General features: G+C 34.5%; 16 protein-coding genes and 1 pseudogene across 27 annotated transcripts; 7 read left to right on the forward strand and 10 right to left on the reverse strand.

Annotated features, from left to right (window-relative positions):
• Positions 1–2,196: 2,196 nt before the first annotated feature.
• Positions 2,197–2,967, reverse strand: LOC140818677 (uncharacterized). The gene has a single exon (XM_073178722.1). It carries the CDS (start codon positions 2,965–2,967, stop codon positions 2,197–2,199), a length of 771 nt encoding a protein of 256 aa, XP_073034823.1.
• A 2,380-nt stretch (positions 2,968–5,347) lies between these two features.
• Positions 5,348–11,628, reverse strand: LOC140817727 (BRASSINOSTEROID INSENSITIVE 1-associated receptor kinase 1-like). 3 transcript variants are annotated; one of them, XM_073177475.1, is made up of 11 exons: positions 11,095–11,628; positions 10,485–10,617; positions 10,318–10,389; positions 9,472–9,603; positions 8,472–8,543; positions 8,305–8,376; positions 8,137–8,216; positions 7,695–7,826; positions 7,270–7,611; positions 6,491–6,885; positions 5,348–5,769 (listed from the first exon to the last, which is right to left on the reverse strand). In XM_073177475.1, exons 1-11 carry the CDS (start codon positions 11,186–11,188, stop codon positions 5,452–5,454), a joined length of 1,842 nt encoding a protein of 613 aa, XP_073033576.1. In that variant the 5' UTR covers positions 11,189–11,628; the 3' UTR covers positions 5,348–5,451. The 3 variants fall into 3 exon arrangements, with proteins under 3 accessions (XP_073033576.1, XP_073033575.1, XP_073033577.1); XM_073177474.1 differs by having other exon boundaries at positions 9,472–9,615; positions 11,095–11,627; XM_073177476.1 differs by lacking the exon at positions 8,472–8,543 and having other exon boundaries at positions 9,472–9,615; positions 11,095–11,627.
• A 4,794-nt stretch (positions 11,629–16,422) lies between these two features.
• LOC140818392 (peroxidase 43-like) lies at positions 16,423–19,535 on the reverse strand. The gene is made up of 4 exons (XM_073178327.1): positions 19,327–19,535; positions 19,049–19,234; positions 18,740–18,902; positions 16,423–16,980 (listed from the first exon to the last, which is right to left on the reverse strand). Exons 1-4 carry the CDS (start codon positions 19,522–19,524, stop codon positions 16,562–16,564), a joined length of 966 nt encoding a protein of 321 aa, XP_073034428.1. The 5' UTR covers positions 19,525–19,535; the 3' UTR covers positions 16,423–16,561.
• Positions 19,536–21,056: 1,521 nt separating this feature from the next.
• LOC140818391 (uncharacterized) lies at positions 21,057–28,472 on the reverse strand. Its single transcript, XM_073178326.1, has 13 exons — positions 28,117–28,472; positions 27,088–27,161; positions 26,703–26,786; positions 26,454–26,534; positions 25,588–25,668; positions 24,660–24,752; positions 24,128–24,307; positions 23,918–23,985; positions 23,502–23,553; positions 23,087–23,140; positions 22,910–23,002; positions 22,555–22,621; positions 21,057–21,368 (listed from the first exon to the last, which is right to left on the reverse strand). Exons 1-13 carry the CDS (start codon positions 28,256–28,258, stop codon positions 21,277–21,279), a joined length of 1,161 nt encoding a protein of 386 aa, XP_073034427.1. The 5' UTR covers positions 28,259–28,472; the 3' UTR covers positions 21,057–21,276.
• Positions 28,473–29,502: 1,030 nt separating this feature from the next.
• Positions 29,503–35,886, reverse strand: LOC140818390 (protein LNK1-like). Its single transcript, XM_073178325.1, has 9 exons — positions 35,746–35,886; positions 35,073–35,169; positions 34,224–34,765; positions 33,843–34,146; positions 33,360–33,453; positions 32,746–33,218; positions 30,466–30,614; positions 29,993–30,128; positions 29,503–29,898 (listed from the first exon to the last, which is right to left on the reverse strand). Exons 3-9 carry the CDS (start codon positions 34,589–34,591, stop codon positions 29,803–29,805), a joined length of 1,620 nt encoding a protein of 539 aa, XP_073034426.1. The 5' UTR covers positions 34,592–34,765; positions 35,073–35,169; positions 35,746–35,886; the 3' UTR covers positions 29,503–29,802.
• Positions 35,887–36,729: 843 nt separating this feature from the next.
• On the reverse strand, positions 36,730–41,472 carry LOC140818036 (uncharacterized). Its single transcript, XM_073177841.1, has 5 exons — positions 40,389–41,472; positions 39,556–40,286; positions 39,391–39,480; positions 37,289–38,050; positions 36,730–37,204 (listed from the first exon to the last, which is right to left on the reverse strand). Exons 1-5 carry the CDS (start codon positions 40,471–40,473, stop codon positions 37,091–37,093), a joined length of 1,782 nt encoding a protein of 593 aa, XP_073033942.1. The 5' UTR covers positions 40,474–41,472; the 3' UTR covers positions 36,730–37,090.
• Positions 41,473–42,534: 1,062 nt separating this feature from the next.
• On the forward strand, positions 42,535–44,604 carry LOC140818678 (histone-binding protein MSI1-like; annotated as a pseudogene).
• A 2,566-nt stretch (positions 44,605–47,170) lies between these two features.
• Positions 47,171–49,814, forward strand: LOC140818370 (uncharacterized). 4 transcript variants are annotated; one of them, XM_073178303.1, is made up of 3 exons: positions 47,171–47,268; positions 47,353–47,578; positions 48,458–49,814. In XM_073178303.1, exon 3 carries the CDS (start codon positions 48,472–48,474, stop codon positions 49,552–49,554), a length of 1,083 nt encoding a protein of 360 aa, XP_073034404.1. In that variant the 5' UTR covers positions 47,171–47,268; positions 47,353–47,578; positions 48,458–48,471; the 3' UTR covers positions 49,555–49,814. The 4 variants fall into 4 exon arrangements, with proteins under 4 accessions (XP_073034404.1, XP_073034403.1, XP_073034402.1 ...); XM_073178302.1 differs by having other exon boundaries at positions 47,353–47,478; XM_073178301.1 differs by having other exon boundaries at positions 47,195–47,478.
• Positions 49,815–51,100: 1,286 nt separating this feature from the next.
• Positions 51,101–55,263, reverse strand: LOC140818378 (uncharacterized). The gene is given in 6 exon segments (XM_073178315.1): positions 51,101–51,611; positions 51,936–52,072; positions 52,552–52,647; positions 52,771–53,701; positions 54,935–54,978; positions 54,980–55,263. Coding segments are annotated over 6 exon segments (1,551 nt in total). The 5' UTR covers positions 55,163–55,263; the 3' UTR covers positions 51,101–51,451.
• A 10,928-nt stretch (positions 55,264–66,191) lies between these two features.
• On the forward strand, positions 66,192–68,873 carry LOC140818245 (wax ester synthase/diacylglycerol acyltransferase 11-like). Its single transcript, XM_073178149.1, has 6 exons — positions 66,192–66,987; positions 67,722–67,794; positions 67,873–67,940; positions 68,031–68,243; positions 68,369–68,506; positions 68,600–68,873. Exons 1-6 carry the CDS (start codon positions 66,259–66,261, stop codon positions 68,744–68,746), a joined length of 1,368 nt encoding a protein of 455 aa, XP_073034250.1. The 5' UTR covers positions 66,192–66,258; the 3' UTR covers positions 68,747–68,873.
• Positions 68,874–71,403: 2,530 nt separating this feature from the next.
• On the reverse strand, positions 71,404–74,822 carry LOC140818232 (RNA pseudouridine synthase 4, mitochondrial). The gene is made up of 10 exons (XM_073178133.1): positions 74,392–74,822; positions 74,262–74,312; positions 73,892–74,038; positions 73,737–73,784; positions 73,576–73,656; positions 72,915–73,032; positions 72,730–72,824; positions 72,412–72,523; positions 72,067–72,113; positions 71,404–71,989 (listed from the first exon to the last, which is right to left on the reverse strand). The coding sequence occupies exons 1-10, from the start codon at positions 74,734–74,736 to the stop codon at positions 71,627–71,629; spliced, it is 1,407 nt and encodes a 468-aa protein (XP_073034234.1). The 5' UTR covers positions 74,737–74,822; the 3' UTR covers positions 71,404–71,626.
• A 4,024-nt stretch (positions 74,823–78,846) lies between these two features.
• On the forward strand, positions 78,847–79,742 carry LOC140818474 (zinc finger protein 7-like). The gene has a single exon (XM_073178434.1). The coding sequence runs from the start codon at positions 79,051–79,053 to the stop codon at positions 79,627–79,629; it is 579 nt and encodes a 192-aa protein (XP_073034535.1). The 5' UTR covers positions 78,847–79,050; the 3' UTR covers positions 79,630–79,742.
• Positions 79,743–81,956: 2,214 nt separating this feature from the next.
• LOC140818158 (pathogenesis-related homeodomain protein) lies at positions 81,957–89,189 on the reverse strand. 7 transcript variants are annotated; one of them, XM_073178035.1, is made up of 10 exons: positions 88,960–89,189; positions 88,540–88,616; positions 87,488–88,430; positions 86,977–87,142; positions 85,854–85,977; positions 85,614–85,726; positions 84,978–85,529; positions 83,681–83,977; positions 82,855–82,965; positions 81,957–82,744 (listed from the first exon to the last, which is right to left on the reverse strand). In XM_073178035.1, the coding sequence occupies exons 3-10, from the start codon at positions 88,165–88,167 to the stop codon at positions 82,532–82,534; spliced, it is 2,256 nt and encodes a 751-aa protein (XP_073034136.1). In that variant the 5' UTR covers positions 88,168–88,430; positions 88,540–88,616; positions 88,960–89,189; the 3' UTR covers positions 81,957–82,531. The 7 variants fall into 7 exon arrangements, with proteins under 7 accessions (XP_073034136.1, XP_073034135.1, XP_073034133.1 ...); XM_073178034.1 differs by having other exon boundaries at positions 88,540–88,632; XM_073178032.1 differs by having other exon boundaries at positions 88,832–89,189.
• A 2,299-nt stretch (positions 89,190–91,488) lies between these two features.
• On the forward strand, positions 91,489–95,665 carry LOC140818356 (uncharacterized). The gene is made up of 6 exons (XM_073178289.1): positions 91,489–91,768; positions 92,273–92,478; positions 93,075–93,354; positions 94,330–94,437; positions 94,704–94,951; positions 95,423–95,665. The coding sequence occupies exons 1-6, from the start codon at positions 91,553–91,555 to the stop codon at positions 95,541–95,543; spliced, it is 1,179 nt and encodes a 392-aa protein (XP_073034390.1). The 5' UTR covers positions 91,489–91,552; the 3' UTR covers positions 95,544–95,665.
• A 4,059-nt stretch (positions 95,666–99,724) lies between these two features.
• LOC140818531 (protein TRI1-like) lies at positions 99,725–100,700 on the forward strand. The gene is made up of 2 exons (XM_073178524.1): positions 99,725–100,071; positions 100,450–100,700. Exons 1-2 carry the CDS (start codon positions 99,781–99,783, stop codon positions 100,567–100,569), a joined length of 411 nt encoding a protein of 136 aa, XP_073034625.1. The 5' UTR covers positions 99,725–99,780; the 3' UTR covers positions 100,570–100,700.
• A 492-nt stretch (positions 100,701–101,192) lies between these two features.
• Positions 101,193–103,199, reverse strand: LOC140818529 (probable E3 ubiquitin-protein ligase RHY1A). Its single transcript, XM_073178523.1, has 3 exons — positions 102,881–103,199; positions 102,095–102,285; positions 101,193–101,899 (listed from the first exon to the last, which is right to left on the reverse strand). Exons 1-3 carry the CDS (start codon positions 103,103–103,105, stop codon positions 101,401–101,403), a joined length of 915 nt encoding a protein of 304 aa, XP_073034624.1. The 5' UTR covers positions 103,106–103,199; the 3' UTR covers positions 101,193–101,400.
• A 17,427-nt stretch (positions 103,200–120,626) lies between these two features.
• On the forward strand, positions 120,627–121,685 carry LOC140818439 (zinc finger protein ZAT6-like). Its single transcript, XM_073178392.1, has one exon. The coding sequence runs from the start codon at positions 120,770–120,772 to the stop codon at positions 121,565–121,567; it is 798 nt and encodes a 265-aa protein (XP_073034493.1). The 5' UTR covers positions 120,627–120,769; the 3' UTR covers positions 121,568–121,685.
• The last annotated feature ends 211 nt before the right edge of the window (positions 121,686–121,896 follow it).

Genomic DNA, 121,896 nt, shown 5'->3' on the forward strand with positions numbered 1-121,896 from the left:
TATAAAAAGGGAAAAAAATCTAAATATAAAAACAAGATAAAAACTTGTGTGTGACGGTCTCACGGGTCGTATTTGTGAGACGGATATCTTATTTGGATCATCCATGAAAAAATATTACTTTTTATGCTAAAAGTATTACTTTTTATTGTAAATATGGGTATGGTTGACCGTCTCACAGATTAAGATCCGTGATACGGTCTCACATAAGACCCAATCTAAAAACAAATACCATTGACTAGGATATCTTTCAAAGCTCGACGAAACTATGTTCCCAAGCCTGAGTACTTCATTGATGACCTGAAGTGTGAAGCTCATCGTTTTGTATTCATTCCATGTTAGACTCGACTCTGGATCCTCTCTTTTCTTGAGTTTATTCTCATACTCGCTCCGCCTGTAATTATGTCACAAACATATTTAAATGCATGCCCATAATGTTAAATATTCTCGAAAATGTCATCTACTCACGATCAGTTCCTCCATCACCAATGGGTTTTCCTCAAACTTGAAAGCTAATGCCAGTGTAGTGGAGATAGAATCGGAGGTGACGAATAGGAATCCGAACATTAACTGAACGATGAAGTCTTCGTTCAAGAACGATTCTGTGTTTTTGTCGTCGTCGATGATGTGTTTTTTTTTATCTAATTATGTGTTTCTAAAACACATTAGGCCCTCAACCGACTCTCTGAACATATCACTTATCTTGTCTGCCTGTCTGGTGCATCGCCGCTAAATATTTGTTTCGCAGCAAGCCATCTATCATGAACAGAGATCAAATTCTTGATCAATTCGTGTCGTAAAATGGTGTAATGATCGATCAAAAGTTGTGTTGAATGAAGCTTTACCGTGACGGATTCGCTTTTAACTTCAACAGATCCCCGACTTGACTATGTGGAGAGGGTCTTTCTGTACCATAGCATGCACCTGAGGGAGGAGATTCCCTCTCAAGGCATCGATGCCAAAGTTGTTCAGAGTCAAGTTTCTGGTGTATTTCCTCGAAGATTGACTTGCCTGGTCGAAAACTTCAGCGAAAGTGTCATGGAACATGTGTCAACTAATTTCCCATCTTGTCCGAGTAGAAAATGGTTGAATTCGGGGTCTGCAGTAATGATCACAGGTCGTCCAGCTACGTTGGTTCGAAAGATAGGACCATATCTAAGACAGAGCACGAGTTCAACATACGTTCACAAAACGTTAGTGCGACTCAAATATTTTAACGTTCAAGGAAAGATTATAGATATCATAAAGTTTGTCTAAAAAACAAATGTGACACACCTTTTCATTCTATTTTTAATGAATGGAGGGAGATCTAAAGAGGCACTTGGGATGACCAATTGGATGGTTTCTCCAATGAGAGGGAGTCCCATAGAACCGGGAGGGAGAACTCCATTGCATTTAGGATTCCTCCATCTGTAAATCCAATGAGTAACATAAAGGGCAACCAATGTTCCGACAAAGCAAGCAACATGTGACAAACCAAATGCAACTTCTCTTATGTACGAGGAAATAAATGTTTCCATTGTGATGAGGACTCTATTGTTAGGAAAAAAGTATTTTTGAGAGTGTGAGATGTCTTGGGGATTTTGTGTGATGAAATTGTTGTCTTAAAATGTAGGGAGAATAGCGCTATTTTTGGACATTCTAGTGTTTAAAATACCTGTTTTGGTTCATAAAAAGCATCTGGGGTCTGAAATTTAGGAAAAGAACATCCCAGAGGACATCACACATGCTAAAGTTCAACAAATTTCATAAGCCGGACAGTTTCTCCGTAAGTCGAACATGATAGATCCGTTTAAATCTTTGGATCATGTAATATTTACGAGTCTCGCACAATTTTATATCAGAAACTCCAATTATTATAAATCTTAAACCAAATACAAGAAGATGCGATGATTTTGAATTTTATCCTTTACCATCAACACAAAATCTTTGTAAGACCGTCACACGAGTCAATTTTGTGAAACGGATCTAAAACCCGACACATCTCATTTAATTCATTATGTCATCTTTTATAAAAGCTTTCTACTTTTTCTGGAATGCTCAGTTAGAGAGAGTTGTTGCAGAGAATTAACATGCACGGAGAACACATGATACAGACACGCTCCAGTATGTGCCAACAAAGCGAAAGACAAATCTGTGGACGATGTAAATGGAAATCATGCAGGCCTTGGACTTGGTTCGAAGCCCCAAAGATTGTAATCAGTTCTTGTTAGTCCTGATTTCCCAACTGTTGATCTCGAGCATCAATCGTTCGTTTTCGAACTTTAAGATCTCGTTTTCTAGCTTCAGCTCGTGCAACTCCCTGTCTTCTAGCTGGTTGGATTTTAGCCACCCGAACTTCTTCTTCTCCAGCTCTATCTTCTCATCTTGTATCTGCCTTTTCATTTCTTGTAGCTGCAGCAAACGGGCTATAATAGCTGGGTTGTGATCCTTTTCGCAAACCTGAGTCGAATTTGTATCAGGAGGAGTAGAAACAACTCGATCTTCTCCTTGTTTCTGTCTCTTTACAGCTGGTATCTCCTGAATCCCGTTTGGAGAAACATGTTTGATTTTGCCCCTAAGAGCAGATAGCAGTGAAAGTCTTAGCGACTCGTCTTGAGGAATATAGTTCCAGTTCCGGTTGTGATACGCGAACATCTCTAGGTAAAACAACTGTTTGCTCATCAAAATCTTCCGAACCTCCTCTTTGGTTTCCACTCGAATGTCCATGGTCTCGATCAGACCCGGGTTTTCGACCACGAAGCGTGAATCTGCGCTCCCAACTACATCATTCAGTCGCTTGTACTTTTTGTTGAGGTCATTGAATTTATCCTCGCATTGTTGAGGTGAAACAAAGTAACCCCGCTCGATCATACATTTCGAGATAGCCCTCCATTTACCCTTTATTCGGCTTCTCGGTTCGCTCTCAGGAGATTCAGAAAATGAATCCTGGCCGATATAACAAACGGCAGTAATCAACAGCTTAACCATTTCATTCGTCCACTTTATTCTTTGCCACAAGGATTCGGTGCTTGGTATTCCACCATCAAGCAGGCCATAATAACCACCAAAATACAGCGCCGGATCCGGAACCTGATGCGGATGCGCCGATAGACTGGGATAGGGACAATGATCTCGTTGCTGAGTTTCTTGCATTGATGGCTGTGATTCTTGAAAACCAAGTGGTTCCTGCGGCATAATGTTGCCGAATTCTTGCAAGAGACTTTCCATGTCTTCGACGTGAAGCTATTGCAAACCGGTAAAACTCGCCCTCAGAGAGCACAAACTGACTACTTCACATTACACAAAAGGAGTAAAAAGAAAGGCATATGAGCAAACTAATTAAAAAGATTATGACAAAAGATTGACCATGCAATAAGATGAATGTAAACAGATCATACATACCATGTTAGCTTGGGTTTATCATGCTTACCAAATCAAATCAAGATCTGTAAATCAAGCCGAACAACAATAACCAGACGTTCCACGACTTCTTGACTCGACTTCTAAAGAGAAACTTTAAACTTCATCACGTAAAACTTTATTCTCTCTAACAGAACGCGACGACAATGGGATGTATTCGAGGGACCTTCCGATGACCACATTGTTAAAGTCGTCTCAGAAACCGGTAATGCATAAGTTCACTAGTATTCGAGCAAACAAGTGTCGTCTCTTCACACAACTTGCCATTGGAAAAGCAGCCAAATGGTTTCCAGATGCTTTGCTTTTCTACGGAGACGTCATTAATTTCTACCAACTACGTTTTAAACCCGAGTTGGAAGTTACTGATGCTTTCACATCTAAAGGCAAGACGAGATTTGGAGGATAATAAGTAATAACTACGCCTAAGATTGCCAACATAAAGCTCAAGTCTCATTCATATCATCATATGTTTTGCCAAGTAATTTGACAGGTCAAAGGAAGCAGGACAATTACATTAAATCATTCAATTCAAGATCTTACTCCACTAATGATATTTCTTATCCTATAACATCAAATTATTTAACATTCGGTATGTACTTGATCCATGTGTCTAAGAGACCAATTGAAGCTATAAGAATCAAGATTTTTTTAGCTCAAAAAAATTAGGAGGATACGTATATAATATATAACTTGGATTGTTCTCTCACAACCTTGGCCTATTCCATACATACAAAATGAGTGTCATTACATCGATTCCTGCTATGGATATGAGAGCATCTGAAACACAACAAACAAATCACAAAGAGTATAATCATCTTGCATCATTAAAAAATGGAACATTTCTTCCTTCTGCCATTCTTTACACCTCTCTGCCAAGCCATCACCCTCAAGCTAGCATTCTCACGAATTTCGACATCTTTGGACGCTCCAATGGGGAGGTCTGTGTGCAGAGCAGAGCTACTCGGATCAGCTGTTCCATCTCCTCTTCTACGTAATTACCTTGAAGAGCAGCATCGACAAGCGTCTCCGACTTCTTTTCCTTCAAAAGTCTCCGGACCTGAGATTTTTCCAGTACGTATATATCTTCATGTATAAATTTAAAATGGACACTGTACATTAGTCGAAATTCCAAGAAGCTGTTTAAAAATGCATAGTCCGCGCTATACTCGACCACCGGCAGATGATCAATCACGTAGTATTTCAACAATACTATGTTGAGCTGTGCATTGGTTTGGCGATAAATGATCTGATTGTGTTGGAAAGCCCAATTAATATTGGAATGTTTGGAAGACAGATATCTCTAAGTGCATGTTGCATAAAAACACTACAAAATTCAAATTAGCCTATTTTCGTTCAGCACTCGAGAGAGTTCAAAAAATATATTGAAGTTCAGCCGGTTTTCTGACTTGGAATCACAAAACGAAAATCGTATCTTAGGAGACAACTGCCGCGTTCCATATAAATTCTTCTTAGTTGAACTCTAACTTCGACTTAAAAACCCAACATTTAACCATTGATTGACCTGATAAAAGGAAAGCTAATTGAAAATAATACCAGAAGATGAAAATGAGGAGCTAGAGCTGGCGCACGGTGCTAGCAGCCTAAGCTCCTCTCTTTTCAAAACGGCTCCAACCACCATAATTCTAAGCAAACTTAATTCTGGTTTTGCCATCATTAAAAATAACCACTCAGCCAGTGACATTCTAAGGATATTTTTGAAGGGATTTTCGTTCCATAACCACGAAATCTGAGGGAGAGTTTTTTAACCTCTTGCGACACAAGACACGTGAAAACAGATACACAAGTTTAAAATGAAAAACTTAAAGTACCAAAACATGCAAACGTTGAGAGATAAAATGATTTCATATGGATATGAGAGCATCTGAAATACAACTGACAAACTATAAAGAGTATAAACACCCCGCGACATCAAAATTCTGAAACATAATGAGCACTTGAACTTGTGCGTAAAATCGAAAATAAAAATCATTTACAACAATAAAAACTATAAATCAAATACAACGTTGCTGAGTCCAATCCACTGATGGAGAATCATCTTGGCCCGGATAATTCGTCGGCACGAATATTCGAAGTGGAGTCGTTAATTATCCAATCAGTGTTCGGGTGACGCATGTGATTGAATTCTTGACGGAACATTTCTTCCTTCTGCCATTCTTCCCACCTCTCAGCCAAGCCATCACCCTCCAGCATCCTCACAACTTCCGACATCTTTGGACGCTCCAATGGGGAGCTCTGCGTGCAGAGCAGAGCTACTTGGATCAGCTGTTCCACCTCATTGTCCACATAATTACCTTGAAGATCCGCATCCACGAGCGTCTCCAACTTCTTTTCCTTTAAAAGTCCCCTGACCTGACATTTTTCAAGTACATGGATTTTCACGTATGAACTGAGAGTGAACACTGAAACGTATACAAACCAAATTCAACACTAAAAATAATTGTTAGTCTCCGTTAGATCAGACCATAGGTTCCTGGGTCGGAAGCAGGAGATTGATCCCGACCCTCAGCAGTAATGGAAGCGATTCGGATGCAAACCAAATTCGATACAAAACCATCATATCCGGCTTGACCTCTAATTTTTTTCAAAAACATCTTAAATTTGTCAATAAGAATTTTTAACTAAATTTAAATCTCCAAGTTTTAAAACAATGAAAAAAATACAAACTATATATTATAAAAAAAATTAAAATTAAATTAAAAACAATTTATTTGTCAACTAAAATTTAATTGTACAAATTTAAATGAAGAAGAAATGGAGCTTAAACTAAAATTTAAAATACCTAAGTATCGCTTATCTCTAAAGAATAATTAAAAACAAACATCTGAACCCAATGGTCAACTTGCCGATACTGACCCAGCGGTTCGAGGATTGGGAAAACCCAAACCTTTGAGTGATTTAAATCATGGAACTGCTAACTACGTTGGAACCAGGTTTGGTTCACGAGTGAAACATGGTCATCTCTAGTTTCCGCGAGTGTAAAAACAGATTGAGCATCCAAAATTCCAAGAAGCTGTGTTAAATGTTAAAGATTCGTCAGTACAAACAGTATAAGTTAAATAATATGGCTCACCCAATCGAGTAACATCACATCATCATCATTGGCAAGTCGAGCAAGATCGAAAGCTCTCTGACCAGTGATCAGCTCAAGAAGCATGACCCCATAACCGAAAACATCCGTTTTCTCAGAAGATTTACCAGTGGAGAGGTATTCCGGAGCAATATGACCAATTGTTCCACGAACAGCCGTCGTAACATGAGTATCCTTGTAGTCCATAAGTTTGGCCAGCCCAAAGTCACCTACCACTGCTTCAAAGTCCTCATCCAATAGTATATTCGCAGCTTTGACATCTCGATGAATGATTTTAGGGTCACAGTGATCATGCAAATAAGCAAGACCCCTCGCTGACCCCAAAGCTATCCGTTTTCGTTTTGGCCAATCGAGTGGAGATTGAGTTTCAGGTCTCTCTACAGTAATGCACTGACAAGTTCATTAAAAGTAATACATAATACGTAGTGTTTGCTACTTTGGACAATTGGAAAATAATCCTCTAGAATCATAAAATATTTTGGTAATATTGTACTGAGCTGCATTGGTTTTGACGATAAATAAGCTGGTTAAAGATAGTTACAAAGTAGTTTGTGGCATGGAATGATTGTTGTTTCAAACGGATATACGAATGCTGAAATAAAATTGCACGAGCTTTTAATCGATTCGCTGAATTGTGAGGAAACCATACAAATCTCTCTCAAGATATCATTTTTAAAGCTACAACAGTCATGGATCTTCAGTTACTAGTGAATAATGAAGTAAACACCCAGTAAAAAATATTATTAGCAAATCAAGCATACCTCTCAAGCACGATGCAACACTTCCATTAGCCATATAAGGATACACAAGCAACCGTTCTGTAGGAGTCATGCAAAAGCCACGCAAGCGAAGTAAATTTCGATGCACAGCCATGCTGATCATTTCCACTTCTGTTTGGAATTGAAGCTCTCCACCTTGAGTGCGCTCTTCTTTGAGTCTTTTTACTGCTACTAGAGAACCATCAGCTAATCGACCTTTGTAAACCTTACCAAATCCACCTTTGCCGAGGATATTTTTATTACTGAAATCATCTGATGCAACTTGCAATTCGCGTAGTGAAAATCTTTTGAGCTGTCCCAGATGGACTTCTGGATCCTCCTCAGCTACAAGAATACACAAAATAAGCGAAAAAACTAAAAGCTATACATTTTATGATGATATTTCAGCCTTTTCAAAATCCACAAACCAGGAACATCAAAGAAATGATCCTCTGGCTTCCTTCTACGAAACCAAGCAAGAGCAATTGCCGGGCCAGCAAATAGCAGGGCTGCTCCAGCAGCAACTCCTCCTGCAATGGCTCCAGTAGCACTGTTGGCAACTGCAATGGTTCTTCATTGATGAGCATACTTCATTCATTCAGATGATAAACAAAATTTAACTAGATCACCACTGTTAGCGACCAAATACTCCTTGAGTCTCATGTTACCACAGTTGAAATGACTCTGTAATAGACTAATCTAAAATTTAATGCCGAACAAAAGTGTTATGGTGACTACATCAAATGAAAAACGGTGCCCTTAATACAAATCTGCTCATTGCACATTTATCAAGTCAAATGACTGAGCTCATATTTTTCATTATGGGTAAGGTAAAGGACATAAATCATGAGGCACAAAGGATAGGCAAACCTCTGAACGAAGATTGAGATGAAGGCGGAAGTGGAGGAGGTGGAGATACAGGAAGTTCTTCCAAGTTATTATTGGCAAAACTGAGAGGTAGAAAGCCCAGAGTCAGAATGATGCATTGACGGATCATTTTGCTTGACATAAGAACAAGCAGATAGAACAGCAGTAAACCTGATAGGAGTAAAAAGCTGAAAGGATCCATTGACTGGAATTCGGCCTGTCAGATGGTTAGTTGAAAGATCGCTGCATTTGTTGGAAGATATGATTGTTATTTCCCAACAGACCAAAATAAAAGGAAAATAATAAAATAACAAAGAAATCATCAACTGCCACCATACAGGACTTGAAGTGTCATGATATTAGTAAGTGACCAGGGGATTTCTCCAGTCAAACTGTTATTGTTGAGCCTCCTGTGCAGTTTAAAGGTTAAGGACAAACTATCATGTTTCCAAGAATGAAGAAATCACTGATAGAAAAAACAAAGCAGCTAAAGTGTTTGCTACATGTAGCATAATAATTCATATCCCGCGTGACAGAAACACGGAAGAACACATCAGCTAATGATTTTGGCGTGACAACTTCTTCTCTTTCTCAATTTAAACATGTCAAAAATCAATTTTTCCCAGGAATTTCTAGTCAAACACTAATAGAGTTTCTGTACATGCTAATTAAAAGTTTGTGTGCACGTTTCTCTATCAGTTGATTTCTCTGCATAAATCACAATTCACTGTGATAAAAGATCACCTTTTCGCTAAAGCCCATGGTAGCATCGATCCTATGACAGTTGCAAAATAAGAATAATAAGTAGTATTGGGAACAACTTCAGCAATTTAATAACAGAAATGAAATCCTCTATTCACATTTAAGGTTACTGAGCTTCTGCTTTGAATTAGTTAGTATTTACTGCAAAACATCTATATTAAACAATTGCAACCATAGCTAGCACATATGGCTCTAACTGTCACTTGATAGCAGCATAGACCATAAATCAATGACTAACAAAACAAAGAAGTTTAAACTTAGAGCCTAGACTAAATGATTTGGAACAAAAGGCAATGTCAGATACTTTCCATCGTTTAACTTCATTTGTTGTAAAGATGTGCTGATTTAGGTGACTTTTCTGAAGAAGTGAAAGGAAATTAATTTTAAAAAGAACAGGAGAATAGACTTCAGTGATTCCGCTCCATATGGCATATCTGAATGCTGCACAAACCAATCACTCACTTCTGATTTGCAACTTTCCTACTCAAGGTGTGATGAAGAGGAAAAGAAATTCTCAAGAACTAAATAAAAGATCCAGCCACAGCAAAAGAAAGTTTAAAAAAGAGAGAACCATACAAGAAACGTAGCTTTTGAAGGTTGCCCAATGTGTCAGGGATTGGACCAATCAGTCTATTCAAATAAAGATCCAAGCTCACCAAACTTGTCAAGCTTCCTAGTTCGCTTGGAATTCTTCCAGCGATATTGTTGCTGTAAAGTTCCCTACCAAGAAAGAGAAAATGAGAGATAGTTTTATGTGAACCGGAGAAGCCAAACAATGATTTGTAATAAAGAAAATTAAATAAGACAAGAAGATAGGAGGAAAAAACAGGGAGCTCACACACATCATTGGAACATATCTCCGGACAAAAAAAGGAAAGATAAGAAAAGATGCATGAAGTTGTTGACAAAGAGATGTAGACAAGGGGGAATCTTTAAGGATGATACATGCTAGAGTGATGGCTCAGAAAGTAGCAGCAAAAGTTAAATGGATATCGAGCATAATAGCTAGATCTTTGAGCCACATCTTGCAATCAAATAAGGTCACGTATCTTGCTAAATTTCATATGTCATCTGACAAAATTCTCCTTTTCTCTAACTTTGATTTGAGTCGCAGATGCATCAGACATCAATTTATACAAAACCAAGGAATTCATGCAAAAAGGTTGAAGTCGTTCCAAAATCAGACTGTCTTTTACACAGAATTATTGCCCAAGAATATAAAATAGTAGGGACGTTCACTAATACCAAACTGGTAACAGTAGTTACGATGATAATAAGAACCATATTCTGTAAATTCTGGCAAAAAAGGTAAAATAAATACTTAAAGAGAGGTTATTATCATCGAAGTCTCTGGTAAAGTATAGAACATCTGAAAACGAATATACACACAACTGATAATGACACCCAAAAATAATGACTTACAGATACTGTAAATTCGGAAGTAGACCAAGCTGAGGGGAAAGTGTGCCAGACAAATTTGCATTGCCAAGATCGCTGAGCATAAACAGAAAAAAAATACTTTTATACTCTCAAAATTACAAAGAAGTAAATTAAGCACCTTAACTCAATGGAGACACAAGCGGTCTTACACTCGAGTAACACTATTTTCGTTATTGCATGTAACATGAAACCAAGTGCATGGGTTAACGAGGGTCGGATCCCAACTCTGGAGAACATTATTAGGATCAGCCAAATTGCTCTTCAATGCATTCAAGGCATCACCTACCAAAGTACAATGTTATTCTAAACACCATCAATTTTCATTTGTTAGTTTGGTCACAATTAAACAGCACACGTTATCAGATTATCCTATCAACAACCAACCAACAGCAACAAGTGGAAAAATTCTAAGGTCATCACCAAAATAATAAGACGACCTCCAATTTTACTAAATAATAAAACCGAGTACTTAGAACTTTCGGCCAAAACAAAAGCAATGAACTTGTGTCTCAACTGCCATCTCTATTATTCACAAAGTAAGAGATTTTTTTCTAAACAATATCCTCACAAAAAAAGAAACTTTGTAGTGGCATTCCGTAAGTTTTGACCTGTAAATCCACAAATTCCAGGGTGAACACACAACTAGATTGCAATTCAGTTCAACTGAATCCCAAGAAAAACAAGAGTCGACACATCAAGTTAAATCAAAATCAGAGGGGGAAAACTCTGAAAGCAACGGAATCAGGGAGCAGAACAGACCTTCGGCGTTGGCAGACACCCGCGAAAATTGAACAAGCACCAGAATTGAGGACAAGAAAAAAGAGCAAGAGACCCAGGTAGTTGACTGATCCATTCAACTTTGATCCCAAAATCAACCCCAACAAACCTAGATTAATCGTCAAGATACCACAACTACTCTCTCAATACGACCCCGCTTACTCCATCACCACGCACCTCCCCTCCTCTACATCGACAGAAAAATCAAAGAAAAACTCTGAATCATCGAAACCCACCAGAATTCAGCTGAAGGCAATCAACAACCCGAGTCAAAACAACCCACGCAGCAGCAAAAGGGAAAGGTAGGGAACAAAAAGGCTTCGCCAATAACACTCCGACTCCTAATTCTTTTGAAAATATTTGGTAGAAGAATCAAATTGATATGCTGGTAAACTGAATGGTGGAGTAATCAACGGTCAGTGAAAGGGAAACTGGGGACAAGAGGTGAAGTCGTTGCAGAGAAAATGAATGCTCAGTCAAACCCCTCTATCTCTCTCTCTCTCTCTCTCTCTCTCTCTCTCTCTCTCCCTCTCCCTCTCCCTCTCCCTCCTACTCTTCTTCCCTTTCTGTTTAACGCTAAACCAGTTGTATTATTCTAATGCCAAAAAAAAAAATGCAAACTACAGTTTTATATTAAATTAAGAGTAGGTCTCTTGTTATACATTTTACGAATCTTTTATCTATGAGACAAATCAACTTTATTGATATTCACAATAAAAATTAATAATATTAGCATAAAAAGTAATAATTTTTCATGGATGACTCAAATAAGATATTTGTCTCACAAAATATGACCTGCGAGACGTCTCACATAAGTTTTTGTCTTAAATTAAACAAAAAAAATTGTAATTATTAAATGTTTACCGAAAATCTCACAAAATTAAATTGAAAAAACAAGACTTAAAAAAAAGGTTTTGAGATGATAATTAGGATGCCTTGACTTGGATATAGTTATAGGCAAAAAACCTGTGTGAGATGGTCTCACATGTCATATTTTGTAAGATGAATATTTTATTTGGTTCATCCATGAAAAAATATTACTTTGTATTGTGAATATCGGTAGAGTTGACTCATCTCAAAAATAAAAATTCGTGAGATCGTCTCACAAAAGACCTGCTCATAGTTATAACGGGAATTTGCATGTCACCAACTCAATGATGCACACGCACTACTTGTTGGAAGATACATACATATGAAAAGTATCACAGTACAATTTAGTGGTGAATGAGCACTTCACCAAAATGGGAGGCGGAGACTTTGCACAATCCGGGTTACGCATCAAGGATTGTCCAAGCTATAACACTTTAGTACCAAATAGATATTGTTCGATTCGAATGATGTTCTTATTTCACTCGATGTTTGATTTAAATTCTATAACAATCGAATTAAAAAATTATCCATATATTTCATTTTGCTATTCTCATATTGTAAATGTCTATATATTTTTGTGAATATATAGACATTTATCACCCTCGATGGATAACCACTATTTTTTTTTACATATATTGTAAAAAAAAAAACACTTATCACCCTCGATGGATAACATCGAAGAATCCCATGTCTTGATTTGATCGTATCAACAAACTTGAATATACAGAGAGAAGGAATTAGAGCTCAATATATTGACAATCTATCTATCAGAGTAAATGACCCGCCATTTTTTTGTTATTCAAAATGTATACAAATATATACGTACAAACAGAAAGGTACACGTAAAAGAGAACTAGTATTGCAATAAACAGAACAGCAGGACAGTGCAAAAATAAAGCAAACCGAGGCCTGTATGAAATACAGTGTCCTTAAAACAGATTCGTCCCCTCCGGTGTGTGCTGCGAGGATGAACGTGGACGTCTGTTTCCCATGATACAACGGAAAACCAGTAGTACCGTAGCACAAGCCACCACCACGGCGAACTGAAAAAGTACCTGAACTTTATCACGATGCGGAGAAACGACGGGGAGACAGCAGCCAGTGGGAACAGCAGCAGCCGAGACAGCAGAATAAGAAAAGCTTCGAAAATATCAGAATGCAGGAGAGTGTGTTGGATGATGCTGAAAGACTTGAGGCTGCCTCTATTAATAGGCGATCATATAGACAGTTACGGCTGTAACCGTTGGTCATCCGAAAGGCTAGCAGCCGGAGCACCAAAGGCCATTTCATTTACAACACCAAGGGTCAGCTGAAATACCAAAGGTCTTGGTCCATAATTCCAATTTTCGAAAATATAAATAGCAAAAGCCAGGTGTACCTCCGTGGGAAATTTTGCCTTGATCGGTCCGACATTCGACGCGCCCAAGTCGCGCACGTACGCCTGCACACAAGTCAAGCCTTTTTCCACTGTAAATCGGGCCCATGATTTGCACCCCTGCGCCTGTGCGGGCGAGAGAGAGCCTCTTAACCAATCATTGTTACACCTATACAAAGTGCAACTCAATATAAGCTCACCAGTACTATGTCTATTTTCCTATGTGGGACATTTCTCACTTGCCATAAACTAAGCCTTGCTTGCTTATCCAATTTCCCATTCAAAGATAAGCCCAATAAACCTCAAAGTCCAACATTTTTTTCCCTTATTATATTCACAAGAACATGATTTCGTCCCCCTCAATTTTTGGGGCTTTAAAACTTTACTTTCGCCCCATTTACGAAATGCATGAGTCCACTGCTGTTCATTCATCTCTCTGCAGGCTTGCAAACACGATCATATTACCTACGGTGCCTTGGAATTTGAAATCGTTTTCCAGATGTGTTTTCAGTAGTTTCTTGCGTACCGATGAGGTTCCTGTCGTCGAATATCTCCCAACCCTGCATGTCCGCACATCCCATCCCTCGCATGTCTCTGCCACATTACTTGCTCTTCAGCTACGAAACTCTGTTCCAACTCCATCTCCATCTCCATCTCTCGCATTTGCATGTACGCCGGAGGGGCCACCGCAAGCGAGTCGGAAAAAGGGCACTGTTATTAGCGTAATAAAACCATCGCTCCACCATTAGAAGCTCCGGTTTTATTCGTTATGACATGTTGATACATACATCCCATCAAACATCAACCCATCAAAGCCTCCAATGGAGGAGGCGAGGAGCCCTTTTGGTTTGAGAGACCGGCTGTTTCCCAATCTCCCGACGAGTCCTTGAAAGCTTCCCATGATGTCGAACTTGGTGCTGCAGCAGCGCCTGATGGTGCTGAATGCTCATCAAACAAAGCTAGGGCCAATCTGTTTCCTTCTTTTTCGACTTTGGTTTATGTTCACTTAAGGTCACCAATTCTCCCATTTGTATCTTTTTCTCCTCTTTCGGCTCGACCAACGTCACCTTCGTCTCCTTTTTTTTAACCTATTTTTCATCAACAAATCCTTCGGGTGGTGGCAACGCCTTCATTGTGAGCATATCTTCTTCTATTATCGCCTCTGCTTGCTCTGTTTCTTTAAGATGACCGGGTTTAGGCTCCGCTCTCAAGGCGCATATATTCGCTGATTTATGGTCGATATACTCGTTCAACACGTCGAGTCTCTTCTTGGGGATCTTCTCAATATCCGGGAACTCTGAAGATCGCGCAATTCCAACGGTCTTGCTCCAATCGTACAACGCGTCGAGCGCCTCGTACTGCTTGGAAAGACGACAGAAAAGCTCGTAAACATTGATCGAACCCGGCACTTCAAGCTGTGGGAATCGATCTAGAAAGTAAATTATATATTCCTGCATGCAGGTTTGAAGCCAAAACCCTCTGAAGGAGTTGCATGAGACGATGAACCCTTGAGAATAGCTTCTCATTCTTCATTTCACGTACCTGCTGAATCCCACTCCCCGCCATCGCATCAGAACCACGGTCAACTCCACCGACTCCTTCCTCTTCTTTGTAGTTCGAAAATCCACTCCCCTTCCCCCTCTGCCATGCATTCTGGACTCAAGCTTCTCATCCAATACAAGTTTGATAATAAGATTCGTGATATCGTATACCTACTCTTAATTAATAAATAATCCGAAAGAATTGCTTCTTAAGAATTTAAAACCTTATTTACCCCTCAAAATTTAACGTTATTTAAATATATTCCCACCATGTAATATGAATCTACTTTAATGATTATTGATCCGTTTTGAAGAGCTTGTAAGAAGAATTTTTTAGATTCTAGTCGGGTAAAAGTATTTGTGAATATCTACTTCGGCTTCAACTTTTGATTTTACTTAGAAGCTAGAATTAAGATTGATATTTTTTCTATTTTTTTATTAATTTAAAATTATGATTTGATATTTTTATCCTTAAAAAACTTGTGATATGAATTTTTATGAATATTTTTGAAGATTTTTTAAAATCTAAAATTTTATTTTTACATTAGTATCTACTCGGACACTGTAGTAGAAATAAGAAATGTGTTTTGTTCTCGGCTTGATTCCATCTCATGTCAAATGATTGAACAACCGTGAAATCATTTGTTCCGGTATAAATCGTCATTATCTCCCGGGAGTCTCTTTTTAGGATAATTCGGTGTTTTTTTTCAAAATCAAACTTTGTTGTTGGCATTTTTTTTTAAGAATTTTGAATGAAACTTATAGATTAAAATCATATTTTATGACATTTCCATTATTTTTTTTACATATATTTTGCATTTGTACAATTTTTTTCATTTGTATTTGTATTTGTATTTTTATTAATTTATATAAATTTTCAAGTTTCATATTACTACATGATAATTAATTTTGATACAAAATATTCAAAATGTGATAATAGTTAGATAGATGAGTGTGTCTCATGTGAGACCGTCTCACGGATCTTAATCTGTGAAACGAGTCAATCCTACGGATATTCACAATAAAAAGTAATATTTTTTTATGGATTACCCAAATAAGAGACTCGTCTCACAAATACGAGACCGTCTCACACAAGTTTTTGCCTAGATAAATATATTGTTGATATTGTTCACGTCGATCTTCTCACAAAGATAAATACGTGAAATCGTCTCATGTGATACTCACTCTTTATCTATTTGAATAATAATAGAAATGTGTGCGGAAAAAATAATGGATATAATATAAGTTTATATTTTTATTTAACAATCTATACTAAATAAATTGGGAAAATATTACTATAATATAATAAATATATATTATTTAAAATAAATAAAATAAAATTATAAGTGATGGATCATTTTGAATAGTTTTACAAATGGCTGTTACTTTTACTCTTTTAAAATAAGAGAGAATTTTGAAATAACGATAGTGTTCTAAGTAAATCGAACAAAAACTTCACTGTTACCGAACAATAGTAATCGATGAAAATAATACTTCAATAATTCAATTTTCGTGGATACGAAGGCATATCCTAAATATATTTATTTTATTAAATAAATTAAGGTGTATATTATTTCATCCTTTTGTCAAAGAAAACAAAATTATATTCTATATTTGAAAAATATGATTTTACGGACGTATATATAGTATAGTTGTATATATACTAAAAAGATTTGCAAACAGCCCTGATTCTTCCTTCAGATCCCGTCAACACACCAATTCTGCCCAATTTCACGATGGAATCGACGAAATCTGCCTCGAATGACGGCCCCGATGAAGGGCTAGATGACTCAAAATAGGAGTCCACAACACTCTGTGTGACTTCATCTTGGTAGAGACTAGCATCGGATTGCAACACAGCGAAACCACCTCTGATGTTATTCAATATTTGGTTGTCGAATTTCTGGCCGCTGTCCCGGTCCATCGGCAACCGAACATTGACGTTTCCGTTTTGCGGACACCTAGATTTTAACTCCGGAAAAAACTCCGGATTTATAGACGGGTCGGAGCCGACACCGCCGGAAAAGGTGTAGAGCCTTGAGGTCATGAAGAAGCATGCTGTGGTACCAATTGTATGTGCAGCTACATGCGTACAAATAAACATTAAATTTACAATCCATCTCAATAGCTCTTATGTATCTATGTAATTTATAAATTACAAAAATTCCCGTGAAATCGTCTCACAAATCAATTTTACATCACATATATTTTATTTGAAAAAATATTGCTTTTTATATCAAAACTATTAGTTTTTTATTATAAATATGGATGAGTTTCACCCTTATCACAAAGTTTTTTTTGACTTCAATTATTATTCTAATTATCAAAAAACATTACAAAAAACAATATAAAAGACATATTATCAAAAAACCCTAAACCTGTAATTATAATTATCTCAAACTAATAAATATAAAAAATAATATATAAATATGATAAATTTAAGTCTTATGCATTAATTCTCATATTTATAAAAGCATAAAAATCTCAAAATTACAATCTTTATTTGTTTTTGCAACTAGACCACATTAAAAAATGTTAAATATTTATCAAATCATTATCATACATGCTTAACATAATTAAAATTTAAAAATAAACATCTAAATTATAAACCTAATTTATTATTTTAAAATTAAAAGACATAAAAACAAAAAAAAAATTAAAATAAATAAATATGATTAATTGTACTTAATCACACTTAATTAAATGTTTTAATTACGTTTAATTCGGTCAAACTATCGTTTCACCGTTTTTTTCCGCTTTTCTCCGGAGCGAGGCGTTTTTGTCGAGCTTCAAGTTTAAGTACGGTTAAACCGCTTAAACGGACTTTTTAGAACACTGATATACATATACATATATATATATATATATATATATATATATATATATATATATATATATATATATGAATTGGAAAATTTGCGATGATAGTATTAATTAAGGTGCATGTTCTATTGATATTAGCTGTCATCGAAAGGACTCCAACTAGAGTACATCACATCATAAACAGCAAACATCAATTTTTTTTTATTTTTTTAAATTTAAATGTGGTCTCTTTTTATTCAATGTGGTCTACTTACGTATTTAAAGCGACATACAAATAAAATAATAATATATACGAAAGTTAACAGAATAATTGAGAATACCACAAAAATAAACTAAATAATTGACGTTTCATTAAATAACTAGTTGCATCTATTCACATGCATAATGCGTATTCAATCTATATTTTAAAAAAAACTATACTTTTTAGGTGTCATCCAATTAAATGATCACATGCAAAATCTAATTAACTTCCATAATTTCCCAAATTTCCCCACCATTTCCCACAAGAAACATTGACTGTTAACAACTTTAATGATCTAATCTAAGTCGAGTGAGTCTAAGTTTCGTCAACTAGAGGCTATTATATATATATATATATAAAAAAAAAACATATAGTGTATTTTACGTCGCTGGACATCTTAACCCATATAATTTTTACTAGAGAATCAACCATATAATCAGTGAATAAGTCGATTGTTATGTTACACCCTATCCAAAAATAAATTGACGAGTAAGTCTCTTATGAGACGGTCTCATTAACACACGAAAATTGTTTCACTTTGGCGGGACGAATGGATGGCCATTTATGATAAGGATGACCAGTAAATGGAACAGTCCTCTTCAAAAAATTTAATTTTATATGCAATTATTGACACATTTAAATTTAGTATTTTAAAAAGTCGTTGGAGTAGTTTAATTTCTAGTGGTTTTTTCCTCCTTACCAGTAACAGAATTGAGTTTAAGACAAATTGTAAGCGTAAAAAAAGGTGAAAATGAAGGTGAAACTTTGTTTGATTACCACTGAGAATAACAAGATCCTTCTCCGTTAATCCCTTCTCCAAAAACTTCTGTTTAAGCTTCTGAATTGAATCACTGACATCTGGCATGTTGTCCGCCATTTTTGTATCAGAAACCATACCATCCCTTCTCCCTGTTTCCACCTCGTACGACGGCCCTTTTGCCTACAAATTAACAAAATCCCAGAAAATTAATCAGCGTCAATCGAAACTGTACATCTCTGCTTCAAGAAATCTGCCATTACATATCCTGTATGTGTTCTGTGTGAGAATTAATTACTATGTATGTATGTATGTATGTATGTATGTACCAAGACTATAGCATCTCTGGCAGCCAAAGCAACAATATCTGCACAAGAAACGACTCCGGGGCAAGCTGATTCCAGCTGGGATTTCGCATTAGCGATTACATCAAACCCTCTAACTCCTTGATGCTCAAATGCATGCTTTTCATCTGCTTCCCTTCCGTTATCTATCAGAATCGATCCTTCGCATCCCTGGATACAATCAATGCACATTACTCAGTACTTAAGAGACTGCGTGTCAAGAAATGTTACGAGCGCTGGCCATATAAGGGACCTGACCTGACCTGAACAAAGCAGTCGTGGAAATGAAGCCTAAGCAAGGCGGGGGCGGTGGTTTGGTCGGAGGCGACGGCTTCACGCACGACGCCGGTGACTATAGCCTCCGCGTCGGGGCATGTGTTGGCATAAAAGCCTACTTGGAGCTGACCTTGCGCAATCCCCACAAAAGTGAGAATTAAAAGCATTATACCACCATGTGCCATTATTTGAACTACTGCAGTGTCTTCTAATTGGATCATGCATTCATTATATATGACTGAATAAATACTACTTACTCTTCTGCGTGTAAATCAAGAAGACTGGATATTAACGATTCCCTTCAAAATACAAAGAGTAGGGCTTTTGTTAGACGATTTTACGAATTTTTATCTGTGAGACGGTCAACTCTACCTATTCGCAATAAAAAATAATACTTTTTAATGGATAACCCAAATAAGATATCCGTTTCACGAATACGACTCGTGAGACAGCCTCACATAAGTTTTTGTCAAATATAAATTGATTCAAATTAATGGAAATTAATACTTTTTAATGGATGATTCAAATAAGATATCTGTTTCACGAATACGACCCGTGAGACCGTCTCACATAAGTTTTTGTCAGATATGAATTGATTCAAATTAATGGAAATTAATCTCTAAAACCATAATCGAAATTGTTTAATAATCGATCCCTTCTTATTATTTCAAAATCAGAACATTGAGAGAGGATTTTGTTTCGATTCCTAAAAATAAGAATTAAAAGATATATTTATTAACATGAATTGTTATAAAAAAATTGAATTGTAAGTCACATTTTAATTGATGATAATAATTTAACTTTTCTGTTCGTCTTTTAGTTGATATAAAATATGCTTGTGTAATTTTATATGAATTGCGCCTCCCTAAACAAAGTTCATGGGTCCACCCTTATTTACATATATTGATCTATCATCTATGTATTATTCATGGATCATTTTTTTATCACATATCACGACCCAAACGATTCTAACAACGAAAAGTACGTTATTTTCATGATGTACAAAATATTAACATGTAATATTTAATTAACTTCCTCGGATGTAATTTGTCTGAAATTCTCCTTACAAGTAACCATTTTAATTTGAATCAATGGCAGATGCAACGTCAAAACATTGATATTTAGGAAAATGTACTTGGTCAACCATTTTTTAAAGAAATAATTTCATTGAGTGTAATGTCATTTTTTAAAAATAATTGTTGACTAGGATTATATAACAAAATACCCCACTTATAATTTATATAATGAAATTCTTCCCAACTGTCGTCTCAATGCTAGAAGATAATGCAACATTTATATCATATGGTGTAGCATAGTAATAACATGTCCAATTCAATAATGAAGTAAGGTTTTTTTTTTTTTTTTATCGAAGGTTATTTATTATTCAAGTTAAACATTAATTGCTCATTTATAAACAACCGTCTCAATTTCTTCTTCCAAAATAAAATGAATGAATCATAACTTATACTTACTAACAGGACCAGGACTCCAACAATCCAAATTTAGCTAGCTCTTGAAGCTCGCCACTTTATATATTTTCATATCAAACAATCGGTTTCAGTAAGATATAAGCAGCAAGAGGGGTTTAGCTAATGATTTGTAAAATGGTTTTTAAGTAGGAACCTTCTTGGTTTATTACAACAACATCCTAAGTGATTCTTTGACAAGAATATATTTGTGGATTAATCAAAATGGGAATCAACAAGATAAAATATGGTGAACAAGAACAGAGCTTTCAATATCAAAATGGTGACAAATTAATTTCAGCGTCATCAAACTCATTGTTAACTGTGATATTTCAGAAGAGCTGCCTCCATTTTTGTTCGGCAGGGAGATAACTGTTTTCAGTAATCCATTACTTCACAATAATGCATGCCATATCCGTCCTTTTTAGAGCTGCTAAAAGTCTTTGCTCCTTGAAATGTAATTTTTAGCCCTCATCCAAGCTTACCAATTTCCCGTTTCTTTTGTAATGCCTTCTGACCATGATAAACAAAGGAGTCGACTATTCCAGCAACCGTGAATATGCCTGCAGAATAGTTGCCATAAATCTCATAAATTGAATTGAAGAATCTAGAGGCACGTAAGATAGCAGGGACAAAAGGCTGGTAAAATGCGGACTCACGGTACTCTAACTACAAGTTCATGAGATATCAAGAACTTTTAGCTGTAAATGGAAAATATTTCAAGAAGTCATGGATCAAGGTTCTATCCTGTTTTTGATATGTCAAATGTCCGTCGAGGCCAAAATTGAAAAGGGGTTCCATCTCCATTTGTGGATGACAATAGAGAAGAAAGTACTGTAATTTGTGTTATTCACCAGACAGGATCACATTTCATCTAAGGTAACGTTTGGTTGGGGTGATTGGGTAGGATAGATAATTTTATCCTACTCTATCCGGCGTTTGGTTGGGGTGATTATTTAACCAAGTCAATCCCTCCTATTAATGATTAGGTTATATTAGGTAGGTTAAAATAATACCTCCTCACCCCCTAGGATTATTTATCCCACTCTTAATACCTCCTATTTTTCCAAGTTTACCCTTCTCCTAAATTCAAACTCACCACCACTTCCCGCCTAAAATCAAACTTACCACCACTTCCCGCCACCGACTGCCGCCTCCACAACCGCCGCCGGCCGACCACCGGTCGACCGCCGAAGGACCGCCAACCGCGGCCGAGCACCGGCCGACAGGCGATGGACCGCCGGCCGACAGCTGTTTAGCGACGGTTTGTAAAAAACCGTCGCAAATAGCGACGGTTTTTTTTTCAAACGGTCGCTAAATGTCAAATTTGTTAGTAACTAAAATAAATAAAAACTAGATCGGCGACGGTTTTTCAAAAACCGTCGCTTATAGCGACGGTTTTTAAAATCCGTCGCTAATTTTCCGGAAACTGCCACCATTTCCGACCGGCCGCCGCCGTAGCGAAGGGGAATGGCAATTTCGTCTTTTCATCCAAAAATTCAAAATTATCCTACACTTAAAAATCTTACCAAACATAATATTATTTTACACCATATATTACAATCCTACCAAAATCATTTTCTTTATCATTTACGTACTAATCATTAGTTTATCCTATCCTTCCAACCAAACGCAGCCTAATATGAGGTAGCTCTTAGGACAAAAGCCATCGAACCAATATTTATACAGTATTTTGAAATTTAACATGATATCAAAAGTGGGAGAAGAAAACCAAGTAATAATACATACCTCCCACTATGGCACATATATGCGTCAGGAAATGCAAGAATGGTGTATGCTCCTCTGTGAAAGTAACCTGCAATTAATATGTATATATAGTGAGTCGTACATAACCTATCGGGCCTTGATTTTCTGAAAATTATCTACAAATTAGGATATTTATATCCTATCTCTATTTATGCATCTTGTTAATTTACTGAGCAATGAAACAAAACAAAGAAAGACCCTAAGAATATATAACAATGCATGACCTGTAGTTCCAGAGGAAAAATGGCATAATAGATGTCATAACGGCTTAACAAGAGAGTCCTTCAATAAATCATGCCTAAATATCTAATTAACTTCCTGAAGCCACCAAGCTCACCTTTATGGGAGAAAGATCATAATAGAAGAAAACTCCAGGAAGAGATCTGAGGTTGTCTACTTCAGAACTTTTGGAATGCTCAGTTACTGAGAACTGTACAAATACAAGCACCGTGTTACAATCTGGAAATACAGATATAAAATTTGAATGAGTTCCATATTTTAAGGGTTTCAGTACCTGATTGGACTGAATTTTATGGCCTCTAACACTGGTGTATATGGTTGGAACCACCTGCAAATTTCACCGAATACATATACATGATTTTCGACGTCTTCTACAGTGGTGGACAACATGTGTAATTAGCCTTACATTCTAAACAACTCCTACCAATTCAGAAAATATGAGCTCTAATACAATCCCCCAGTCTGTTCTTATCCCCCAAATGTATCTCAGGACACAATAACCCAAGCATTCTTTCTTGAGCTTAAAAATAACATTGAAGGTACCATCCAGTCATTATAGAGTATTTGAGCCCCATCCATGGTCCATAGGCATTGCAATATGCCACTCTTTTAAATTTTTCGTAAACCTAATTAATAACGTGAGTTGGGTAGCCAGGGGATGAGAGGGGGAGGGCCTTTTAGGAACTGACCTTGACAAAATACTGATACATTCCATTAGGGGTTTCTTGCACCCACCGAACCCTGTAAATTTAAAGATTAATTTAATAAAAAGTGACAAGCAAACAAAAAAAATAAAATTTCCATTCATCTGTATCTCTGGAGGTTTTTGTAGTTTACGTTTTTTTTTTGGGTGGTGTGGTTGGCTCGCTTGCTTTTACATTAAATAACACATCCAAAAGGGGCGGAGGATACATAAGAACGTGAATAGAGCACAAATCAGTAAGCATATAAAATATAATATGATCAATGCAAGGAAGTATTAGCGATTTCCAAAATATCGTTCACAACAAACTATCGACTTTGTTATGGTTATCTATCATCCCCTCATTAAGTTAATTCGATGGTAGATTAAAAAGTGTGCACGTGAGTTTGTAGAAAGATCTACCCATCCAGTGGATTGACAATTCCAGGTATAGAATCTCCAAACATCAACTTGTTAATCTTGTGGCTCATCTGCATGGAATACTACGAAGTCAGTAAATTGATTAGAAAACTTTAAATTTGAAACATACATATAAAAGCAATTCGATACATATGACATGGCCACCAACCACTGAGCTCAATGGTTGAACTCTGGTTTATAGGTGTTCCTTACATTGTAATTTTCTGTTGGTAAATTGAGGAAATCGAACAGATGAAAGCCTGGTATATGAAAGCTTTTCCCAGGAGAAAACTGAAATTTTCCAGCCACTTTGTTAACCTCCAGAGACCCATGTATACTGCATCCTTCACCCTGTTCTTCTTGTACTTTCTGAACAAAACCCTCCCTTTTGCACTATATGCAAAAATTATGACATGTCACGGAAAAGAACATCAAATGAGCACAAACAAAGGAATGGACTAGAGTGCATGTGAAATCGTGTGTTTTCTATATTTTCAAGATGGTTTCAAAAATGAGAGCATTCTTTAAATTTATCCTGAAAAATAATTCAGACACTAATAAAGGCACTTACATGCAGATGGGGTATTTGTGATATACACAAGTAGATGCCAATGAAAAAAATCATCAGGATAACCAACATCATTTGTAATCCACACAGGAGGTTTTAGAAGGCGAAAGAAATCACTTTCTAAAAATCAATTTTTGTAATGCAAATAAGGTAAATAGCACAATTTCTTCCCCCAACCTGGTCAATCATATCTGTGTTTGTTATACCCCATCCTTTCTTTCGATATGCTTCACGAACTTCTTCACATGAATTACAACACTCATCATCTGACTGCAAATAAATATTTAGATGAATTACCAATCAATCATTTTGTGTTTACGGTTGACTGGAGACAAAGATTTTTTATCAATAACCTTACCCACGACAGCATACACCAGTTAGTTATACTCATCATCAGTTTTTTTTAAAAGAAAAAATCTATATCTGATCGCTGTTGCGAATAAATCACAAACAAAATACACACACAGAGACAAACATAAACACGAACACACACACACAGAAAAACCCAAAATCAACAAGAAGTGAGTATGGAAAGTTCACTTTCAATAATGGTGAATTGAGTGTAGAACCTATCAACTTTCACTAAAATTTAGATTATTATCATCAAGTATTCATCAATGATGATAATTTATAATCTAATGCAATCAATTATTATGGTCGAGGAAATCATGCCGTTTTGAGAATTTTTCTGTGTGATGATGGCAGAGAATGAGTACAAGCTAGAGGTGGTGATGCAGAGAAAGAGCCAGCAAGATATAACTTTATTTTAAAATAAGCTGGATTCGATGAAGAAACTCGAAGAAGTGTGAGCGAGAGCCTACTTCCTCTGTTTTCCAAACTTTGCAAAACACCTTTCTTAGAGTATGCTTTATCTTGACTTTAACTTTTGTACAGAAATACAACAAAAGGTAGATGTTTTCCAGTTGCTTTCTCGATTAAAAGCATGTGAATTATAAGGTTGAATTATGGCAAAAAAAGGGTAATTGACTAGAAGGATCTGACAGCGACTTATATGGTTGGTCAACCCAGACAGAATAGGGCACATTTCCAGCCCCTGCATCAGTAAATAATGCAAACATACGATAAAACTAATATACATAAATACCATTTCTGCACCATAGCACGATCCACAATATGTCTCATTATGCTCAAGCCTGCCGCCATGTCTCTGCAAAGGCTTCTCAATCTGAATAAATAGAACATAAGAGTAATTAGAGAATGGTGATAATTGAGGGGAATAATAGGACAAAAAAAAATTGCAAGGACACAGATGACTGCGTACAGAAATATGATGAAGTCCTACTAAGCCCAACTAAATGTATTTTCCAATTTGCTGGATGTGAAATTATTCATCTCCTACCCTTTGGAATGAACATGGCATGACGCCACAGCCCCTTAAACACCCACTCCAGAAAATTCTACTTCAAAATGTTACTAAAACAGTATATCCAATGAAAAATTCAAAATCATATTAGCAATCCAGATAAAAAGTTTGAAAGGCTGTCTATATCTTCCTCCACAGTGCCTACCTTCAACCTACGATATTTTTTGAACATATTTTATCGCTTATCACCCAGTACAACCTATTTATTGACAATAAACAAATATTCACTACTTTCTAAGAAAAAAAGTATCCTAATTCCTTGCATTTCATCTTGGATTCACCACCATATATTTAATTTAAGGCATGCTAAAATAATCTCTTGAGCCTTTAAAACGCACCAAGATTGGTGTTGCATGACCCGAAGAAACACTTACATTGAAAAGTTCCATTTTGAGTCTTGGCTTGCATTTAGGTGCAATGAGTCATTGACTAAATCCACTGCCCCCTGAGCCTAGTGGGGATTTTAAAATTATATGTGTGTGTGTGTGAGCGCGTGTGAGTTGCATATATTACAAAAACACGGGCAAAAACACAGGGCTATAATACGTGATAGCTTTGACGAAGGTAGGAGGGCAGGCTCTTGTTACCTGAGGTGCACCGATTCCATCTTTTCTCACTTCTATCACATTGCCATGAGAATCAAGTCTTTTCTTAAAGATATCGTGTCTCTGCAATAAACCACATTGTGCCACCAATTAATCAAAGAGATTATGAGGAATTATACAAGGTCAGCAGGACTGATTGAGGTAATGCTTCATCAAATGCCTTAAAATTGACACTCTGAAATACATTAAAAAACAATGAAAATGAATTGAGAACTCCATACGAATACATACTATGTCCAGATGTCGCTCCCCACTGATATCCATAGCATCAAGACTCAACAATGAACATGGAAAGGCGGGAAAAGTGATATCAAACTGCACCCAAATTAAGAGGCAAACATGACAACATAATAAAGGGTAATGATCAGCACAGACTTAACCAGAAATTAATGATAGTTGTTACTGGCAGATGAGATGATAAAAACCATCTTAAACACTTTTAGTTCAGTAATAGAGCAACTAAAGAATGTTAGAGCCTAATAAATCTGTAGGTGACTTTAACTACCTTGCAGCACTAAAATGAAATCGAAGTGTGCTATGAATATAATATAGTTAATACCATAAATTGTGAGAATCAAAATTCTTCATTACATGTGCCAGGAGACAGTTTTCTTACATCAATACGCAATTTCCCTCCTCTAGATGTGTCTACCACAAGCTTTGTATTTGTGACTGTGTGAAGGTATAACCCTGCGACAAATGGACGATAAACATGATGTCCGAGTCGACATGAAAATCACAATGCAACTTTTAGGAGAACAGATTCAAAGTAATACTCGGGAGGTAAACAAATTATCCAGGACATAAGCATGATGTCATGATCTTGGTATAATACAAATATAAAATCATAGCCATATACTCATCTGCCACAATAATTGAAAATAAAAATCCAAAAATAACTTGGAAAACATTGTGAAAACTAACAATTTTTTACTCCAAATAATCTACTTTCCTACATGGCATCTGTAATGAAATACCAAACATATTACTATTGTGAAACTGCAGTCAGATAGGCAAACTGATCTTCACGAGAAGCTTCATTAAATTAATAGATCTAAGATAGGAAAAGTAACCATAGTTAGGATCAATAACAGGCAAAATAAACAAGCACTACGATTGACCACATCTTTCGTAAAAAAGTTCATGATAATAATAAGTTGTATTAAATGAATTGCACAAAAAATCCATATATCCTTCATGTGTGTTGATATATGGTTAAATCTTGTCAATGCAGCGAACCGGATGGATCTTCCTTCACAGTCATACTCAACAGATTGCAATTGGTTTAAACCAATCCAGACTAAAAAATGGGTAAATTCGACAACGGATTATAATTAACTGAACCATATTAATCAAATCATCCAATCCAACTTCATATATCGATCCAGTTCAATACTCATACTTGCAACCCTTCCAATTAAAGTTCATCACTTCAATTCCTCAATAGTTCAGATTCCTCTATTTCACCAACGCTCCAACAGGTATTAAAGTAAATTACGAGCTTCTCAATCAACATTACCATATTCTATATCAAAAAGTTATATTCCCACAACGCTAAATAAAATTATGCTATTTACAGACATTCTCCATTACTTAAAACAATAGAAGAAACAAAAATGGAAATTGGGAGTTTCAGAAAACGTACTGAATTCAGATATGAAGAGTATCAAGATGAAGATAGAAGAAGCGAGGGTGATAACACCACCGGAGAGGGTACGTCTAAAGAAATCCTCATTGATTTTCGGGTACGCATCCAAATTTCGCAACTTGATGTACAATCTATCCATATATACGAATGAACAGTATATATATCAATATATATGCGCCAATCCCTCCAAAAAACATCAATCTCTCATTTGCAAAATTAGAAATTATCAGAAGGGATTTCTTCTTTTTTTCCTGGTGGGAATGTCAGAACCGTCGGGGGGAACGGCGAATGGGGAAAGGGAAGAAGGTAACGTTTGTTTGACTATTGATCGAGCTTTAGTCAACTCCGTAATCCGTATTACTGCGGACTTAATTTACCATTTTTGTTTATATATATATATATATATATATATATATATATTAACAAATAGTTGCTTTTATTATTTTAATTAAAATTTAAAATTTAAAACCAATGAGAGGAATATAAAAATTAGATTTTGTTCCATTTTTTATTTTGGATTTTTTAAATACAACCTATGGATAAAGTTATAAGGACACCCACAGTAGAGGATATTGTGGATACCACATGTCATCCAAATATTTTTCACTATCAAATATTCACAATTGTGTTCTCTTTATTTGTGTGTCAACTTAATAACCGGTTACAAATTGTGAAGTTTGAGATATTTGAATAGTGAAATATTTGATTGAAAATGTGAATCATGGAACCTACAAATATTTGGAGAAAATTTTTTTACTACTGTGGATGGCCTAATGTCGGCTTGATCACATTTTGAACTAAATCTAACAAATAAAATTTTAAAAGAAGAAATTCTTCCATAAATTATTAATGTAAGTAGAGTTAGAAAAAATATCGAAATTTCGGTAAATCGAGAATATTGTATTTAAAAATTTTAATTTATCAAAATTTTCTGTATATTGAAGATTTTGGCATAGTATGGTAATGGTATCGAAATTTTCGATATAATACAACATAAAATTTCAGAATATTTCAAGACACCGAGACAATATATATATATATATATATATATATATATATATATATATATATAGATATATAATAATATTTTTAAATAATAAATTAACAAAGATATAAAGTTTTTTTTATATGAAACAATATATAACGATGTATATAATTATAATATAATCGATATACTAATTATACATACAGAAAGTTTCGGTACACCGAGACTCAATATATCGAAAGTTTCGGAGAAGTTTCGGAGATTTTTTAGGACAAGTTGTCCCTAACAGATCAGTGATCGAAGAGTGATCGAAGGTGAATTGGCCAGCAAAAGCCAACAAATTTTTATTAAAAGACGAATAATCAATCAATCTCAAGAACAAAAGGTGAATCGGCAAGTAAAAAACAAGATGATCTTATTGTGAAAGCATAGAACCAAGTTCTTGTTACAAATCAATGCAATATAAGTTTAACAAAACTGGAAACTTGTTCCTACTACTTTCATTTTTAGAACAAAGACTCACACAACACCTTAGGTACTTGGACTTTGAAGTTCTCCATGAAAACACGAAAAATACTTCATAAAAAATTGTTCTATTACGAAGGTAAAAAGGCTTGTCAAAGCTCGTTGGAGCACCTAGGTGTACCCCATACACTACAAGTGGCACATTTAACTCTGAATCTCTCAAACATTTCTTGTCATCGATTAGAGCCTCCTTTATCTATCTCCGTATAATTTTCATCACCGCAAACCAGGTTATCAACCGTTATTGTTGTAGTGATGGCACCGTGAACCTGATTGTGATACAGTTAGCCGACATAATGACATCAATAACACTGGGATGGCTTGGATGAAAAAAATATGAGCTATTAAGCATGAAAAACTTACCATTCTTGGTGATCTGAATGGAGAAGAATCATTTGCAGGCACTGCATATGTGTCTGAGGGCCTGTGAAAGAGCAAGTGTGCAATTGAGCGGTCAATGGGATTCGTATCAGTCTCCATGTCCATGCTTCCAGTATGCCTAAAAATGAAAGGTGAAAGAGAATAAATAAATGTATCACTGAAAGATGGGTAGAGGCAGACTCTGAAATTTATTCCAGGGGTGGAATCAATTTAATACATTTCGAAGTGAAGTTGAAGTTTTTAGAAAAAAAGTATAAGAATTTGGAGATGGACTAAAGGAGCCGACTAGTACAACATAGTTCAGCATAATGAAAACATCTTCTTCTTTCCGACTCCATTGAAGTGTAAGGAGCAGTATTAGTTCACAATGGTAAAGACAAATTGATACAGCATCACCTCTTACTCAAGTTTTGCAACAAAATAAAGATTTATACACAAGGACAGATGTGACACACTTATTGATTCTATCAGCCATGAATGCTCCACTAGTTTCTCTCTTGTCTCCATAAGCATCATCTCGGTTTGCATGGCTATGCCTCCGCTCAGCACTCCGAGCCAAACGATACAAGCTATCCCTTATGCATAGCTTAGTTCTCAAATCCAACTGAAAATTATCAAGCACGATTGATGTCAAGAATCCAAGATAATTCAATATTTGTAAGGACAAAGCACTATGGTAGTAGTGTTTATATGTACAAGAAACCTTGAACTCCATCAACTGTCATTATAACAGATGTAACAACCAATTTTCTTAAAACAAATGCAAATTTGTAGTTCCATCATTCCATGCAACTGGTGTATGTTAAATATATTTCGATACAATCAATATACGGATAATTAGACATTTATGAGGATGTTTTCACTTCTCCAAGATGCGATGCTCAAAATAATAATTGATTTCATTCATTTGCAGACAGCTCGTAATGCTCTATCATTTATTTTATCACTCCAACGGGCTTTAATAAATTTAGTTAATGATACATCGATGTCAATGCAGGCCTTCAAGCTTTAGTACCATCATTAAGTTCTAGTACCTAAGCACATATCACCACTCCAATTTAGCTCAGCAAAGTTCTTAGAGAACTTCAAACCTCATCTTCATGCAAATAAAAGATGAAATGAAACTAGGGACGCAAATCTCAGGTCAGGCTTATCAGATTTCATGAGCTTCAGAACACCTAAAAAAAATATTTATCCAGTTTGATGAGTAAAGTTGTACATAACTTCTCCGTTGTTGCCTATTCAACTAGTTGCAGATCATAATATAATATTATTAAAATGTGGTTATTAATTGTAGTTAGATTGTAATACTTAACTCCTATCTTGTACATTCGTAACCTCGGTAAGAAATAATTATAAGAGAGTTATATCAATGTTTAATTTGATTTTTAGAAAACATTTTCCCATGATTAAAATGAAAAAGACAACTCTCATGTGCATTTTCTAACTAAAAACTCTCAGTCACCAAGAAAATTATTACTTTAATTTCAAATTTTCATCCCTATAAAAAAAAGTCAAAAAATAACCAATTATAGTAGTGTTTCATAAGATAATACAATATATTTTAAGTTTTTTAATTACTCACATAGCATAAAAAATTAAACAAAAATTTACTAATTTGACCACTATGGTAACTTTTATTTCTCTCCAAAAGTGCAACAAAACTTGATCCAAAATCTACCAAAAGCATATTTTGTTGGGTATAATCTAAACAAAAAAGAGTAAAAACTTACTACTCCCGGTTTACAAAAGGATTTATTCCATGCATGCTCACTTCTTTGAAAATCAGCCATTTTTCCAAAGTTGACATTTTGGGGGATATAATCCAATCTCAAGATGCGCATTAGGAGATATTGGAGCGAGATATACCCAAACTTTGTATCACCCTCCAAAAATCCAAGCTTGGAATGCATGATACATATCACCCAATTTTCATCCTATTAAGTATTACCTATACATATCTTTGTAATTTTTTGTACTTCTTTTAATAAAAATGAGAATTTCCACGGAAATTTTGAAGATGTTTTGAATAAATTATTTTATATCAAGTGGCTCATTGATTTAGGACACTTGCTTATGCTTTGTTGAGTTCTTAAATTTGAGTTAACAAGCTGCTTGTATAGTAGTAAATGGATTTGATAATTTGAGAATGCTAGTTGATTTTAAGTTAAGTTAAACGGACAACATTATCAATTCAACAATGGATAAATGATTGATAAACTTTACTCATCAAAATAGAAGAACTCTTTTCTAGATAACGAATGACCTTTTGAGTTTTTACACATGAGAAATACTCCTGAGCTTATAGATTATTAATGAACTAAGCTCAATACTCGTGTGCCGTGAACTCATCAACATATTTGTGAGCTTCAGTAGCATGTTCATGAGCAAGCCCATTTTTTTTTATTCATGTTTAAGTTTCTTATAAAATTGGATCAACTGGACATTAACCTAAAAGCACGTACTGTCTATTTTAGTTTATGAGATCAATGTCATACTTCACAAAAATAAAAATTTAGCATAAAACCAGTAGTCCAACAAACTAAAGATGTTTGATGTAGTGAATTGTGAATAGTTGATTGGTTCTATCAGAGAGTCAACTCTGTCGCAGCTAAAATAAATAATATATCTTAGCGAACAACTCTACAGATTAATATATGTTATTTGATAAAAAGAGTAGTAAAACAATATCAAAGAACAAAAGAATTGTCTTGCAAGGGGAGTGTTACTGTTACCTGTTTCATTACAAGCTGAAGCTGGAGAAAACTAGCTGCTTCAAGTGAAATTGCATCCAAACATGAATTTTTCGTTGAGCTTTCAAGCACATTTGAGAAGCCTAACTCTGCTGAAATTACTGAGTTGATGCCGTCACTACCACGGTGACTCTCAAATTCACTTCCAGAAAAGTGTAATTTTCCTACAGAGACAGAAGTACATGTGGCGGGCTGCAATGTCACACCTGTATTTCCAAGATTTCTGTTCAGGGATTGTTGACTTCCTAGATGATATTGTAGATTTTCTATGTTTTCATTCCCTTCAATATCAGAGACCAGGTAAGAATGGTGAAAACCCTCCAGGGATTGCAATTGACTGGAAGCATGGGATGATTCTCCAGGTGGAGAATTTAACAAACCCTTACTCTGGAATTTCGTCGAAGATGGCATTGGATTCATGATAGTTTGATCTGGAAAGCAGTTGTTATCTGAATCTACAAAGGAAATAGCATTCTGTAAACAATTACTGAAATCTGGATCCAGAGCTTGAAATTATTGTTGATTGTGCACAGATGGAAAAACTGACAAAGAAATAAACCCAGGAGGAAGCTACATGTATATATTTGTCATCTTACCAAGACAATTGGAATTGACATTTCCATAGCAATGCCTTTTTCTGTTTCCATCACACTGGTTCTGGTTCTTTGATTGCTTTCTGTGCCCATCCGTCTGCGAAGCATTTAAAATGTAAATTATATGTAGCCACACTGCCTGAAAAACTCTGATAGCAACATATAATAAGTCAACTCTGGAAAGTGTAAACAGAATATGAAGACTATATCGAGCCAGGCTACATTTGAACTCTTGTCTGTCATCAATTTCAATCTGGTTCAGAAACAAACATAACCATAAATAGGGAAATAATCACAACAAAAGTGATAATTATCAACTGTTGTGTATACCATATGGACAAACTATCTGATATTTTTCCCTACAAATTCTACCCATGAGTGCGATTTCCTGCTTAACATTTAAGCAGACATGAATAGAGATGCAAAACTTTAAAAGTAAAACATAACTGAGAAGAAAAGAAACACGGATCATGTACATCTACCGACCTCTTCTTCGGGGATGAGCTCATATTTGCTTTCATTCATAGCAGGTCTTTTTGCCAAAGAAAAATCATACTTGTCCACGGGCCAAGAACTGTCTTTCACCAAAATAGGTCCACAAGTCATGGAAGGATCATCAACATAGTAAGTCTCCATGGGGTCATCATTTTGCAAAAGATTTTTCCCTGCATATGACTCAGGCAATGGAAACCCAAAGTCTGACTTTGGAATGTCTTCAGTTCCTTCTGCAGACAACCAATTCAACTCGTCTTCCTTATTGGCCCCCAGTCCAAACATTGAATCAGAACTCCTGCAAAACCAGGAAGTCATGGTTAAATATGATACATATAATGTATATTCTAAAATAACAGATAACTCCGAGCATACCTAAACATCCTGTCAACATCGGCAAAGCTTCCTATTTCAGGCCAACCATCATATAAAAAATCACCGGAATCTTTTTCTTTGGAGTTATCAAAGAAATCTATATCGTTGCTTGTTTGAGTTATGTCACCAAGATCATCACTAAAAGAGTAGGTATCAGCTGCATTGCTCTCATCACTGAATATGATGTCTTTCTTCTCACAGTTCTCTCCACCGTTGGGGTCTTTATTATGAGCTTCGAACCCAGATTCCCTGGCGTTTTCAGAAGGGAAACTCGATACTTCTTTTACTGAGCTACTGTCAGATGAAGATGGGAATGCACCATTTGGTGGGGAGGACCATGAACCTTGTTCCAATTTCATGTTTCTCATTTTACTCAGAGTTGTAAATACCTTCGTTGCTTTCCCTGACCAGCATATCTAGCAGCAGAGCAATCTCAAGTATTACTGTGAATAATTGTCACAGCCAGTTCTTTTTCAGCCCTCACCTGGAATGGAAGGATCATCACCCTACTAAAACCAGAATAGGGAGCTACAAGATCAAAGCTGCAGTAAATTTCATCCCAGGTTATATATTCAACTAAAACTTGTTGAAACAGCATGATATATTTCACATCAACTATAACTTGTAGAAACAGGTTATATCTTCAACTAAAATATGTTTAAGCTCAATTTTTAGTGGTGACACCTTGTTGAAAAGCATACCATATTTCACATAAACTAAAACTTCAGTCCGATCAATAATCATGTATTCACCTCCCAACTTGTGCCTCTCATAACATACACAATACATAACCGACAATCCAAAAACTGGAGTATACGAGATAGCCTGACCAGGGGAAAAGAAAAATACCTCATACATGCACAAGTCCGACATTCATTCAATCCATTAATGCACCCTAAAACTGTGTGCTGTTCTCTTCATCTTTATAACTCATATGCCTCCATGACTGATGTTTTCCAATTACATCAAATAAACAGTTAAATCAGAAGAAAGTAGAGGCTAATCACTAAATCCATCTTTTTGGCTGCCTTCGTATAATCCAATTGAAATAAAACAAACAGAAACAAATATCTATTTTCTGATAAACACAAATTCATAAAGAAGAAAACAGCTGAACTCGGATACACTAATTGCAACCCTCGATTGTCGCACTCAGTTGCAAAACTCTCTGTAATAAGGATCTTTTCCACAAAGGAAATGAGAAAAACTAAGGGGTAGCTGAATCAACACGATGTTTAACAATATTTAGCGTTAGGCAGTAACAAGAGATATTACATATTAATAAATCATAAAAAAAGTTAAAAAGGAAAACTGAATCAAAAAATCCATCTCGACACAGGAGAGGAAAAAAAATCCCTCAGTTTTCTTACTTTAACTTTTATTTCAATCTCTCAGCAATCAAACAAAAAATTACTCGCAAATTGAATCCCACGATCCAAAGCTCAAAACAATAAAGAAACATGAAAAAGCTCGCAGCTACAGCTGACAGATTCTCTGCAACAAAAGATCTCCAGAAACTCACCACGATCAGTGTAGAATTCGCTTCACCCAGCCAGTACACTGAATCCGATTCTTCGGGCAGAGAGACATGGGAGGTTCTAGGGGCAAAGAGACCGTCTTTTTCTTTCCATGGTAAAATTTTTATTTGTTGTTTAGTGGTGCTATATATATATATAAATATATATATATATATATTGAATCGTGTAGATTTTGACACGTGTCTAGAAGATCACGAGGTATAGAACTGGTGGATGGGAGAGTCGGGCTGAGATACGATCCGTTTGCTCAACACCATTGGACCACGTGTCCTCCAGCTTTTTGTCTCTGATCACGCGCTGTGGAAATGCTGAAATTAGGATGTGAAACACGCGCAATTGGTGAACGTTTGATCAAATTCTCCTATCAACATCTACATTTTTGAGACGACTCTCTCACACATTATTATAATTTACATAAATAAAATGATTTATGGTTTTAATGAGATTTAAAAAAAATACTTAATAACTAACTTTAATTTCATTATATATAATATTTTACATACATTAAATATGCTTATTACAATAATTATCCTATCTAATAATAACCATAATAAATACGCACTAAAATAATTAAAATACTCAAAAGAAACGCTAAAACAATTAAAATGTCATTTTTTTTTTTGTAATACTCAGTCTAATGCAATAATTATTCTAATTAATGCTATAGATTAAAAAAATAAAATGGTGGGGAAAAGTTTGAAATCTACATAATTCTAAAACAATTAATTTGAAGTATCTCAATCTAAGTGCATTCTTAAATTATTGTGTAACATAAGTGAAGTTCATTAGTACTGCACCTCGTTGCGAAAATTAAAATTCCATTTAGAATGCGTGGATGGAACATGGAGACCTTAAGCTTAGGATTCATAGAAGATTGATGATCACACGGAGAAATTGAAAAAGAAAATTAAAAAAACCCACTAAAACCACGATAAATAGAGCAATTTCTTCTTCTTTTTACCCCTATCTTTGATTAATTGTTCAAAGAACAGAGCCATAAACTGTTCGTTTGAAAGATCCCTAGTAAAAAAAAAAAACTCATGAAATGTTGAGAAACCAGATGAACATTGCACAGAAGCAAAGTTTTCAACCCACTTCACAAAAAACCTATTAGTCTATCTCTGCTTCACCTCAAAGAAAGCAAAAGTCATCAAAAACCATCGACTTGAAACTGGACCATTGGTTATTCCTACTCCATGAGACGCCAAAAAAGACTTCTGATGTTTAATCAACTAACAGCAGTAAGTTATGACCAGAGCAACGGCAAGTCGAAAACAAGTTTTCTCCATGGTCGAGAAAGTCGGGTGATTTCCAGAATGAATCAAAGATTCAAGCTTCGCGTTCCGAAGAAATTCCACTAAAGCCACCAACTTGTGAGGAAAATGGGGATAGGAATTTTGGCTGTACCCGTAAATGATTCAGGGCTGGATTTGAATTGATGTACTGCATAACAAGACATGGAACGATTATTTTCAGTGGAAATTCAAAAAATAGTACAAACCATCACTCGTATTCGAGGACGAGTACCTTAGTTACATCCTTGTAGAAAGAATTGATTTCCTCTTCGGTAAGACCACCCTCATCAGAATTTTCCTCCCACCCCAAAGAGCGTAGAAAAGCGGCCTCTTCCTCCGGCACTAAAGGATCATGGTTGTCACAAGCATCACCGTTGCAAGTTAATTCATCCATCTCCCGAGACAAATGGCTGTCGTTGTCAAGGTTTAAGTTTAATGGGGTATCACCAGCCAGAGGAGTACTGGGAGGAGCAGTTATAACCTCTGTCGGAGCGAGCTTATCTGAAGACGAAGGTGAGACAGCAGTGCAAATATCCAGGACAGATGAGGAGTTTGTTGTCGGAGAATCAGCAACAAAAGTGGAGGAAGTCATAGATTTCATTTTCATAAGATTGAAAAAATCTTTTCGGCTTCGAGCTTGCGAGGTGGGTAGCTTCTCCAGCACAATCAGCACAGGCTTACGATCAGTACTAGGAGCGACTGGATTGTTTGGTGGGATCCTAGTCACCGCAGATGCAGAACCTGACAAAGCAGCAAATACTGTAGAACTTGCAGCTTTGATGCTGCTGGTCGGGCTTGTGTTTTCCTTCACAATAGGAGTGACACCATTCCTTTCTCTCACTGGTTTCAGAACATGGAGTTTTCCCACATTAGGCGCCTTTGAAATATCATCCTTCATAGGCCCAGTTCGTGGAGAGTTACTAGAAGGAAGTGAAGATGAAACAGGATACTGCTGTTGGCCGGCCTTATTTTTATGTCTCTCTGACGCTGAAACCTAGATCAAAGCTCGGAATAATTCACAAATATTCGTGATGCAATCTCCAAATGAGTGATGACAAACTTCTAGAAAGTCATTTAAATGCAATAACAAGCTCCAAAAATCAACACCCACTAGAAAACATAACTTGCATTATTTGGGAATTCTCTACTAACAATTGATGGACTCAAGTTGTTGTCTGCTGAATGCAATAAGCTCTCAAGTACAAAATTTGAAAACTTGGTGTCCCCACTTCCAAACTGATCTCTAGTACAATATAAGGTTTTAAAGAGCGAACACATTTATCTAAATCATCTACATAAAGCCCTTCTTGCTCTGGCATCGTCATCTGAAGAAGAAGAGAGAAATTGATACCATATCCTATAAATATGGTAACTAAAACATCTTAAATGCTAGACCCAATAACGGTTAAGTCCTTGTATTTACTGAGTCAGGATTACATGTGGGGGCTGATGAATTTGTCAACTGGATAAAAAACAGACAAATTTCATTTGCTTGAGGAATTGAACTGTGTTTCTATTGTCCGGCGAGTTTTCTCTTTGACAATTTCTCTCTGCGCTCTTCATTGTTATTCAATCCTTAACCATTGTCCTCAACTTTTGGTAAAAAAAAATTCTAACCTATGCTTTATTTCCCTTTTCATACAATGTCATCATCATTCCAAAGAACAAGTAATCCCCAACCTTGATAAGAGTTCCCTCTTCGGCTTCAATTACATGCAAAAGTTTTTGTGGCTGGGAAAGAGTTACCAAGGGTAGAATAAATAAATAGGTGGAAGGCTGGGCGTGCATATTTTTAAATCAATCTCGCGTATCAACCAATTTTTAAAAAATTATGTTTCTGATAATGGAACAGAGGTTGGCCGTTTATCAACTGTGCCATAAATGCTACACTAGCTACGCAGATACAGCGTGGGAAGAAATAATTGAGGAAGACAAAACTAAAATTCTGTCCAGAAAAAAGCAAAGATATACAGCAAACTATGTTCCGAACATCTGATTATTGAAATGAAATTGAGATGTTTCAGAATGTGAAAATAAAAAATTTGGTGCACATAAATTAACAGCAAATGAATACAGGAAGAATGCCTCACACATCATACAATAGCCAGGATACCTATCCTCTCTCTGATTCCAACACTATATCCACTTCTGTAGCTTGTTTAGTCTACTTATAGAGGATGTTGTTTCTAAAATATCCATCTGAGAAATGATATATGCTCTTATAGAGGATGGTGTCTACTGGCAAAGAAACATGAAAATTAAAAGTATATTTTGGAAAATGACAAGCTAAAAGGTAGGTTTTAATAAATTTTAGAAGGACGATTTAACTCTTACCGCAATTTTGGGCATTGAAGGTGTCACGGGAATTAGTTGCCTAGATTGTTTAATTGCCAGTTCTTCAAGTCTCTGAGTTCCAACAGATATCTACCACAGAAGGAACATTGAGCATGGACACAAGTTATACGTTGTCACTCATAATACAGGTAAAAAAAAACCAACCTGGGAAGTACTCTGAGAACGGTGGGGACCCTGAGCCACAGCTTCCGCCATGTTGAGGCTGGTACATGAGCCCGAAGATACAGATACCGGACTTGCAGAAGCTTGTTGCATTGATGGCAGGATGGTTCCATTACTTCCAACTAACATAGGAACCTCTGCTAAAGCAGATGTCCATTTATCACCACGTATGGTTGCAGAAGAAATGGGTAAGCTCTGAATAGCCGTACTTACTCCAGGAGATGGGACTCTTCCGACCTCAGGTGGCACTGATCTTTCCTCCGATATTAGAGAAGGAAAATCTCTCTCAAAAGTAGCTTTTTTCTCAGTGCCAAAAGGACCACTCTTAGTAAGCACACCATTATTACTATTCCCACGAGCGTTGCTCACATCATTTGGTACTTTTTTGTGCCACATGTCTCCATGTTTCCCAGAACTCATCGACTGGGAGTGCCTAAACCCATCCCTTTCAAATTTAATTGACAAGGCTGAAAAATCCTGGTATTGGCGGTCACCCAGAGAGGATTTTTCTTTGCCACGAGAGTCAAATGTATCCTTCTCCCAGTCCTTGTCACGTTGGTTTCTACCAAAACTATTATAAGACCTCGGATGACCAGAGCTGTTGCTGTTCGAACTCCGGTGGAAATATGAAGAATTAGATGATCGGCCCAAATCATGACCACTACCATTAACAAATGATTTATTTCTCGCAAACTTTATAGCAGTGAGATCGCCTTAAGACAACAAAATATCATTAGTTAGATCAGAAGTTTAATAAAAAAATCTATAGCAGAATAAAATCTAGAACAGAAGCTTAATTTTAATAACAAAATTACCTGAATGTGCTGTAGTGTTTCCACTGGTCAGATTTCCAGTATTTTTCAACCATTCTGGTACTAACGCAGGCTCACTTCTTTCCATAACTAGTGCCGATCATTATCATACATAAAGAAAAAATTATAACAATATCGATTTGTCTTCTTAGAATTAATGACCGTTTATACTGCCACGTGCCAATGATAAATAATCTCCAGGCCTCGCCCAAAATATCTGTTCCAAAATTAGCCAACCTTATATGCTAATCCAAAATCCTCAATGCATAAATCCCACTTGTCTACACGAGAACTCCCTAGACACTATGTGAACAAACCAGTGTTCTGATCAAAGAATCTAAGTCATCATATACAGGTTTACAGGGGTTCTTATACTTCTATACCCTGTAAAGTGCAAAAGCACCATGCTTACCCGATATATCAGAAAATTAAAATTTTCCTCAATTATCAACACAAACCCCTCATTGTACACGGGCAAGAAAACAACTAAACAAAAACCTTAGGTGCGATCAAATTCGATGAAAATCCACAGAAATTTGACCAACTTCACGCATAAACAGCCCCAAAGTGGCAATTCTTCAAAAACGATACATATCCATAAATTTTTCACCGATGATCAAACCCTGTACCCTAAAAACCCACCCAATTAACAGAAAAAAATAAAATTGAGGAACCCATAAAAATGATAGTGTATGAACAGTCTGGCAGCACAGAAAATTCACCAAGAAGTCGGAACACAATCCGTATATATATTAACGATTAAAAATAAACTCAACCCCATTTGCCGGATTATATCAAGAGAACAAATTTGTACCCTCGAAACGAGGAAAAGTAGCCCTAGTTCCTCGTACTCGCCGCCTTGAGTTGTGTTGTATGAGTCTCAAGACTATACTTGGCCAAATTTCTCCGAGAGAAGAGGCGGAAGCAGTAAATTTACTGATTTAACAGCGGCACTACTAATGGGAAATGGGATTGAGAAGGGATTGCGTGTGTTTCAGAGAAAAAAAGGATTAGGAATTGAGATTTGGGCGAATATGATGCGTTTGTATTGAAGAGAGGACTGATGTGTGGTATTGTCCTGCCAAGAAAATCAATCCTTTTTTATACTTAACCTTGGTCTTGGTCTCCCTTATTTATTTGGAACCCTATTTTCCCATTTCATGATTAATTATTATTATCTAATTTCCCCTATCTAAGACCATATTTTCGTATTAGTTTCGATTAATAGAAAAAAATTTGGTTGAACAAATTTATCCATTCGAATTACACACAGTATGGCAAAAACTTGTGTGAGACAGGTCTCATGGGTCGAATTTATGAGACGAATCTCTTATTTAGGTTATCCATGAAAAAAGTATATTTTTTTATGCTAAGAGTATTATTTTTTATTGTGAATATAGGTAGGGTTGACCCGTCTCACAGATTAGTATCCGTGAGACGTTCTCACATGAGATTCACTCACACAATATTGAGTTCTAGACATAAACATAATCATGTTGTTCATCAGACGTAAATGTTACGATACTTTTTTAAAATGGAATAAATATATATGTTGCAATCTACATTGATATTTGTTTAATATAAATAACTAAATGCATAAAATTTTAAAAAACACTACAATATATAGGAAGTTCTTAGATTGAATACACTACATATTATTAAGTTAATGTTACGTCTATACGAAAAAACGAAAGATCTTTTGAATGATCAACTTATTTGTATCATTACTATTATAAAAAAAATTGCAGTGATAGTAATCTTTCAAGGTTTTTTTTTAATATGCATGCATGATGTATGACGGAAAATCATTTTAGGGACAAAAGAACATCATTTAAAAGGAAAATCGTCGTTCTTTCATTCACGATCTTAGTTCCAATTTATATACCAGTTTGATTTAGAGCACGTGTGAAATAAAAGTTTTTGGGTGGAAGTGTTTGTTTTGGATGATATTTATTTTTATTTTTAAAAATAGATCGTTTGAAAAATTAGTAGTCACTTCCCTCCAATTATCTGTCAACTCACCCCACATAGCCACTCGGAATTCGGAAACAAAAATAATCTATACAAGAAGAGGAGGAATCAGTCTTCAAGTCTCTGTTCAGTTCCATTGATTCTGGAAAAAAAAACGCAATCTTGATGCAACAAAAGAATGGAGAAAGACGAGGAAGAGATGAGGAGAAAAACAAAGAACTGGAAGATTATCGAAGGCTACAAGATTTGGAAGAAGAACACGCCGCTTCTTTACAATATCGTTATCGCACGCAAGCTCGAATGGCCGTCTCTGATTGTGGAGTGGCTACCGGACAGGAATGAGCAACCAGGAAAAGATTGTTTGGTTCAGACTGTGATTCTTGGGAGTTGGGACCCATGCAGGGGAGAATGAACCCAATTATCTCATGCGTGCCGAGGTGAAGCTTCCCCTTGAGAATTCCGGGATTGATGAGTGGTATAATTACGATACAGGCTTAGAGTTAATGAGATCTCGACGTTATATTAGGATTTAGGAAGGTATTGTTCTCTCTCTTGACATTCAATGTCTACAGAGCAACCGGCTCCGAATGAATGTTTTTGGGCTAATATTTTCAGGTTCCAGAAGGGTAGAATTGTGCATAATAATTTCATCTTTTTTTCTTGCAGGTGAAAATCGTCCAGAAGATAAAACATGAGAGACATGTCAACAGAGTCGATGTATGCCTCAAAAACCGTTTATTATCGCAACAAAGACTGTCAGTCCAGAAGTTTATGTCTTCGATTATAGGAAACATTCAGATAAGCCTACAATATCAGATGGTGGTTCATTTAACCCCGATCTGAGGCTCATGGGCCACAATATGGGGGGTTATGGTTTATCATTGAGCCAGTTCAAGGAGGGTCATTTATTGAGTGGTTCGAATCAAATATGTTTGTGGGACGTAAATGCAACTCCAAATAATAAGTCCATTGATGCAATATCCATGGTATATACTAATTGTATCGCTTATATAGATTGAATTCTTTTTTCCCCACAACCTTTATTGTGGTAAATATAAGATCTTTTAGTATGGCATGTTCAGTATTTTTACCTGAAATGCATAATCACCACTAGTTCTCATTGTGCGACGAGCAGATTCGTGGACATTCTGCTGGAGATGTAGCTTGGCACCCAAAGCATGAAGACTTGTTTGGTTCTGTTGGGAATGATAAGTTTCTTCGTGTATGGGATATCCCTGTTCCATCAATCAGCCAGCATTTGCATTCTGTGGTTGTTCATCAAAGCAAGGTCCGGACTCGTGATTTTGACGCACTTCATATGGAGAAGTAAATGTATGTCCTAATCTTTGAAGTTCAATCTTTCAGAGTAAAGAATACTTGTCCCACTTGTTGCTTCCTCATAAGAACTTCTAGTTGAATTCTATGACATAAGAGAACTTCAAGTTGATGCCTTTCGAACTTCTAGTAGAGACTAAGAATAAACTGACTTCGTTTCGTACAAATGTTTAAATTTTCTGGTTATTAGTCTTACACGCTTGTTTTTCTCTATGTAAATGTTTGTAGGTAAATTGTTTAGACTTTAACCCTTTCAATGAGTGGGTCGTAGTTACGGGGTCTAGTGTCAAGACGGTTAAACTTTTTGATACGCGCAAGATCGATACTGCCCTTCATACCTTCGATTGCCACGAGTAATAAATCTTGCTCTTTTTACTGAAGGATTATGTTTGCAATTGGCTGGCTGCATATGGAATTTATGAAGAATTGATATTCTTATTAAATTAAACCTGCATGAACTGCTCAACATGGATGCAGTTTCTCAGGTCGGATGGAATCCTAAGAATGAGACAGTATTTGCTTCTTCTGGTTTTGATAGGAGATTGATGATCTGGGATCTGGGCAGGTAATTTCTTGAATATTAACTCACCAGTTGGTTAAACTGCCGTCCCTTCCATCCTCTCTTTCCTTTCATATAATATCTAACCAATTTAACTTGCAACAACTCTCTATTCTTTATAGGACTGGTGGAAAAGATTCACTAAAATTGGCTTTGGATAGGCCACCAGAGCTGCTATTCATTCGCAGTGGTCGTACGAGTGAAGTTACCTATTTCTCATGGAACTCGCATGAAGATTGGCTTGTTGCCAGCCGAGCTGAGGACAATAAACTTCAAATCTGGCAAATAACTGATGACATCTACCTTGACGACTCTAACGATCCGCACCAAGACGACTCAACCAAAGGTTCATAGTCTCACATGTTCTTGAATTGGCATGTGTAGTTTCAAAAGTAGTCAAGATATGAGCAGACTAAAGTCTAACATTCGAGACTACTTTCTGCGTTTAAAAACTATCTTCATCTTTTTCCATGAATCTTCTGTACCGCAATTGAGCTTCGTTTTCGAAATTACGTTTCAAAATTATTATATCTTCTTTGCAATATGCTACTTTGATTTTTACTGCAACTAAATCTGGTGGACACATTCTCTTGACACCAGGTCATATCGATCATACAAGATTTTGATTTTATCGCCTAGTTGTTGTTAATTGATACCTCGATATAATCTTTTATCAATTTGTTTTCACAAAAAATTCTCGAAATCCTTGTTTGCACTCAATGGGGGAGGCCCCTAGGCAGCAGCAGCTGGCTGCCTCCTCATTGCCGGAACTGTTTATCATGTTCATTCGAGTTTATAAACATGGTTTTAGAAAAAATTCCAATACTATTTGTAATTTCTTATACTAATCAAACAAATTAGCATTTCAATTCTTTTTTTCGTTATCACGGTCGGTTTACTAGTAAAAACAACATATAAATAACGTAATAAAATATATACAATGTTTTCGATGGAAATCTTCCGATGTTCAAATTAGATGGAGATATTGAATTACAATATTACAAGTAAACTAAAATATGCTTTAGATTATGTATGACTAATATCTAACCAATTTAGAGGGTTATTGAAATTTATTTCCAACCAAACAATAGAATTCCTATACATATATGTGATTTTCTGTTAATAAGTTGACTTATTTACATATAAAGATTCTTACATATAAAGATTCGTGAGATAGTCTCACAAGAGAATTACTATCAATATGGGCAAAAAACTTGTGTGAGACGTCTCACGGGTCGTATTGTGAGACGGATCTTTATTGGATAATCCATGAAAAAGTATTACTTTTTATGCGAAAAAAATATTACTTTTTATTATAAATATGGGTTAGAGATTGACCCGTCTCAAGAGTCTTCCGGTGAGACGGTCTAACATGAGACCTACTCATTCAATATATACTGTACAGACTACTACTATTAGGTTTAGGCTCAGTTGGTAGCCTTATTAAAGTGTTGATGTTTAGTTAATTTGTTTGCTTTCATTATAAATCTTATATTGCTATTAGTTAGACCAAATGTACTGTTCTCGTTGGACACCAAATCCATGCATTCATTGTGGATAGTATTTATCCTGCTGCTCTCATATAGTTTATTGACCAAAATACCCCTGTTTCTAAAATAAAAAATTGCAAGTGGCCTACGGACACGTCATTCTTCTTCTTTCTTCTGAAGAACCGATGGATGCGCAGTACTTTAGAAATCGCAATTGTTGAACCAAAAATCCTCATTTCTAAGTCCGATCTGTTCAACTTTCAAGTTTATTCGAAGGTAAAGCTCGATTAATTACAAATTTGAAGCTGTGTGTGATTATTGGTTTTGTATGTCATGCATAACATATTTCAGAGTAGATAAACCTGAGGAAAACTAGCGACTGATGAACATTTCATGTTTCACGTGATCGTTGTTTAGTACGAATGTGTTGTACATATCCTAGTAGTGTTCTGTTGTAGTTTTTTTTCCAGTTCTTGTACTTTAATTTTTAACTTTTTTTTTGCATAAATCCTGTACAAAAATTTATCATGTGACATTGTATGAGACATTCCTTGTGAATATGTGTTGGGCTGTTGTACAACAAAAATCCATGATTTGTAAATTTGGGTTTTTTTTCCTAAAGCTTCATAAACTGATGTACACGGATTTGACCTCGACTTAAGAAAAGAACATGTTCATGCTTACCGATGGATCTTCAGTTCATATATTTCACGGATCTGACCTCGACTTACGATCTTGAAGGAAGAACAATGTGGAGAGGGTTTTCATTTCCCGTCAGATTTTTTGGGATACAGACGGTAGGTTAGGGGAGAAGTGAACAATAATGGCAAAGAATTTAAAAATATAACAAGGGTATTTTGGTCATTAATAACTTTGACATGATTTTATCACTCTTCTTAAATTTGCACCACACATGATATTATATTTAACCCAAATTACATATCTTATCCTATCAAACATTTATCAATTAAATTATTAATCATTCAACTATCCCGTCCTACCAACCAAGCGACCCCTTATAGTTTACTCAATCTTTTTGAATAATTGAAATGACGTATTTCATTTGCTTTTGTAAAGTATCAAAACATCAAAATAAATAGCGAGTTTGGATACGTAAGTTGTACTTAAAAAATTATTTAAATAATTTCTAAAGTGAAAAAGTCAGAAGCAGTTTTGACGTTAGATAAATATTATACACAAAAATTTATGTGAGACGCTCTCACGAGGCGTATTTGTGAGACGGATCTCTTATTTGAGTAACATATGAAAAAGTATTACTTTTTATGTTAAGAGTATTACTTTATTGTGAATATGGGTAGGGTTGACTCGTCTCACAGACTATGATCCGTGAAACGGTCTCACATGAGACTCACTCATATTAAAAAGTGTTTTTGTTTTAATTTTTTTTAAATCAAATTTATTTATTCCATGTTACTAAAAAAGAAGAGAAGAAGATGCCGAGCATCCCATCCCCCTAGATCCAGTGCAGTGGGCCAAACAGAGCCTTATGTGGCACGCTTTCAAAATGGTTTTCCTCCTCCTTTAGCTGTCCGTTGTCTCTCGATAAAATTCTTCTCTTTTCGATTTCTTTGATTTGTTTTGATTTTTACAGCTTGAATTTTGGGAAATGGCAGCGATATAATTTCCTTCCTTTGATCTCTCCGCTATAATTTTCGATTTCTGGCACCGACTTTTGATTACTCATCCACCGATTCTCCATACCCAAGTTAATCCTTAGGTAAGATGCTCTCATTTCTGGATAATATATTAATTTTTTGATCAGGGATTGAGGATCTCGGATGTAATGTATGATTGAGGCGTTCGGAGGCAGTGATTAGGTGCCTTTATCGTTGAATTGATTTGTTTTCTTTTTAATAGTTCCCATCCATCTTTGTAATTTTGCCATTAATTAATTGAAAAGACAGTTCATTTTGGTCACAGGGTTGAGATTTTTGTATAATTGATCTCTAATTTATCAAATTTCCTTATCTGTTACCTTGCGTGATTCTTTGCTGGTACCTCGTTGTTTCGTGTTCAGGATACCTTCTTATGCCAAAGCACATGATCTGTATTTTAATTGCTTATGCTATAGGCTGTTGGCTCCAGTTTTTGTTTAGCTTGATTGATGTGCCTGATGTTGGCACTATGCCTAATTTGATTTTCTTGTTCGAGTGAGTGTGTGTGTGTATGCGGTGATCGATTTGTATACTTTTCAACTCTCGGATCCTTTTTGATTGGAACAACAGCAGCTACAAGATTTGCTTCAGGGTTCCGTGGTTATACTCATCTTTGACGTATGAAACTCAACTTTTATTTTGATTTTTCTATTTATCTCTCTTGAGCATACCCTTACTCCTAGCACTCTTTAGTTCTTTTCTTTATTTACGTATTTCTTTTTTGAGGAAGCTATTTGTTCACTAGGTTAATCCTAATGGTCTGATGATGTACTAGAAGATCCATTACAGAAAACATGGCACAGATATTCGTTGTGCTGGTGTATATTTTCTTGAAATCCTTAGCTAGAATGAATACATGTTCAATCTTGGACAATACAAGATTTTCATAATGGCCTATTAATAATTTGAAAGCAAACTGAAATCAAAATTAGATTATCAGAGAGAATTACAAACTATTATCCTCTTTGTGGTGTTTAGCGTTGAGTTTGTCCATACAACTAGTCTGAAAACCTCAACCATTTTTGCAATACTGGTGTGCAGATTATATCTAGAAAATGGCAAAAGGCACCAGGGGAAGACGGGGAATTACCTCAAGACAGTGCAGGCCAAAGCCATACCCCATGCCAAATTACTATCAAACTGAGGGAACTCATGAGAAGAATTGCTCCAAAAGCATTGCAAAGGACTGGAAAGGTGCTACATGTTCCGTGTGCATGGAGTGTCCCCACAACGCTGTTCTTCTCTTGTGTTCCTCCCATGACAAAGGTTGCCGTCCCTACATGTGTGGGACAAGCTTCCGCTATTCCAACTGCCTCGACCAGTACAAGAAGGCATACTCTAAAGTATCTTCTGCTGAGAACTGTCCTTTTCAAGATTCTCTTGATAATCCAGATTTGGCTCCACCATCTGGCTGGTCTATTATGAATTGTGAGGCCATGGAGCTTGCATGCCCACTGTGTAGGGGTAAAGTGAAGGGCTGGACTGTCGTGGAGCCTGCACGAGAATATTTCAACTCCAAGAAACGAAATTGCATGCAAGATAACTGCTCGTTCATTGGAACATTCAAAGAACTGAGGAAACATATGAGGGCATATCACCCTTCTGCCAAGCCCCGAGAAGTGGATCCAGCTCTGGAAACGAAGTGGAGTAGGCTGGAGCGTGAGCGAGAAAGGGAAGATGTGATTAGCACCATAAGGTCATCTATGCCAGGGGCAGTGTTTTTTGGTGATTATGTGATTGAGGGAAACCACTATGGTTCCGATTCAGATGAAGAGGGTTTTGATGCAGATGCCATGGAGCAGAATGGGGGTTTTGAAGTGGGAGTTGATCGGGATTTTATGTCTCTGTTTCTCCTCTTGCAGGCTTTTGGTTATCCAGATAATGGTGGACCTTATAGGAGTGTGAGGCGAGATGAAAGAGACTCTAACCGCACAGTAGCTAGAGGTGTTCAGAATCGTGAACATACAGGAGGTGCTTTTGATTCCTCTTATCCAGATGGTGATAACAATGATGGGAATGAAGATGATGGAAACAATGATATGCCACTGGCTGGTCAAATGCGTCATCAAAGTGGCTTCATTGTGAGGCGTACAGAGAGGAGGAGAAGGCGTAGAGAGCCAAATGAAGACCGGAGATAGGTAGTGATGCTGTTGCATATTATATGGCCTTGATACAGGAGTAGAAGGGCTTGACTGTACTTTTAACATTTCCCTGCACACTTCTCATTAGCATTCCATACTTTTGTGGGTTGTATGATAGGATAGCTCAGGAATGTGGAGGGTAAATAATCACTTGTTTGATTTAATTTTTAATTGTAGTATCCGCATTTATTGCGGTGTAATGTTATTATTGACATTTTTATGTGAATTCACCAATGGAAGATGTCATTTTAAGGGTCCGTATCATGTTTTATATATCTCTAAACTCTGGAATGAGAGAAACAGCAATATCATTTAATGCAAGAATCATTTCCATCGGGCTTGTGATGGTGCTTACAGATTTTTATTAGTTTCTCATAGTATTGTGAACCTCTGAATAGTTTTCTAACCTTGTTTTATAGTATGCCTTCTTCTTCTTGTTTATTTTTTTTAGCAGTGTCTTTCTAATTTCTACCATTTACACCATGGGTCTTTTTACGATCTCTGGAAAGATATTTTCTTTTGATCATGTCTAAAAGTAATAAATAGGTCTATAGTTCTACTTTGGGAGCATCTGTTCGTCGAGGAACAATACCCAGCCTGGAAATAGATACAAAATGGTCAATGTTGGTATTTGTATCATTTCCTTGATCTCTAAAACATTATCACTTCTTTTCAATTCTTTTACCAAAAAAATTAAAAATTAAATATTGATTTCCGCACTTCGTCACTTCCCCTTGTAATAAATCTTTACATTCGATTCAACTCTTCACCAATTCCAGAAAATACTTCATTAAATCAAACATACTATTTTAAAAATATTTCAATATAATTATCATCCCCACGAAAATTTCAAACATAAATTAATATTATTTGCTAAAAAATCGTTTTCTATTTCTATTTTACAAATTTGTATGACACTCCAGTTCCCGACAAGTTTAATTAATTTTGGAAGAATTTCAATAAGTTTAATCAACTCTGTCAATACCCTTTTGAAAACTGATATTGTTTTAAGAATCCAATATTAATAAATAATAAATTTAATTGTCCATATCCCCTCAAATTCTGAGATACTTTGAAGAGATTATTTATATATATTTTTTCAAAAAGGATTGCATATATATTAGAAACAACTTTTCTTTCTTTTGGCAAAAACTTGTATAAGACAATCTCACGAGTCGTATTTTGTGAGACAAATCTCTTATTTGAATCATCCATGAAAAAATAATACTTTTTATTGTGAATATATCGGTAACATTGACCCGTCTCACGGATAAATATTCATGAAACATCTCACAAAAGACTTACTCTATTTCTTTTTGACAAATTCTAGTCGTGGGTGTCGGTGCATGTAGTTTTTCCAAAAAAACCGTGACTTTAGCGTGAAGGATGAGTTGGCCATACTTGAGTAATACCATTGTATTTTAATAAAACATCGAGGTATTATTCCAAATGTAAGTCAGTCACGTGTTATTCCAAATGTAACATAGACTGATCCGAATGATGAATAGCTGACAATCGGCATGGGAATTGCGTGAGACATATATAATGCTTGCAAATGGTTTTAAAAAATGAATATGGATTTTTTCTTTAAAAATTGGCCATAACATCAGACCAGGATAGGATATAAATTCTAGACAATTACATGATATGGCAACTATGAGTGCCAGTGATATCCTGATGACCTCTTCAATTTATGGCCATGTTTCTTGAACTGTCACAACAGTATAAGATTTACAGGACAACAACATTCAGTAAAAACCCTCAAAAGTAGAGGTGGCCCAACAGGAGAAAATCAAGAATTTGCAAAGAATTAACATAATTGGTACACTCATGTTATATATTCCGAAGCACTAAGAAACCTGCACAAATGTTTCAAAATGTTCTTTACTTGCCGTCATTCCCTCTTACCCTCTTCTTCCTCATCCACATCAGAAGAATCCCCATCTTTTCTGTCTAGGCTGACTAAACCGATACTGCCTTGAGGAGTTTCTTTGACAAGGGATTCAAATTCTTCTTCATCATTCCCTTCTTCCTTATTGCCCGAGTATGCATAACTGGCAGAAGTCATGTTGTGTTTACGAGTAATGAGTCACATTGTTTGACAAATATAATAAGTAGAAAGGGAGGTCCTACAACTGTACACACCCGAATTTAATCAACTAATTAATTTCTTCGCAAAATAAAATCCGAAATTGCCTAACATTGTCAACTGTGTAATTTAGAATTCGAAAGGAATGTTGCATGTATGTAGGGTAGATCGGTAAAAGACTTCAAAAAGTCCAACGTAAGATAAATTTGCAATGCGGGTCATATTCTCTTTTGTTATATATTCCAGTGAAAAGAAAAGGGCTGCATTAAATAAAAAATTTAAAATTTACCGCTGGGAGCTTTGTGATGGAGCCCAGAGGAAACAGATAACACAAAGCAACGCAAATGCAAGAATGTCCCAGAAAGCAGTGATAATCCAGGCACTAGCCCACTTCTCGTTGAAGGGGTCTGTTGCCTTGAAGTAAACCTGTAGGAAGTAGAGTCATAGGTAATCAAATGTTAGTCTCCAAACTCCAGTAATATATGCAATCAAAACAAAGTTGTGAAAAAGTCAAAAATAACAAAATTTGGATTTTTTTTTCAGACTTACTAATGGACGTTTCTCAGTAAGTGATGTCTGGAAATCAAAATACAACCTATTGTTCAATTTAAGTTGGAGATAAAAGAATTTTCATTTCTGTTTTAATTCTACATCCTACTCCAGTTTTCCTTGATTGTATTATCCACATCAAGGACAACAGGTCTGGAGGCAGGATAACCCCTGCTAAAGATTGCAGCAACATTTTTTTGTTTGATATTCATATTCAATATCCAGGTTTCTGCAAATTCTGAAGAAAAATGTTTTCCTACCAGTACATAAATTTTTATCATCACAATGATATCTAACATGAAAAAGAAACTTCATTATTAGCCGATTGAAAAGAATAAGCTGAAATAAGAACATACCTCATATCCAATCCACACAACAGACAAAACAATTGCAACTGCTAGAGCATTTGAAAATTTCCTGTATATCTCCAATTTAATTGAACTTCTTTTAGCCTGAAAACACGGAAGTATGGTAAAAGATATGGTAGGTGCAGCATAGTAGAGAAGATAACAAAGAAATCCGGATGGCGGATACACAACTCAATCACAAAATGACGGTGTTAAATGTAGTGATACCTGCAGTTGATCTAGTGTTTTGGAAAGAGAAGTGAATATCCACAAAATTAAGAAGGCATCCAATAATGCAACGGGAAGGACAAGAAAGACTCTGGCTCGTCCTGCTTTGTCATTTATTGTACCCACATACTCAGCAATATTAAGCATTTCTGACGCCAAGAAATAAGTTATACCAAGGAGAAGCACCTTTGGTGTAAGACCGCCTAGCGTGGGCCGGACAACACCATAGCCCATTGCAACAGAAAGAATCAGAAGGCGTGAAATAGTTCTTCTAATGGCTCCAATTGTCACAACCCAGGTTGTGATCCCCATAGGCCTTGTACCGGTGTTGTTGAAATATGCATAGTCAAAATACCAAAAAGTCGTCTCCAACAGTCCAAGAGCGACAACAGAAGTAATGCAATGTTGCAGCACTAAAACATCTTTCCAGTATTTCACATACTGGAAAAACCAGATGATGCTGAGGATTGCATATGTGATAGCCATACATACATAGAAAGCCATTAAAGGAGCCATCCGACCAGGTAAGTATCCATCAGGGTTTTTCCACTCTGTCTTCCCAGTCACCCTCATTCCCTTCAGGTTTGAATCGCATGTAATAAAAAATAGGTTGTACATGCCAGTCTTTTTAATGTTGATTTCCTTGTTATTTTTCACATGGGCAGATAACGAGTTTCCTCTAAAATAAACATTGAACACAACCGGCCAGTTATTGTCAGTTGCTGACAGTGTCCTTATAACTTCTCCTTCTTTGCAATCTTCCAGTTTGGCAAGATCAGGGGTGCAACAAATAGATCTCTGCCCCCCGTAAGCAGATCCGCCAATTTTATCACGGTCAGCTGCCTCAAAAATTACTATTTGAACCAACTTATTACCATCTGCCATTTGCATGTCTGCAGTTATGTCACTCCAGAATGTGATATTCTCAAACCTAAATCAGTTTAAAATTAAAAATGTAATCGCACAAATATCAAAACGAAGATTTAGTAAGAAAGCCATGGTTGTGGCACTTTGCTTTTGCTTTGAAAGACAAAAAAATCAAATTATTTAACGCCAGGAACATCCTATAAAGATGGATATTTTTTCACAAAAGTACCAATAACTGTATTTTGAGTTTGGTGTGCAAGCACAAACAAACACAGACATATATCAAATGACAAAAGAAAAAAAAGAAAAGAAATATTTGAGGCATGTATTGAGGAATTTTGTACTTTCCTTTCACAATAGGAAAAAAGGAAACATAAACTAAGTAGTGAAGTTTCAGGATTCCTTGGATGTCCATGCATAGATACCTCAACAATTAATAACACGTGAACAAAGGAAAAACCACCGGAACCATGCTTGTGTGTCCATAAACAACATGCACCTACAAAAGATGAACAAAAACCGAGTTTTGTTTCGTAACTCTTCCAGGTGAATGTTCTCAAGATATGAATCCATTAATTTCAGACAAAATGGTATGGAGTTCCCATATCCATGGCTTCATCCAACCATGACAAAGCAATAGAATCTTTAAGTCTTTAGTACTATGGGTAATCGGTAAAAGGATCTCTATTTCTGAATCCAAAATCGAGACATCATAAAAGAACAGCAAGATTCTGAACTGTCATAAACAACTATGGAATCCACTACGAGCAGGTGGCACTCAAAACCAATTGAGAGAGCACGCAAGGGATATCAAGTCAAAAAAAAGTGGGCTATTAAGTCAGCGGGAGTCCCGAGGTCGAACAAATGTCATTTTTGAACCGGCAAAACAATATTCAGGAACAAAAACGGCACTTTCAGCTTCCACCATCTCGGGAAGCATGTGACATCTTATCAATCACAATGAAATTCAAGACAAAGAACTTTTCCTCAAGTTCCCAATTTTAAGCCCCGACTAGCAAGAACCAGACTTAAACTCCGCTTAATGACAGTAAGCATTCCGTTTCAATTGACTCCGTGGATTTAGAAAATGTACGCACAGTTTACCAGTATGCATCAAGTAGTGATTGATTAGGAACTAATAGGAAAATCCACGCCCTTCCTTTCTCTAATAACATAAAAACCCCACTAAAACTCATGCATCTCAACAATGCACACAATTTTCAAGTGGATCTAAGCAACCGCCATCAGGTTCATGGATTACACGCATGCACACACAAATGAGAGAGGAAACGTATACCTGATATAAGAGCGACCCCGCTGGTCAGTTGAAACACGGGAGGCAGGCGACTCCCTCGCTTCCGCCTGAGAGTAGATAGGCATTACCGACTTCTCGGAATGGATCTCGATCATAGATGTGAATAGATGCTTCAGCTGATCCAGCAGCTAATACTAGCACCAGCAGTATAACAGGGAGCAGAGAATTGAGAATGGCGCCTTGATTTGAAAAGCTGCTCGCGGCAGCCATGCGGCGGGTGATCGGAGAATTTGGTGGCGTGGGTATAGACTGTGGTACGCTATCAACCAGACGCGCTTCCGCGATTTTTGGTGAGTGTGAGACTTTCTATTGAATGTTTTTTGAGTATTTTATCCTTATTTTATTTATTCCCACCTAATTCGAACCCACTACAACTCTTATTCATATATTAATAATAATGATAAAAAAAACTAAAAAATAGAATAAACTGAAAATAAGGCTCGTTTCGTATAAGAAGTTACAATAAAAAAAAGTGTTTTTTTAATTTTTAACTTGTTTGGATGGGCTTCTAGGGCTTAAAAAAGCACTTATTTAAATTGAAATTAGAGCTTTTTTAAAAGCCCTATTTTAGAGCTTTTTCCACTAGCTTTTTCAATAACTTAAAAAAACATCAACCAGTAGCCTCCAAACATATTTATTAATTTAAAAAGTGTTTTTTATCTATTCATCCAAACACAATATTAACACAACTTTTACTTAAAAAAACACTTTTAAAAGCCAACTTAAAAAAGCACTTTTTTAATCAAAAATTTTTGATACCAAACGGACTCTAAGTCGATGATAGTTTAGAAACTCAGTCAACACTAATTTACATGAATTAAAAATAGTCGACATGAATTGAAAATCAGTTAACTCAGTAACGTAAGTCGAAATGAACTAAAAATCAATCCACGTAAGCTAAATTTCAGATAAACAAGTTCACATAAATTAAAATTTAATCGAAGCCAAATCCAAGTTAACTAAAAATTAATCGAAATCAATCCACATAAATTGAAAACAAATTTATATACATGAACGGAAAAATCAACCTAACCAAAATGGATGTGGACATGATTTCATCTTGTATTCTAAACTTATTTGACATGAAAATTCCATAACAAGATAATTCTTTAAAATAATGCAAATATGGTTATGCAAGAACATAGATATATCAAATACAAGGTTCAAAACACATGATTCATGCCATACATGGCCCATTTCTAATGTTCTTGAAAGCCATTTCTTCTGATAATAGTACAGTAATCATATTGACATTCTATAAATTGGAGCATTCAAAAATTTATTTGTGAAAGAATATTTTTTACCATCTTCGTTTATTTCGTGATGATGTCATTTTCAAAGAGTGTAGATGGAGATTTCAAGCTTAACCCAGTATGAAAATGATCTTCAATTTCAACTGAACTCTGCCCATCTCCACTAGCGACGCCCTTTCCTTTTCCTTTTGATGTTGGCTCTTGTTGATCAACTCGAACACGGTCCGATATATTCTCTCCGAATACAAAGAGACCACCCGGATCCACTTTCCTATTGGATGACCAGTAGTTTCAGTAACCACGGCCGCTTGTTTCGAAGTATCGGTAGCACCCGATTTGCTCGAATTCGCCTTCGATTTGCATGAGTTGCATACTACAGGTTTGTGGGGTTCATGCTTCTCCAAGTCGAGGAATCTGTTTAATTTCATTCATTCGTTTGCAAACTAGTTAATCTAACTAGAAATGTGCTTAAACAAAGAGAAAGTATCCAGCTCTTCCTTTCGCGAAGAGAGGATTAGTGAAATCCTATTGATTTCGGCTTTCTCTATACCTCCAGAAAAAAGTACGAAGCTCAAATGGTACGATACATCCATCACCCCGGAATGAAAGGGGTAAGTCAACTTCAACTTGACAGTGCATGCATAACAAATATTCGAAACCATTACATTAACCATAAATTATCCCTAAAAATTATATATGAAAGTCCAATTATATACTTAAAAGACATCATGACATGCAAATCATCCAACCTCTCAATTGTTGCCTTAATTAACTGAAAAGAAAAATTAAAAATTTCCATATATATATATATATATAAATGTCTCACCATCGTATGAATTTACAGATCAAACCGATAGGAGTAGACTTGCATGCAAATCCATACAGACAAATTTTTTCCCCCGACAAAAATTTAACAAAACAAACTCACATGCAAATCCACATTTCGAGCAAGACCCCTGTCTTCTCATGATTTCTGATCTCTGAGGACTAAAACATGATTAAAAATAAAAAGTAAGAAATGCCACCAAAAATCTGTTTGCTAAAATCGGAAGAAACACTACAAAAAAAAGTGTCTATAGAAGCGGTTTTTTTCAATTTTAAGATCGGTTTTTAACCGCTCCAGCATTTGTACCACCGGTTGCAAAAGCGCTCCTCTTATCTATGACCTTATAGAATATAGAAGCGATAATGGATGTACGTATTTTTAGCTACAATTTGCGACGGTATATGATAAACCGTCGCCGACAAATGTAGCGACGGTTCTGCAAAACCGTCGCTATGTAGCGACACATTATAATACCGTCGTCTACAAAAATAGCGACGGAACTTTAAAACCGTCGCAACTACTAGCGACGACATGTTCATATATTCTGTCGCTAACTTAGCGACGGGTTAAATATGATTTCCGTCGCTAATATTTTCAATAAAATAAAAAAAAATTAATAAAGCTAAAAAAACTTACAATATTAATATGATAACATAATTTTTGATACTAACTACTACTTAAAAAATTACTAAAAATTAAAGAGAAAAAATTTATATTAAATCTTAAAATTTACTAAAAATTAAAGAGAAAAAATTTATATTAAATCTAAACTAAAAACGTGTAAAAAAATTTTATTGTTGTGAAATGGTAAAATTGTATAAAAGAGAAAAATTTTAAGTGTTGTGAAGGAAGTAAAAAGAACAACAAAATTTAATGTACAAAAGAGCTATAATTTACCAAAAATTTAAAGTTTCATATCATATAATCCCAAAAATAAGCAACAACAATCTGAACCACTAGCAATGAAATAATAATCTACAACAAATTTACAGAATAAATAAAAATATTCAGGACAAAGGAAGGGTAAGAAAGTGGTGCCCGAGTGGAGGTATTTATAGAAATTTCGGCGACGGTTAAGAAGTAACCGTCGCTATTCGCGACGGTTAAGAGGAACACCGTCGCCATTATGGCGGTTTTTTGAAAATTTAAATTTATCGACGGTGGTTTTTTGAAAATTTAAATTTAGCGACAGTTAACTGATGATTGTCGCTATATTTAGCAACAGTAAAATTATAACCGTGGCTAATATTAGCGACGGGTTTAATGAAACAGTCGCTAAATGAATACATGCGACGGGTTTATTCTTTCCGTCGCAATATAATACCGTCGCTATATTTAGCGACGGTTTTGTATACCAGTCGCTAAATATCGCGACGGGCATAATTCAAACTGTCGCATTGTTGATTAAGCGACGGTTTGTATGAAACTGTCGCAAATATTAGCGACGGTTATCCCATAAACTGTCGCTACATATTTTCAATACGGTTTATAAAAGTTTTTAATAGGTGCAATTTTCATATCAATCCTAAAAAAAGAGCTATAAGGGCGGTTCACAACACCAATTTTATGAAACCACTGTTAAAAATATTCAATTAGAGTAGTTTCAAGAATGGTTCTAATAGTTAAATCAATAGGAGCAATTGATAGCAGCGGTTGATACAAATCGGTACTAAAAATTGCGCAATTAAAGCGGTAATGCGACCACTCCTAAAAGTAAGGAAATAGAAACGGTTTAAGTAAAACTGATTTTGTTGTTCAGTTTCCACGAGCAGTTTTAGAAGTGCTCTTCAAAAACCGCTTCTGTAAACACTTTTTTTTGTAATGAAATTAGGGTTTTGTATGCATGTTAAACCAGCTGAAACCATAAATAAAATATTTGTTTATTTTAATTTACAGCCATTTTTTAAAACAAGAGAAGCAAGAAAATAAGAATAAACCTGAGAGAATACAATGTGCAGCTAGTTCTTTGAGAGTTTTGAACTGAACAGAATTAGATGGAAAATATAAAGCAAGGTAGCGTTAAAGTGAATTTATTTGCTTTGTTTTGTTGTGCTTAGTTGGTTAACGTTGTATTTCCCTATTCATATGTAATAATATTCATGCAATATTAGTATGAAATCATTTGGAAATTTTTTTTTTGTTTGGTAAGCTAAATACATGCTTAATTATATCATTAAGAAAAGAGCGTATTTTTTTAGTTAGATTAAAGCAAAAACTTGTGTGAGACGATCTCATGGGTCATATTTTGTGAGACAGGTCTTTATTTGGATCATCGATGAAAAAGTAATACTCTTGAAAAAGTATTACTTTTTATGCTAAGAGTATTACTTTTTATTGTGAATATCAGTAGGGTTGACCCGTCTCACAGATAAAGATTCGTGAGACCGTCTCACAATAGACATACTCTTATGTTAATTAATAAACCCGTGTGGTGTATTAAAAATGAAAATTTTCCAAATTCATGATAAAAATTTCATAAATTAATATATATATATATATATATATATATATATATATATGAAAATCCTGGTATATATGCATGATGTATATGTTAATTATAATATTTTTTAATTATAATTGAGAAATCAGTTTGAACAAGTGGTTTCACTCCCAAATAATTTTTTTTAAGATAAGAACCTTATTGTTAGTATTAGCGGAAATTCACACTTTTAATATCCAAAGTTGTTTTAAGAATAAATGCGTGTCTGAACAATTATTGTATAAAAATGTTTTTAGATTTGATGAGATGTTTGATTGTTCTAAAAAACATAAAAAAAATCTCAATTGTTCTTTAAAAATTATACTCTAATAACATTTTAAAAAAAATATTTTTCAAAAAAATTTATACATACATACTTTAAATTTTTTTTTCTTATAAAACACTAAAAATGTTTTTAAAATATTCTGTCTAAACGAGACAGCTGCAAAATAATTTATTATGCTTAATTAATATGTAACAATATATTTTGTGAAAAGAATACGCGTTACGTCCCATCTTCCGCCTATTCTTTCTATACATTTGCTTTTCCTCGTGTGCTAATTTGGAATCATTTGATCCAAGTGGAACCACAGAAACTTATTTGCAAGAGAACTGGATTTGAGGCTATGTTTCTTTGAGATGTAAGTCGAGCTCCACCTAGAACGGACTATAAAATTCGGGTCAGGATCTTCCAAAGTTTTTAATCAATTGAATATAGATAAGATACGTCAATTTTTAAGTTCTGATGAACACGAACTTAACATACAATGTACATAACCATAAAAAATGAAATCATTTTCCTAGTACATTACAAATAAAATGAAACAAATTCTTGATTAATTCAAGCAAATCCAAAACAAAAAATAGCATTTTGAATCATTGTCTCATTAAACCTCATATATCTGACATCAATTAATATACGGAAAATTGACCTTCAGTCCCCAACCGTCGATTTTTTTTTGTGTTCAGTCCCTGGGTATTTTTTTAGTACCACATTTCCACATGAAGTGTACCACATTTCTACATGACATAGTACCACAATTTTGTGAGTAAGAAGTGAACCCAAAAAAATGTTTTCACCAATTTCCCCATTAATATATTCATAATTGAATAATGTTTAGTGATTATATTTATTCACTTGTAATATTTTAAGATTAAATATAAAAATCATAAAAAAAATAATATTTTATAAAAAATTAATCATTTGACATAATAAGTACTGGTCAAACATTTTTTCGTTCCGATGATAGGTCATGTCATTTTGAACCACAAAGTGTGTTCTTTTCACTCTTCTAGCTTTAGACTGAACGAGAAAATAATCATAATTAAACTCTCTTCTATTTTGTATAATTTTGTTTGAATTATAAATATAATATTTGTTCGTATGAATTTTATATTTGGATGAATTAGTTAATCATTTAGTTTAAGCTCTTGTTATCTACGAGCTAGCTATTTTAAATGTGTTAGTCAATTTCTGTATGGGCTTCGACCTAATAATATTCTATTTAAAATTATAATCTCAAACTCAATATGTTGATAATATTATAATATTTTTTTTAAAAAATTATTAATATAATCGAATCTGGACGAGAATATCCTCGGAAATATATTATGTATCCGATCATTCTTCCTATCGAGACAAAAAATATCTCGACAATTTGGGTCGAGATATTTTCGAGATGAGAATGCGACTGGGGTTTTTTATAATTAATTTAAAAATAAAAAATATTACAAAATATTTCAAAATAAAATAAATTACTTTAATATGTGTTTTGTAAGCACGAATTAGAGTGATGTGGAACATTAAACGTGCTTTGTAAGCAGGGTTGTTCCACGTGGACGAGCATCCGTGCTTACAAACCACGGATTCTCCACGTCACTCCACTATAATATATTAATATTGTATAATATATTTATATTGTATTTTTATGTTGTGATTACAATTTGTTAGGAGTGATTACAATCGTAAACCGTACCGCATACGTGGTTCGGTTATTTTTTTTGCCAAAAATCGCACCAAACCGCACCGTCTAAACCGCTTGCTATAATATTTGGCCTAAAATTATAATAATTTGTAAACACTATATTCAAATTAAGAAGTTGTTATTTATTAAATCTCAACTCTCTTCAAAATTATTATTTTTACAATAAAAATTATCTTCTTCTTAATTATTCTTCATATTAATATTTTATTAGAGTATTTATTTCTTTTTCTACAATATTTAGTTTTAAATCTTGATTATTGTTTTATCTATTTTTATCTTTATATGCTTTGAACTATAATTTATATTTGAAGACACTATATTGTTGTTGTTTTCAAATAAATTAAAATATATGATCTAATATTTTTCATTAAAAAAAATCGTAAACCGACCGCATATAGCAATTCGGTTTGCATTTTTTTAAAAAAAACTGCACCGTGATCACCCCTACAGTTTGTATTTTTATGTTGTGATTAAAATTCAATTAATAATACTAACTTAAATAGAAAATAAACAATGTAAATTTAGTAATATCATGAAAATATTATAATTCAGCGTATATTTTATCGATATTATATGTTAAAGTTAAACTTCTTATTGGTGTATTGTTGAAAGGCTACTACTTTTATTCTTCTTAATTTTCTCGCTTCAATCCTCTCATCATTTGATTTTTCAATCACACAATCAAATAATATAAAATATTTAATAATTACTATATATTATAAATGTGGGGACCCGGACGCTAATCAAATTCTTAATCATAATTGGGACTAATTAATCAATTAAAAACAGGGTCTAAAATTTTTTCTTTTTTTAAAATGCGGAACGTAGTGAAATCAAGACATATATACACATCAGTATATATAAAATACAAGTCCTGTATCATAAAAATTTATTCAAACTAGGGTTTAAAAACTAAAGTCAAGTGTTCAACCCTACATCTAGTCCAAGTCCGGTGCCACCACTCTAATCACGATCTAGCTCTTCATCTCCTCGACCCTGGACCTGTCCCACCTGTTGTCAAGTACACATACAAACAAGACAACAGCCGGATAACTCCGGTGAGAATAAATCCCAGTATAAATCAATTAAACATGCAATCATACAAACGGATATAAAGCATGTAATCAAGTAACATGAATATGTATCCAAATCTGAAACATAAACAATATCAAATCAAACTGTCGACATTACTCATAATTCAGACTAGACTCAATCCTAGTCTAGGGATCCCGGTTTCCAGATGTGGTATTCCTATATCGAATTCCGTAATAGAAGGAACCGTATTCCTATTACTCGATATAACCAATATCCTGGTATTCCTATATCGAATTCCGTAATAGACGAATTCCCATTTCCTATTACTCGATATAACCAAACATCCGGTGTCCTGACCTATCCGTCATAGACTGTAACTCAATCACTAAATCCTATCTTGAGACATCGTGCAATGTGCCGTGGCGATACCACCACTATCCGGCACTTCTGTCACAAGATAACTCGTCTAATACCTGTCATATTTCTTTTGTTGGTTTCTGGCGCAGTCGAAGTCCTGAACTCACAGCGTCAAGTTGTAGCCTACGTTGATAGGATTACAGTACTGAAGTCAGATTACAATTCGGACGGACGGATTTCTCAGAAAAGGCGTAGGGATATTTCACTCCTAAACACGAACCTTTCTCGCTTCTTTTGTTCTCATTTTCGTTCAAATGAACTAGTGATGTATATATATATCCACCTTGCATGCTAGAGAAACGTGGCACATTTCCATGCAATTCAGGCGGCGCTCGAGCGGTTAAAAACTACTGCTCGGGCGCCGAACACTCTGTCCAAGCACCCGGCTTGTCACGCACTGGCGCTCGAGCGGTCATAAACTACCGCTCGGCGCCACTTCTTCTGTCCGAGGCATTTTCCTATTGAGCATTGGCGCTCGGGCGGTCATTTTCTACCGCTCGGGCGCCAACGTTTCTGCCCAAAACGTACACAAGTTATATGAACTCTTATTTCGTGTCCCGATTAATCCTTTCGTAATCCTATCAAATTATAAATCAATAATTACCGATTACTAGGATTAAATTTCCGGGCATTACAATAAATATTTATATTTTATATTTGTCATTTAAATTAAATTAATCATTAAAAAATTATAATAATATACTTATAAATATACTGGAGTGAGGTGGAGAATCCGTATTTTGTAAGCACAGATGCTCGTCCACGTGTAGAATCCGTGCTTTGTAAGCACAGATGTTCGTCCACGTGAAGAAGCACGGATAGTACTGCTCACCTCACTCTAAGCCGTGCTTACTAAGTGCATATTAAAATCATTGTGCAAAATTTTTTTATTTTGAATTATTTGAATTTTTTTTAAATTTTTTAATTAATTATAAAAAAGAAAACTCTGACGGCGACTAGATGAGAGATGGATCGGGATTTTTGGAAATTTGACCAGCCTTCGAATGTTCTGTCCAGAATAGTCAAAATTGAAGACGGAGCTAGTTCCTTGTACGTGTTCTCTTCTCGTAACCACCACACGAGTCAAAACAACGTCTTTTTTACGAATGGCTCTAAAAATAATTTCAATTTATGATAATTTAGATTTTTTTTTTCTTTTTTACTTATTAAAGAATTATGTTTATCGTTGAAAGAAAATTAGTCTACTGTTATTCTTCAGATTATTTTTTCTCCGAGTTATGACTTCACAAAACAATTAATACAATGATCTTTCATTAAATTATATATATATATAATTTAATTTTTCTCGATAAATCTCAAAAGTTGGAGACAAAATCTACCATACAATTCCTAAAGAGGAGATATTTTGTAAGTCGATCTCACAAATCTATATTCGTTCGTGAGATAGGTCGACCCAATGTATATTTATTATGAAAAATAATACTTTTGACTTGAAAAATATTTTTTTTTTCCATAAATCGGGTCGAAAATTTGTCTCACAAAATTAAAATGTGAGACAGTCTCGTAAGATTTTTTTTGTGATAAATTAAAGCCTATATTTAAAACATATTGCTCTCTTTAGTTTGTATGAACTATGAAGTTAAAAGTCTCCTTCAATCTCCATCAACCACATATCTAAACAAACCTCTAGCAAGTAACTTGCACATATATCCAATTACTTTGATTTCCCAGATAGAGGAACATAAAACTCATCCAGACCGTTGCAGGCATGTTTAAGTGCATCGCCTTCTTTCTCAGAGTCACGGCGTTGCCAAAAAACCAGAGGTCCCAGTTTTTTAACAATTTTTTAATTTGTATTTATTATACATATTTGTATTAATAGAAATCATAAATAGATATTTAATCATTAAAAAAAAATTGTTGCTTTTTAAAATATGTATTTATTTATGTCAATTATTAATAATTAAGGACTAATTTGATTTAATGATTTATAATTAATATAATTCAATACAAATGTAAAAAATTAATATAACAATACAATTCATAAATAAATTGAAAAAAGAATATTTCGATAATATTCTTTTTTGTGTAAGATTTAAAGTAAATAAGTTGGAAGTGAATGTTGTATTTGATATAGAAATCGCACTGTTTTAGTTTAAAATTTGTATTAAAATAAATTTTGTGATTGGATATTGTATGGTTACCATGATATATTTATTTTTTAAAATTAAAAATACTATTTTCATATAGTAGTTATTTAATAAGATTCTGACGGGCCCTTTTACTTTTAATAAAGTTGTTGGCTGTTGGTTGGTTGGTTAATTTAATAGGTATTTGAAATTATGTTATTTTCATTGACTTTGTCGTGAATATTTAATTTGCTTTTATAGCTTCTAATGTTTCAATTATTTATATATTTATGCTCATTTAATTGTTTGTCCATTAATTTGTCATTAATGAGCAGCTTTTCTTTGAGATCGTATATTGGTGAGATTAATCATATCGATATTATAATGAAATGTAATATTTTTCAAAAATAATATATTTCAGAGTGAGTCTCATGTGAGACCGTCTCACGGATCCTAATTAATGTGTGTGCCCTACCCATATTAACAATAAAAAGTAATACTTTTAGCATAAAAAATAAAAAAAATTTCATGGATGACCCAAATAATAGATCCGTCTCACAAATATGACCCGTGTGACCGTCTCACAAAAGTTTTTGACCAAATTTTATTGGTCAGATTGAATATCTATTAATGTATGAGATCGTTTTATAAGAGTTTTGTGTTTATTTTTATTAAATCGTAAATACATAAATGATTGAATAATAAATCTTAAAAATATAAATGATTGAATAATCGAGTAAACAATTAGCTATCTGTGATTATATATCATAAGATACAGAACACGTTCAGTTTGCACTTTCATTAGCTATCCGCCGAAATTAGGGAGAAATTATTTTATTAAATATATTTTTTAATTTATTTCTTAAATAAAAGATTGTTTTTGTTCAAACAAAAAAAGAAACATTCTTTACGAAAAATGGGAACTTCAAAGATAGTATTTTCTCATCGAAACAACTTTGTGAAATGAAAATCCAATAATTTTTTTTAAAAAAATAACTATATATGATAAAAGACAACCTTTTCAAAAAAAATTCTAAATATTTATAAAAAATACAGTTAGGTAAATTTTATTTATTTATATATTAATTCCAAAACATATTATAAAAAATATCTATATAGAAACAAATATATATATATATATGTGTATATATTATTCCACAGTCCACCAAGCTTTATTTTTGTATTATCTTGCGCAGGCTTAGTCTTTCAGTTCGATTAAAAATGGAGGCTTCAGAGTTGGAGAGAGATCAACCACTAACCCCAGCTGGACGCCTCTTCCTCCAGCCGCTAATGGATCAAGTCATCAGCTGTGCCATCGCCGCCGTTGATCCATTGGATATCGAAGCCATTAAAAATGAGCTACGAAACTCTGTCATGCTCAAACACCCACGATTCTGTAGCCTCATGGTGAGAGATTCCGGCGGTCGCGAGTACTGGCGGCGGACGGAGGTAGACATCGATCGGCACCTCATCATCCGCCACCAACCGCTGACCGATGTCCCCGAAAGTGATGCAGTCAACGATTACATGGCGGATCTCTCCTTTTCGTCGCCACTTTCCATGGATAAACCCCTGTGGGAACTCCACCTCCTCATGGCGCACAGGACCGCGGTGTTTCGTGTGCACCACGCGCTCGGGGATGGGATTTCGCTCATGTCTATGTTGTTGTGTAGTTGTCGGCGCATCGACGATCCGGAGAAACTCCCGGCCATCGGCGGTGTCGGGGCTTCATCCTCGCCGAGAAGGCAGTGGGGGCTTCTGACTTTGCTTAAGGTAGTGTGGTATACTATTATATATGTCTTGGAGTTTAGCTTGAGGACGCTGTGGCTGAAGGACAAGAGAACAGTTTTGAGCGGCGGCGCGGGGGTAGAGCTATGGCCGCGGAAGTTGGCGACGGCGTCGTTTAGTCTGGAGGACATGAAGACAGTCAAACGAGCTGTTTCTGACGCGGTAACTTATCATTGACCGTTGATTATTATTCCACAAAAACTCGGGCAGACAGTCTTCCTATATATATATTTTATTATTCTCTATTATTCTCAAACGAAAAAATATAAATATTAAATAAATTAATAGGTATATTTGTCAGATGATATCACATATCTTTATGCATAAGATGAGTCGGATCTGTCCATATTTTATTTTGGATGTTTATTTAAAAATATTATTTTTTATGAACGAGATTATATCATATGTTGATGAGTTTTTTTACAAGATTATATGTCGATGATGAGTTAGTTAGTAGCATAGATATAATTATCATTATCAACAAGTTTAGTAGTGGGTCTGTCCATATATGTGGGTTTAGCAATTTATTTAGTACTGAAAAAGTTGAGACCAGAAAAGGTTGGGATTTTACTTTTTGTGGATCATTCATTAAAGTGAGAACCGGAGATTTGCTGTCCTCACTGGTTCGTTTCCCCTCTGTGGTGGTTCGACACGTTACGTTTATTTCGGCGGTTAGTCAAAAGTACCAAAACTAGATTCTTCTGCCCTCCAAAACACAGACAAATTATCCCATGTATGTATTAAATTTTAGTATATGAAATACATGAATTAATTATAGTCTAGCAATATCTATCTAATTTCGTTCTTCAGTTATCATTTTGTTGTGTTTTTTCCTATACAATCAGAGTAGGTTTCTTGAATTTAACAGGATGAAACCTACTTATATATATATGCAGACGATTAACGATGTTCTTTTCGGGATAATAACGTCTGGGTTTTCAAAATACTTGGACATCAGATCACCTAAAGGTATATAAAGAGAGATTCACATTTCTTTTCTTTTGGTTTCGTCTCCCTAACACGAATTCTTGGCTCCGGGTTAACTAGCTCTACGAGAGGGACTTCGAATCACAGGACTTGCCATGGTGAATTTAAGACCAAGTTCAGGATTACAGGTGCTCTACAATACTTTTTTTTAACTCCCTCTCCTTCGAGCTTGCAAAATCAATATGATTTTTTCTTGAACTTAACATATTATTCATCAGGATTTGTCGAAATTGATGGAAGGTAACTCTAGGACTCGATGGGGTAACAAATTTGGGATGCTTCTGCTACCAGTTCACTATCATGGAGATTGTTCGGATCCGCTCCAGTTTGTGAAGAGAGCCAAAGCAATGATTGACAAGAAAAAGCTATCCCTCGAGGGCCCTTGCTCGTACAAAATCGGGGACGTCATCATGTCTCTTTTCGGAGCAAAGGTTTAAATATATGATATTAATTATTCTTGTCTACACCAAATCTAGTCTTGTTCCACTTTCATTAGTTTTTTTTGTGTTTCCACCAGCTCTGGAACTAATTAAATGTATTTCTTGGTGGGTTTTAGCTGGCCAGTATCCTCAATTATCGGATCGTTTGTAACACAACATTTACGATGTCGAACTTGGTTGGGCCGAGTGAGAAGATTTCCATTGTCAGCAACCCTATAAAGTACATAAGGGTGACTTCAAGCAGCCTGTCTCATGTAAACTTTTTCCATTCCTGTATTGTTGTTTTCGAAATCTATATATGACGCGAAAATGGTTTTTCAACTCGTTCTTATTGCGTGTTTATGCAGGCCGTAACCATGCACATGATTAGTTACGCAGGCACGGCTGACATGCAAATCTTGGTGGCCAAAGATGTGATACCGGACCCTAAGGTTCTGGCCAAGTGTTTGGAAGATGCCTTGGTGGAAATGAAAGCTGCTGCTGTCAAAACTTGAAGGGACTGTTTCGACATAGCTAGCAGAAATTTATTCGGAGCTTGAATATCGTCGTTTCGCTCTGACACGATGTACAACAATTCTCTTTTTCCCAAGGGGTGATATATGAAGGAAGCCACGACAATGAGTACCATGTACCCATGGAAATATCCCACTTAATATTCACGTCAAACGAACATCAACTAGAATTTTCGATCACAGGATAATTGTTTGCCTCGATATTATTTGCCATATATATATATATATATATTGATGTAATGACATATTTCAATTTGTTGGCCATCATCTATATATATGTGTGTATATATATATTGTTGGTAGGTATTCTTTTATTTTGTCATCATAAATCTCGGAATAGAAATGGGTGAACCAAATGACTACGAGAAAATAGTCTAAGCAAGAGTTTAACTCTTTTTCTTTAAAACGATGTTGCCCCACCTCGGTGCTCACTGTTGTTGTCAATTCGTTTCTCAAGATACAACTACAGCTTTAAAATAATAGCACTACAAATTTTAATTTAAAGGCACGCGAAGTTGAATTATTTAGAACGCAACGAAGATGAAATGCAAATTTTCTAATTTCGAATTCTAAACGTTAAACTAAAAAATCCAATTCCAAGATTTTAAATTTTGCAAAACTTGGACTTAAGCCAAATGCTTAAAAAACTCGAAATTAGAAGACAACTTTGAAATTTAATTTCAAAGTTCAAATTTAAGTGTATAAGTTTAGAAAATCCAAACTCATGAATTTATATCTTGATAATTTTAACTTTATGAGCTAATGCTTAAAAATTCACTTATATAATTAAATAAGAGAGAAATGAGAAGAAGAGAATTTGATGCAATAAATGTAAATGAGAGAGACCTATTATTTATAGAAAATGAAAAGTCTTCGTAAAATGATGCACCACTAATGACATCCCTTCATGAATTGAATCACAAGGCCAAGTCCAGGCGCCACATTAACATGAACTCACATTTTCAATAAAAAAAAGTTTAATTTATATTTATATAGATATATATAATATTTATATATAATTATATATATATATATATTTATATTTCTATCCAATTTTTTCACTCGATAAAATTTAAACTCAATTAATTTTTTATTCACTTTAATTGGTAATCAAGAAATAATTTAGTTTGTTATGTAGCTCGTTTAATTAACATGCTATCTACCAAGAATTGAATGTATCGTCCCTTCGTGAGGTTATATTTGGCACCTCAACCATGGTGTGGCACATAAGCTCTTTAATAGGCTCGATCATAGGTTGTACTTGAATTAATGATTTTGATTTGGAAAAGAATTCGAGTTATGTAATACAAATATCATCTACCTTGAGTGAATTTAAAATCCATTATAATTAGTCAGTTACGTCATATTGAAATTGCATAATTTGATATGAATTGATGTTGAAATCCACTTGAATTTTGTCAAGTAAATCAAAGAATTTGAAATTAAGTTGAGTTTGGATAGAATTATTTGAGTAGATTTGATTTCAAATTCACAACTGAAATCTAATTTATGTATTTTGTTTAACATTAGAATGAATGTTTGTGTTCTTTTATATTAGCTATTCACACTTATCTGTCCCACTTTCAAATCGATTTTTCAACGGTCATTTTCAAATCCATGAATTTTAATGTTTTGTTTTGAAATCTTCTCACAAATCTAAATCCATACATTCAAACACAACATATAATAAATTTAAAATCGAATTCTTTGCATTCATCTCCTTTACACTTTATACACTTGACACTCGTCTCCTATATCAAGTTTGACATGCCAATGAATGTGAGTGTCAAATACTTAAATGTAGATGAAGTGAATGCAAAATATCCATTTGAAATCTTGATCGTCTCAAATCCATTCATACAACCTTAAATTTACTCAGAATTTTATTTCGCAGTAGGATGAAATCTGTGTGATTATTTTGAAATCATTTTTCAAATTTAATTTGATTGCTTAAACCGAATCTCCCAATCTAAATTCAAATGTAACTCGAAATTTTGTATATTCAAAAGTATATTAAATACGTAAATCACTTTTTTATTATGATGCAAATCAAACCACAAAATTAAACTGCTAAATTATATATGTTCTTCTCCAATAATTAATTCCACCAACCTGCAATTGCCGCTTTTACTTTAAATTAATTTTGTTTTCTTTCCCCCAAATTAATGAACAATTTAATTTTACAAATGCTCAAATTTGTTGTTTAATCAAGTCGGTCCGGATACTTTACTTTTCAAACATAGAAATGCAATAATGAAATGAATATTAAATATATCCGAATAAATCAGCCAAATCTTAACAGCTTATGTTTATTTTAATACAACTATTTAATGTTTATATATATAAATCAGTTTTAAATTTATTGTAACAGAGGAAGGTACGAATATTAGGCACGAGCCATAATTGGTAACGATAACGCTTCACTCAATCAAGAATTTAAATACATGTTGAAAATGATTTGACTAAGTTAAAATCACGTTCCATGCATCCATAATATAGATTATGATCAGTTGGAAACTATTTGATGGTTGAATTTGAGGTAACTTGAAGACACATTGACATTTCATGCCCAAATATTTATCACAGCCCATGAGAATGTTGTCAGAATTTAGGGCTGGTATGAATCATGACAACCCATATGTTATATTCAGTTTTGAAACTTTAGAAACCTGAAAATGATTTAATTTCCGCAGACTAATGTTACATATTATCTTAATGGAGAAACAAATGCCAGTCTACCAAAAATATCATCACACTCAAAATCAAAGTTCCTGACAGTCAATTGCTCTATCATTAAACTGATTGGCAATGATTTGTAATGAATGGTTTCCATTTAGCTTATTTTTGCGTACCGACAGAGCATCACCTGTTGATCAACAAGTCCCAATATCTGTGCATATGGGGAGGCAAAGGAGCATCGATCTTTATACTGTCAACTCCTTCGGCATCAAAACCCGAGATCATGTTGCCATTTTCCAAAACCAGAGAGATATTGGGTAAAACAATCTCCTTGCAATGAAGATGAAGAGGCCGTGTTTTATTTGACAAGCTTCCCTTCTCCAATTTGAGGTTAAAAGGAACTTGTTTCTGCTCGGATATGTTTTCATCCCACTGGCAATCTGAAGTAGAAGCAAGAATGTGTTTCAATTTTTTATGAGCTTGCCATCCATACTTGTAATCTCCGACAATTGGTGTTCCCAATACTTCAGCACAGTGAACACGAAGCTGTTTACAGAAGAGCAAGTCACGTCAAACAGAACCACAAAATTTTTTAGTCCTAAAAGAACCACCATTGTCCAAACCTGATGTTTTCTTCCAGTATGGGGGTACAACTCTAACCATGTGTAGCCTGTAAAGTTGGTGATGACACACATTGTGTCAAAAAAATTGTGGATTCAGTACCATGAATCTCCAGATTCAATCCTTTTCTTCTCCCTTTATTTTATTTGGTGTGTGTCTTTTATTTTAGCTTGTAGCACAACAAATAGATGAGGATCTTTGCAAATAACCATTCTAGACAATTGAATAAAAAAACAAATATTGGAGATTTTATGTATATCTAAGGCTGTCAGAAGTAACACTAGTGCACATTTCAACACCCATCGAGTGGATAGAGAAGCAAAATCAAACAATCAATAGAAACTCACCTGAGGACGAAGATGTTACCACTCGATATTCTGTAACAGCATGCTGTGCTGACAAGGTATGGGTGTTGTCAATCACAGTAATTCTCTCAGATCTGCCATTGTCTACCACAACCTGTATCGTGAGAAAACAAGAGACAACAAATCTGAACACCGTAATGGGACATAGAAAAAACTGAAACATTAAAAATTACACATCAATGAGCCTTGGAAACACCACAAATACACAATACTGTGGGCCAGCAGAATTCGTTCTTTTGTTTCTTGTATTCATTTCATGAGATGGGATTTGGGAGGTGAAATTGTACAGAGAAAATACACCTTCCCCAGAGGAGTTGAAATTAGTCCTTCTTGGCGTCGAGGAGATCCAATAACAAGAGCACAATACCTCTTCTGCAGGGTTCTTTCGCGGTCAACTACCTTAAATACACAGCATATGAGGTAAGGAGCTTAAGCTCAACAAAAAGGCTGCAATTTGACAATCATGGAAAGAATTACGAAATTACATGTGTTATTTGATGCTCCAGCAGTTTTCTCCCGGAAGATTGAATGCAGAACGCTAGCACTCAATTTCGTCCTTCCCATCACTAATATGCCACTGCAGTCTCTATCAAGTCTGTGCACCTAAAAGAACAAGCTTATCCACAACAATGTAGACAGAAACAAGCCGTTCATTGAAAGACTTTTAAGAACGGTTGGAAAAAAGAGATAGAGAAGGGAAACGACTAAAATTTCTTTTACTATCAAGAGGGAGATTGAGTCATTGGCTCACTAGTACTACTAATGAAAAGTTTTTTGGTTCAGGCCAACAAACAGATTGCTATAGTACCGTACATGTCAATAGTTGCTTTGACAATACAAATAAGTACACGCAATGCACATCAAAATGGAGTACTCCAAAATATCACCAAGACTCCACCTATACATTAATATGTACAAAGTTGAGATCATTGCATCATCTGCAATGCTTCTTATCCACACCGATTATGCTAGAAAAAAAAAACAATAGTGTGTGTTTAACATATAAGAGTTCATTGTGAAACAAATGTCACAGTTTACCGCCACATGCATGGTGTGCAAAAGAAGTAAAGAACCAATTTTTTCCAATAGCTCCATTAAAAGAAGGCAAGAAGACTAACCCATACCAAAACAAAATATAAATCTAACCAGGCGAGGAGACTCTTCATAGTCATATCTCAAGTACTTGGAAGCCAATTCGTCTAAACTTCGGTTTATGCCAAGGCCACTCTGAATAGAGCCATATACATTGTCAACAAAGCCTCAATTAATGCAATCACAAACAATAGTAAACACCTAAAGTCTACTACCTGCACGGGCATTCCTGGTGGTTTATTAATGACTATTATAGCACGATCCTGAAGAAAAAAGCAATGGAGTGAGTAGCAACATGAAGGGAAATATATAGAATCCAAGCTAAATAGTATACAACACAGTAAGTACATTCCAATACATAAATTCATACCTTATACAACTCAAGGCCACGTACAAATTTCGAATCTTCCTCGTCATGAGAGCTCTGTTTTTCTTCTATCCTTGTAGGATATTTTCCATCAACAGATTTAGGAAGGAATATTCTATCACCAATTCCCATAAACTCTTTAGCTCCTATCTTTAGAAACCAGAAAATATTAACGACAATGAAACAGCAATTGATTATAATCCACACAAATTATTCAGAGGCACTGTGAAATATATAATCATACAATATAAATTTGGTTCTAAGTTATATCATGTAATTGAAAACACAATTTTAAAACTTTGGCAATAATATAAATGTGAACTCTGGAATCATCTGTAATTTGTCAGTGAAGCCTAGAAGTTATTAAAATTACCCTTTTTGGCCGGTTTGTTTCAATTTTATCATTAGAAGATTCTCTCCGGACCTGGGAATTAAGATATAAAAAAGAATGGATCATGAACTGGTTGTAAGATGAATAAGTATACAAAGACTGAAATAAGAACCTGTCTCAAGCGAAAGAGCTTCTGAACAAGACACATCGGGAGATGTGGGTAGCATATGAGTATCCATTTGAGCGCCGTCGTGGTGGGGGAGGCGTCAGAGTCCTTTTTCTGGGAGATTAGTTTTCCGATTGCAGAACCATCGGCGAAGGGAGTGAACGGGGGTAGAATTAGCCATTTGCTATCACTCTCTTCTCTAGAATTTTCACCATGAGCAGCGACAGCAGTGTTACTGAAGTATTGATGCTGATAAATTACCGCTGCTAACGTTCCTCTCAAGCCAGCCGCGTCGTTGTTCGGCCTCAGGCGACGGAAGATTACGCGATGGAGAACACGTACCGCCACCATTTAGGGTTTAAGAATTGGTTCTGAAGTAGTGAGATTTCTAGAGTTTGGCGTGGTGAGTTCATTTTGTTAAAAATAAGTCAAATTTGAAAGTTAAAAAAATATAGAAATATATTTTGTACAAAATGTTCATATAAATGTCTAATTTGAAAATATGGAAAGATATTTTGTACAAAATATTCATATGAACATCTGATTTGAAAATAAAATCATATTTCATAACTAAAAATAAATTAAAAATAACTCTTCCAATACAACATAGAATGACAAGATTTCTAGAGAAACTACTCGATCATGTTTTGAACTTAAAAGTTGTTTATTCTACGATACATTGAGATAATTAATAGACGATACTTCCATTGGATGTCCCACAAAGACCATCTAGAGGTTCAACAAAACCACTCTATCAAATTTCATTTTCCTTCTCTCCAACACTTTCTTGCACCATTATATCGTATTGTGATTTTCTAGTTTGATTTACTTAGATAACATGATTTGCATGACATTGAGTTAGTCAACAGGTTTACTCAATATCTATCGAAAGACATCGTTATAAAAAAAACTTGACCCCAATGCTTTGATATATATCATCATCAAAAAATCAATTTTTCTTGAAGGGATCGTGGTCAAGAATTTTGTGTCTTGTTTTTGGCAAAAATTTGTGTGAGACGGTCTCACGGGTCATATTTATGAGACGGATCTTTTATTTGGATCACCCATGAAAAAATATTACTTTTTATGCTAAGAGTATTACTTTTTATTGTGAATATGGGTAGGATTGACTCGTCTCACGAATTATGATCCGTGAGACGGTCTCACATGAGACTTACTCCTTGTTTTTTCCAATTTCGTGAGGAGAATATTTAAAGCACCATCATCACATTTGATAATGTCGTGAGTTTAACATTCTTTACACCGTCGAATACTAAGCCACTCCCATAAACATCACATTTAGTTATAAAAATGCATAATCTAACTCTTTAAAACTGTAAAGTAATCATCATACTAAGGAATTTATAAAAATTTAATTAATAGCACAATATAAAAACACAGTGGTTAAAATGTTGTTTAATTTCATATCTCAAATCTGGCTGTCATTTTAATGAAACTTCTCGTGTTCTTAGTTACGCATATTTTTTTTTTCAAATGGAGAGAAAATATCATTCTTCTTAATTATCAAGTAAAAAACTTTAGTTTATTCCAAAATTAGAACAATAAATTAGAGGAAATTTTCACCGTATCCGCTTTCGTTATCCTTGAATATGACGTTAGAATATTTTTTATTTGTGTTATACATGCACAATATGTGTGTCTAGGTAGCTAGTAGTACTACCTTTAGTAGGTTTGGGTCGATATTTCCTAATAAGGGTAATCATGGTGCGTTTTTACGATTTTTTTAGAAAAATTAAAATCGAATTGTCATATATAGTCGGTTAGTATTTTAAAAAAATAATTGCGGTTTTTTACATATAGAATTAATCTTACGGTTTTGAGCGGTTTCAGACGGTTGCGGTCGATTTATGGTTTTTTTTAATGAAAAATATTAAAACTTATATTCTAATTTATTTTAAAACAACAACAATATAATGTTTTCAAACATAACATATAGTTCAAATCACACAAAGATAAAACTAGATAAAACAATAATCAATATTCAAAACTAAGTTAATATTTTAACAACACAACACACTCACAACAAAAATGACATTTACACTATTTTATCCTTTTTTATTTTCAAACTTCAAACAAAAATATTGTGGTAAAAGAAATAAATAATCTAATAAATTAAGATGCATATAAGTTTATTTTTTTATGAGTGATATTTTGAAGAGAGTTGAGATATAATGAATGACAACTTCTTTAATTGAATATATTGTTTACAAATTATTATAATCATAGGCCAAATATTATGGCAAACGGTATGAGCGATGTGGTTCTTGTCAAAAAAAAAAAATAACTGAACCGTGAATGCGGTGCGGTTTATGATTACTATTTTTAATCATGATTTTTATAAAATATTAGGAAAACGATGCAGTTCAGACGGTTTGTGCGGTTAATAAAAAATTTGATCACCCCTATTTCCTAATTACAAAACAACAATTATTTTTAATTAATTTATAATTTATTTCATTGATATCTTAGCCCATATAAAAAAATATAAAATAAAATAGCTCCAAATACTTAATTGGTTGACCAAATATTTTGATTAATTAATTAACTATTTTTTTAACACACAATATGTGTGCACATCCACTAGTACTGCATTAAAATGGAATGTTTCTATAGAAATTCTCAACAGAATTAATGGTAACCTAACATTAATGTTTTCGTTGAGAGTTAACGTAACATGAGAGACGACATAAAAAAAAATTATCATCAAATCAGTACTATCGATAATTGTGTCAAAAAATTATATTATATGCCGAATTAAGGTGTATGCTGTATATATAAATACAAAAATGTACGAGAAAGTTGTCTAGAGTAAGTTGTCTTTTTTTTTTTTAAAAAAAAGAGGTTTAAAAAATATGCATGAAAGTGAATACTAGGAAGATGACATTCGGGAGGTTAATTTTTCTCTCTCATAGAAGAAAATCGCCAAGTATCAAACTCTAGTGGTTAACCTGAGAACTCGTGGAGGTCGTGTTTGCCACAAATTAATTTTAACACCATGACACCCGACCCCATGTAGGAGGCCTTTGCAATTTTGTACACTGCTTATTATGATACCCAAACAAAACCGTGTTCCTACTTTTTACGAAAATAACAACATCGTCAAATATAATTTATTTATGTAAACTTGGATATGAAAATGAAAATTAATGTCCGAAGAAGTTACTCATCATATAAATTTTTCTCTATTTTTCAAATTTTATTTAAGTGAGTATTTATTATATTAAAAAAAATCGATTGGACATACACGCAATACATGCATAAAGACACTAGAATGTGTAATTGCAAAGTCTCGACCCCGGCCACTTTCCCCACATGTCTTTTATATGAATCCATAAACAAAATTTTACAAATACGCAATGATACAATTGTGCGACCACTCGACCCAATATTTATGATCCTCGTTTAAATTATAATATATACTCCATTTTTTTGAATTCTAGCATATATATTATATAAGACACATTATGTCAGATTTAAGTGATAATTAATGAACTGCAAAACATATATCCATCGGTGTTCATATAGTCATCAAATGTACCTTTGTATGAGTCAGAGTTACAACATGAATAAGGATTTTCATTATAAGAATTTGTATGGGAAAGAACTCAAAAAAAGAGGGAAAAAATCTTAAAATTTAGAAAATTACCTCTAATAAGAGAATGGAGGAGCTATGGAACACATCCTTGTAGTCGGCGGCGACAGTAGGTGGATGACAAGTGCCGATGGTGTTGGAAGAGTTGAAAGCGCAAGTTTTTTAGGTTTTGACATATGGTTGGAGCGAGAGGAACACCGGTGAAGAGTTTAAAAATATTTAGGTTCTATTAGAGATCACTTTCATATTTCAGTTGTAAATTAGAAACCGACTCAAATTAGAGACCGAAATCACTATGGGTCTTTAATTCGGTTACAAATCTCCTTGTAGTGGGTACTATCAAAGATTTATTGTATGTATCTGTTTGAAATGAATGTTGTAGATCATATTCGTAAAACGAGTACGGATGAGAAGAGAAGGAACTAAACACAACCGATGCTTACATTAAGATTGATTGATAAAATGGGAATCTTGGGGAGCATTTCACGATCATAATTCAGATAAGACGATAATAAAAAGGTTAGGCAAGCAGGAATAAATAATGGTAGGCAATACAAACAAACTGGGAGGCATTGATATGACCACAAATGGAAATTGTCGTTAGATTGTCAACTTTTGATTGCTTTCTACTGCTCAAAATTTCGATGACACCCCATGCTGGGAGCTAAGATATATTCTTTTCATGTGTAAGTGGCAAAATTAATTCTTTTTTTGGGAAAAAATGGTAAACTAACTATTCCATGCCAGTCTTGGTTAAAAGTTGAGATTCTTTCAATATATATGGAGGTGAGGGAAGAACTAGCCACAATAAAAGATGATGCGAAATTATCCCTTTGTCTATCATTCTTTTATTAAAAAAATTTATATCTCAATATCAAATATTATTAAATATTTCCCTGAACATGTTTTGTCCTCACACTAATTTTTTTAGATGTAGATCTATATTTTACTGGAGGGCCAGTTCACGGGACATGCCACACAATATATTTCATCCCTCGAGTAAAAGAAGGGTTGAACTAATTATGTCTCTTCGTCCATCGACTTGCGCTTAAATGTCTTTTGAAGAGTTTCGACCGAAATTAGCTTCTAGGAAAAAAGAAGAAGAAGAAGAAGAAGAAAAGATGCAGAGTGGAGAAAGTAGTGATAAAAGGACACAGCAACAAGATGAAGTACTGGAGTGGTTGAATTTGAGGTTGGGAAGGAATCCATCCCAAGACGAACCGTCACAATCGAGGCCTAATACATCCGGGAAGTTCTACTCTTGCAACTTCTGTATGCGCAAGTTCTACAGTTCACAGGCATTGGGAGGGCACCAGAATGCCCACAAAAGGGAAAGAGGTGCAGTGAGGTTCCATAATTCCATGATCAGATCACTGGGCGTGCGAGCTCACTCCCTCGTGCACAAACCAGGCAGAGATGGAACCGGAACCGGAACCGGAACTGGAACTGGAACTGGAACTGGAACTATAGCAAGATTCGAAGAGGGGGATCAGAGCCTTGGAACAGCATGGCAGAGAAACCAAATGGAAGAAGCGGTGTGGCCCGGAAGTTTCCGATTGGATTTGCAACAACTGCAACTGGAGGAACAGCCGTCGAGTCCAAAATCATTGGACCTGAATCTCAAACTCTAACCAGCTTGTTCATCTAGAGTCCTTTAAGTTGTTGTATCATACTTCTTTTTGCTTTCGTAATCTACCAATCTGTTGATTCCAAGTCGGAGCACACGAGTACGTGACACAATAAGTGACTTTACTTATATGCAGGTTGTAATCACCAAAAAAAAATTATACCGTTATTATCGGCCAAAAGTTACAAATATACGACTTGCATCTGTGAGCTTATTTTTTTACTCTTTTATTTGTTTTATAATTTGTCATTTTCATGAGATTCTTTTAAATAATTTTTTATGTTAGTTTAATATGATCATTAATAGCGTACTTAATTCAATCATATTATTTTGATTTTATTTTTAAATTTAATTTAATTATTTAATTATATATATTTTAGTCAAATTCATGGAAAATCTCTTTTAAATAATTTTTTATGTTAGTTTAATATGATAATTAATAGCGTACTTAATTCAATCATATTATTTTGATTTTATTTTTAAATTTAATTTAATTATTTAATTATATATATTTTAGTCAAATTCATGGAAAATCTCTATCATAATGTTATACATTTTAAAATTTTCTAATATTAATATATATATATATATATATTAAAATAGATGTTATTAATATTAGAATTTTTTTAAAATGTATAACATTATGATATATATATAAATATATATATATAAATATATATATATATATATATATATATATATATATATATATATATATATATATATATATATATCGTTTTTTAAAGCAAAATGTTAAAATCAAGAATGATTTATATTTTAATTTCAACGGAGCACAATGAAGAAGAATATTTTAATTTCAACGAAGTACAATGAAGAAGAAATTGAAGAATTGTATGTGTAAACTTTTAAGTGTTATATAGTGATTATATTACAACGTCATGGTTTACGACATATGATTGCAATATAAATGTCAATATTTCTCAAAGAATAAAATCGTTTCTCAAAAAGAAAAAAAATTCTTCATTCAGAAAAAAATCATTAAAAACAAACAGTGCATAATTCTAATTCTATTTATAATGGTATGAGAACAATTCGAAATATTTGTGGACACAACATATCAATTTTGTGCATTTTTAGTAAATTGAAACATTGAGTCAGTTCCATTTTATTTCCTCCAATATTATCTCGATATATTTTTGAGGTCGATATTGTTTTTGTTTTTCTGTACACGATACTCATATTGTAAACTGTATACTTATTTCGGTCACAACTTTGTATTTCCGAGTTTGCTTTTATTATTAGCTATTTACCTAACAAAAACACAATCTTGGATTATTTCCTATATTTACATCAGTAATTCGTTGAAAAACAAAGAAACGTGCCCTCGATTCCATTATCGGAGTTACAATTTTATTATTATTAGATTATATACTAGCTGTTGTAAGAACAGAAAAATATTCGAAATTGAGTGCCTTGTATTTTACAATTGTTCCTCAATTTCATATGTTACAAGCCGTAGTAGATACTGAACCTTAAAAAAATAGTCTCACAAAGCTTGCTTATTTTAACTCACAAAACTGTTGTCACATGTTCTTAATTATTCCAATAATTATATTTAAGTACTATTTTAGATCTTCAAGAAATAGTTTTTAATTTCATAAGCATATTTATCAATTAATTGATGTAATGAATATAAAAATATCATACACCAAAATATTTTTTATACTCTTATTTTGCTTAATTAATTAAAATCCATTCATATCAATCTATTTACAATATTATATTGCTTAATCAATTCAAATTTATTTATATCATTGTATTTGTATTATTATGTTAGTTCAATATAGTACTTAATATAATAAATCATTATTTCCAATTCTCGTAATTTGTTTTGATCTATCTTTTCCCGAGCAAAATGTTGTTTGACGAGTCGGATCAAGTCATGCAATGACTAAAAAATATTTTTATTATTAATTTAATTTTTGTTATATAGAATATGGATTCAGGGTCGCATATGCTTTCATGCTAGCATCTAAAAAATTACAAATGATTGAAAAGTTTCCAATTGTGAACGGACATAATCATCTTCCACATATTTATTTATTCTCATTATCAAATGACACATATAATACTTTCACATTTTGTTTATTAAATAATAATTAATACTAATCAGTCATATTTTATGATTATGATTCCTTGTTTTTGACTTTCTCCTTTTGCTTTTCTTTCGGTGTAATATTTAATATTGCATTCTAATTCATTTAAAAATATTTTATTTCAATCTATATTATTCTATATATGTTTTGCGATTATCATTGGTTAAAAATACAAGTTTTGAAAATTAAATTTTTAATTTTATATTATATATAATAAGCAATCAATCATGCACGTGCTTCATGATAGTTCCATAAAACACCAAATTATTGTTACATTTAGAGAATGTCCCAACAGACAAGCACACAACATCAATTTCAACAAGCACACAACTCTTTCATTTGCCAAGAGAATCAACTGGTGTACCTGGACGCCAAATAGTCTCGGATTTCCTTCCACGGGAATATGAACAGGCTAAATAACCAGTTGGAGATCGACTCCAATTGGCACCTCTGCCGCAGAAAAATAGTACTCAAGTATGACCAAACTGTGCTGACAGAAAACCCATTTTCTCAGCTCTTGCCAACTTGAAAAATAGTACTCAAGTATGACCAAATTGTGCTTAGGGAAAACCCGTTTTCTCAGCATCAACTCTTGACAACTTGAATAATTGAGAGGACGGATTCTCGGAAACATCATCAAATTTTACAGTCATGCTACAGATATGATGTCAACTGTCGAGTTCTGCTGCTTTGTTCTATCAAAAACCTTGTAATTGTCCACCCTCAGATCGATCCATTATTTCAGGAAGCTTTATAGATCTCAGTATTTCATTATTTCCTTGACTGGTATCAGCTACTGAATTTTCCACTCTGGCTTGAGCAATGTGGATTTTGCGCAACGAATGCATTGGATGAGTTATTATTTGTTACAGTAGCTTTCTCAAGTTCAGGCTCGTTACCTGGAACCGAGGTGCGATTTATGGGAGCACTCTCAACACCACCTGATAAAGTTTGTGGTCTATGGTTAAATCTCCAACGTGTGTTATCAAACCATTTACCAACCTGCCAAGGAAACGTTCAAATGGAATAAACGCATCTCGAAAATAATAATAAGGGTGAGGCGTGCTGAATCAAGAGCACAAGAAAGATGGGCGAAGGAAATTTGATCAAACCTGCTGGATTGAGATCCCTAATTCTTTTGCCAATTTTTCCTTTGCAGCTCTTTCAGGGTATTGATTTTCTTGGAAAGATTCAAAGAGTCTCTGCGAAGAAAAGCATAAAACCTGGATACCATATTTGTTCTCGAGAGAACTAGAAGTTAACATTTAATGATTTTACAATGTAATACAGCATGCCTTTCAGGGGTATCATTACTACTAAATTGTATTTACTTTCGCACTGCACCTACACAAGAGCGGCTGATCAGTCGAGCAAGTTCACGAGGTATACGAGCTGACCTGAGAGAGCTCAAGCTAGTACTCAAAGTAGACTTCAATTTTTTTTAAAAAAATGCAATATGGCAGACCTGGTTTGCATAACAAATCGAGGAAGTTTCACATTAGGAAATATCATGATGGGAATAATACTAAAGATTTACATTATCACCATTAATAAATACCATAAATATTCCCTCGTGTATTCCGTTGCTTGCTCAACTCCTTTCATCATTTTCTACCTTGACATTCAAGGTTATTGGACTCGCTAGAAACATATGCAAATTTGTGTGACAGCTTGAAATGATTAAAAACCATACCAAGCACAACTAAGATGACCATTAATGAACATCATTATCCAAAAAAATCCAAGTTCGAACTTGGCTCTTCGATTCAAGCTCAGGGTCAAGCTTTGAGACTAAAATATAGGAGTAATGATCTCGAGTAATGAGTCATAAATGTAAAGTTATGTTTGAAGCAAGATAATTCTAACCAATCTCATAAACAACCCATTAGACTGTAGGATAAAACTATTTCCACAAGAAGCCCACACTGTAACAAATACCTGTGTTTGAGCTTCCCCAAGAATTTTGTACGTTGATCTTTTAGTTTTTGGACCAGCAGAGTCAACAATTGCCGATGAATTCTGTATGCCCATTTCATTAAGCCTTTTGTGGGTTATTTCATGTCTATGCTGGATTTCTTCTTGGTTTTCATCCTTCATGTCCCCCTGAGTTTTTGCAACTGAAGTTTTATAAGGAGACACCACCACAGTTTTTTGACGATTCGTATTCCTTCTCTTACTACCCACAGTATCTTCAAAATCTTCGTCACTTGAATCAGAATAGTTCCCATATGTTTCCTTTGAGAAGATAAGTAACATAAGCAACCCAAGGAAGTAAAAGGAAAAGGGCAACTGAGCAGCTTTCAACATTAATGAGGAGACCTTTGAGCGGGATTAACAACGAAAAGCAAATAATAAAAGCTCGGTTATAGCATTATTATCAGCGTATATTATTCACTCTTCCTCCAAGGCAATGCACACAAGCGACATGATATCGTTTGCCATGAAGATCACAGCTTTTTTGTGCCACACAAGTATTCTTTTCTTCTAAAATAGCATATAGAAATTTTGCACACTAAGCCTCTTTTACAATTAATTATGTACACAACCTATAACATCAGAAGACTAAAAGGTGGTTAAATAAAGGTTGAATGGAGAGTTGTAGTTTATATTCACTGTTTAGATCCAAATATAGTGACTAATTATTATTTTATTCTACGTGATGAACAATTAGAAAACTACAAGAAGACATTAAAGCAATGAATGACAAACAAAGCCATATTTACTTCAATCTCAATTCATAAAATAGGAGTTCCAAACGAAAATCATATGCTCATTATGTATAAAAATATCAGACTTGGGTCCATGAGCAGTAACAATTTTCCTATATAAGATAGCTTTGATACGAGAAATGAATGTAACTGAAGGTTACAAGGAGATCAGTTTTGGAAAGAGAAAAGCAAAAGAGCCAGAAATTGCATGCACAGACATGGAGAAAGATATCACATACAAAACAAGAAACTGAAATACACCTATCATATGATTACAATTTTCACCAGCTCAACAAAAATGTAGTAATTATTGCTATCATATTACTAAATAAGTGTCAATACCTAGTATCTTATAAGTCATATCGAATTATGAATTTACCTATTACAAAAACTTTCCAATCGTTATTTTATACCCTACATCATGGAATGAGTATCTCAACAAGAGTCTGGAATCCTAACTTCATGATTTTATGCATCATGTGAAATTTCCTATCATGACACAAAGTTATGAGAACAAAGAAACTCACATCGTGCAGTTTCTTGTAGTCCAACCGTTCCACATGTCTTTTACTAGAGGAAGGTTCACTATTTCCCAAAAGGTAAGACAGGTCATCTTTCTGCGATTCTCTCATCATCCCACCCACTTTAGATATTTTTCTGTCACAACCCGAGCTGGGGGAACCATAACCTGGTGGCGACAAACTATGCCCTGTATTTACACCAGGCACCTCGGCATCATCAATTAGACCAACAAGATCCTCGGAGTCGGACGAAAAATCAGAACTTGAAGAATCAAGCTTCACCAGCTCATCTTTATCAGGAGCAGCAGGATCAAAATCACCATCTTCTGAATCGTCAGAAGGAAGCGCAAGACATTTTTCATTATCAGGGGGAGCCAACAAATAATCAGATGCAGACAAATAAGGACATTCGTTGGAACTTGATTCATCTCCTGTAACCTTTTCAAGTTTATCTGGTTTGTCAGGGTCATAATCATTATCCTGGGAATCATCTGGTGATGATCCGTGAATATCATCCAGTTTCTTTCCTGATGCAACAACGGCCTCAGGAAAGATTTTCTGTAAGATGGCAGTGAGTATGATGAGCATGTGTCCATTCATAAAGATTTAAATATGAAGAATGGAAGCAGAAATAGGGTAGACCTCCCAATTATCAAGGATAGAAACTTTAGACTCCTGAAAATCCTTAAGCATGTGAATGCAGTCTAATTTACAATCACATCCAGGGCAAAGCCAACCTTCATCGCCAGGAGGAACTAATACACCAACAAAAAAAGGGAAACAAAGATTAATAATTTATGATAAGAAGACATGATAATTTATGATAATAAGACATCCAGAACAAGAGAAACCAAAGATATAAAACGAGTGGCTTTAATTTACTCTGCTCTTTTAACAGAGGTGGTTCCAAGCAAAACTGGTGAAATCCTCTTTGACAGGCACCATCACACAGAATAATATCGTTATCAACTTGCAAGTCCTTAGAGCCACATTTTGCACAGAATATCTGCAATTAAAAAATTCTCAACCATGACTAAATCTCTATCTTCTGTAAAAAAAAGCAAAAGTTCAGCCATGATCAAGCGACGTTGCCATAGTTTGAAACTATTCTAGTTGTTGAGTCAGTATCTACACCATGAGGTGGCATGTGTTGACAGGAATTTCTTTGCTTCGCAAGTTACAATCCATTATCACTTCATTTACTTTACTGATAAAGTTTGCTTACATAATGTCAAAATGAAGTAAGAATGTGGCAAGTAAAAGGTTTTCTAAATAAAAAGCTTATGAAATCCACGTGAAATGAATTTTTGAAGCAGTATTTATTAAGGTCCGAAAAGGTTCAAGAAACACTGATATAAAGTTCCACAAGTAACATAAATGGAATAAAAAATATGGCTGCAGTTAAAGAACCAAGAATTTCTTAAATAACTATAAACTCTTGACTTTTATAGTTATCCCTATAATTACTAACACCAACGTCAAATTAGAGTCAATACTGAGATTGAAAAGTTTTGATATTAAACACCCACAATAACTGTGAAAATAATGCTTCAAAGCAGCATATGTAGAAAAAGACTCTAAATAAACTATAACATATAGCACGAAAATTACCATTGCTATACCAGATTATGTATGAAGCCTACTAGCCACTTGAAATAATATGAAAAATCGAGCAATATCTTAGAATCTCTTGGGGTTAAAAAAAAAATCACTCTGAAAAGAAAACCACAGAGAAGTTTTTTTCTTGGACTATTTTTTCTGCATCACAAGCCTCTATCGTTAGATGACTGCTGAACCCTACACATCTTTTCATTTAAGAATCCAAATATTCACTGATGCAAGTAAATTGAAAGCTGGGGCCGCCTCTTTAAAAATGCTCGAATTAACAGAACAGGAGGTCTGACGTCGCAAAGATGGCTCCAACCAACCAACATTTGCCAGACTTTGGTTTAAATGAAAGCAATGAGCATTATAAAAATATGCACACGATCAAATGTGTCCCTACATCTTCACTGTAGATCTCTCCTTTAGAGTCAAACAGGGATTCCGGAAGCTTTCCCGCAGCAAGTGAATGATCGATATGCTGAAACAATTCTCTTATCTTCAATTTGTAACGTAAAATATGAGATTTTGCATTTTGGAGCTCCTTCTCTGGCTTTAACTTTTCCAGGCTGAAAAATAGGAAGCAATCATCAATGTGGCTCGAACATAGTTGGCAATAGTTAGACCGAGCTCGAGAGCATAAAGAAATATGAAAAATTTTCTTGATCAATATGCCTGGTTCAAGATGCATTGAAGGATATGCGTGCATAAAATGATGGATGAAAGCAAAAGTTTTATACTAAATTTCATCAACCTAGACAAGAGGCTTTAACAAATTTCATCAACCTAGATGTAGATGACCATATTTAGAAACACAACCATGTCACAAATCACTTCAATGACAGAAGCACTAGCCCATTAAAAAGTAAGACAGGAAATAGGAATATGTACCGAATATTGAGGACAAGACAAACCTTTGTCCTTTCCAGCCTTCAGCAGAATATGCGTCAATTAAGCTTTGTTCATATTTTATCCGGTGCAATAAATATCTTAGATGGATCTTAGTTTTTAAAAATTCAGTCACAGAACCTCTCTCCACCTCCTTCTTTTTTCTTCCCCTACTTTTCTTTTCTCCACTAGCATTACCTTCTGACATCACACTCTCAGACTCAAAAACCATGGGTTTCTCCGGTGATTTTGGATGCAATGCCCATGAACTGGTTAATGCACTTGTTTGTTTAGCTTTTCTCTTTCTCTGTTGTAATTCAATGCCTTTATATTCAGCTTCCAAACGACCAAATTCATTAACCGCATCAACCTGAATTGGTTCCAATTTTCCTGAATTGGGGTTTACAGATGCATGGCCAGTTGATCCACCTGAACAGTTGACGTCTACGGGAAAATTCTGGAATGGTTCTTCCAAGTCTTCAAAAGTAGAGGAAATCTTCACTTCCCATAGCTGGCCACTTGGTTCCGCACTAAAAATCTGGGCTATATCTCTGGTATTTGGACCTGCTATTCTTTCCTTGTCAGAGATTTTTTCCATTGAAATTAATTTGGCATCTTTAAACACCACCGACTCAGTAACAGTTCTCTTTGAATCCAATTCACTATTTTCAGGCATCAGTAGTCCACAATCAGAGCTCAGGGACATAAGATCAGAACTTACTCAACATTTATATTCCTGAAAATCCAAATCCCTGACCCCCTTTTCAGGTTCATCAACTCTATTGGTCTATCCCACTTGTACATTTAAAAAGTTACGGCAATATCACCCCAGATTCAATATAATTACTATGTTTAATGCCTTATAGAACAGGTCCGCGGTTGTGTCTCGTATACCCAGAATTCAATCGCCGTCCAGGTCTATCCATACTTTTCCACGCCTCCGATGACCAAAAACCATAAAACCAATACCTAACCTCAATAACAACCAGTAAAAGAACACTGGACTATATCGTGAAGAACCTAAAAAACGCAAGTAACACCGTGCACTAGAGCTGCTATTTTAATGCACTCAATTCACCTCATCCCATCTATGAAATGACAGGCCCACAAAACTAGATGGTAGTTAATCGACCCCCTTTTCCAGCAGCTCCTTACCTGCAAATCAACACATCTGCAATCACGTTATCCATGCAGCTTGTCAAATTTCAGTATTTCAAAATTTTAGAATAAAGAAACAAAAAAGTTTCAATTTTTAAACATCCGAACAAGATATCCCATAAAAAAAACACCTCCCACCACACACAGACATTCACCATGTAGGCCATCACGCACGCATATTCATATAACATAAACAAAAGAAGTGAAGATACCTGAGGTCCAGATCAAGTTTAAAAGAGGTAAATACATAAATAATCACAACCCACTTAGTCGATCTTCTATTTCCAGCTCGGGAAAAAAGAAAGAAAGTAGAAAAAGAAAAGATAACGAAAGCGAATGCCTGGGAAGAAATGAGTTCCCACAATGCTTCCAGATGCAGAAATAATGCAAATCCCTGGTGAATTTAACGTGTGTTGGTCGCGATTTAATCCTCAGAATCACCACGGAAGCTCATGAACCGTGGAGAGAAGGATGAGGCGGTATCACTTTCGGTCACACTATCGTGCGCTGCGTACTGAGGAGGATACGATGCGATGCTTCCAGAATGGCAGAATCCAGTGTCTCTGTCCCCTCTCGGAAAGATGAGCATGGGCCGTCGGCTGGATCATTCGTAATACAGCCCATTCATCGTATGGGCCGAACTACTTACAATTGGTCCAAATATGTTAATTTCAAAGCCTAGATCGTTGGACTATCGATGGGCTCTGCTGCATCGGGGCAACGCACTCAACAGGATTTTAGGGGGGTGTATTCAACGTGAGAAATTTATTGACTTTTAATAACTTTTGTAGATTTTAAAAATTTAGAGGTATTCAATCAAGACTTTTGCATACTCTATAGAAGTCTTGTGGTATTCAAAATAGACTTTCATGGAGTTTTATAAAGTCAAGTGGTATTCAACATTGACTTTTATAAACTCTATAAAAGTTTACATGTATTCAAATTTTCCATGGACTTTTAATAACTCCATGAAATTCATTGACATACAAACATTAAAGCCTAAGGTACAACTACAAATTGTAAAAAATTGTATTTGGTTCACCCCAAAGATTTGAATGGATTTTTAAAACTTCTAACTCTCTCTCTGTCGCTTCACATCACATATCTTCATATCTTCTCTCCTCTCATCTATTTCTTACTCTCTCAAATTTTCGAAGTGTATCTCTATATATATTTTCATCTTTCTTTTTCAAATTTTTATTTTTTGGCTGATTGTTCATTTAATAATTTTTTATTTTAATAACACGGGGAAATTTTGAATTATAGAATTGATTTTGTGATTTTTAATTTATGATTTATGTAAATTAATGTAATATTCAATAATAATAAAAGATGATCAAAAAAATGTTGTTTAATTCTTAATAATTGAATAGTTTCGTAACAACAATGATTTTTTAAATTCATTTTCGTATTTTTAATTAATATGTAAGCTATGATATTTTTATACAAAATTTTATTCACACAATAATAAATAATATTATTTTTACATTTATATTATCAATTTAAAAATAAGATTACATGTTAATCAATTGATGTATTTTAAAAAATTTACAAACATGCATATAAACCCACATATATATACATGTAAGGATTAAACGATTTAACTTTTAAATAAGTAAATTTATTTATTAATATAAATATTAAAAATAATTTCAAATTGAATATGTTATATATGTCAATTAATTATTGGTTCAAAGAAATTAATAAAAAATCACATGTTATAGTTAAGTACAAAATTTATAAAATTCTATTAAAAAAAATCTACAAAAGTCTATAAAAATCTTGTAAAAAAGTCTACATAAATCCACATAAATCTGTTTATAAATCTGTGAGATTCCATAAAAGTCAATAAAAATTTATCAAATCCATAAAAGTCTATCATTTAAAAAAGTCATTAAAATCATCAAAACTCTAAATTGAATACACCTCACTTAGTTCAATTTTGCTTTCGTTTTCAACCGTCACCTTTTTCAAGAATAATCTATCAAATTAATTCGTATTAATTTATTTTGTAATTTGTTTGATACTATCAAACTAGTATTTCAAATTCGCAAATTTCAATTTTTTAAATCTTTCCATTCAATCTTTACAAATAGTTTAAATATTATTGTATATGTATATATATTATTTTTTTGAAACATATGTATATATATTCTAAAAACTTTAGATAGCTGTACTATTTATAATAGAAAAAAGGTTAAAATCATTAGTTAAAATAATAATATTTTGGAAAAAAATTAAATTTTTCGATTATATAAACACTAGACGCTTACAAAGAGTGTCACAGAAACTTTTTGTGACATCGTCAATTTTATGCGAAAGATGTTCGATCTGACTAACTCATAAAAAATTATAGTTTTTTATATAAAAAAATATATTATTTTTGTAGTGAATATAGATCAATATGTCTTATTATTTATTAATATAAATACACGGATAATATTAATATAATATATTAACCAATATATATATATATATATATATATATATACTATATCTATACTTCTATACTATATTATTAAATGTGAGGATATGATAATAATTATCTAGAGAGGACATCAATTTTTTTTTTCAATTTTACCCTTATTTAATATTAGTATTACAGTTTTGTTTTTCGTTTTTTAAATTTCAACACACACTTTTATTTTATTTTTTTATTTCAACCATTCAAATATCAATTTAATCTCTTCATAATTTGAAAAAATTTTATTTTAATTTATCGATAATGATAAAATAGATTGTACATATATATATATATATATATTTACATATATATATATATATATATATATATATATATATTGGTGGTTGGTGCAGGTAGCGGCAGGCCCCACACAAATACAACTCTATCGTCTCAGCTACGTATATAGACTGGGGGAGGAATACTTTTTTCCGTGGAGATGTGAGAGGAACAGTGCGGTGATCGGTTGTCCATGGCAACCTTCGCCTCCTTTCTCTCCCCTCCTCTACCTTCCCTACACCGGATCTCATCGTCACCACCGCGTTTTTTCCCTGTTATGTCCTCTTCTTTCTGTGGTTTCTCTCGGAATTTCGGTGAATCTCCAAGTCTCAGAGCTCGGGTGTTTGCATCCCCTTCTTCTTCTCCTGATTGGGGGTTTGGTCCTGGCGACGAAAGTCCTCGGTCGAAGGTTAGGTTTTATTGTTGTATTTAGTTTATTTGATTTTATGGATCTGAATTTGCCTTTTTTTAAATGCGAATTATGAATAATACCATTGTTTGAAGTCAAGCTAAATCTGTCATTTTTTATAGGTCTGCTGATTCAATTCATGAACTTGATTAGAATTGATAATTGAACTTTTTTAGGGTGACTAAAAAGGTTGGTGCACGATGCAATATTTAAAGCTAACTGATTTTAGGTAAAAAGTAAAAACCTTGGAAGGATCAAGATAAAATCACTCTTTATTTTTTGGGAGCACATGGTTTGATCTGCTAGCTGAATAGATAGTATTAAACGAAATATTGGTGGTGGTTCTTTTTATTTGTCTCATTCTTTTATTTTTTTGATTGATGAGAAGCTAGTCTTCAACAATATTATTCTAGTAGACGATTTTATTTTCAAGCATATATGAAAAATAAGAACTGTGGTCCAATAAGTTTCTGAAACCTGAAAATTTGAGCTTTAACATTTCAGAAATCAGCCCTCTTTAATTTGATACAAGAGATAGAGCCCTTAGATGTGAGCATTATCCAGAAAGATGTTCCTCCTACCACTATTGATGCCATGAAAAGGACCATATCAGGCATGTTGGGTTTGCTTCCATCAGATCAATTTCAGGTGGTGATTGAAGCTTTATGGGAACCACTATTCAAGTTATTGATTTCTTCAATGATGACCGGGTATGTCCACTTTCTTTCAGTGACTCAAATGCTCTTGTTACCAAAATCTTATTAAATAAATGAAACAATAAAATGATAATAACTGCGAGGAGTATATTTATAAAAAATTGTTACTGGTGAACACTGGCAGTTAATGATACAATGTTTGTAGCAATCCTCTGTTTTTTATCATTTGCTATGCAATGAATCAAGCATGCTTCAACCAATCGAAATGCCATTTCTAAATCTTGTATCTCTAAGATCACAGAAATATAATTATGTGTAGCTTTTTCTAAGGCAGTAAATTTGTTTGACAATATAAGTAGCTACAAGAAATGCATTTAGTAACATAATTTCATGATCAAACATTCCATCTTATTGCATGCTTTGTTAAAGAAGCTTCTGGCGATCAACTCAGTTACACAGAATTAATTGATCTTATTGTGCTTGGAAATGACTGGAGATGACATGTTTTTGTACTGGAGCCTCAAGAAACACATAAATGCACTTTTCAGAGGACCAGATTGTGAAATGTAACCTAAATTGATTGGCTACTTATTTACGATGCTTTTCCAGCAATTCGGTAAATTTCAATATGACATCCTTTTTTTGTGCAGATATACATTACGGAATGCTGAATATAAGCTTTTCCTTGAGAGGAATGTTGAAATATATGGACATGTTGATAAATCTCATACTGAAGAAAATTCTAAGCTGGAAATCGAAGAGACACTTCTGAAAAGTAATGGAACAAGCAGAACATACAGACAAGAAAGATTGCCTTCATTCAAGAAAGCAATAGAAATCACATCCAACATTCCGGATTTTGGTGAAATGACCCATGAAGCTCGAGAATATATTTTGAAACTGCATTCTCATTTATCTTCTGTGAAGAAGGTATTTTTTTTTTCAAATTTGTGGTGTGCCAAAATTACTGTGGGATGAACTATTGTGTTTGACTTTGACTTGATGCCTCATGTCATGACAACTTGATTAAGTAATATATGGAAACATATGTCTTATTTAAAACAAACTTTTATCTGGTAAAAAAGATTTGCAATTGGCAGATGAAATTGGAACAACTCAACGCAATTTTTCACTCATTTTATCTTGAGGTTCTAAGAATCACTAGGCGGTAGGCCGGCGACCACCCATCGCATGGTGCCCGCCTACCGCCAAGGTGCCTAAGCGGCCACCTAGACGGATTCTGGTTTTTAAAAAAATATATTAATTAATTATAAAAATACATAAAATATTTTATAATATAAAAATCAGTCAAAATATGCATTAATGTGTTCAACATTTTCATTATTATTTTTTAAACCATGCTTATAAAAGTGCATAAATTTGTGTATGTGCATATATTTCAACAAAATATGTATAAATTTGTTCAACCAAATTTTTTTAAAAAATTATTAATATTTATAAATTTATTTTTTAAAAAAATAATAATCGAACCATCTAGGCTGTTTGTTACCCGCCTAGGCAGGTTTTGAGGCACTGCCTAGGCTGCCGATTTTTTCAGCACTGCCTAGAGCCACCGATTTTCTAAAAATCGAGGAGGTGAGTGACCGCCTAGGGGCACCGCCTTTTAAAACAATGTTTTATCTACAATGTTTGGCTTGGTTTAGGTTGTTAAATAATAAATATCAGACAATATATTGAGTGTGTTTCTCTTAGTATTTTTTCTGCATACTATTGTTGAACTTTGTTACTCTTTATTTTCTCGTGATCATGTTCGGTAACATTCCCACTGTGACTTTCATTGTTTGTTGCCATTGCTATTTTTTCTAGAGTTTTAAAATTGGTAGTTTCTTCAAAAGTACAACTCCAATGCACTTTTATCCCTAAATTTCATTCTGCCTATACTAGGAGCTCCATGAAGCCAAGAGGAAAACTGCTGCTCTCCAGATGCAACAATTTGTTGGGGAAGAAAAGAATGAACTATTAGATTATTTAAGATCTTTGCAACCTGAAATGGTAAGACTTGATGTTTATTTACCGATGATCTACATGTACAAAACTGTTTTCAGGAGAATTTCCATTTTTAGAATTTATTGTCTGATTCTTTTCTTCTAAAGATTAATGTATTGGGAAATATTTATGCTCTTGTGATCTTATATTGGTGCTAAAAAACTGTGTCAATCCATGACTTGGGGACAAGGAACCCGTGTCAAAAAGTTGGACACCAACTTAAATCCTATCTTTATAGTTTGTAGTGGTAATAAAGCAATTTTCGTGAGCAGGTAGCCGAGTTATCGGAACCAACATGTCCAGATTTAAAGGATACAATTCATTCAGTAGTTCATGGTCTCTTAGCCACCCTTTCTCCTAAGATGCACTCGAAGGGCTCTGATCTTGGTGGCAGCAACTCCACGGGAACTATAAATGTTGAAACTGAAGGAGATTGTGTTGATCTTGTTGAAAACAGTTCACTTCAATTCCAACCCCTAATTTCATTACCACGCGATTATCTGGCACGCCTGCTGTTTTGGTTAGTATATCTACTCCCTAGATACCATATTAGAACAGTCGGATATAGAAGTTGTCGTTTGTGCCAACTTGATCTATTCATAAAAAGACAAGTTACTTGTGTAAAGCATACGTGGTCCTGGTTTAGCAATGTGTTGCAGTAAGCCAAACTAGCTCAAATTTATTGAAGGAAGTCTCTTAGTTTATTATTCACACCACCTGATCAACAACTGAGAGTTTTCCGAATTTATCTTTCACTGTCTGCCTTCCTTGGAGATGTACTCATGTATATGGTTTTCGTGGCTTGCATCTAATAGTTTACCCTCAGATAGCATTTTTCACTCAATTACAATGCAATGTGATTCTCAAGTATATTTTAGTTGTTTTCGGATGCCAACCATAATTGTCGTACAGTGATGTGATGTCACCATGCGATGTGAAATTGTTCTAATTTTCACCTTATTATAATTTTTTTCCATTTGATTTCAATTAGGTGTATGCTACTGGGGCACTACCTTAGGGGCCTAGAGTACAGATTGGAGCTCATGGAGCTTCTATCATTGTCTTACATTGCAGACTGTGATGATTCAAATGGTGAAGTACAAGCTGTTTGAAATGAGATTGCTTAATGGGTTTCATGTGTAAATATATGCAAATATTTTTTGTTCTATTAATCAATTGAGTATTTATGACAACTTTAAAACATGAGTGATACATGTGATCTGTTTGGTTTTAAGATTGCACTTTTTGTTTGAATGGAAGCCACTTCTTGAACATGTGGGGCAAAGTGCTACATGACGGGAGCCACCTCTTGAACCTGTAGAAGTCACCTCTAGATTCTCGACGCTGGTGGATCAAAGGGTCAGGCCGCGACGTCCTCGTCGCGTTCTGAAAGAGGGGTGATTGTGATGTCCCACATCTTAAAAATGAAATATTTGAAACGAGTTTATAATGGTTTACAATGGACTTCTATAGCAATTTGGGTTAATCATTTTCACAAAGCGAGTACGAATACAAAATAGTTGCTATAGTGGTTCATTGTGCAGTCACGCGACTGAGCTCGGGCTCGGGGTGTGACACAGTCAACAACATGAATGAAAATGAAAGGCAGCACATGTAAGATAAAGGACAACGATAAAAAATATGTAATTTTATATTTGTCACATTTAATTAAAGGAAAGATTGATGTGCCAAAAATGTGTTGCAGGCTCACAACAAAACTACACACTTCAAAAAAACAACACTCGGGGAACTTTGCAAGGCCACATAAATGAAATGTGGTCTTAAAACAATCGCTTCAAATGGAAACTAGAGTTACTGACAAAAAGATCACGACCCATACATCATACCAAAGATGAAGATCATTGCTCGAATTCATCAAACACCAACAAGTTCTTAGTTATGTGCCCGTGCAAAAGATCAAGTTATGCGGCGTTGAAGCAATCGATCATTCAATTCCGCTAATTCCTTCGATTTATTAGATTTTTGCCGTTGTCTCCCTATTGTGAATTTTGAAATGATGCTCGAAAATAGAGAACCTTATGAGGGTCACAATTTTTTTGTTGAGAATGAAAACTTTGTTAATGACTTGTGCCATTCACCTTCCTCGAATATAAGGATCATCCCCTATCACTAGAAATTCAAAAGAAACCAACCAAAATAACTATCCATATCTGCTACATTATCCACATGGTATGATGACTTATTTAAAAATTAACAAACCGATAAGCCAATAAACTAATAAGAAAAATAAAAGTGTTATGGGGCTGGTGTGAGGCCGAGGCCGTAACATCACTCCTCTCCTTAAGAGCGTGGTTGTCCTCAAACACGAAATCCCAATGTTGTTTGGTCTGGATCCTCCATGTTGGTTTCACCCTCTACTGGCTCAACCACCATTTCAACCCAAAACAATTTCTTGCAACGATGTCATGGGTCGTAGGGTTCATCGCAATTGAAGCAGAGGCCTCGTGCTCGCTATCTTCCATTTCCGTACGTGGAAAATGTTTGATGACTTGGGGAATGACACCACTTGGTTCCCTTGAAGGAGTATGACCCAGTTGTTGTTGCCCGTGTTTGTGTTCATACAACCGAGCAAGCTGCATGGCAGCGGTCAAAAATGGTGGTAGGTGTGGCCACGAAAGGGGGTCTTCCTGGCCATTAAAGTTTGGAAATTCTAATTTCCCAAATTTAGGAACAAAAAGATGGGTGTCGGCCATACCCTTGTTGGTGTTCCCTGCCTTTTCTTAGGATCGGAATGGTGGTAGGTGTGGCTGTCATTGCTTCCTGCATCCAAACGATCATTGGAACGTGTACTGAAAAATTCATCAAAGCGGATGGTGAGATCTTGCAGATGACGATCAGAATTTTCTTTATGCTCCTCGTACATTTTGTTGAAAGCTTCCAATTGTTGCTGAATTGCCTTCAAGACTGCCATAAGCCTGTCTCCGGTACCAATATGTCATATGCCCGTGCAAACAATCCAATTATGGGACGTTGATGTGATCGATCATTCAATTCCGTCAATTCCTTTGATTTATTAGATTTTCGCCCTTCCTTAAATACAAGGATCATCCCCTATCACTAGAAATTCAAAAGAAACCAACCAAGATAACTATCTCTATCTGCTACATTAACCACATGTTACCCACATGAGATAATGGCTCATTTAAAAAAATTAACAAATCGATAAGCTAATAAACTGATGACCAAAATAAAAGCCTGGTGTGAGGCCGAGGCCGTAACATTCTTACTCGGCAACTGGTCTGGCCAGTTCAGCTTTGGAGGGAAAATAACAAGTCTATTCAATAAACAGCTATTGATCAAGTTATAGCACTTTTATTTCTAAGCTAACAGAAAGATAGTCAAGGCCTTATCTCAATTTTTTGTTGCACAATTCCTAGGGTAACTCCATTCGGCGTCAGTAGATGAAAGTAGGTAGAAGTTAATTCCTCATAGCATGAAAATTGCATTAATATTCAGTAGGAAAATAACTGGGAAGGAGTCTAAAGAAACCACCACTTACAGCAAGAAATCCTTTCCAAACGACGTATCATGGATATCGACAACTCGAAGTTTTTTGTTGGCAGCATGCAGCAATGGATAAACGTATTCACCATTCAGTACACATGAAGGACTATTTACAAAGTCAACTACATCAATCTCAGGAGAATCAATTTCTGTTAATAGATCAAGAAGTGGGTAAAAATCAACATCCTTCAAGTCATCAATTGAAACCATGAGGCTTGATTCCTCATGGTGGGCTTTCTTGATCTTGGCCTGCGTTAGAAAGATAGGATGACTGATCAGAATTAGTCTTACTGCCAACAATAGGAAATAAATAGCCAGAGAGTTGAAAAATACAAAAAATGAAGTATGGTCCATAATGATTAAATTTTCTAATTATGTGATTCAATTAGTAAATTTAAGACATCACACAAAATAGAACATATTTCTTTCGATAGACAAGAAATTACAGTATCATATGCATGCATTGATGTTATATAAATAAGAGGTTGCAGTAGTCAAGTTAGGAACCTTTCGAAAATCCACATATTGAATGAAATAACTCCCTTTCTTATACCAAACAGTGAAAGGCCAATCAAAGCAAAACCCTCCTTTTAGTTTGGAAGCATTTCTGAATTTTCCATTCTCCAGGTCCCTTAAATTAATCAACAAACACAAGAAATGTAATTTTGTGTAGCTAAATTCCGTTCAAAGAAAAGCAAATGGCAACTTCCGAAATCTTCCTGAACTTTGACATTAGCACATTGTGCAGCTAATGAGCGGCTGTAAAATCTCAATTCACTTAAAGCTTTTACATACACTAAATCTCCATCGTTCAACATGAGACAGGTGGATAACATTACATGGCGATCTGCCGCCCACTCTTCCACAAACAGGTCGTTCTGAACGCACGTAGTATGCTGACCGGAGATCTCATCAACTTCTTCATGTCCAACCACCCTCTAACAGCATCCCAAATTTTCGCAGAAAATGGGCATTCAAAGAAAAGGTGTTTGACAGATTCATTTTCATTAAGACAAAGCACGCACCTGTGATCCAATACATGCCCCAGCCTATCACGTGTCAACAGCTTTCCATGTGCGAGCAACCACATGGTAAAACGATGCTTTGGGAGTATGCAATTCTTTGTGAGTAGAGGTTTCCACGGCCATACCCCATGTGCATTCACAAAGAAATCGTAAGCCTTTGATAAACCTCCGCCTGGACCAAACCAACTGTTAAGACGACATATAGCAGCTTTCACCGAGCCATCAACTCGTATAATTTCATCTCTAATGCGCATGATGTTCTTGATCAGGGTCGATACCTCTTTCTGCCATTTCCAATTCCATGTTTGAGAAAGTGTTGAAATATGAAATAAGAATATTAACAATGATACACAATAACAAATAATAAATGTCACACTCCAATAAATCATATAAAATTTAGTCATATGTGAATTAAATATTTTTTTATTAAATATAAACTTATATATTTTTAAGTATTTTGTTTTTTTGGAAGGAATTTATGAAATATTTAGGCGCAGTGTGAAGTTAAAAATATGATAATAATATTCAGATAAATAATTTAATATAATAAAATAAATAATATAGATACTATAGTATTTGATTTGATTAATAAATAATAATTTATTTAATATTAAATTTAAGATAAGATGAGAAATTATTTTTTAAATAATTAATGAAATATTAATAATATTATAATTTAAATTCAATTAATTTAAGATAATTAATTAATAAATTATATGTAGACTTAGTTTTTTCACCACTGTTTCTTATTCAGGTCTTATCTGCCTCCTCTTCATATTACATCTCCAGTGTTGGAAAAATGGCGATTCCGTTTGGTGCCATCTCGAGTTTCATCGCCGTAGAAACGGTGTCGTTTGTTAAGTCTTCATTTTCTGCGGTTGTTAGAACTTTTCCCGTCCACATGCGCTTGATGACTATTTCGTCGGCATCAAAGCCGGCAACGGGACCTAAGAATCGCGAGCCCGGGGGGATAACGAAGCCTCGCCGAGTGTCTCCGGAAATGCAGGCTTTCCTCGGAGGGGCCCCTGAGATTCCTCGTACGCAAGCTCTTAAAGAGATTTGGGCTTACATCAAACAGCACAGCCTTCAGGTATATACGTTTGTTTTCTCAAAAAAGGGTACAAAAACTTCCTTCGTCGTTTGCAAGGGAGCAAGATTGGCTTTGGGTTTTCTTTCTGCTACCAATTAGGAGTTGAGACTTTACTTGAACACAAATATTTATCACGACTTTAGTGATTTTAGATCATCGAGGTTTTGATTTCATACAACATGAAATGAGCATAAAAAACCACGCAGTCAATTGCATTTCCAACTAGTTTGGAATTGAAAGTTACATGATGATAATTACATCATCGAGGGATTCTTGATTCGACCTGTATTCAGCCTTTATTTCCAGTAAACAATGTGATGATTTCACGTGACATATATAATTGAATAAGAAATGACTTGATTTCTCACTTCATTCTAGGACGCTGCAGATAAGAAGGTCATCGTCTGTGATGAGAAGCTAAAGAAAATTTTTGGAGGAAGGGATCGTGTTGGGTTCCTCGAGATTGCTGGTTTGATCAGTCCTCACTTTCTTAAGTGAACTACGGACGATGGAGAATGGCTCTGTATCTTGGTATGAAATCCATATTTTTTGTACATGAGGTAACTGGTCGGTTGATGAATCACTCTTGGGCTAAAATGGCAAAGCACGAGCAGATATTTCCTTTTACATATCTGGATATTCATTACAGAAAAAAGTATCCACATATCTGGATATTCATTTTCCGGTCCATATATATCCACATATTTGGATACTTTTTTTCTGTATACTCGATCCTACTAATATTTTATGCTATTATTAAACAAAAAATTTAAAAAGAAAAAGAAAAAAACTATGGAGAACAAGTAGGGTTGTATCAAGCTTCTATCAATAAGGTCCCTAGCGTAACTGTTTTCTTGAAAACCTCAAACAACAGCACCATCAGACATAGTGAGGATTTCAATTTCTAATATTCAATCCATGATTTTGCTATAATTTGGGGTGTTTGCAATTTGTAAAAACAATTATATTTTTCGTAGGTAGTGTGTCCGTTTGGAAATTATGAATAGTTGACATACCAAATTGATTTTAATTTAGAACTCGAGTGAATATGCATCAAGTTCGTAATTTTCGATAGTTTATGTATCCCTTTTTTTAAACAATAAATCGATACTGCACGGACCTAAAGGAATTTTGCTTCTTTCAAGAAAAATATCACTGTTATGCCCAACAAAGAGAGTACTTCTGAGTTCCGACCGTTCCATCAAATAATCCTATACAAGAAAATACAATAACATTCCAGACCGTGGATTGAAGGGCAAAAAAGAAAACTTTGACGCCAACTTACAATATTCCAGTTAGATGTATGTCTGAAGATTGAAGAAACACCACCTAATGCTCAGGAACAAACACGGACGTATTAGGACCCGACACGCCTTCAACCGGCTGGACCTGAGGACTTTCTGATGCTCCATCCATGTTTACGGCAATACCCTGGCGACAATATGGGCAGTCCCCGCAGCTCCTCACCCAAGGATCCAAGCAACAAACATGATACCTATGTCCACATGGTAACAACGTCAGCTCGTCTCCCTCCATGAAACGTTCTAGGCATATGCTACATTCCCTTGATGCCTTTGATGTGTCGTCTTCCTCGTCACCTTCTTGCGGCATACAGTACACCTCCATGTGCAAACAGTTCAGTATATCTTGAGCCAGTCCTGGAGGTCTCGTCCTTATTTCTTGGTTGATCACATTGTTTGCAGAGTCGATTGTGGTTGTCCGTTCTCTAGATATCTCTGTTTCCCAATCTCCATCATCAACATGCCTAAGTTCATCTCCGATGAGCAAGTCATTAAGGAGGGTGCTTGGTGAACTCCGATCACTCTGCCTATGAAGAAAGATGACTTAGTGATGTTAACAAATGAAGTGGTGAAAATTGAGATGAAGCAAGGAATGTTAAAACGGCAACATTCTCAGTAGGAGCCCCAACTGATGGGAAAAAATAATTCAAACAAAGAGCTCGAGCACAGATAAGCATTTCATGGTAAGCCTTCCTGTCGTGTTTGGATCATATATAACCAACCTGCCAGTGGACAGAGTGACGGCACTCAACCTATGTAAAAGCCTTTCTCTAGCAAGAAGCACAGCTCCCGGAAGTCGATCATTCCCATTAAATCTAACTCTATCCCAAGCATTGTTTTGATTTTCAACATGGGTAGCATCCCCTGAAGAAAATTGAGTGACATTAAGTTCAGGCCGAATCAATTCCCGTTCCTGAGCATGTTAAAAGAAGAGTAAATCAGATTATAAGAACACGCAAAACAACAGTCCCTCAGACAACAAGACCCTGATTTCTTGAATGAACATCTTGAAATGTAGTATGTCGTATCATTCAGATTTCAAACTTCAAAGTTCAACAAGATTTACCCTGACAACATATTTAGTGTCTCCGATAAGTTGGCAGAAGAGCTACTGGAGCAAAGATACTTAAAGTTCGAGATTAGAACTTAAGTTTGATTGCGTTAAAATTGAGTATTGACAACTCAAGTTTCCTTTCATGATAATAATTTTGGATATTCAAATTGTGAAATCACAGTTCGAATTCATCGTTTCTAGCGCTAATTCTGGTTAAGAGCCGGTGATCACCACCCTGGACAGCGAAGGACGTCAAATTTTAGGAATTTCCAGCTTTCTGGCTATAATTTAAGCACGAATTACAGTCGACATGCTGTCGGTGATCACCACCATGGACAGCGAAGGACGTCAAATTTTAGGAACTTCCAGCTTTCTGGCTATAATTTGAACACGAATTACAGTCGACATGCTGTCCAATTCAAAAGCGATACTAATATCAAAGAGAGTATCTTACACGAGGCTGATGAGAAGAGCGAAGTTGAGGTGGTTGTCGGGGCGGATCGCAGACGTTGGGATCAAGTCGGCCACGGCCCGTGTCGCTGCTGTGAGGGCGGCGCTGGAGGCGGTTGCGCCGCTCGAATATGCGCGAAGAACCGGAATCCGACCCGGCGTCAGACGGATCCGAATTCCGACTGATTCGAGACCTCCTAGTGTAGAATAACTCTAAAGCCCTCGGCATACAAAATCGAACGACCAAAACTGAAAGTTGCTCAACAATTTCAAAGAACTTTTAACATAAAAAAAGAAAGAAAGATGGTGAGGATGAATTTTAAAATCTGTCATCGGATTAAATACATTTTATTTGTTGAATTTTTGTACGTGTCATATTTTGATGTATATTGTATAGTTTTTTTTTTATATATATAATAGGATAAATCAACTAACTTCAATAAATTAATATTATTTTTAAACGAGTATCATTAATATATAAAAATAATATTGTTTTATGAGTTGATAGAATCTTCCGTGCTATATATTTGGTTTGTCTATGTCAACACTTATTTATATCAGTTGTTTATCGAGTGCATATGTTGTTTATTATTGAATATTTAATTTTTCTGGTACGCATTATGTACCTGAATGTCATGTTGAAATTTTTAGAGGTAGAAAAAAAATTAACTCGCTTTTCTAATATATATTAATTATTCATAATTGCATTCTAATAACTCATGTTCAGAATAACAACCCTCACAAAATGATCAATTGCAAGATAAAAACTTGTGTGAGATGGTCTCACGTGTCGTATTTGTGAGACGGATCTCTTATTTGGGTCACTCATGAGAAAGTATTACTTTTTATGCTAAGATTATTACTTTTTATTGTGAATATGGGTAGGGTTGACCCGTCTCACAAATTATGATCCGTGAGACGATCTCACATGAGACTCACTCCAATTGCAATGGACTATTTCCAACCACTTAGATATAATCAAACCAAGCTCTAATTAATTATGCTTTAAAAAAGTTTTCCCTAATAATTAGAATCGACCTCCGACAAAAATCCCGACCAAATGTCACGGAAGATTTGGACGGATATATTGCAAAATAATTTAACTCATGCACAAGATAGATTTTATGACAAAATATTTTACATAATCAACACGTGCACAGAGAGAAGAACCTTGCCAGAAAAAGAAGAACAATATTTATACAGAGTTTTCTTTTTTTAGCAAATTTAAGATAACACATTAGTATTTGAAATTTTAGCTCAATGTTGATTTCAATTGTGGAATGTGAAGTCGTCGGTGTGTGCTTTATGATCAACTCCCTCATCCGCGCTCCTCAACCAGAGAATCTGATGGACTGAAGCTGCGTCGTTTGGGATATCTTCCATCCACCGATCCTGTCCTTTCGGAAAATAAATACCGGACTGCGGGTGGGGTAACCAATAGCTCGGTGGCATCCACCGCCCCTCGTCCGCCGCAGCGCTTTCAGTGACTTCTTCAGATTTGGGGTTTCGCCTATCGTTTTTCCCTGCAAGCTTGCTCGCGTAATGTCGGATTGAAACTGCGTTCCTGCTGCACAAAATAATTTGGCTGAATAAGTAAAATAGGTGCGAATGTTAATGGGCTGTGGCTCATCGATTGGGGCCAGAACGAGTACATTCTTGAAATATAAAAAATGGAAAATTTTATTTCGAGTCCGATGAGTTTTTTTTTTTTTTTTTTTTTTTTTTTATCATTTATATTATCAAATTCCAGTTTAGTTATTGTTTACAAATGTACACATGTCAACTACACTTTTAAAAAAAATAGACCAGAATGCAGTTTTCTCAAAAAAAAAAAAAATTTAACCATCGAAGTCTAAAATTTACTGACTATTTCTGATTTAAAGATGCTAGTTTCATGTGTAAATTTTTATTTATTGGATGATTGTCTCATTAAATTATAAAAAACTTTTATAATATTTGTTCATAAAGTCGAACTCGAAATCGAAATCGAAATCTATCTCTGGTTTTCCAAATCAAATGACATGCATAAATGAAGCGAAGAGTAATTGACAAATGAATTTAATGCAGATTTAGAAGCATACATTGAGAATTGGTTAATGGGAAGCAACATCTTGGTGCTCTTGAGCCCCCTTGTCGCCATAGCTCTTTGTATAACTAAATTCAACTGAAAATCTTTGTATTTATATTATTCAAATTAAATGCACTCACTCCTCCAATTATTAAAGAATCGATTCTCACCCTTGATTTCAAGCTTCGTCTATTGGGGAAATCACAGGAAAACCCATTTCAAAACTTTCATATCCTAAAATTCTTTTAGCTTTTCGTTTTAAGATTTTGCGCACCAATAACACAAAAAATTAAAATAAAATATTATGTTACCAAACTCGATGTTTTAAAAGACGTCATCTATGATCATTTAGGCGCTAGGCGGTCATTCACCGTCTCGATTTTTATAAAAGTGACTCCTCTAGGAATTCTGCATTAATAAGTCGCCTGTAGAAGACTGATATTTAGTTTTTAGTAGTTGAAGACCAAAAACTTCTACAATTCATAGCAAGGGGTTTCCTTGACATATCGCATACCATCGCGGTTTTTTTTACTCCGAATATTAATTTATGATTATCTTCCAAAAATACTGCTTATCAACTTCATATAAAATAAATAAATAAAATATTACCAAAAAGTTTGGAAAATATTTCTTTAAATTTATCGGAATATATGGAACTAATACATGCATAAGAAACATTTTCGAACTTAAATTCTTAATTTTTAAAATTTCGGGTTTTTCTGGCGTATATAATATATTTGTAGGAAAATTAAAATTATACGGACACTTTCCACTAATTTTAAGAGTATTTATATAGGTTGCACATACTTTTTTAGGGTAGTGATAGAAAATTTATCTTGAAAAAATGGAAGAAAAAAACTTTCGATAAACAAATAATAATAAAATAAAAATACAGAGGTTCATATTAACTGATGCAAAGTTGACAAGTAATATATAAAGTAAAATAAAGTACCTTTAAGTAATGTGGTTCCAGCAACGAGAACCAACGGTTCCAAAAGAAGATTTCGAGTATCCGTACCACATCGTCTACTTTGTTTTATTCTTGTTTAATCCTGTTCAGACATAAATACTCATTTGGTCCAAGGTGTCATTTGAAATTGACATGGAATTTTTGTACGGGATTGGAAAGAAACTTGAAAGCTTTTATTAATTTTAAAGTGGGAATATATATATATATATTGTTGTGAAAAAGTAAAAATTTATGGTAAAAAGTAAAAATCTCAAACTCTCAAAATTTATCAAACTACACACTTTATAATATTTTTCTCTCTACTCAATTGTGATTTTCTTCACAAATGAGAGATCTATTTATAGAGTTTCATTACACATAATCCAAAAATAAAATACATCATTACCTACATCATCACACACAAATTTCTAACTTTACAACTCTTATTTTCAACATTCAAATATTCAACTATTACTTTTCCATATTAAAATATATTATTTCAACACTCCTCCTTGTGATGATGATCATGATACGATGATGTCTTCATTACGTGTTTTGTACTGCCTCGCTAAAAACCTTACTAGGAAAAACCCATTTGGATAAAAACCATAGTAAGGGAAAAAGAGTGCAGTCACGTGAACTCCCCCTCATGTTGACACGAACAACTCTTCACAAATTTCGTAGATTGCGCATCCCAATATTATATATGTGCTTTCTGAATATTGACGTAGGTAGTGCCTTTGTGAAGAGATCTGATGAGTTTTCACTTGATTGAATGTGACGAACATCAATACATTTATTCTTCTCAAGCTCCTTGGTGAATGCGAAGAACTTAAGAGGAATATGTTTAGTTCTGTCGCTTTTTATGTATCCTTCTTTCATTTGAGCAACACATGCAGCATTATCTTCATATAGTATCACAGGCTTCTCATCAAATGATAATCCGCATGAAATTTGGATATGTTGGGTCATTGATTTTAACCACACACATTCACGACTTGCTTCATGTAGTGCAATAATCTCGGCATGATTTGATGAAGTTGTTACGAGCGTTTGTTTCTGTGAACGCCAAGATATTGCAGTGCCTCCACGAGTAAATACATATCCAGTTTGGGAACGTGCCTTGTGTGGATCAGATAAGTATCCAGCATCGGCATAACCAATTATACTTGGATTAGCATCTTCTGAATACAAAAGTCCCAAGTCTGTCGTTCCTCGTAGATAACAGAATATATGTTTAATTCCGTTCCAGTGTCTCTTTGTTGGATATGAGCTAAATCTTGCCAACAGATTCACGGCAAAAGATATATCAGGCCTTGTACAATTTGTAAGGTACATAAGGGCACCGATGGCACTTAGATATGGTACTTCTGGACCAAGAATATCTTCATCATCTTCACATGGACGGAATGGATCCTTTTCTATGTTTAATGATCTAACAACCATTGGAGTACTTAAAGGATTTGCTTTATCCATATTAAAACGTTTAAGGATCTTTTCTGTATAATTTGTCTGGTGAACAAACATTCCACATTCTTTTTGTTCAATTTGTAAACCCAGACAATACTTGGTTTTTCCAAGATCCTTCATTTCAAATTCTTCCTTCAAGTATGACACAACTTCTTGAATTTCCTTATTCGTTCCAATGATGTTTAAATCATCAACATATACAGCAATAATTACGCATCCGAATGTTGTTTTCTTAATGAAAACACAAGGGCATATTGAATTATTTACATATCCCTTTTTCATCAAGTGATCACTTAGTCGATTATACCACATTCGACCTGATTGCTTTAACCCATATAATGATCTTTGTAATTTCACAGAATAACATTCCCTGGGTTTTGAACTTTGTGCTTCAGGCATCTTAAATCCTTCAGGGATTTTCATATATATATTACTATCAAGTGATCCATATAAGTAAGCCGTAACAACATCCATAAGACGCATTTCTAAATTTTCAGATACCGCCAAACTAATCAAATACCGAAACGTAATTGCATCCATCACAGGAGAATACGTTTCTTCATAATCAATTCCAGGCCTTTGAGAAAAACCCTGTGCAACAAGTCGAGCTTTATATCTTACTATTTCATTTTTCTCATTTCGCTTTCGAATAAAAACCCATTTGTATCCAACAGGTTTTACACCTTCAGGTGTAAGGACTATAGGTCCAAAAACATTACGTTTATTTAGCGAATCCAATTCAACCTGGATGGCTTCTTTCCATTTTATCCAGTCCTGCCGATTTTTACATTCACCAAAAGATTTTGGTTCATGATCTTCATTATCATTTATGATGTCGATTGCCACATTATAAGAAAATATATCATCAATTTCATCTATATCTTTTCGGTTCCATATTTTTCCAGTATTAATTTAATTGATAGAGATTTCATGATTCTCGTCAGTTTGTGGTTCTGACAGAACATTTTCATCATCATGTGTTTCTTCAGGAACAACATTCTCTATTTTGTGATCATCATGTTTCTCTATGAATTTTCTTTTTCGAGGATTTTTATCCTTGGAACCGACTGGCCTTCCACGCTTCAGGCGTTTAATGACATCATGAGTATCTTCCATTTGTTTCTTTGGAATTTCAATTCGAGCAGGGGCATTTGCAGCATGTATATATGATTTAGTTACCCCTTTTGTGTCTGCAAATGCATCTGGTATTTGATTTGCTATTCTTTGCAAGTGTACAATTTGTTGTACATCTTTTTCACATTGTTTTGTTCTTGGATCCAGATGTAACAATGATGATACATACCATGTAATTTCTTTTTCGGTATGTTTTTGTTCTCCCCCTAACATTGGGAAGATTTCCTCATTAAAATGACAATCAGCAAAACGTGTTGTGAACACATCTCCTGTCTGAGGTTCAAGATATCGAATGATTGATGGACTATCATAACCGATATAAATTCCAACCTTTCTTTGAGGTCCCATTTTCTTTCGTTGTGGTGGTGCAATAGGCACATACACCATACATCCAAAAATTCTCAGATGAGAAATGTCTGGTTCTTTACCAAATGCAAGCTGCAATGGGGAGTATTTATGATATGCACTTGGTCTGATGCGAATTAATGAAGCAGCGTGTAAAATTGCATGTCCCCATATAGAAATAGAGAGCTTTGTTTTCATAATCATTGGTCTAGCAATCATTTGCAGACGTTTAATCAATGATTCAGCCAATCCATTCTGTGTATGTACATGAGCAACAGGATGCTCAACAATGATTCCCATAGACATACAATAATCATTGAAAGTCTCAGAAGTAAATTCACCAGCATTATCAAGTCTAATTTTCTTGATTGTATAATCGGGAAATTGATTCATCAATTTTATTATTTGAGCAAGTAATCTTGCAAATGCAACATTTCGAGTTGACAATAAACATACATGTGACCATCTGCTGGAGGCATCAATCAATACCATAAAGTATCTGAATGGTCCACATGGTGGATGGATTGGTCCACAAATATCACCCTGAATACGTTCAAGAAACATTGGTGATTCAGTTTGGATTTTGACTGGTGATGGTCTTATAATAAGTTTTCCAAGAGAACATGCTTTACATTGAAACTTATTATTCTGAAAGATATTCTGGTCTTTCAATGGATGACCATGTGTATTTTCTATAATTCTTCGCATCATTGTTGAACCAGGATGTCCCAATCGATCATGCCAATTGGTTAATATCGAGGAATTATCAACTACCATGTTTGATTCAATGGGACTTATATGTGTATAATGCAATCCAGTAGGGAGCATTGATAGTTTTTCAATCACATATTTCTTTCCTGATTTATATGTGATAAGACACATATATTTCTCATTCCCTTCATTCATTGTTTGAGTATCATACCCATGGGAATATATATCATTAAAACTCAACAAATTTCTTTTCGATTGTGGTGAATATAAAGCATCATTGATCAAAAATTTTGTACCATTAGGTAACAAAAATTGTGCTTTACCACATCCTTTAATCAAGTCTACAGGACCTGATATTGTGTTCACCGTTGTTTTTGTTGGTTTTAGTTCCAAGAAATATCTTTTATCTCGGAGGATAGTGTGCGTTGTACCACTATCGGGTATGCAAACTTCAGCTTTGCTCATAGCATTTTCCATATTTGAACTTCAAAAAAATATGCAATGAAATAAATTTACTGACAATACATATATAAATATAACACATATCATAATTGTACAATAAAACATTATTATATGAATACATGAAAAACAAATTATTGTACATTTATATTCTACTACTATATTGTTCATTTTCAGAAAAATCATTGAGAAAATCTGCAGCATCAAAATTGTTCATATCTATCCCACCAACATGTTGATCATTTCCAGAGAAATCATTCATAAAATCACCAGCATCAAGATGAGTTGAATCACTCAAACGGTCACTGCGTTCATTGAAGTTGGTCTCCTTTTCTTTCCCCTTTAATGATTCTTTATAAAGTTTACAAAGGTGCTCAGGGGCTCGACAAACTTTGGACCAATGTCCTGGAGTACCACATCTGTAACAAGAACTTTCATATCTTTTTGAGTGATTCTCATTAACACTTGTATTCTCATGATGTCTTTTCTGTGGATGGTTTGGGACGCTCTTTTGAGATGAGTTATAACTATCTCTATTATTTTCAAAATCACGGCCGCGTCCACGACCACGACCAATTCCACGTCCACGTCCACGTCCTCGTCCACGACCTCGACCTCGACCTCGACCAAAACCTTGTCTTTGAAATTGATTTTGGTTTCCAGGTATAAATTCATTTTTACTTACAACATTTACTTCTGGAAATGCTGTTGATCCAGTGGGTCGGGACTGATGATTTCTCATTAATAGCTCGTTGTTCTTTTCCGCCACAAGAAGACAGGCGATGAGCTTAGAATATCTCGCAAATCCACGTACTCTATATTATTGCTGTAGAGTAATATTTGATGCATGAAATGTGGAAAATGTTTTTTAAGCATCTCAGATTCTGTGACCTCATGTCCACAAAATTTTAATTGCGAGATTATTCTATACATCGCCGAATTGTAATCACTGACTTTTTTAAAATCTTGGAATCTCAGTGTGTTCCATTCATCCCGGGCGGTCGGAAGTATAACTTCCCTTATATGTTCAAATCTTTCTTTTAATCCCTTCCACAAAGCCATGGGATTTTTTTCAGTCAGATATTCACATTTCAATCCATCGTCGAGATGTCGACGCAAAAATATCATGGCTCTTGCCTTTTCTTGTGACGTGCATATGCCATTTTCTTTAATGGTCTCGCTTAGACCCAATGACTCAAGATGCATTTCTACATTTAGAGTCCATGGCATATAATTCTTTCCCGTGATGTCGAGCGCAATAAATTCGAGCTTTGTTAAATTTGACATGGTGGTACTAAAAAAAATTACGATGCATTTTATTAGTTAATAAATATTGCAATACAAAGTAACGGATAAACAACAAGTACAAGTATTTGTAAAAATAAAGAAAACGCACGAGGAGGATATTCTCCGATAAATACAAGACTCGTGAGTATGATAACCAAAATAATTAAAAATATCCTTGAGAAAGCCATCTTCTTTGTTCTTCGAAAAATTTGATGATGAATAATTTTTAGAGAAGAAGAGAAAGTTGGAGTGATTGAATGTGTTTGTGAGATGATATTTATAGGGCAAAAACTAGCCGTTTGTTACCGTTTATGACCGTTGGTGTACAAAAAGTAAATGTATGTATTTGTATAATTTTATGGTAATAATATGATGTATATAATATTAGACATGTTTAAATAATTATGTATATCATATCATAATATTATAATGAGTGTCATAATTTATTTTGTTTAAAAACCTTATAGGCTTTTATACTTGTCGTATCCCTTACCGGGAGTGTGGGATGTCGTCTTAACATCCTCCCAGGATTTATAACAAGTTTATGAAAAATTTATTTTTATTATTTCTAATAATAACATTATATTGTATATTAAATAAATACACAATAAATAAATAACGGTAAAATAAATATTATTACTTTTGTTACCTTTTTCTTCTGTTTGGAGCTTGGAATAGTATGTAGGACTTTTAGAGCTTCGTGCTGATAACGTGTTGTGAAAAAGTAAAAATTTATGGTAAAAAGTAAAAATCTCAAACTCTCAAAATTTACCAAACTACACACTTTATAATATTTTTCTCTCTACTCAATTGTGATTTTCTTCACAAATGAGAGATCTATTTATAGAGTTTCATTACACATAATCCAAAAATAAAATACATCATCACACACAAATTTCTAACTTTACAACTCTTATTTTCAACATTCAAATATTCAACTATTACTTTTCCATATTAAAATATATTATTTCAACATATATATATATATTTGGTTGGCACAAGCCCTATATATATATATATATATATATTATAAGTATATGTTCATTGTCGTTTATAATATTTATCTTTTTTTTTTTATCATTGAATTCAAACTTTACATTAATTTTGTATTTTAGTTATTTAGGTTTGGTTTGCGAAGATTATAAGTTAGTTGATTGGATATTTTTGTTTGATCCGATGTTTACCTCATGTTTTATGAAATGATTCGAACTGATTTATCATTTTTATACTATGATCATTAATCATTTCATTATACGAGCAGTCAAATCTAATGTCACCGCCTTTTCATATGTGGATTTTACTTTTTAACTCTTTTTTTATTATTATTTCTTTAAAGATTCTTTAAATTTAACAAAGACTCTTCAAACATTAACTACAAAAAAATTTCTTATTAGCACGGTCTTTTTCATCGCTAAAACTGTCACCAATCAAATTAAAACCGTCGTTAAAGTTACCGTGGTAAATATATTACGAAAGTTTTTCAAAAATCGTCGTTAATTAGCGACAATTTTTTATATAAATTGTCCCTAAATGAATTCAAATTCGTAAATAATTTATGAAACGATTAAATCTTGCGATAAAATAAACTAACAAAATTTATGATCTTAACCAACAACACTAAAAAATTTACCCCAAATCAAAACTAAAATCGCTTAACAAAAATATCGAAGAGATAATGTGGAAGAAAATGGGCCGAAGAGAGGTATATTTATAGACAATTTGCGACGGGTTTATAACGAGATATATTTGTTGTCAAAAATCGTCGCTACCGAGATTTATTTTTTGTAGTGATTTTGCTCTATCATCATCCCATTAACACCAAATTTGTGTTAACGACTATTTTTTGTCATTGTCGCGTTATAGAGAACAAAGAACCTTGTTTGGCTCCATTTTGAGTTTACCTTTTAACTTCTTCAGTTCTTCTAGCCGAAATTTAATATTTAGTTCGGATTCTTTACTAAAATGGAGTAATTCCTGAACCGGACACAAAAATTATCTCGAGATATCTACTTTGAAATTAAAATTTTACTATTGAAAAATATTTTCAATTTATTATTTACTATTTTATTATCCTCGTCAATTACAAATGGGATTGGCTAAGCAATTTCCAATGAAGAAATCGGTTTCCATTTTGAAAAATACAAAGCTCAACGTGTATCAGGAATACACGTACGTGCACCATAATATCATGTCTACGTATTACAATCATTGAAAGCAACAAGACATAGATCAAATAATGTGCAATTACGCATACAGAAACACGTATGCGTATTTTTTTTGTAATAATATTTATTAGTTTCATTTATATTATTTTATTTCGCCTCCAAATTAACCAATTTTTCGTAAAATTTTATCCAAATAACTTTATTTTGAAACTGATCTTCAATTTTTTTAAAATATTCTTTCAAATACAACCTATATTATTTTCGCAACAACGGAGAAAATGGGACATTCCAATGTGTGAAATTCTCACCCCAAAACCTACGGCCCAGGATCCCGCACTCGGTACTAATTTATTGCCTTTTCTTTATCTCATGAACTCGGCCTTTTTTCACCCAATTCCCGTTTCCTCATGCTTCGATTCATTATTTGTATAGCAAAAATTTGTGTGAGAGGGTTTCACGGGTCGTATTTTGTGAGATAGATATCTTATTTGAGTCTTTCATGCAAAAATATTAATTTTTTTACTAAAAATATATTACTTTTTATTGTGAATATCGGTAGGGTTGATCGTCACACAGATAAAGATTCGTTAGACCATCTCATAAGAGACCTACTCTTATTGTAATCGCCAACGTTTGTATTTAATTTGTCTGTATATCTGAATGTTACTGGAAGTAATATGTGCTTTGTTTCAGTTTAGTTTAGATCTTTATGCTGCTAAAATCATAAATATTATTTATCATTGGTTAATAAAAATTTCTTTGTTTTTTGAATATCATGTACGTTGTGCACTTTATGTCAGGTAAGAAGAATGCTTGGGTGTGCGGTATCGTAGTGAGAATAAATTTCATCAAGCTAGGTACGTATTGTTTGTACTATTACATCCGCCGTCATTAGTATGAGGTATGTTGATGAGCTTATGTTGCCTTCTTTCCCGAGTCGGAACATGTAGCCCATCTTGTTATGAATTGACTTCGAATGTTACAGAGCCATTCAGAGATCTAATGTCGTCTTTCATGTACTCTACCGTTGGAGCTGCACTTGGCTTGGCCAAAGTTATAGGTACGAATGTTTGGAGAGTTGTGAACTGAGGAGAGTTGAATCCATTTAAAGTTTTGTGGCTGCGGCCATTTAGTTTGTCTTGTATTTCGACTGGATATTTACAGAGAATGGAGAAATCAAAGGTAGAATTGCTGGAAATCCAGCTTCTGCCGGCTGCCAGCAAAGTATGGGCTGTTTCTCAAGCACTTGGGGACATAGACATTGCCTTCGCTTTTTGGTGTATAGAAATGTTTTAGAGAAAAGTATCCAAACAGCAGATTCGTGACCGGTGATTTGAAACAAATATTGGCATTCAGATTGAATCCTTTGAGCCTGTGTTTCCGGACCGCTTAGGTTGTATTCACCGTGGGATCTAGTATATTTTTTCCGTATTTCAACCAAGTCGTGGGTTTAGCAGGGGCAATCAACTTCTGGCCTATCGTCGTGTATTTCCCTGTGGAGATGTACTTGGCGCAGAAGCATTTACGGCGCTGGACGAAAACGTCGGTTTTTGTAAGAGTGTATTGTTTTGTGTATTAGATGAATAGAATTTTGGATGTGAGCCTGGATCAACGCAGAGCCAGAAATGGGCAAGCATGTGGTCCGATCCCCAGGGACAGGCTGCATGCCAAGATAAAACTTGCTACTCACGAGACTTCTTTACATGCATAGATCCAACATTTTCAATTCGGGATTTATCATATATATAAATATATATATATATATATATATATATATATATATATATATATATATATATATATATATATATATATATATTTGGTGTGTTATATTTTACTGAAATTTATGGTATTAAAGATTACCAAAAGTTTGCCAAAAAAAAAAGGAAACAGAAGTAATTTTAGTAAAAATGAAGCTTACTTGGTTAGTTTGTGGAAATTATAGATTAAAAATCAATGTTTCATAGTTTGGAAGAGACATTGCTCGACGGATGTTAGTGTATATAAAAGTAGTAGTTTAAGATTGTAAATTTGTATTTTATCAGAATTAAATGTTGTGATAAATGTTATAACACTTAAGACAACATGCAGTGGAATATTAAAAGTTTGTAATACAAATTTACTTTAAGTAACTAGATGAACACGATTAAATTATTTGTGTGTGGTGCCTCAAGGCAAAAATTTATCACTATAAAACCTATGAGTTTACATGAAACCAATTCCAATAGTGATTTTTACTAAAATCAATTTCCTCAACACGCACGTTGAGAAAATAAATGCTTTCTAAAAACAAAGAACATCACTAAAACATAATTAAAAAAGAAAAAACGAGATGCCAAAAATTGGAGCAACAAACCGATCTTCGGCCAACACTTGCACGCGTGTTGTATGAAATATCTCCAACAATTATGGCAACAAATGCAACAACACTCTTCAAAACAGTAACATTCTTTTGAATGTTTTTCTCTGAAATCCACGATGTGCAAAAGTGCGTGAATGATTAATCGAGAAGCCGCACGTAAATCGCCTCCACGAAAAACTCCCACGAAAATCATCTCCACGAAAAACCACTTCCACGAAAAACTATCTCCATCTCCTTTTTGCATGATACGAATCCTCTTATTTATAGACTTCATCTCTCCTAGAGTTTATCTCTATAAGAAAACCTGTTACACAAGAAAATTATGAGTTTTATTAGTAATAAACTCTTTTTAAACAAAGATATCATATCCCAAAATATTTATTATAAATATAATATCTAGAAAGCCAAAACTCAATATTTCACATAATTTTATCAAGAAAAAAATAAAATTTGAATAAAATATTATTTCAAAGAATAAATTATATCTTGAATTCAAGATTATTTTTCCTTTCACTATTTACTTCCTAATTATTGATTTAATCGTGCTTAAATTTAGCTTCTTGAGTTGGAGTTGAAATATTTGGAAATTAACTTTTTTTTAATGGAGAATAGAGAATATTACGAGCGGAATCGAGCTCCTAGATGGACACATGGTTAAAGTAGAAAGAATAATATACTATAACGAGAAAGAGCAAGCTTATCCTCACACGTAAATATCACACATGGCAATATTACCAAAAATAAAAAATAAAAAAATCATGAAGCGTAAACATCGTAACACCACAATAGCTGACAAATTGACGAATTTAATATATCAAGCTGCTTACTTTGTGTCTTCCTTCTTGGAACATTTATATGAATTAAATACATAGTAAAATTTCAAATTTCATCTTAAGATTAGCAAAATTTTGATTTTGATAATCCAATTGATCGGATTTTTTAGTGTTAATGCAATAAATTTTTTTTCCTGCCATGAGTCGATTTCCAGTTTTAGTGTTAATGTGAGACTGAACACATAAATAACGAGTAATTGATATGTGTATGTATGCTTCCGTAGTATCATACTAGAGATTTTAGAGCTCTGAGTTGAACTTAAAAAATTGAACTTCTCGAAGTATTGGTCACTTTTAATTTTCCCACATATTTTTTATTTGTTTTATTTTTAACTAATAAGTTTGTCATATTTATCATAATTATATGAATCATCAACAATCAAGTAAAACAATTTTTTTAATTAATATTTACATGTTAATCACCTTCAATAATATCAATACCATAATTTTCATTGAATTTGTTCATAACGAAAAGCTGGAATAATCTTATTTTTATTACCATTATCATCTATAAATTAATAAGTTACTCAACATTATTGTTAACTTGATTTTTTTTTTCCATTTCATATCTGTCAAATTATCAATCGTTCATTCTCTCATTGTTTTATTATTTAATGTCTTTTATTTCTTTTTTCTATTCCTTTTTTTCTTTTTTCACGACACCTACAATATTTTCGACATCATGCTATTTATATCGTAACATTAAAATTAATATCATTTTCTATCATAACTATAAATTATATGACCTAAAAATTCAGAAATTGTTTGCAAATTAATATTTAGATATGCATATCATGATTTTAACATTTATTTTGAAAAAAAATATCTAAAATGATAACATAAGCAACCAATTCAAATACATAAAGCTTTTTTCCCCCTAAAATCAGCAACTAATTATCTTATCAATACATACAAACTTAAAAGTGAGAAAAAATAACATACGTAAATTGAAATTTATACCAAAAAATTTATTCATAAATTATGAAAAAATAATAATAAAATAAAAAGATATGTATAATATATCTTATCTTATATAATAATATTGTGTGAATAAATGATTCAGCATAAACTCATCATCCACCTAAGTATAAGAATTCTCCAAATATTCGGGACATCACAAGATTCAGCTAATCCCCCCACGTAACCCTCCGCGTGTCCGTGCCGTACGCAAGGCCGCGTTTGCGTGTAATCTATCTCTACGAGCCACCGAATTGCTACGCTAGCCAGCCCACTTACGTACTGCCGCGTGTTTGCTTCTCTCACTCACTCTATCCATGCACTCTCTCTGCATACGTGCGGTACTACCAATTTCAATTGACAATTAATATTAAAATAAACACGATTTTAATTTTCTTGATAACTTCTCATATATATATATATATATATATATATAAACAAGACAAAAATTTGTGTGTGACGATCTCACATGTCGTATTTTGTGAGACATGTATCTTATTTGAATTATTCATGAAAAAATATTATTTTTTATGCTAAGAGTATTACTTTTTATTGTGAATATCTTTGGAGTTGACATATCTCACGTATAAAGATTCGTGAGATCGTATAGACTTACTTTTAAAACAAATGAGCATTAGTGGGAAATTGACTTTGCGAGCTAGGTATGGCTATACTCTTCAGGTCGGCCTAGGAGAAGAGTTCCACAATGTTCTAGAAATAGAGCGAAATGACAAGAACATCCACACACGTGTCCAGATCAGGTTCATGACTAGTTAGGTTGCTTAGTGCAGTGAATCCCTCTTGCTTGTTCCACAAAACTTGAAGAAATTAGTCGTACGGAATTTCATCATGTTTTTTTTCCCAAAGGGTGCACTTTTTTCATTGTTCTTTAATTTTGGGGAGAAATCCGATGGCTCGGCTGCAGAAAAATTACACGTGAAAAATGGAATATGTGAGGAATATATTGCACATACATGATTCGAAGTAAACTTAAAAGTTGGCACATATGCATGTTCCTTTTACTTGCTCCGCTTCACTACTTCTGTAGTTGATTAATCTTATCGAAAGTAGACGATAAAAAAATTATTGACCACGTGTAACATACCTCGTCAATAAAATAAAAGTGTAGTACTTATGAACTATTTGAGTCGGTTTACCAGTTTTTCGAGCCGATTCGAAAAATATTGACTTGTATTCAAATTTATCGAACTTGAGCATGCTTGAATTTTTTTCGAGACGAACTCGAGTCAAAAATATTTTGTTCGATAATTTGCGAGTCTTGATATTTTATTAATATGATATTTTTATTATTATATATTCAATATATATACGTTTTGAGCTTTTCAGATGTGAACTTTCGAACTTTTATTCTCGAACCTTAATATTCGAGCAACAATTCGAAAAACTCACGAATATGTTCAAATTTATCGAGCCGAAAGCGAACTCGAGTCCAAAAATTAAAAATTTTCGAACTTCGAATCGAGCTCGAACTTAAATATACATATTCGATTCGAATTCGAACCTTAAATTTTTACTGATATTTGAATTGATTCGGTTATATGACATATACTAAAGTATGCAAGATATTTTAGTAGGGACAAAAACTTGTGTGAGACGGTCTCACATGTCGTATTTTGTGAGAATGATCCCTTATTTGGGTCATGAAAAATATTATTTTTTATGCTAAGAGTATTATTTTTTATTGTGAATTATCAGTAAGATTGACTCGTCTCACAGATAAAGATTTGTGAGACTATCTGACAAAGAGACCTACCCTTTAGTGAGACGGAGCAAAATTAATTAAATTTTATTTATTAAATCAATCGATTTTAATTATAACTATCGGCATGCAAAAGATTTGATTACGTTGTACAAAAGGTGTTATTTTCAAATATTTTTGTTGTGAAAAGAAAATCCAGATATTAAATATTACAAAATCATAAATATAAATGCGAATTTTCTTGATTATAAAGTCAATTATGAACAAGGTATCGATACGTAGCTTTGTGTCCCACGCGTTGATATACGGATAGTTAATCTTTTCTATTAATTGGTGCGTGAATAACAATTATATCTGTTAAGACTTCGACAAAATATTACTTTTTATTTAAATAATCAAACTAATTATCTGTATTATAAAATTGATTCATGAAATAATTTTATAATATTTTTTTGTGAAATGTGAGTAGGTTATTTTGTTCATCCTAGTTTAGAACTCTTTCAAAATGAACTTTTAAAGATCACGACTCTTTAATATATAGATATATTATTAAGATAATCATGAAAAAACTTTCTTTATTTTACGATCTTACGAATTTTTATCTGTGAGACAGAGCAACTCTATCGATTAAGACCTAAACAAAAGATCCGTCTGACAAAATACGACTCGTAAAACTGTCATACACAAATTTTTATCTTGTTTTTTGAATGAGAAAAACATTTTCGAACTCATGTTTTCTATCTCCTTCAACTTTTGGAGTAGTCTCGAGTCGACAGTTTTGACAAAGTACGTTTTACACATTCATAAACAGAAGTAAATGCGTGAACTATATAATATTTTCGAGATAACTATTGATATTGTTGCCTTTTGAAATTTGAAATACGCGGATGTAAATATATATATATATAAATTCAGTCTTTCATATTTGAGTGGTGACGTATTAAATATATATATATATATATATATATATATATATATATATATATATAAATTCAGTCTTTCATATTTGAGTATATATATATATATATATATATATATATATAAATTCAGTCTTTCATATTTGAGTGCTGACGTATTCGTCCTTCACATAAAAACCCGACTTTCACTTCACTTTTCCTGTTGGATGCGTGTGAACCACTGACTTTTCTTTTATATTAACAAAATAAATAGAGTTTGTAAAGTAATATTATTTAGTGATGACTTATACCTATCTACATATGAAATCCACCGCCATTCCATTCCCCACGCAACTTCCCAACTCTCCCAAACACTTTAAATACACACTTCTTTCCCTAAACTTTCCTCCACAACTCACTTACTTTCACTCCAAGTCTTTCAGAATTCCACTATCTGTTCTCTCACACGCTACGAGAAAATTTTCAATTTTTTTGAAAAGGGTTCGAATCTCTCCTCTTTCACAACCGGCACAACCTATGGCACTTGAAGCTCTCAATTCTTCAGCCGCTCCGTTGCCGCCTGTTTTGACTCGGCGGTTTGATGATGGAAGCGGTGTGGAGAAACCCTTTAGAAAAGGGAAGCGGATGAAGCGAGAAAAGTCGACGGATGATTCTTGCCAATCAGAGGAAGAATACTTGGCGGCTTGCCTTGTTATGCTTGCCCGCAGCGGCGACGCCACCACAACCTCCGCCGTCCGTCCCTTGAACCAAGACGTCAAAGGCGAGAACTCGCCTGCCGGATTGACGGACAGAACTGACGCCACCGCCTCAGCCTCGAAACGGACAGAACGGTTTTCTGCTAAGGCGGCGGCGCCTGCCCAGAACCAGTTTTACAAGTGTAGTGTTTGCAGTAAATCTTTCTCATCCTACCAAGCCCTGGGCGGCCACAAAGCCAGCCACCGCGTCAAACCACCGGTCGCCGCTACGTCCTCGGACGACAGCAATCTATCAACCTCGGCTTCCACACACGCGTCGAACATATACCCTCTCAACCCAAGTGGAAGGCTTCACGCGTGCTCCATATGTAACAAAACCTTCCCCACCGGCCAGGCTCTAGGCGGCCACAAACGCAGGCATTACGAAGGAAAAATCGGCTGCGCCACCACCAAGACTGCACGCTCGAAAAGCGTCAGCGCCTCAAGTGACGTGACTACTTCTCATGGCGACGGAGACAGCACCGCACCCCACCGGAATTTTGACTTAAACCTCCCTCCATCACCGGAACTCGAGTTGAATTTGATGATCGGTCTTGGAGAAGTAGAAAGTTCCGTATAATTAATATTTGGTTATTGTAATATAATATACACCATAAAACTTGAATTCATTTCAGCTTAGCTTTAATAATACTTGTAATTTTTTCATGGATTGGTATATAAGAATTACATTTACTTATCTTTTTTACATTTTGCTGCTACTTTTTGCCTATAAATTTTATTTAAATTTCTGTCATGGAAGTTTAATTTAATTATAGAAACACGAAGAAAATCTTGGGCCGACACGAAAATGTGTATGTGGTACAGACCCGAAGTTGCACTTGGCAAACTCATTGTTCTAACATTAGCTATATTGTAAGTTCGATAAAATGATAATATTTTATTTTGATA

This window comes from Primulina eburnea, chromosome 17 (genome assembly GCF_022965805.1).
Source record: "Primulina eburnea isolate SZY01 chromosome 17, ASM2296580v1, whole genome shotgun sequence".
Lineage (NCBI taxonomy): Eukaryota > Viridiplantae > Streptophyta > Magnoliopsida > Lamiales > Gesneriaceae > Primulina > Primulina eburnea.

Coding starts and splice junctions, on each gene's coding strand:
- LOC140818390 (XM_073178325.1), bottom strand. CDS start 34,591: ATGAGAAACATGAAATTGGAACAAGGTTCATGGTCCTCCCCACCAAAT. Junction 30,129..30,465: donor ATGGCTGATAGAATCAATAA/GTGTGTCACATC, acceptor TTTCATTTTTAG/GCATACTGGAAGCATGGACA. Junction 29,899..29,992: donor CATTCAGATCACCAAGAATG/GTAAGTTTTTCA, acceptor TATCACAATCAG/GTTCACGGTGCCATCACTAC.
- LOC140818232 (XM_073178133.1), bottom strand. CDS start 74,736: ATGGTGGCGGTACGTGTTCTCCATCGCGTAATCTTCCGTCGCCTGAGG. Junction 74,313..74,391: donor AGCTCTTTCGCTTGAGACAG/GTTCTTATTTCA, acceptor CTTAATTCCCAG/GTCCGGAGAGAATCTTCTAA. Junction 73,033..73,575: donor ATGAAGAGTCTCCTCGCCTG/GTTAGATTTATA, acceptor TTGTTCTTTTAG/GTGCACAGACTTGATAGAGA.
- LOC140818677 (XM_073178722.1), bottom strand. CDS start 2,967: ATGGTTAAGCTGTTGATTACTGCCGTTTGTTATATCGGCCAGGATTCA.
- LOC140818531 (XM_073178524.1), top strand. CDS start 99,781: ATGGCGATTCCGTTTGGTGCCATCTCGAGTTTCATCGCCGTAGAAACG. Junction 100,072..100,449: donor TCAAACAGCACAGCCTTCAG/GTATATACGTTT, acceptor ACTTCATTCTAG/GACGCTGCAGATAAGAAGGT.
- LOC140818356 (XM_073178289.1), top strand. CDS start 91,553: ATGGCAACCTTCGCCTCCTTTCTCTCCCCTCCTCTACCTTCCCTACAC. Junction 94,438..94,703: donor GATCTTTGCAACCTGAAATG/GTAAGACTTGAT, acceptor TTTCGTGAGCAG/GTAGCCGAGTTATCGGAACC. Junction 94,952..95,422: donor CTGGCACGCCTGCTGTTTTG/GTTAGTATATCT, acceptor GATTTCAATTAG/GTGTATGCTACTGGGGCACT.
- LOC140818036 (XM_073177841.1), bottom strand. CDS start 40,473: ATGGAAAGAAGTGAGCCTGCGTTAGTACCAGAATGGTTGAAAAATACT. Junction 40,287..40,388: donor AAACACTACAGCACATTCAG/GTAATTTTGTTA, acceptor TGTTGTCTTAAG/GCGATCTCACTGCTATAAAG. Junction 37,205..37,288: donor TCTACAAGGATGTAACTAAG/GTACTCGTCCTC, acceptor CTTGTTATGCAG/TACATCAATTCAAATCCAGC.
- LOC140818439 (XM_073178392.1), top strand. CDS start 120,770: ATGGCACTTGAAGCTCTCAATTCTTCAGCCGCTCCGTTGCCGCCTGTT.
- LOC140818370 (XM_073178303.1), top strand. CDS start 48,472: ATGGCAAAAGGCACCAGGGGAAGACGGGGAATTACCTCAAGACAGTGC.
- LOC140817727 (XM_073177474.1), bottom strand. CDS start 11,188: ATGGATCAGTCAACTACCTGGGTCTCTTGCTCTTTTTTCTTGTCCTCA. Junction 10,390..10,484: donor GAAAATAGTGTTACTCGAGT/GTAAGACCGCTT, acceptor GTTTATGCTCAG/CGATCTTGGCAATGCAAATT. Junction 6,886..7,269: donor TGTTGCATCGTGCTTGAGAG/GTATGCTTGATT, acceptor GCATTACTGTAG/AGAGACCTGAAACTCAATCT.
- LOC140818245 (XM_073178149.1), top strand. CDS start 66,259: ATGGAGGCTTCAGAGTTGGAGAGAGATCAACCACTAACCCCAGCTGGA. Junction 67,941..68,030: donor GACCAAGTTCAGGATTACAG/GTGCTCTACAAT, acceptor ATTATTCATCAG/GATTTGTCGAAATTGATGGA. Junction 68,244..68,368: donor TGTCTCTTTTCGGAGCAAAG/GTTTAAATATAT, acceptor GGTGGGTTTTAG/CTGGCCAGTATCCTCAATTA.
- LOC140818158 (XM_073178035.1), bottom strand. CDS start 88,167: ATGTCCCTGAGCTCTGATTGTGGACTACTGATGCCTGAAAATAGTGAA. Junction 85,727..85,853: donor ACCTCTGTTAAAAGAGCAGA/GTAAATTAAAGC, acceptor TTGGTGTATTAG/TTCCTCCTGGCGATGAAGGT. Junction 83,978..84,977: donor ACTACAAGAAACTGCACGAT/GTGAGTTTCTTT, acceptor ATCTTCTCAAAG/GAAACATATGGGAACTATTC.
- LOC140818392 (XM_073178327.1), bottom strand. CDS start 19,524: ATGGCACATGGTGGTATAATGCTTTTAATTCTCACTTTTGTGGGGATT. Junction 19,235..19,326: donor TCCACGACTGCTTTGTTCAG/GTCAGGTCAGGT, acceptor GATTGTATCCAG/GGATGCGAAGGATCGATTCT. Junction 16,981..18,739: donor GGATCTTGTTATTCTCAGTG/GTAATCAAACAA, acceptor GTACGCATGTAG/CTGCACATACAATTGGTACC.
- LOC140818529 (XM_073178523.1), bottom strand. CDS start 103,105: ATGCCGAGGGCTTTAGAGTTATTCTACACTAGGAGGTCTCGAATCAGT. Junction 102,286..102,880: donor GCTCTTCTCATCAGCCTCGT/GTAAGATACTCT, acceptor TAACATGCTCAG/GAACGGGAATTGATTCGGCC. Junction 101,900..102,094: donor GTCACTCTGTCCACTGGCAG/GTTGGTTATATA, acceptor CTTTCTTCATAG/GCAGAGTGATCGGAGTTCAC.
- LOC140818391 (XM_073178326.1), bottom strand. CDS start 28,258: ATGGATAGATTGTACATCAAGTTGCGAAATTTGGATGCGTACCCGAAA. Junction 26,535..26,702: donor GGGAGCGACATCTGGACATA/GTATGTATTCGT, acceptor GGTTTATTGCAG/AGACACGATATCTTTAAGAA. Junction 23,986..24,127: donor TACCAACAGAAAATTACAAT/GTAAGGAACACC, acceptor TATTCCATGCAG/ATGAGCCACAAGATTAACAA.
- LOC140818474 (XM_073178434.1), top strand. CDS start 79,051: ATGTCTTTTGAAGAGTTTCGACCGAAATTAGCTTCTAGGAAAAAAGAA.